The following is a 101740-nucleotide window of genomic DNA, read 5'->3' as shown; positions in this document are numbered from 1 at the left end:
TCTTACAACTCAACAACAAAAAGACAACCTGGGGCGCCTGGGTGGCTCAGTCCGTTAAGCGTCCGACTTCAGCTCAGGTCGTGATTTCACGGTTTGTGGGTTCAAGCCCCGCATCAGGCTCTGTGCTGACGGCTCAGAGCCTGGAGCCTGCTTCCGATTCTGTGTCTCCCTCTCTCTCTGTTCCTTCCCCATTCGCACTCTGTCTCTGTCTGTCTCTCAAAAATAAATGTTAGGAAAAAAAAGACAATCCAATTTAGAGGTGACAAAGGACTTGAATAGACATTTCCCCAAAGACGATATACAAATAGCCAAGAAGCACATGAAAACATGCTTAACCTCATCAGTTATTTGGAAGATGCAAATCCTATCTCTTCACACCCACTAGGAAGACTATAATAAAAGAGATAAGCAATAAGAAAATATCGTTGAGGACGTGAAGAAATTAGAACCCTCAAACACGCTGGTGAGAATGCAAAATGGTGCAGCCACTGTGAAAAAAAAAAATAGTCTGGTGGTTCCTCACACAGGTAAACACAGAATTACCATAGGATTCAGCAATTCCACTCCTAGGTATATATCCAAGAGAATTGGAGGCATTGAAACCTATAAGAACGTTTACAAGAATGTTTACAGTGACACTGTTTATAATACCCCAAATAGGAACAACCCAAATACCCATCAACTGTTAATGGATAAAGAAAATATGGTATATCCATACAATGGGGTATTATTCAGTCATAAAAGGGAATAAAGTTACTGACACATGCCACAACATAGGTGACCCCCGAAAGCATTATGTTAAGTGGAAGAAGATACAAACAAAAGGCCACACAGTATATGATTCTGTTTACGTGAAACGCCCAGAAGAGGCAACAGCGTGGAAACGGAGAACAGATTAGCGGTTGCCGGGAGCTGGGGGAGGGAAGAATGCGGAGTGACTGCTAACGGGTATAGGGTTTCTTTCCTTTTAGGGTGATGAAAATGTTCTAAAATTTGATGGTGGTGATGGCTGCACAACAGTGTGAGTATGTAACACTGTGGGTGTGTTAAAAAACCACCGAATTGTACAATTAGAAAACTTTTTTAAATCTTTATTTATTTTAGAGAGGGAACGAGAGAGACAGAATGCAAGTGGGGGAGGAACGGAGAGAGAGGGAGACACAGAATCCGAAGCAGGCTCCAGGCTCTGAGCTGTCAGCACAGAGCCGGACACGGGGCTCGAACTCACGAACCATGAGTTCGTGACCTGAGCGGAAGCCAGATGATGAATCGACTGAGCCACCTAGGCGCCCCTGAATTGTACAATTTTAAAGGGTAAATTATCTCAAGAAAACTTTTATTTTTAACAGGGTTATGTGTGTTATAAGCAACACTAGTATAAATGCTCATTATTTTCTTTAATATGAGATCCTATATCATCAATTTAATTCCTGTTAAGCTGTGAATAAACCTTATTATCCTGAAGGGCTGGGGTGGAAGTGCCTGTCATTAGTTTTCTCGACTGTCTTGTCATCTCAAAGGGGCCGCATGGTGGGAATAAAATATAAACAATGTCTCAAGCAGCCACGTGCTAAAACTCTGTGGATGAAAACCCAGGCCGCCTAGCCTACGGTGTAGAGAAGGGCATTTGTTCTCCATGTTTATGAGTCTCTTCTGTTTTGTCCCCCTCCCTGTTTTTATATTATTTTTGTTTCCCTTCCCTTATGTTCATCTGTTTTGTCTCTTAAAGTCATCATATGAGTGAAGTCACATGATATTTGTCTTTGACTAATTTCCCTTAGCCTAATACCCTCCAGTTCCATCCACGTAGTTGCAAATGGCAAGATTTCATTCTCTTTGATTGCCAAGTAATACTCCCTTGTATAGATATACCACATCTTTATCCATTCATCCATCGATGGACATTTGGCCTCTTTCCATACTTTGGCTATTGTCGATAGCGCTGCTATAAACATGGGGGTGCATGTGTCCCTTAAAAACAGCACACAGGTATCCCGTGGATAAATACCTAGTAGTGCAATTGCTGGGTGTAGGGTAGTTCTATTTTTAGTTTTTTCAGGAACCTCCACACTGTTTTCTAGAGTGGCTGCACCAGCTTGCATTCCCCTATGTCACATACATTTGTACCTTAGCAAGGGCAGATGCAAAGTAGGAATCAGATGGAACATTAGGGTTGAGATTTCATCTTTGGAAACTGCAAACTGAATAAAGGGTGGCTTTGAGAGAGTTGAGTCAAAGAGCGGCAGTATATATAAATATATAATATTTATAATATAACATAATTAATAGCATATATGTGTGTTAGATCATACATCTATATATGATCAGTAATAGATCATCATACCCCTGCTCCAAGGATGCCAAAGGGAAATTTTATTTTATTTATTTTTTTTTTCATTTTTTTTTTTTTTTTTTAAGAAGAAATTCTTTCAACGTTTTTTATTTTTGGGACAGAGAGAGACAGAGCTGAACGGGGGAGGGGCAGAGAGAGAGGGAGACACAGAATCGGAAACAGGCTCCAGGCTCCGAGCCATCAGCCCAGAGCCTGACGCGGGGCTGGAACTCACGGACCGCGAGATCGTGACCTGGCTGAAGTCGGACACTTAACCGACTGCGCCACCCAGGCGCCCCCAAAGGGAAATTTTAAAGGGCTTGAGGGAAGCGCAGAGACAGGACAGAAACACTTCGAACTGTCACGTGATAATGAGATGCTACAACCTAATCTCAGGAGAAGCCATGTTACCTCCTGAGTCGAGTGAGAAAGGACTTATTTCACTCTTTAAATTTAATTCATTTTACACTTTCATTTTTTCCATTTATTTATTTATTTATTTATTTATTTATTTATTTATTTATTTTTATCGCAGTAAAGGCATATAACGTACAACTTACCATCTTAACCATTTTTAAGCATACCGTTCATCAGCGTTCTCTTTTCTTTACTTCGGACACTAATGTTGCCCGGAGGCATTGCTCGACACCTTAGGCACGGCGCCACCAGGTGGCAGCAGCGTGGCGCGATCCGGGATCGCTATTCAAACCGTCCTGCCCAGATTTCCCCTTCCGTAGCGATGTGAAGCTAGGGCTTTCAGGTCCCGAGCCTTGAACCAACGAACTACCGTTTCCCGAGTTCCTAGCCTGTCTGAGGCATTGGATTTGATCTGTGGTGGAGAGGGAGATGGGTTACAAAGACAGTAAGCCCCCCCACCCCCCACCTTTACTCACCCTTTGTTCTTCCTTCTACAGCCTACAGGTCTGTCTGCCACAGGACTTTCATCCCCTGGGTGGCGCCCACCTTTGCAGAGCTAACTCCAATTCTTGGTTGCCTGAACCAAGGAAACAAGAAGCTGGAAGTTGCAGGCATTTGCTTGGGGTCCCGCAGCCAGTAGAGATCCCAACCTAGAGTGGATGCAGATTTGCACTCTATCCATTCAGGTTGGCTTTGAGCCCTTGGTGACCTTGGGCAGGTTGCTTGATCTCTGCACTGCAGCTTCCTAGTTTGTCAAATGAGTATAAAACCACAAGGAAGGGCTGTTGGGCTCCAGGGCAGCTGTGAAATGAAATGAGTTGATGCGGGTGAAGCCTCTAGGCCCTGGAGTGTTGGATAGAGACCCACCAAAGAACGTAAATGATCTCATTAATAATGTTTTATAGGGGCACCTGGGTGGCTCAGTTGGTTAAGCGACTGACTCTTGATTTTGGCTCAGGTCATGATCTCACAGTTTGTGAGACTGAGCCCTACGTCAGTTGAGCAGGCTGACAGCACAGAGCCCACTTGGGATTCTCTCTCTCCTTCTCTCTCTGCCCCTCCTCCCCTCAAAATAAATAAACTTAAAAAAAAAATAAAATAAAAGCCAACATACAAAGCGATACAACAATGATATTACTCTTCTCCTTGATTTCTGTGCTCCAGCCCCAATGGCCTTGCTTCCATGACCAAGCCAAGCTTCCTCCTGCCACAGGACTCTTGCACATTCCCTTCCCGTTGGTTGGGTGTCTCTTTCCCCCTCTCATTGCTTGGTAGCCTCCATTCTTTTTTCAGATCACAGACGAACTGGAAACTATCCCCAGTCCACCTGACCAAGTAAATTTCCCTCCATTATACCCTCACATAACTCTTATCCTAATGGAAATTTTATATTATTTTTGTTTTATTTACTTATCTACTTACTTTACAGAGAGAGCTTGAGCAGGGGAGAGGTGCAGAGGGAGAGAGAGAGAGAGAATCTCAGGCTCCGTGCTGAGGGCAGAGCCCGATGCAGGGCTCAGTCCCATGACCTTGGGATCATGACCGGAGCTGAAATCAAGAGACAGATGCTCAACCAACTGAGCCACCCAGGTGCCCCAGGAAATTTTATATTATTTTTGACCCCATGCTAAATGGTGGGAACCCTGCCTATGTATTCACAGTTGTGTTTCAGTGCATGGAATGTGAGAAGTGTTCAGTATTTCAGTAAGTATTAGTTGAATGAATGTTAATTCCTGTAATCTTCAGAATAGCCCTGTGAGGTACACACTTTTATTGTCATTTTCCAGATGGGGAAACTGAGGCTAAATGACTTACCTAAGGTCATATAGCCAGAAACTGAACTCACCTCCAGCTGACTATACAGACACATCATCTATCCCTCTGTTATTTGGCAAAGGCCCAAACGTCTTTCTGAGTTTGTCTACGTTTTTTTACTTCCTTTTAAATAACCTGACATTTTCCTGGGATTCTCTTGAGTCAACCAGCCTCAAGTAATTATTGCTGTGACATTTTAAGAAGTATCAGTACATTGCACATGATCAGAATCAGGCTAGGTGAACTGCTTTCCTCCTACTGTAGAACAGCTTCCTGTTTAGTGATTAAGCAGAACCACTGAGTACAGTTGTGCAGGCGGTTCACTGAGCAAGCGCACCTGCCCAAATGGGTGGGAATGAGGTGGTGAAATTAAGCCTGGGTTCTGCTGGCCAAGCTGTGCATCTTGCCGTGAAGCTGTATCACCCCAGGGTGGGGAGGGGATTGGGACTCTTTCCAGCTTGTGCAAAGGCACCCTTCACTCACCAAGCTGGTTGCTCAGGGAGCTGCCTCTGCCCAGAGGGGAGTGTCTTTCCCAAGGTCACTCAAGGGTGGCGTGTGGTCTAGATGGCCCTGGATTTATGTTTAGCCCACCTGCGTGTTTTAACTGAATGAAGCATGCTCTGCTGTAGCAATTTCAGAAGAAAAGGGTCCTTGTGTATTTGGGGAGTATCGTGTATGAACGGGAAAAGATGGAAAGGACATCAGTTGTTCTCTTTCCCAGTCCAGCCTTCGGGGTGGGTGGCTCTCACCGGCTGGACATTCTTCTTTAGGGCGTCGTGTTAACTGTCCTTCCAGAACCAGGGCTAGACTGAGCCTAAGTGCTCACCCTAACAGGGGGGCTGTTGTTGGCCCAGATGCTCTAGCTTTCTCGGGATGGACAGTCTGACAAGTTTAAGAACTTCAAATATTCGGGGCGCCCCAGTGGTTCAGTCGGTTCAGCGTCTGACTCGTGGTTTCTGCTCAGGTCATGATCTCACAGTTAGTGAGTTGGAGCCCCACGTCGGACTCACATTTAGCTATTTCCACTTCTGTGTGTAAGATTTAAGTCTCTCTTTATGTTCTTTTTTTTTTTTTTTTAATTTTTTTTTTCAATGTTTTTTATTTATTTTTGGGACAGAGAGAGACAGAGCATGAACGGGGGAGGGGCAGAGAGAGAGGGAGACACAGAATCGGAAACAGGCTCCAGGCTCCGAGCCATCAGCCCAGAGCCTGACGCGGGGCTCGAACTCACGGACCGCGAGATCGTGACCTGGCTGAAGTCGGACGCTTAACCGACTGCGCCACCCAGGCGCCCCTCTCTTTATGTTCTGATGTCACTCGGTCACTTTTTAAACATCAAAAATATGCTGCCTGTCTTGCCGAGAAGTAGTGGTTATTGTGTTTGGTGCGTTGAGTGAAGAATGATCATTGCAAGTTTGCTGATTGAATTTACTTTCAAACATTGAAAATTTTGCTTCAGGGCCGCCTGGCTGGCTCAGTCGGTTAAGCGTCCGACTTCGGTTCGGGTCACGGTCACTGATCTCGAAGTTTGTGAGTTCGAGCCCCGTGTCGGGCTGTGTGCCGACAGCTCGGAGCCCGGAGCCTGCTTCGGATTCTGTGTCTCCCCCTCTCTCTCTCTCTCTGCTCCTCCCCCACCCACGCTCTGGCTCTCTCTGTCTCAAAAATAAACATTAAAATAATTTTTTTTGATATTAAGACAAAAAAAATTTTGCTTCAAATGGACATTAAAGGAGTCTTGTCAGTTCTTAGTTTTTACCGGTTTACATGAAGTTAAGCAAAAGCTGGGGAAGAGAATAAACTGTCCACTTTCTGGTAAAACCAACTTACAACACAGAAACCTTTGTTATATGTTATCAGAGTTTCTCTGAAGAGTCACATTTCTGCGGCAAGCAAGCTTATACCCCTTAAACGCCTGAACCCCCAGGGGCCCCTGAGGCAGCTCTGTGGGTCCCCAGACCGTGCACACTTCCACTGGAGTCCCGTCCTTCCAAGAAGTTCCTCCAGTGGCTACTTTGGAGACCTTTGCAAATTCTCTCTCCCTCTCACCTTCAATTCTCTTTCGCTTTGTTGGCGTCTCTGCCACTGCCCGTGTCTTGGAAGGGCAATAACAGATTCTTGACAGCTTGTATCTTTCTTTTTTTTAACGTTTATTTATTTTTGAGAGAGAGAGACAGAATCCGAAGCAGGCTCCAGGCTCCGAGCTGTCAGCACACAGCCCGACGCGGGGCTCGAACCCACGAACCGTGTCTTAGTGAAGTCACATCTGCCGGCGTGGAGAGCGTATGTGGTAGGAGAGGCTGAGTAGCAGGACGGTCGTAGCTGCAGCAGTGGGCGTAGGAAGGTGACACATAAAAGTTCATTCCACCACAGGCATATTGACTGGGGTTGGGAGGGTGAGAAAAAGCAAATCCCCTTAACTGGCGAAGCTGAGGCCAGCAGAGGAGAGAAATGTTGCCCACATGCCTGGAGCAGAGAGTGCCCTTCCTGTGGCCGGGCGTTGGGCCCATTCCCACTCATCATGCCTTCACCATGGGCCCCATATGGCCAGCCAGCCCCTGTTCCTTGTCTTCTCTGTGGCTGGAAGCCCCCCTGTACCCCATCTCTTCTCTTTGTTCTCTTTTTTTAATGAAAAAAAGTTTTTTCTAATGTTTATTTTTGAAGGAGAGAGAGAGAGACAGAGCCTGTGGGCCAGCTCTTCCCTCAGCGCCCCATCCAGTCTCTCCCCATGTCTCTTCTCTTGCCAGTTCTGGCTCTTGCTCACAGATTAACGCCTCCCATGGAAAAGACTCGACTTTCTGCGGATGGGACCAGCCGCATGAGTTGAAGGGCCCAGGGCTCCTTGTTCCAAAATGATTAAGAATTTCAAGATGGCGGGGCGCCTGGGTGGCTCAGTCGGTTGAGCGTCCAACTCTTGGTTTCAGCTCAGGTCATGATCTCGCGGTGCGTGAGTTTGAGCCCTGCGTCCGGCTCTGCGCTGACAGTACAGAGCCTGGTGAAGATTCTCTCTCCCCTTCTCTCTCTGCCCCTCCCTGGCTCGCTCATGCTCTTTCTCTCTCAAAATAAATAAATAAACTTAAAAAAAAAAAAAAGGAGAATTCCCAGATGTGGCAGCAGAGCATTAAACCAGATGTGGGACCCTCCCGAGTGTGGGGACAGGTTGCACATCCTTCAGGGTGGCTGTGTTCAGTCATTCGCAGCTAAAGTCATAGCGTCCCTTTGCTTGAAGCCAGCGCTGGGCCAGGACCATGCTATTGGTCGCCCTTCTCTTGACTTGGGCCTCTCAGCTGCTGCATTTCTCCTCAATGGATCTATAGTATGATTTTGTAATTTTTTATGTTTATTTATTTATTTATTTATTTTGGAGGCAGAGTGTGAGCAGGAGAGGGTCAGACACACACACACACACACACACACACGGAATCTGAAGCAGGCTCCAGGCTCTGAGCTGTCAGCACAGAGCGCGGCATGGGGCTCGAACTCACGAATCGCAAGAACCTGACCTGAGCCGAAGTCGGACACTTAATGGACGCAGCCATCCAGGAGCCCCATCTGAATGGATCTACATTATTGATGAGGGAGCGTGGGGCAAGCTAAGGGGCAAAGCACAAGCTAGCAGCCCCCCACCCAACCCCCAGGCGGAATATGGGTGATATTCCTCGGACACTCCTGGCTACCCAAGAACAAAGGGGAGGTGTTTACGTGCTTACCACGGTAATATGGGAAACTAAGGCGAATGAAAAACTAAATTCCCTTACTGCCGGCAGCCCCCTGACAAGTCCTTGAAACAGGCAGAGTGACCTCCCTCTAGGAGCTCAGCTGCCCCAAGGATGACACTTTGCTGGGGGCAAAAGAGAACCTTAGCTCAACATTATCCCAACCTCAAGGACCCTGTAAGTTTACTTTCTTTATCTCCACGGCCCCAAGATACGTGCAGGCAATCATACCCCCGAGGTTATGGCCCCTGATATACATCTGAAGAGTCTCATGACTGGGGTTTTATTAACCAGTAATAAGTGATGTTTTCCTAGCAACAGCTAGCCCCTAAACCTTGCTTCCAAAATACCTCGGAGACTTACTTTATCCCTGACCACCTCCCAATCTGAGGGTATATAATTAGTTACCTGTCAGCTCTTCCTGCCCACGGGTCCTGTCCCCGTGCTTGAATAAAACCACCTTTTTGTACCAAAGGCGTCTTCAAGAATTCTTTCTTGGACATCAGCTCTGGACCCCATGAACCGACCACCCCCCCAAAACTTCATCACTGTAACCCTTACTAAATCCTTCTGAGACCAGCTGCTGGTCTATGAGAGGCAGGTGGTTATGCTGGCAACAGCCCTGGCTGGGGAACCAGGAGACCTGTCTAGGATTATATGACAACAGACCTCGGGTTGCCCTTGAGTGAGGGCTTGCTAAAGAGAGAAATGGTCCTGGGACCTGGGAGCCCGTAACAACGGTAGCACTATTTAAGATATTTTCGAGGGTATTTTCTTTTGTTATCTTCTCTTGCGCAGAACTGCTCTGGAAATTTCCATCTAGAAGGGGTGGGAAATGACCCAGTAAAGTCATATTCTTCAAACATTCATTACCTTGTTCATTAAAAGTAATCAGCACCCATTAGGAAAGGTGCCCCCTTGCAAATGAAGGAGACTTGACGCCCCAGGCTTCTTGAGCCATTGGACTCCAAAACCCATCGCATGCTTGAAGACGGCTGGAGAGGATGTATCTGGAGGAGTGCAATGGCAGAAATGTTCTAGATCTGTGCTCTCCTATACAGTAGCCACATATGGCTACTAAGCACTTGGATTGTGGCTAGTGAAACCGAGGGACCGAATTTTGTTTTATTTATTTATTTTGAAAGTTTATTTATTTATTTGTTTTTATTTTTTAAATAATTAAAAACATATTTTTTTACCCTTTATTTATTTTTGAGACAGAGAGAGACAGAGCCTGAACGGGCGAGGGTCAGAGAGAGGGAGACACAGAATCTGAAACAGGCTCCGGGCTCTGAGCTGTCAGCACAGAGCCCGACGCGGGGCTCGAACTCACGGACTGCGAGATCACGACCCGAGCCGAAGTTGGACGCTTAACCGACTGAGCCACCCAGGCACCCCTAAATAATGTTTTTAATGGTTATTTTTGAGAGAGAGAGAGAGGCATAGGGAGAGTGGGGGAGGGGCAGAGAAAGAGGGAGATAGAGAATCCCAAGCAGGCTCCATGCTGCCAGCGCGGAGCCCAACACGGGACTTGAACTCGCGAAACCGGGGAGGTCATGACCTGAGTGGAAACCAAGAGTCAGCCGCTTAACTGACTGAGCCACCCAGGAGCCCCTCATCCTTTCCTGATTATGCTGTTAGGCTGTGTTGTAGAAACAACCCTAAGACAGGGTGATGACGGTACCATGGCCCGTGTTATCCACCAAGAGGTCAGCAAGGACAGTGGCCCTTTTGAAATGGCAAAGTGGGGACCTCCACGAATCTCCCCCCTCACCGAAAAACAATATGAGTACTTACAAGAAGATATCAAAATCACCTTTTTCAGAACTCTGAAAATTAATCACAATTAATCAGAGGCTTGCAAGAGAGGTTCAACAGATTAGTCATTTGGGAAATGCAAATCGAAACCACAGTGAGATGCCACGTTACACCCACTGGGTTGACTATAATAAAAAAAACAATAATAACAGGTATTGACAAGGACATGGAGAAATTCGAAGGCTCATCCATCACCCTGCCGGCGGGAATGTAAAACGGTGCCATCTCTGTGGAAAACAGCCTGGCGAGTCCTCACAAAGTTACCCTATGCCCCAATAATTGCCCTAGCGGCCGTACAAGCAAAGGAATTGAAAGCAGGTATTCAGACCAATACTTGTACATCAACGTTCATAGCAACCAACTCACAATAGCCCCAAAGTGGAAACAACGCAAATGACCCGAGAGTTGATGAATGGAGAAACAGAGTCGTAGATGTACACTATGGAGTATTATTTGGGCGTAAAAAAGGAATGAAGCACGGATAATGCTACAGTGTGGGCGACTCTTGAAAGCATGACGCGAAGTGCAGGAAGCCAGACGCAAAAGACCACATATTGTAAGGGTTAAATTGTAGTGTAGGGCTAATGCTTAGCTTGAAAAATAACAGCTTTGTGTTGACATTGAAGGTTAAGAGAGAACAGCCTTGCTTTACTCTTATAAATTACGCCTCATACTCTTGTAAATTAGGCTTCACCAATTAAGGAAACAAAAGTTCAAAGAAAAGAGCATCAGAGGCAGGGTCAAGGAGATCCACTGGTTGCAACTTAGAGGCAGAAAAGTCTAAAGTAAATACCTCATTAGGCAACTGTTTCTAACTCATCTGGAAACTGTTTCTTTGTTCTGTTCCCAGGTGTTGATAAAACGATGTGATCGGTTATAAAAACTCTGTACCCCGGCTGTTCGAGGCCGCACTCTTATCAAGAGTGTTGGTCCCGATCGGTCGGCCTTGCCTCTCATGGTAACAAACTTTGTTGTGACTGTCACTGGTGCCCGTAGCATTCTGTTTCAGGAGTCGTGTGGATGCAACAATATTACATGATTTCCTTTACGTGAAATATCCGAAATGGGCAACTCTGTGGAGGCAGAGAGTAGACCTGTGAATGCCACGTGTTGGGGGGAAGGGAGGAAAGGAGAAGGACTGCTGATGGCTACTGAGCTTCTTTTTGGGGTGATGAATATGTTCTCCAATTACACAGCGGGGATGGTTGCACAAGGCTGTGAATATACCAAACTCCACAGAATTGTGAACGTTAGAAGGTTACATTTTATGGTATGTGCATTACATCTCAAAAAAGGTGTTAGGAAAAACAACCACATAAAGCTACCGATTAAAAAAAAACAACACTTTGTTGCATCCACACGACTCCTGAAACAGAATGCCACGGTCACCAGTGACAGTCACAACAAAGTTTATTGCAAGGAGAAGCAAGGCCGACCGATTGCGGCCCCGAAACAGCAGAGGTGCAGAGTTTTTAAAGCCGATCACATCGTTTTATCATTACCTGGGAACAGAACGGAGAAACAGTTCCCAGATGAGTTAGAAACAGTTCCCAGATGAATTAGAAACAGTTGCTGAATGAGGTGATTATTTTAGACTTTCTGCGGCTAAGTTGCAACCAGTGGATCTCCTTGACCCTGCCTCTGATGCTCTTTTCTTTGAGCGTTTGTTTCCTTCATTGGCGAAGCCTGATTTACAAGAGTAGGAAGTGTAATTTACAAGAGTAAAGCAAGGCTGTTATCTCTTGACCTTCAGTGTGGGAACAAAACTGTTATTTTTCAAGCTACAATTAGCCCTACACTATAATTTAACCCTTACATTTCCCCCTTTTCTTGTCAGTATAATTTAACCCTTACATTTCCCCCTTTTCTTGTCAGTGAATCGATCCCTTGATTCATCGTTAGGAACTAAGGGGACATAGTTGGACCTAATCATCATTATTTTTGTTTCACCAACTCGCCTCTTGACCTACTGTACTAACCAATTGATAATGCGCGGGCCGATAGTTAACCCGAGAAGTAACAACAGCAGTGGCCCAGCTACGGCGGTGAGCAGTGATGTGAACCAGGGGGACCAAGAGAATAAACTCTGATACCAATTATCGCTGGCCTCCAAGGCACGTTCCCTGGTCCTAAGATTATCCCTGGCCAAACTGAGAGTGTCTCGGATTACTCCGGAATTGTTGGCATGAAAACACACATTTCCCCGAGGGTCACGCAGAGTCCCCCTGCCTTCATGAAGAGTAGATCAAGTCCTCTTCTGTTTTGTAATACAACCTCGGCTAAAGAGTCTAGTTGGTGTTCCGGCCGAGAAATTGAAGTTTCCAAGTAGCCTAGGTCTCGGTCTACTTGCTCGCTTACAGTTTTGAAATTTTCGTCCCCCACAATGAGTCCAGCAGCTCCAAATAGCTGTGGATCCCGCAATTCCCAGTCCCACTAGGACTGGAATAATATTCTTGGGACACTATGCACCAACCCTGTCCTTGGAGGTCTCCTAGGGTTAAAATTGGTTGTGAACCCCAAGGACACAATGACATGCTTGGATTTAGCAATTTTATGACATGCTTTTCTACGTCTTGTCTAACACTGGCATTTGTAGCCATTCCCACAGAATATGGGGGGTTAGGGTTTAAACACAGCCAACAGTCTTGTACAATCTCGGTGTGAGATGAATTTAGCCAAGCACACATAGAATCTGCTACGTTTAGCCAATGCATCTCAGGGGAGAATGGGTTCTGGATATGACCCGTAGTTGGTAATTCTGACTTCGTGGGGGCATCCGAGCGCAGGCTAGGTTGGGAAGGGACAGTCGGAAAGAGCAGGGGGTGTAAAATCATGTCCTTGTTTGCCTCTACCGGATCGGGTGGAGTTTTGTTTTTTTTTTAACCCTTTGTATAGTAAAGGAAATGCCTTTGTCAACCCTTGGAGCGGACATCCTGAGACCCCCAAGCGTATCCAGTGTCCCAGGAAGAGGAAAAGGTACGGGAACTAGAAACCTTTTTTAAACATATTTTTGTTGGGTTGCCTTTTCCTTGGGTCTTACATTTGGGATCTGGAGTTCTAAGGAGGATAATTAAGGGGTCATGGCCCTGTCCCGCCAGCCAGGGAGCCAGCGTTTCATGACCCCATTTTGCACAATGGTATTGGCCTTTTCCTTCACATTCGACCTTTCTATTTGCAGGGCAACTGTATAACCCTGGTATGTCAGTCAATTTTTGTTCTTGATCCCTGTGTCCACATCCATACGTAACCATATAGGGTTTTTTGGGGACCGGAGGAGCAAAGCCCGTTGGCTGTTTATAATTAGTAATTAAAGTCCCCCATGAGTCCCCCACCAAGTCGCATAAATCAAACAAAAAACGAGGCACAGTGGAAGAGGTATTAGATGCTATCACCTACCCTGTGACAGTGTCCCTGAGTTCCCATTGGTATGGCCAAAAAGATAGGGGATGCAATTCCGTACAGTCCCCCACGCTTACCATTATACAAACCCAGACAATTAATATTATTATGCCCGCATCAGTCTTAGCTTTAAAGGACCCTCTGGGTGCCTTCGGACCTTCCATTGTGTTCGTTATCTGGTTCCGTATCAGTCTGGGGTGTCCCCGCCTTCACGCAGTTTTTCTTGACCTGAGAGTGATGCATCCAGGTTCGGACACCGTCTATCTTCACGGCCGCGGGTGTAGTCAGGATCACGGTGTGCGGTCCTTTCCGGCGTGGCTCCAGGGTTTTAGGCTCGTGCCTCTTGACCCAGACTAAGTCTCCTGGTTGAAAGGGGTGGGGAAGAACAGGAGGATGAGCGAAGGCTTCTCTTAAGGCCCTGGTTATTTCCTTCTGTACATGTTGCAGGGCCACGAGTGAAGCCAGCAACTGGTCCTGCTCCAACTGTTCCATTACGTCGTCTCCTAGCCTCGGCAGGATAGGTGGAGGTCTGCCCGATAAAATTTCATAAGGGGAAAATCCCTTGACAAATGGAGTAAAACACGCTCGCAAAAGGGCAAAAGGCAGGGCATCGACCCAATTTTTCGCCCGTCTCAAGGGACAATTTGGTTAAGGTCTCTTTTAGGGTCCGATTCATCCTTTCTACCTGACCCGAGCTCTGGGGTCTATATGTACAATGTAATTTCCAATCTACTCCCAATGCCCGGGCTAGACCCCGGGACACCTGCGCCGTGAAGGCCGGGCCATTGTCCGATCCTATGCTCAGAGGCAGCCAGAATCCAGGAATTATCTCATTTAAGAATTTCTTAACTGTCGCCTGAGCCGTTTCTGATTTAGTGACGAAAGGCTCGACCCACCCGGAGAAGGTGTCCACAAAAACAAGCAGGTACTTGCATCCGTGTTCCCCTGGTTTAATTTCAGTAAAATCTACTTCCCAAAACCGGCCCGGCTCAGTTCCTCTATCTCTTTTAGCTTCCGAAAGCTTCTTATTTGCACCCCGGTTTACTTGGGCGCAACTTACACATCTTTCAACCACCGCTTCGATCTCTTTTCCCAGCCCTTGCGCCCTGAACTTTTTCCGCACTAATCCCGCCATCCTTGTTTTCCCCAGATGAGTCCCTTGGTGGAGCTGACCCACCATGTGCCGCCCGAGTGCCGCGGGTAGGAGTATCTTACCTTCAGGATCCTGAAACCACTTTTCTCCCGGCATCTTACTTCCCCCCTTTCTGGAAACCCACTCCAGATCTTTAGGAGTGCAACTGGGCTCGATCGGTAGCTCCAAGGCTAGCTTCTTGGGCTTCTTAGGGCAGCTTCTCGGGCTGCTGCATCAGCCAGGCGGTTTCCGACTGCCTCTAGGGAGTCGCCTTTTTGATGTCCCCGGCAGTGAATGATCGCCAGTGTTGCAGGTTCCCAGATGGCCGCCGGAAGGTCTAACATTTTAGCTTTGTTTTTGACGGCCTTGCCTTCCGTCGTGAGGAGGCTGCGCTCTTGATAAATGGATCCGTGCACATGGGCGGGGGCAAATGCATAGCGGCGGTCCGTATAAATATTAAGTGCCTTGTTTCTTTCGAGTTTTAGGGCTTTCGTTAGCGCGATGAGCTCTGCGCGCTGGGCTGAAGTTCCCGGGGGGAAGGGTCTGTTGCCATAGAACCTCGCGGTCTGTCATGGCTGCAGCGCGGGCACGCCTTTGCCCTTGAAACACAAAACCACTGCCGCCTGCAAACATGCTGATATCAGGGTCCTGTTGATATCAGGGTCCTGTAAGGGAACGTCCGTAAGATCGGAGCGGAGGGACGAGATCATCGCCAAGGTTTCTGGGCAAGAGTGCAGAGGGGGACCTTGTCCTTCGGGCAGCAAAGTGGCTGGGTTTAAGGCCGCGGGGGCACAAAGACGTATTTGTGGCCGGTCGAGTAGCAATGCCTGATATTGGGTAATCCGAGCATTTGACAGCCATCGCTCTGGGGGAGCCCGCAGTAAAGCCTCCACTTCATGGGGCCCCGTGACAGACAATGCCTGCCCCAAGGTTAGTTTGTCGGCGGCTTTAACTAGGAGCGCGGTGGCGGCAATTTGTCGAATGCGTGGGGGCCACCCGGAAGGAACTGGGTCCAGCCGTTTGGATAAATAGGCCACCGGTTGGTGCCAAGTTCCCAGGCGCTGAGTCAGAACTCCCTTGACTACCCACCCCCCCTTTTCCGGCTACAAACAAATGGAATGGCGTGGTGGGATCTGGCAGGGCCCAGGCCGGTGGGGTCGTGAGAGCATCTCGTAAGGCCTGGAAGGCTTTAGTTTGAGTCTCCCCCCATGTGAAGGACTCTGGAGACCCCTTGAGAGCGGCACACAAAGGGGCTGCCTGTTCAGCAAAGCCAGGTATCCATAGTCTGCAGTGGCCTGCCGCCCCAAGGAACTCGCGGACTTGTTTGCGAGTTCTAGGCTGAGGAATATTGAGTACAGCCCGAATTCTTTGCTCACCGAGATAGTGCTTACCTTGCTTAAGGTTGTCACCTAAATAGGTCACCGCGGCACGACAGATCTGCGCTCTTCTGGCTGACACTCGGTACCCCAGTTTTCGCAGAAGACTCAAGAGTTCTTTGGTGGCACTCAGGCATCCTAAATGAGAGGGGGCCGCCGACAAGATCTCATCAACATATTGCAATAGAGCTACCTGCGGGTTGGAGATTTGAAATGGCTCTAAATCCTGGTGCAGGGCCTCATTAAAAAGAGTAGGAGAATTTTTTTTTTTTATTTTATTTTAACATTTTATTTATTTATTTATTTTTGGGACAGAGAGAGACAGAGCATGAACGGGGGAGGGGCAGAGAGAGAGGGAGACACAGAATCGGAAACAGGCTCCAGGCTCCGAGCCATCAGCCCAGAGCCCGACGCGGGGCTCGAACTCACGGACCGCGAGATCGTGACCTGAGCTGAAGTCGGACGCTTAACCGACTGCGCCACCCAGGCGCCCCACTAGGAGAATTTTTAAATCCCTGGGGGAGTCGCGGCCAGGTGAGCTGTCAGGCTTTTCCCTCTTCAGGATCAGTCCATCCAAATGCAAACAGTGGCTGGCTTTGTGGGGCCAGCGGGATGGCAAAAAAGGCATCTTTTAAGTCCAGAACTGTATATAATACACCTGAGAAGGGGGAAGCAAACTAAGGAGAGTATGAGGGTTGGGTACAGTGGGATGAACGTCCATTACCCTGGCGTTTACTGCTCTTAGGTCCTGAACTGGCCGGAAATCGGATGACTGAGGCCTCCGGACAGGGAGAAGCGGAGTGTTCCATGGCGACTTGCATGGGATCAAAATGCCGGAGTCGCGCAAACACATGATGTGAACGGCGATTCCCTGCCTAGCCTCCCGGGACGTGGGATATTAGTCTTACCCGAAGCGCGGATGCCTTATGTTCCACTATTATCGGAGCTTGATGAATCGCCAGCCCCAGTGGATTGGTCTCAGCTCATACCTGGGGGAAGCCCGCCTGGAGGCTTTTAAGGAGGGGATCGAATGCATGGACACTTTCATTAGGCACCGGAGTGAGCAGGTCCTCTTCCCCAAGTGGCACAGTCGCCATTACGGTTGTTGGGCCATCCTGGCCGACTTTAATATGCATACCCCCCTTTAGTGAATTTCAAAGAGGCCGTTAGTTAATGTAGTAGGTCTCTACCTAGTAATCCAGGGCAGGGGCATTCAGGCATGATTAGGAAAGAACGTGTGACAGTTTTACGGCCGAAATCTACTTGTCGTTCAGTGGTCCGTTTACAAGTCTGGGACCCAGTCGCTCCTTGCACCAGGGTTGCTCCTCGCCTGGTGGGGCCAGGATCTTGTTTTAGAACTGAAAAGCCTGCCCCAATGTCCACCAAGAAAGTCTTAGTCTGGCCCCCTATATTAACAGTAACCAAAGGCTCAGAAGGGGCCACCGAGCCGTGGTCCCGTCAGTCGGAATCAACTTTCATTATCGACGCCTGGGGTGGCCGAGTTTTGCGTTGGGCTAAGTTGGGGCAATCCTTCTTCCAGTGTCCCTCTTGTTTGCAATATGCACATTGGTTTTTTCCTAGTGGCGCTCTAACCCTTGGTCTGTCTTTTTCTTTTTGCCCAGACCAGAATTCTTTGGGCGTTTGGGGTCCTCTTCCCTCGCGGGCATCCAGGACGGGTGTTACCACCCTACTCAATTTTTGTGTCTATCTTTCTTCCTGAGAATCCCTATTGTTAAAAACTTTTTGGGCTATTTCAACTAACTCAGATAATTTTTTTCCTTTCAACCCATCTAAGTTTTGTAACTTTTTCCGAACGTCTGGGGCTGCCTGTGAGACAAAGGCCAGATTTAATGCCCTGCTGTTTTCAGGTGCCTCAGGGCCTACAGGGGTAATGGTGCCGTACGTCTCCATGAGCCTTTCTAAGAAGGCCGAGGGGCTTTCCTCGGTCCCCTGAATGACTTCTGTTACCTTAGACTTGTTTGTGGGCCGGCGGGTGGCCGCTTGGAGACCTCCAGTAGAGTCTGGCGAAATAGGGTCAATGATCGCCTACCGTGAGGAGTGTTTGGGTCCCAATTTTCAGGATGCGAGGAAGGAAAGACTTCCTCGACTACAGCGGGATCCTCGGTGGGTTGCCCGTTTGGCCCCATCACTAATTTCTGGGCCTCGCGACGGATCTTATCTCGCTCCTCAGTGGTGAAGAGAATTTGCAACAGCTGCTGGCAGTCATCCCAGGTTGGCTGATGGGTCACAAATAGAGTTTCAAGGAGAGAAATTAATGCTTGGGGTTTCTCTGAGAACGAGGGGTTTCGAAGCTTCCAATTGTAAAGGTCGCTAGTGGAGAAGGGTACATAAGTCCTAAAGGGTCGGACATCACCCTGCAGGGACGGCCTTGGACGAAGGGGTCGGGCAGCGGGAGGGGGATGAAAGGGAGTCCCTGACCAGGTGTGAGACGGGCTCAGGGGAGTGTCCTGACTCGGGCTTGCCTCCTGATCTGAAGCATCTTGACCCATATTCTTCAGGCGAGAACTATAGGGCAGAGGGTGGCAAGTTTCTTTTTCTTCCTCCGGTGCAGGTGATAGAGGGGGTGGCCGCTTAGTCCCGTCAAGATTCTTATTTTGAGCTCCAAATGGGTGGCCTTTGAGCAGCAAAGCCTGTACTTTAGGGAGGCGAGGGGGAAGGGGAAGGAGAAGTTTTAACCAATCTGGAGGATTTTCAGTGAGGGTTCTCCACGCTCCAATGTATGGGATTTGGTCTTCGTGCCTAGAAAAGACAATATCATGAACCTTATATACCAAAGTAAGGTCAAAGTTCCCCTGTGGAGGCCATTCGACCTGAAAGCTGGTCCATTCCACCTCGCAGAGAGTTCGAAGGACTGGCTTCTTAACGTGGAGGCCAAAAAACTGAGGCAGCTCTTTTATAGTCCTGGAAATGGGTTAGTATGAGACTCAGAGGGGTGGGGGTACTCTGATTTTGACCCATGACAAAGATAGGCAGAACTGACAAGGACGCACAGTCAACAGGAAGAAGACAATTAAGACACGAAGAAAACACAAGTTCGAGATCTCAAGGCCAGTAGGCCGTGGCAGCCACCTGAAAATAGGATCCTTCTGGACAAAAACCAAACCAAATGGGGTCCACCGGCGTCCCGGTAGGATCCCTGACTCTGGGTCTATAGCCGCGTCCAGCAGACCCTCCTGAGTCATCCAAATGGCGCGCCCCAAGAATTCCTTACCTCTCCCAATCCCGAGCTTCTTCCCAGGGGTCGGCGGAGCAGTCCGAGGAAAGGGCCCTGTTTCAGACCTTTAACTTTCCCGGCCAATGCACCGAATGTTGCATCCACACGACTCCTGAAACAGAATGCTACGGGCACCAGTGACAGTCACAACAAAGTTTATTGCAATGAGAGGCAAGGCCGACCGATCGGGACCAACACTCTTGATCAGAGTGTGGCCTCGAACAGCCGGGGTACAGAGTTTTTATGGCCGATCACATCATTTTATCATCACCTGGGAACAGAACAGAGAAACAGTTCCCAGATGAGTTAGAAACAGTTGCCGAATGAGGTGATTATTTTAGACTTTCTGCCGCTAAGTTGCAACCAGTGGATCTCCTTGACCTTGCCTCTGATGCTCTTTTCTTTGAACTTTTGTTTCCTTAGTTGGTGAAGCCTGATTTACAAGAGTAGGAAGCGTAATGTACAAGAGTGAAGCAAGACTGTTATCTCTTGACCTTCAGTGTCAGAACAAAGCTGTTATTTTTCAAGCTACGCATTACGCATTAGCCCTACACTACAATTTAACCCTTACAGTTGGACCAGGTGTGGGAAAGGAGATGAGGCAATCAGACACGTCTGAACGTCTTACACACTTAGAAAACTGTTTGGCAGAATCTGGGGCCGCTCTATGATCCTACACGCCCACCCCTGGGCATACACCCAGCACAAATGAGTGGCTGTGTCCACCCAAATACTTGTACAAGAATGTTCATGACCATGATGTTCATAATAGCCCCAACCTGGAGACAGCACAGATGTATTTCAGGAGGAGAATGGATATATACACTGTGGCACATTCGTACAATGGAATGCTTTGCAGCACTGAGAAAAAACCAACTCCCAAAGCATATATCACCACGGATGACTCCTAAAAACCTGTACTGAGTGCAAAAAAATCCCAACACACGAAAGAGCGCATACCGTGCGATTCCACTGGCGTGAAATTCAAACATAAGCAGAACCAACTGATGATGATAGAGGTCTGAACGGCCGTTATAGGGGGGATCCAGTAATGACGTAGAGGGCTGCGAGGGAGACTGCTGGGGTCCCGGAAATCATCTGTATCTTGATCTGGTGTTTACGTGTGTAAAACTTACCCAGCTGCGCACTTACATTTTGAGCATTTAATGGAGTTAAGTTATATCTTGATTAAAGTAAAACAAACCAACAACAAAAAAAATCACCAGAAGTCTCAGCACTTGGCTCTGGCTTTGCCTCCCCTCAGAAACGATCGACGAGTCAACACTCTACTCGTACACCCACCCATCCAGGCAGGGCTCGGGCTCGGTGTCCGGACTCAAAAAGGAGGAGTCACTGAGGTTTACGATCTGCCGGGGGGGCTCGGAGGACCTCAGGCATCGCTCAGGCTTCTGGTCCTTGTCCAGTGGGATGAAGACTCTCAGCCGGTCCCCATCCCCTTTGAACTTTTGTTTCCTGAGTTGGTGAAGCCTGATTTACAAGAGTATGAAGCGTAATGTACAAGACTAAAGCAAGACTGTTATCTCTTGACCTTCAGTGTCAGAACAAAGCTGTTATTTTTCAAGCTACAGTGTCAACACAAAGCTGTCCCATCCGAGACAGGGGACCCATTGGTCCAGTTGGCTGGCCAGCAGGGATGCTCTGGGGTCATGGCTGTGAAGGTCTTCAGGAGGTTGTTACAGGAGGCCAGGATGGCAGGGAAGAGTATAAGCATGGTTCGGACGACTTGGAATTTCCCCATGCCCCCCAGCAGCGTGGAGAAGTTCCGGGAAACCCATCGCGTCTCTCTCCGCTGCAGGTGTTCACAGAACACACACTCATGGCCTATTTTATACACTCTCTTTACTCCTTCTTCTAGTGGGTTCTCGAGGAAGAGCTTCCGGGCATTGGTCCAGCGCCATGATACAATCACATCGTATTTGCTCTCATTCAGGAAATAAGGTGTTTCTACATAAGAGTATTTCTTCAGGGAATAAACTTTTCATGTGACCATTTAAATGGAAGCCTTCCCGATAAGTTCCCTGAATCTTTTTTTTTTTTTTAATGTTTATTCATTTTTGAGAGAAAGAGAGAGAGTGTGAACAGGGGAGGAGCAGAGAGAGAGGGAGACAGACTCCGAAGCAGCCTCCAGGCTCTGAGCTGTCAGCACAGAGCGGGACGCGGGGCTCGAACCCATGAACCGTGAGATCGTGACCTGAGCTGAAGTCAGACGCTTAACCGACCGAGCCACCCGGGCGCCCCTAAGTTCCCTGAATCTTAATTGTGTAAGTCAGTTGTCGATATCTATCAAAGACCTGCAGACCCGTCACCCCTCCGGGCTCAGGGGTTTCATTTCCGCTGTGTGTGGGATGACAAAAAGTGACGAATTCTCTGAGACAGCCTTGGTTAAAGTGAGAGGTGAAACGGTAGGCCACGGTCAACCTCGCCCGGGAGACAGTGCCAGGCCAAGGTCAAGCCTGACTGATGTAGCTGCTACAGACACAACGAGCCCCGTTAGATGTAAGGGTGATTACTCACACAGACAGTGAGAAGGGGAATCCGTCAAAGGTGCCAGTTTCCTGGGGTCCCGGTCGCACGTACCAAAAAGGACGACCTCGAAACCGAAGGGGCCAATGGGCCGCAAGGTGAGTTGCGGGCTGCCTGACAGGCGAGAAGCCCGCGCCAGCCCCTGGCTGTTTTATATCTGGCAGCTCTCCTGAGGAGGCAGGTTGGAGGCCTTGGGCCACATCAGAGCATGAAAGTGACAAGAAGTCTCATGGTGCCTTAGGGTTGGTAAGTGAGCGAATGACAGATGACCTCGTTGAGGCTCCCATAGTCCTCCCACCCTCTGGTGGCTCGGGGGACCACAGCTTCCTGCCCAGACTTGGAGGAGCTGTGGTTCGAGCCTCTGCCTGCGTGGCCCGTGGGGACATGTGCAGTGTCACCAGGGCGGCATGGGGGAACACCTGCCCCTAAAACTCTGCCCCCGATCTTTCACCTGCAGCTAAGGCCGCCCCATCAGATACCGACATTAATCGTACGGATAGGGAGGGGCTTGAACTAAGTATTCTTTCAATGTTTAAAATTGTGATTTCAAAAAAAATTGTGGTAAAATTGTTTTTTTAATTAAAAAAAATTTTTTTGGTGTTTATTTATTTTTGAGAGAGAGACAGAGAGAGAGTGCGAACAGGGGAGAGGCAGAGAGCGGGTGGGGGAGACACAGAATCCGAAGTAGGCTCCAGGCTCTGAGCTGTCAGCACAGAGCCCAACCTGGGGCTTGAACCCACGCACCGCGAGATCATGACCTAAGCTGAAGTCGAATGCTTAACCAACGGAGCCAGCCAGCCGCCCCTCGTCTCTATGATTTTGACTGCTCTAAGCACCTCATATAAATGGAGTAATACAGGCTTATTTTTTATTTTATTGTGTCAGGCTTATTTCACTTAGCATAATGTTCTTGTGGTTCGTCCATGCTGCAGCCCGTTCAGAATTTCCTTCCTTTTAAGGTTGAATAATATGCCATTGGATGCATACACCACATTTTGTTTATCCAGTCATCAACCAACGGACACGTGGTTTCCTTCCACGTTTTAGCTCTTCTGGATAATGCTGCCCATAAGCACGGATGTACACGTATTTCTTGGATTTCCTGCGTTCAGTGCTTTGGGGGTACGTACCCAAAGTGGAACTGTGGGATCATTAGGTAATTCTATTTTGGTTTTTCAGAGGAGCCGCCATGCCGGAAGCCAAGCTATCCAACCAGCCTGATGTCAGGGCCCAGGCGGGGAACGGATCGGCACCACATGGTGGCCCACCGACAGTGAAGCTTCTTGTACTCCTGCTGTCATGTAATTTGGCCTTGGTGTTGGTCGGGGCGGCCCCCCTACCAGTGAAAGTACCTGGGGATTTGCCGGTTGGAGAATTGCCCACGACAGGCACCCCCCCCCCCCCCGGGAAAAGAACCACTGGGGAAAGAAATAAGATGCCGCAGGGAAATTGTGCGGCCCTACATCCAGCCCTTGCCACCCCCTATAAAGACTCCTCTACCTAAAGCAAGGACGGCCCCATATATTTCCCAGCCAAGGAGGGGGACAAACGGGTTCGAAATCCCCACTCCGGCAACAAAGGAATGTATCTATGGATACAAGTTACTCCAACCCCTAGGCCCCCTTGGCCCCCAGGAGGCATTCCAGATGATAACCGGACCTGGTGGGTTAAGGTACAGAATGGTTCATTAGTTCCTAAGTATACATTGTCTCTCTGGGAGCGTCTAAGGCGTGGGTTCCCAGGACCCTCTGGGCTCCCTCCCAGCACCCCAGACCAAAGCGAATACTTTTGTTCCTGGTACTGCCAATGGCACAAAGGAACAACTAAGAAGTCATGTCCTTGTAAACATTCCACTTGAGGTGTTGAGAGCTTGATGACCTTGAAAGGGCAGGAGGGAATGTTCTAAGAAAATAACTATGTTGTTCCTTTATGGGTGATCACACAAAGGAACTTTTTTAGAATCAGGCAATGCCGAGAAACATAGAGAACGCCCGCTGCAAGGAATTTGCTAACAAATATAACGCCACGCCCACCACAATAAAACGGCCAGTCTAACACTCTGCTGTTGTCTGTGTCCGTCTGTCATTTTCGCCGACGCCGTTCATCCTTCGGGAACCCCTGGACCTGCTGGGGCTGGACCTCGGCAAGTGGCACCCGAACAGGGACCTGAAGGTAAGCAACTAAGAAATGTAAGCAATTGAGAGTATTCGGGACGGCTAGGACTCCCCCTGGGGTGCTGCAGACCCCCCTGCGGAAGATAAGCAGGTAAGCGAAGGGTGGACAGTTCAGAACAGAAGTTGAGAAGTCATGGGCCCTATTGAGTCTAAAGAGAGAAGACTCTTTATTGAAGAGCCATTGCGCATGCTAGGAAAAAGAGGAATTGAAGTCGCCAACAGCCGGTTGGCTAGATTCCTGCATTTTGTTCGGGAATGTTGTCCGTGGTTTCCTGAGGAAGGTACGGTAAATTTGCAGACATGGAATAGAGTGGGAGATCAGCTTAGAGAACATTATACTCTCCATGGACCAGAAAAGGTACCTGTCGATGCCTTTGCTCTTTTTTGGAATCTAATCAAAGATGCTTTAGAACCCCAACAAGAGGTGGAAAAACTTCCCCAGCGGGAGAATTTTTCTTTAGGGGAAGGCACTCCTTGGCTTTCTCCTGCTAAGTCTCGGGCGATGCTGGCTTCGGCCCCGCCTGATGACGATAAGCTTACACCCGAGGAGGAACAGAATGTGGAGGATGCGGCAGCCAAGTATCGTGATGAGGGAGGCCCTATAGGGGTTTGTACAGCTCAGCTAAACAATAAAGAGCCTGCGAAGCCTTTTCGGGCTCCCCCTGGTCCTTTACACCGTGATAAATTGTTTAGACGTCTGCCAGCTCGTCCCCCTCCTCCAAGGACCTTGGCACAACAAAAGGCCCATGGATCCTCAGGTTTTTCAGCTGCGTTAAGACAGGCAGAACTTGCAGGGGATGTTGAGTTTGCTCACTGTTTTCCTGTCATGTATGGAGGAGAATTTGATGAGGCGGTCACTTGGGAACGTCTGCCATATAAAATACTCAAGGAACTAAAAGGCTGCACGTCAGGACTATGGTCCTGTTGCTCCCGATACATTGACTCTTTCGGACACACTGCTTAACCGATGGATGACACGTTATGATTGGGTGCAAGTGGCCAAGGCCTGCTTGTCTGGCGGCAATCATCTACCGTGGAAGGCGGAATATGAAGAATTGGCCAAAAAGCGGGCTTCCATAAAAAGAAAGCCTAACGATGCTCCTATGACTATAGCAATGTTGTCAGGCAAAGGAGAATATGATACTGCCCGGAGTCAGATGTCATTTAGACAAGGATGTCCTTGCAGAAGTAAATTCCTGTGCAGTCAGTGTTCGGAAGTCCTCGCCGGTCACCACTGGAAAAGCAACAGCACTAGGAAGTGTTAGACAAAAGGCAGACGAGCCTTTTGAGGATTTTGTCTCTCGCCTCATGGTGGCAGTGAAGAGTCAACAGATGAGGACGCAGCCAATACCTGCCTACCCTTCAAAGGCTTTTAAGCAATTGTGTAACACCTTCAACGTTAAACATACCACAGGAATTCCTTATAATCCTCAGGGACAAGCTATTGTAGAGAGAGCACATCAGACCTCAAAACATCAGATTACCAAACTGCAAGAAGGAGAGCTCAAATATAGTTCCCCTCGTCATATTTTAGGTCATGCCATGTTTGTTATTAACGATGTCAACATGGATACTGCGGGCATGTCTGCCATGCAGCGTCACCGGAACCCTGATCTTGAGGCTCCTAAACCGTTGGTACAATGGAAGGATCTTCTTACAGGAACGTGGAAAGGGCCTGATGTCTTATTGACCTGTGGGAGAGGATACGCTCGTGTTCTTCCACGGGATTCAGATCTGCCTTTGTGGATTCCGGACAGACTCACCGGACTTGTCCAACCCACCGCCTCCTCCGCCTCGCCACTTGCTGACTCAAACAAGAGACGTCTTCCGGAGGAGAACCTAAGAGAACCCCTGACACATCCCATGAGAAAGCTTCGCCTTCAGGACAACTGGCAGCCGCTGAGACCGACACGGGCGACCCAGACGACTCGAGAAAGCAGTCCACGAACTTGGGGCCAACTGAAGAAGCTGCCCAAAGAAGCCGAAGGTGTGGTTCTCAACCAAGGAGTTCAGTTTCTCCTTCTACTCTCTTTGTTGCTATGCTTGCTATCTCGGCGTGTCAGGTAAACGGTGTTGAACCGGTTACCTCGTATTGGCCTTATTTACCTAACCCTCCTCCTTTTCAACCGGTAACTTGGGAAAATGAGGTTATCCCAGTTTACACGAACATTCCTCTTTGGATGGGGGGAACTCAGGCTCCTGTTCAATTGGGACAGGCCGTTAATACAAAGAACTTCTCCTTTTATGGAGTCTCAAGTTCTGTTCCTGTCTGCTTTCTTATCCCCAATTCTACGGAGGATGAGGCTCCCTCCGTTGATGGTTGTGCTTCAACTTCTTATAAAGGGTTGTTGACAGGTTCTCCTAATGATGCAGAGGTAAACAAAAGGCTCCTATGGTCCCTTCTCCTAGAATGTCTACTCCCGAAGATCACTCTAAAGCCTTTCCTGTTTGTGCCACTTCTCCTCCAGAGAGGGATGACGCTACTGAGGAATGGGACTTTGTGAGCCCCAAGCTAGGCTTCCCAAAGTGGAGGCACTGTGCTTATAAAAATGCGACTCATATTGCTATTCCTGGAACAAATTTGACCTTAACTGATAAAAGGTGTGCAGATCCTTCTGTAGATTATAGACTTTCCTTAGGATCAGCTCACGTTAGATACTCTTGGAAAAATGAATATATCCCCCGCCCCGTGGACAAAAAAGGCAGGGTATTTTCAATCTGAAATATGGCGTGCAATTGCTGTCGAAAACCGGTAACGCTGCCCAGGCCGGAAAATCAGGGCAAATATCAGGTACGAGCTTGCTTGCAACCTCCATAGGCATGTTTAACCTCAAGAGATTATAATTCCTCAAAGACCTCTAGGTATGCTAACAAATATCATGTATCCTGTACCCGCTGTAATCTTTCAAATTGTATCTCCCCCTTAACAAACGTAAAGACACTGACGATTGTTCGGCGACCCCCATATTGAATGCCTCCTGTCACTTTAAATACTACACGGCTTGGTATGGTTTGCAAACTTTGCACCACGTAACTGCACTTCTCGTTCGCGGTCGTCGCTTTGTGGCTTCCCTTCTTCTCGAAACGACAGCATTTATGACTTTTGCAACCGAGTGGAGGCTGCTTCCTCCTGGATTCAGTAGCTGCTGGCAGGCGTGGGATTAAGACTCTTTCTTCGTTAGTGGTCAAGTTGAGGGTGGCCGTGGACGCCTGGGTGAAACTGGCCAGACGTCCTGTGCACAAGAGCTGGAGAAAGAGATTGGTGTCCCCGTCTGTGCCTTGACCTCCCGACTCGAAGCTGGTCCCTTCCTTCCACAGCCCTACGACCCCCATGCCTGGTCCCTGCGACGATCACATCCTTTTCCAGTCTTTACCCACACCATTTGCCCAGGCTGGTCCCCCGGGGGCTCAGCAGTTTCTTCTGTATGTCCCTTGTAGCACCCTAAGTCATCTCCCACCGCCTGCCTTGGGGGGCCACGCCAGGACACCTCGGGAGTCATCACCTTTTGTTCTCGGTCATTAGCATCATATCAACACTACTGATTGCCCAAACCAGCGCCCATAGTGGCTGCAAAAGAAGCACCAGGTTCGAGTCCCCCACCCCCACCCTCTTTTCTGCTACTTGCAAATTCTAGTGACCTGGTTGTCCAGGGGTAGGCAAGGGAAGGGAAAAAGAGAGGGTGACGGGTTAGTTATGTGGTCTCTTAGAGACCAGCCTCTTAGAGCCAGTCTGGACCCCCTCACCCCTCCCTAGCTTCATAATCAAGCACTCTATTAAAGCTACGGAACTCTTCAGGGCTTGGAATTTTACGGAATTCTTTCCGTAAAATTCTTTACGGAATTTAGGGCTTGGATTGCCAGTGTGTGTGCTGAGCCCTGGACGTCCAGTTGACTTTTTCAATTTCGCCTTTTAGGGGCTCCTGGGCGGCTCGGTTAGGCGCCCGACTCTTGATTTCGACCCAAGTCGTGATCCCACGGTTCGTGAGTTCGAGCCCCACATCGGGCTCTGTGCTGATATGATAGTAAGGAGCCTGCTTGGGATTCCCTCTCTCCCTGTATCTCTGCCCCTCCCCTTCTTGTGTGCACGTGTGTTCTCTCTCTCTCTCTCTCAAGATAAATACACGTTTTTTAAAAATTAAAAAATATAAGGGTGGCTCAGTCGGTTGAGCATCCGACTTCAGCTCAGGTCACGGTCTCACGGCTTGTGGGTTCGAGCCCCACATCCGGCTCGGTGCTGACAGCTCGGAGCCTGGAGCCTGCTTCGGATTCTGGGTCTCCCTCTCTCTCTGCCCTCCCCAGCTCATGCTCTGTCTCTCTGTCTCTGTCTGTTTGTCTCTTCCTCTCAAAAATAAATAAACACTAAAAAACTTAAATAAATAAATAGATAAATAAAGTCTACCCTTTGGTGGCTCCTGCCATCCAGCAGCGGAAGCTGGATCAGCATGTAGATCCCATTCATGTTGCGTCTGGGTCACGGAGAGGGGGTCGTGGGCCTGGTGACATCTTCCTGTCCTCACGCTGCCAGGCACCAGGCCACCCTGCCTGTGGGTCAGCGAAGGTGTAAGCAGGTGCATTGTGGGGGCTGCTTTCCGGGGTGAGCACCATTGCCCCCAAATCTGCCCAGTGAGCTGAGTTTCCTCTTCCACGTACAGTTCTCAGCAGCCGGGATACCACCAGCCCTTATCTCAGCTGACCTTTCTCGGTCTCGCCTGGTGCAGGCATTCCTTGATCTTCGGACCCTGGGCACCTCGGAGAGCCATCTCTCCGGAGCCACAGCGGGAGATGTCCAGAACATTGTTGTCAAGGGCTCCTAGAAACGAGTGGCCTGGCTAGTTAGTGCCTGGGGGAGTAAAAGATAAAAAAAAGTCTGGAGGCCGTTTGCCAGTCACCATGAAAATGATTCTAGGGGACAGCAGGCAGGGGGAGTTCTGTTGAAACAGTTCGCGCTCGTATCGTGATCAAGAGCTTTTCTTCCCTTAGTTTCCGGCCAGTATTTTTGGTGCGTGGTTTTATCCCGTAGACTGTGACCTATAACCTCAAGATTATCCTCGTTTTTCATCGGAAACTTCCTTGTCAGGATGTTTGTTGGAGACAATCAGGTTTGTCCACTTAGAGATATGTATACCCTTTGTCCTGACAAATCACATAACCTCATGGCAACTACTCCACCAACCAGGTATTCGGAGAGTATTGCCATAATAACCCTATCAACTAGGTTAAGTTGTGTGCGTTTTCTTGCTGGTTAGGAAAACTATGTCCAGATCAATGTTTCTCAACCCCAAATAATGACACGAGGGTCCCTGGGAGTGGGCCCTTCCTAGCACTGGTATTTTTCAAAAGTTTGCAAGTGATTCCAGGATTGGGAATCACTATTTAAAATTTTCTTCAAAAATAAAAGCTAAAGAATACCAGGAAACCAAGACTTAATAGCCAACCTAATTGCAGGTTTAGCCTCTCATACGAGTGGAATTTTAAACCAATCAATGTAGCACCTCCTGATAACACTAGTGATTTCCTGGTAACACTACCCGCTGGATAGACCTCTGCCCTTCCCCGCCAAAAGGAAAGTGACTGAAATAATCATTTCTTTGGTCTGTGAATTCCATGCTGCTGCCCCCTTTTGCCCATAAAAAGGTTTTTGGTCGGTACAGCTCCTCAGAGCTCCTTTCTGTTTGCTAGGCGGGATGCTGCCCGCTTCATGAATCATGGAATACAGCCACTTAGATCTTCAAATTTACTCTTTCAACTTTGTTTGTTTTTTGGTTTTGTTTTTGTTTTTTGTTTTTTTTTTTTAACAAATTTGGCAGCAGGGATAGGATCCAAAGCCCAATTTTCGAGGGCATTTGGGGACCACGAGAAACATAGGTTGTGGCACCCTGAAGCTTTTGAGTTCTCTGTCTTTCTTGTTGTTTCTGAAGCCACGGGCAAGTGCCTCTCAGTTCTGAGCTCTGCTTCCTTTGCGTCCAGCTCCTGGTCTCACTGGCCTCTGCTACACGGCAGGTCAGCTTGAACCGGCGGACAACTCTGCCCAGAGCCCATCTGAGCTGGCAGGTGGTTCTGCCCAAGCCAAGCGTCTGGCCTCTTCCACTGCACTTCCCCGATTTTTGAGCGGACAACACCCAGCCCTTAATTCTTTCTGAGGATCCACGTGGGAACCTTTAGTGGCAGTCCCCAGTCCCCACCTGTTGAGATCTGCTGGTTCAATTCTTTCCCCAGTCCAAAGTTCAAGGGCATTGGTGGTGGTGCCCACGGGTCATTCGCTTGGCCGGGGTCATTCGCTTGACATCTCTCGGTTACTGTTGGTTTGTCTTGTCCCATAGAGATAAAGGCTAGTTGCTAATGAGAACTCAAAAAGGCTAGTTGCTAGTGAGAAATCAAAAAAGTCCACAAAAATTGGTGGGCATTTAAAGCAATTAAGAGCTGGGGCGCCTGGGTGGCTCAGTCCTTTAAGCAACCGACTTCAGCTCAGATCGTGACCTCATGGCTCATGAGTTCGAGCCCCGTGTTGTGCTCTGTGCCGACAGCTCAGAGGCCGGAGCCTGTTTCAGATTCTGTGTCTCCCTCTCTCTCTGCCCCTCCCTTGCCTACACTGTGTCTCTCTCGCTCTTTCAAAAATAATAAACATTAAAAAAAATTTTTTTTTTAAGTAAAGCATTTAAAAGCTGTTAGAACACCAGCCACCTAACCCAAAGAGTCTGTATTAGGGCACGTTGGTCATGGAACAGGTCAGATTGATATTAGATCACCTAGCAACCTCAAGAAAACTGTGCAACAAGGTATGCTGTAAAACATCACACAATTCCCAACCCAGTGGCACATCCTTTTTGGGTGTTAGTTTGGCTCCAAGATACCCTAAGCCTTAGCTAAAAAAAAAAAAAAAAAAAAAAAGTAATAATAATAAAATTGGATCTTTGAATTCCATAGAGTTGAGCATACCCCCTTTCTGGCATTTTAATATCTAGGAACTGTGGTCCCTGAAACTTCAGACAGCTACACAACATTACAAAATCTTACTAAAAACAACCCGAGGTGGCTCAGGTGGTTAAGCACCTGACTCTTGATTTCGACTCAGGTCACGGTCTCATGGTTCGTGGGTTCAAGCCCCACGTCGGGCTCTGCGCTGACAGTGGAGAGGCTGCTCGGGATTCTCTTTCTCCCTCACTCTCTGCCCCTCCCCTACTTGTGCGCGTGCTCTCTCTCTCTCAAAATAAGTACAGAAAAATAAAACAAAAATAAATAAATAAAAGCAACGTATGGTTAGACTATTCATTTAAAGAACACAACCGAGGGACGCCTGGGTGGCTCAGTTGGTTAAGCATCCGACTCTTGAGTTCCGTTCAGGTCACCGCCTCACGGGGGTGAGATCGCACCCTGTGTTGGGCTCCGAGCTGGATGTGTGGGTGTGGTGCCTGCTTCAGAGTCTGCCTCCCACTCTGTCCCTCCTTCTCTCTCTCTCTCTCCAAAAAAAATATATATATAAATAAATAAATAATAAATAAAATAAAAAGTGCATTTGAAAGTAGAGGTTTTCAAATTAAACACAAAGAACGGGCATACCTATTTTAGGTGGCATGCAGGGGCCTCCAAAAGTTTTCAAAACTACAAAATAGCTTCATTGAAAGATTCATGGCAAAAAGCTAATGAAAGATCAAAGATATAAAAGGTACCTAAGACAAAAGACTGTACCAATCCTGCCTGAACTGCCTTTTCCACTATGGAGGGACTGTTAAACAGTTAACTTGTTAAAAACTGTTTATTTTCGAGAGAGAGAGAGAGAGAGAGAGCACAACCGGGGCAGGGGCAGAGAGAGAGAGAGAGAGAGAGGGAGACAGAGGATCCAAAGCAGGCTCTGCTCTGACATCATCGAGCCCGATGCGGGAGACCATGACTTGAGCGGAACCAAGAACCGGGAGACCATGACTTGAGCGGAAGTCAGCTGCCAACGGACTGAGCCACCCAGGTGCCCCTAATGTGTTTTTCATTTTTGAGAGACAGAGAGAGACAGAGCTCCGGCAGGGGAGGGGAAGTGAGAGGGGGAGACACAGAATCGGAAGCAGGCTCCAGGCTCTGAGCTGTCGGCACAGAGCCCGACGCAGGGCTTGAACCCGAGATCATGACCTGAGCCGAAGTCGGACTTAACGGACTGAGCCACCCAGGTGGTCCTCATGGTTAAAATTTTAGAGCGGAAGCTGTGAGTCCCTGTTCGTGTCTGTCTGTATGTTCACGTGTGTCTATATATGTGTGTGTTGTTAGATACGTGGTATTTTCTACCTCCAGATGGTGTTGCCAAAATAATTTTGTAAAAGAGCTCCCTTTAATTGGCTTAAAGAAAATTAAATGCTTATATAAGTGAAATTCTCAGAGATAGACTAGAAGCTTAATCCAGATAAAGTTCAGGCTCATGTGATGCGGGAAAATATTTGGTATTAAAGCCAGTTTTTAAGTCTGTTGATTTAATTAAGACAGGCATGTCTTTAGAGTTATCAGCATTCAATATGGTATTTTTATTCCACCTGGGCTTACTAAAAGCCCACTCAGTTCATATTATTGCTTACAAAATTCATCAGCAGGAAAGATATCTTGTGGTGATGGCTGACTTTGTCTAAGGTTAAATGTATTCGTTATCTTACCAATCTATAAAATGCTGGAGGAACATTTCACAATTGTTCGCTTCCTTTTCACTAGAAATTCAGATTTTTAAGGGTTAAAAGGGCTTTCTTTTACTTTTTTTTTAAAGTGTATTTCTTGAAGTAATCTCTACACCCAATGTGGGACTCAAACTCATGACCCCAAGATCAAGAGTCGCATGCTCTTCCAACTGAGCCAGCCCAGCACCCCAGGCTTTCTTTACCTTTGATATTTTTTATCAAAACTATTTCCAGGGTGCCTGGGTGGCTCAGTCGTTAAGCACCTGACTTTGGCTCAGGTCATGATCTCATGGTTCGTGAGTTTGAGTCCCACATCGGGTGAACATGAGCCCCACTTGGGGTAGAAACATGAGCCCTGCTTCAGGTGAGCCCTACTTCTCTCTCTCTTTCCTTCTGCCCCTCCTGGGATATTCTGTCTCTCTCTCTCTCTCCCTCTGTCCTTCGCCCACTAGCATCCTGTTTCTCAAAAATCAACCAACAAACAAAAACCCGAAAAAACACCTATTTCCTGTGTTTGCTGTCTTCATCTGGTCTTTGCCTACTTAGATCTAATACTCTCAACATTAGCAGAGCTAAGTTTTTCTTAAAATTATGTAACCATCTAGCTGTGGCTGTGATGTCTTTAATTGTCACTTTGCTTTAGTAGATAATGGAGTAATGTTTCAGGTAACTGAGCAATGTTTCATAGTGACCCATGATCCCATTTGACCAAAGGTTAAAAACTTTTGGTATTTTTGACAAACTTCTCAAAACTCAAATTCTTTTGTGTTGTATTTATTGATTTATTTTGAGAGAGAGAGGTAGGGAGAGAGAGGGAGACAGAGAATCCCAAGCAGGCTCCATGCTGTCAGTGCAGAGCCTGAAGAGGGGCTTGAACTCCCAAACTGTGAGATCATGACCTGAGCCGAAATCAAGAGTCAGACACTTAACCGACTGAGCCACTCAAGTGCCCCTCAAAAATCAAAAAATTTTTAAATGTTTATTTTTATTTATTTTTGAGAGAGAGAGAGAGAGAGACAGAGTGCGAGTGGGGGGAGGGGGGGATAGAGAGAGAGGAAGACACAGAATCCCAAGCAGGCTCCAGGCTCTGAGCTGTCAGCACAGAGCCCGACGCAGGGCTCGAACTCAAGAACTGCGAGATCATGACCTGAGCTGAAGTCGGATGTTTAACTGACTGAGCCACCCAGGCGCCCCAAAAATCAAATTCTTAGATGAAGTCTGTTTGACCTTGAACTCACTTTGGGATTTTTCAGAGGGCCTTGGAACGTCTCAAAAGGTTTGTTCTCTCTTCATAAGAAGGGAGATGTGAAACTAATTAGGCTAATTGGGTATGTTAAATTACATGGGAAACACTGTCAAATAAGATGTAATACTAATTCTCCAAGTTGTATTTTACAGGTCCATGTGGTAAGTGTCCCAGAAATTGTGTGAAACTCTTAAAGTGGTATGTCCTGGTATAATGTTAACATCATAACTCCAGTTATTATTTAAAATATTGAGGGATGCCTCGGTGGCTCAGTCGGTTAAGTGGCCGACTTCGGCTCAGGTCATGATCTCATGGTCCGTGAGTTCGAGCCCCGCATCGGGCTCTGTGCTGACAGCTCAGAGCCTGGAGCCTGTTTCAGATTCTGTGTCTCCCTCTCTCTCTGACCCTCCCCCGTTCATGCTCTGTCTTTCTCTGTCTCAAAAATAAATAAACGTTAAAAAATAAAATAAAATAAAATAAAATAAAATAAAATAAAATAAAATATTGAGTATCACAGAAATAACCAAACTTTCTTGCCAATTCCATTTTCATGAACTCTCATCATATCTTTAAGAATGGATATTTAAACGTCTTTGTCACTTACAGAATTATTATATTACTCTGATGCTTTGACAAAAGTCTTCCCGCAAACTGCTTCCATTTCAAGGAAATTCACGGAAAGTGCTCCAGAATACAGGGTTTTTGGTTGTTGTCTTCTTTTAATCTTTAAGGTCATAGAACTGAACTGGGTAAGAACTTCCAGAACTAATGGAAACATTGGATTCCAGCAGAACAAGAATTCATAACATGGGAAAGAGTGAACTCATCAGGGATGATTATAGTTTTTAGGACTTTTTGTTTGAAACGTTGCTGGCTCCTTAACTTTTTGCCTTTCCAGATTTAAGAAAACTTTTTTCTCTTTTCTCTTACTATGGCTTATAGCAGTTTGGTAAAGTATACCTTTGTAAACGAAGAGGAAACATTTTCTCTCCCTACCCGATCCCTCCAGAAACTCTTGGGTATTCTTGTCATGGCCATATAGTTATGTGTGTAAGTTCGATAAGACTCGGTTCTCTCCTTATAACAGGACACATTTAAAGACAGTGGCTAGGGGCGCCTGGGTGGCGCAGTCGGTTAAGCGTCCGACTTCAGCCAGGTCACGATCTCGCGGTCCGTGAGTTCGAGCCCCGCGTCGGGCTCTGGGCTGATGGCTCGGAGCCTGGAGCCTGTTTCCGATTCTGTGTCTCCCTCTCTCTCTGCCCCTCCCCCGTTCATGCTCTGTCTCTCTCTGTCCCAAAAATAAAATAAAAAAAACGTTGAAAAAAAAAAAAAAAATTTAAAGACAGTGGCTATATTACCAAAACTTTGGAATATCATATTTGAGAGAGATATGTAAAACTCAGACGTGACGAGACAGCTTTAAGGAACTGCTTTAACCTTGGCTTTGCTTCCTGGCCTCAGGCTTTTAAGAGTTTAATCTGAGATTTCTTATAAAAATTTCCGGCAAAACAATCTTGAAAAGAGCTTATATAGGGGCGCCTGGTCTCTGCTATCCTGGGCTCGTGCTCTGTCTCTCTGTCTTGCTCTCTCTCAAAAATAAACATTAAAAAAAATAGCTGCCCAACAAAAATCCTTAGACTCTCTGGCCAAAGTTTGTTCTTGATGATAGGATAACCCTTTATGATCTTTTAGCTGAGCAAGGTGTCTGTGCTGTGGCCAGCCTGCTACACCTGCAGGGGTGTAGTTGAAACTCAATTACATAAACTCAGCTATACCCCATGATGTCCAATTACATAATTACACTGAGCAAGCTGCTAGGCTTAAAAAGGTGACTCCTTCCAAAGGGTCTTTGACTCATTTGATTTTGACTGGATTAGGTACTGGGGACCGTGGCTCTGAAGTGTGCTCCAGACTTTGGGAATTATCCGGTTTATAATGACCATGGGAATCTGCCTGGCATGCTGTATTCTCTCAAGAGGTTCAAATGCGTGTTGGCAACGGCTAACCATCAAGTAAATGATCCCCCCAAGACTGGAACATCAGAGAAGGAACAAAGACTAAAAAATTGTAAACCTGAAGTCATGACCTGTGAATACCAGAGAGGTTTCGGCAAAAAAACCTTGCAAAAACCGTCGTGACCTGTGACCTCTGTGTCACCCAGAGGATCAGTAAAGGCTGGGAGAACTACAGAGTGGTAGCTGAAAATGGCGCTCATGCCTAGAAGTTTGATCACATCTCTCAGGCTGACAGTCTAATCAAAAGAGGGGAATCGTGGGGCGCTTGGGTGGCTCAGTTCTTAAGCATCTGACTTCGGCTCAGGCCACGATCTCACGGTTGGTGAGTTCAAGTCCCACATCAGGCGAGCTCAAACCCTGCTTTTCTCTCTCTTTCTCTCTCTCTCTAAAAAAAAAAAAAAAAAAAAAAAAAAGATGGGGTGGTGGGGAGAATCGTTAAAAAAAAAAAAAAACCAAACAGGCCAAAATAGAGTCATTTGTGCTAAGCCTTACACCAACAAGCCAAGACTTAACCTAATTGCAGTTTTAGCCTTTCCCAGGAGTGGAATTTTAAACCAATCAGTCTAGAATTTCCTGATCAACACTAGTGAGGTCATCTGCTTGATAGACCCCCTGTCCTTCCCCCAAAGGAAGGTGGCCTTGCCTGAAATAATTTTTGGACGCTTAACCGACTGAGCCGCCTGGGGGCCTTGGCCGGTTAATCGTCCGACTTCAGCCCAGATGGTGATCTCACCATTCGTGGGTTCGATCCCCACATTGGGCTCTGTGCTGACAGCTTAGAGCCTGGACCCTGCTTCAGGTTCTGTGTCTCCCTCCCTCTCTCTGCCCCTCCCCTGCTCGTACTGTCTCTCAAAAATAAATAAATGTTAAAACAATTAAAGAAAAAAAAATATGACCTAACTCTGTCTTCAAGGAGCCACTAAGATAAGCATGGAATGGATCCATTACAACACAGTAGGGGGAATGTGAGGAGGGAATCATGGGAGCCCAGAGGCAGGCAGGAGAGGTCAGGGAGTGCTGCCTGGAGGAGATGACTCCCAAGGTGAATCTTAAAGTATGATCAGGCACAGAAACCTTCCACCTTTCAAATTTACGGAGCTGTTGAGGGCTGTGGGTTGAGAAGAACTCAAACAGGAAAACCCACGTAGAGGATCGTTGAATGAGAGGTTCACTCTATGGGAGGGACTGAGGAGTCGGTACCTCGAGGCTGATCCCTTGGGACAGCTTTTTGGATTCTCATTCAAGCTCCCTTCCAAGGGCTAAGCTGCTGAAAGATGACCTTGGCAAAATGGCAGGTCGCAGTGGTTCCTGCCCACACTGTGATATTCTTACTTTTCCCCCCAGATTGCGCTCTTTCCTGGGCTTTAGGGGATGGGACACTGATCTCGTCGATTCCCTGGCCGCTCCAGGAAGAAGGGATTAGACAAGGAAATTTGCCTAAGACTACGAAATGAGCCAGGACTTGAATCCCTGGTGTAAATCTAATCTGAATTCCAGTGAAGGTCAAGGTCAGGGAGGCAGGCACAAGGTCAGAGGGATGCTGTCCCACACCAGGGATTTGTCTCTCTGCAAGACTTGTGGAGAAGCAAACCACATCCCATTTCTGCAAGGTGGTGCTGCGAGGAATGCAGCTGAGGGCTAGAGGTCTCTCCGTCTCCCAAGTCTGGTTTCACCGCTTATTCACCAACTGCTTATTAAGCACGTAAAGCACGTACCACGTGCAAGTCCCACATTTGCTAGTTGAGAAGGTAAGTCACAGACACAGGGGAAGAGAGCTTTAATTGCATATGCGGCCAGAAAGAGGAAAGGCCCCATGAGTGGAGCAGAATGGGTTCTCAAGAACAAGCCGGGTGGGGCTGTTCCAGGGACAACCAGGGGCAGAAATGTCAGCCACCCTAACGCTGCCAAGACGGTGTTTTGAGGTGGGATAAGAATGAACAGAGGTCTTAAGGGGGCGGATTCAAGGACGGAAGGGAAATGCCCACCTCCTTTGGTGCCTGGGCATATTTCTCTTGACTTTCTGCATGTTTGGGACGCCAGTTGGCTGCTGCTGGTCGGTTTTCTTCCAGTCGCCACAGCTCTGGTTTGTAGGCAGCTCTTTGGCACGGACTCCCCGGGCCACCACGGTCCTTGGCCAACCTCACCCCTGATCATTGTCAGGAAAAGCCCCAACGGTGTCTAAACACCGAAGAAGGTGCGGCCAGCAAGCTCCAGGCTCTTGGCAGCTTAGATGGTTTCTTTGAGGGGAGAAGCTCCCAGCTGCTGGAGAGAAATTTCTTCCGTCTTCTCTTCTGCATCCTCCTTGCGAAGACCTTGTCGGACTCTGTTGAAATGAAAAGGCAAATGGAAAAATGAGACGGAGAGGCAGAAAAGAAGGGGTGAGGAAGCAGACGGTGTGTGCACAGCATTCATGGGTGTGTTTGTGCTACGTGCAAGGCATGCGTCGCTGCTGTCCCCAGGAAGGTGGGGGCCGCAGCAGCCCTCCCTCTAGTTCTCACGGGGCACCTCAGGGAAAGAGCGCAAGGTCAAAGAGTTTTCCAGTGAGGACGTGCCAAGGTCACCCAACTGGTGAATGGGGCACGAGGCTCAACGAACTTGCAGGTGCCGGGCTCGGCTCCCTGCGGACCAGACGCTCCAGCAGAGACCCTGGGGGAGTGGGCACTACCAAGGCGCTTCTCCCCCAACCCAGGTAGAGAGTCAGCCAGCCCTGGAGGCGGGGAGAAGAGTGAGGGGATGGGAGATGGCAGGGACGTCACCAGGAAAGCCTCCAAGTCCGAGAGCTGCCCCTTGGGGCTTTCTGCTTGACCGGCTGAAGTTTTGCCCTTTTCTCTTTTATCCGTGTTTCTTTGAAAGGATCTGTGTCTGGGGCGCCTGGGTGGCTCCGTCGGTTACGTGTCCGACTTTGGTTCAGGTCATGATCTCACGGCTGGTGAGTTCGAGCCCCGTGTCTGGCTCTGGGCTGACAGCTCGGAGCCTGGAGCCCACTCTGGATTCTCTGTCTCCCTCTCTCTCTCTGCCCCTCCCCTGCTCATGCTTTCTCTCTCTCTCTCTCTCTCAAAAGAAATAAACATGAAAAAAAATGTTTTATCAGTGTTTTTATCCTTACCTTGTAACTCTTTTATTTCTAATCTCTTAGTTCAATCGTTTAAGCCATTTTTGTGTGTGATTATTGCTTCGATAATCACAAAGAAACACTTTTCTTCTCGCTTTGCTTTCCTCCATGTGTCTTTTCTGCACTTGAAGCCTTTCCTGACTCTGCCCCTTCGGTCCATCCAGCTTATCTGTTGTATCTGTTGTGTGCCTGGGGGGGCTGACGGACGGCCCTTATGTCCTGCCTGCCAGTTTCTCCCCAGTTCTGGCATAGATTCCCCATCCCTTTCAAAGATAATTCCGAAAAACCCAGAGGCACACATTCTCCAGATCCAACTGCTACAATGGTTAGGCTTGCTCAATATCACTTTTAAAAGTCATCTTATGAGCAAAATGACCAGAGGCAGCCTGTTGTGTGACCCAAAGTCAATGGTCTTCTTTCTTTTTTTAAATTTTTTTTTTTCTTTTTTTTCAACGTTTTTTATTTATTTTTGGGACAGAGAGAGACAGAGCATGAACGGGGGAGGGGCAGAGAGAGAGGGAGACACAGAATCGGAAACAGGCTCCAGGCTCCGAGCCATCGGCCCAGAGCCTGACGCGGGGCTCGAACTCACGGACCGCGAGATCGTGACCTGGCTGAAGTCGGACGCTTAACCGACTGCGCCACCCAGGCGCCCCATCTTTTTTTAATGTCTGAAATATAATATAGTCAGCGTTAAAAACAAGCCAGGGTCAGCCATGCAACTGGTGTTCACCATGGAGGAGAGGGCGGCAGGAGGTCCCAGTTAACCAATGGCTTGGGCTTTGGCCTTGGTGGAGCGCCAGACCTCTTGCTGCAAGGCTGAGAGCCCATCCCCCACCCCTCCCCTCTCTAAGCTCCCAGTACCAGTGGGAGAAGCTCCATGGAAGGTCACTGATTGGATCCTTGGTACTTTGTCCAGGCCCTGCTGCCTCTCATCTGGGTCTTTCCAAGATCATGGCAGGCTTTAAGGAGCGTCAGACCCTTCCCTAGCTTCTAGGCCCCCAGAGGGGCTACCCTGTGTCTGGGAAACGACTTAACTGAAGGCTTATAAATGCTTTCCTTGTGTGCCTCTCCCCCTTAATTACCAAAGAAAACCTGCTCAATATAGACAACTTGAAGATAATTTTTATGTTGAAAAAATTTGTTTAAGTTTTATTTATTTAAGTAGTCTCTGCACTCAACTTGGGGCTCAAACTCAGTCCCCCGAGACTGAGTCACATGCTTTTCTGACTGAGCCAACCAGACACCTGGAGATAATTTCTAAATGTAAACCAGCTAGGAAAAAAAATTAAACGTCACTCATACTTTGAGGCAACCACTGTCACCATTTTAACCTATTTCTTTCTCTCTTTTGAGCCCCTATTTTTTTGTTGTTGTTTTGTTTCTTTTTTGTTGTTTAGTTTTGTTTATTTATTTAAGTCATCTCCACACCCAGCATGGGGCTCAAACTCATGACCTTGAGATCAAGAGTCACATGCTCTACCAACTGGGCCAGCCAGGCACCCCTCGAGTCTCTATTTCCGGACATAATTAAGAAACTATCATAATTATTTTAATATACTATTTAACTGTATATTGTAAATATTCCCATGCCCTTAAAAACTCTTCACCAACATAACTTTTAATTATTGCGCAATATATCATAATCTATTTAAATTGTTGGAGATCTGGAGAGTTGACATGTTTTTCCTGATACCTCAAGCATGGTGATGAATAGCCTTGTAAATAAACATTTATGTCACATACAATGGCCACATTTCAGCTTATTTCCTTAGGGCAGAATCCTGGAAATGTCATTGCTGCTTAGAAGAATATGAAAAATTTTCCATCTCGTGAACAGCAATGCCAAAGAAACTTCCAGAAAAGTTGCAGGACTTTCCTCCTTCCTGTCCTTACATCTTAATTGACTACTACTATGTTTCCTTTTTTTTTTTTTTTCCCTTATTGGGTATTTTAAAATGACCTCTCCCCTGTTTTAATTTGCATTTCTTTCATTATGACTGACCTCAATACCTCTCTTCTGTTTATTTTCGATCAGCATTTCCTTCTTTGTGAATGTGATAGTCTTACTTAAAAGGGTTTTTTGAACAGGGTTATTAGTCAACTGTTCCCTTGCTATGTCGCCCTAAAAATCTGGGGCATAAGTCCAACTGGGTCACAGAGGTTGACCCAACCCCACACCAGGCATTTAGGCCATTCTGAAGAAACACTATCTATCTAGTCTTGTGATTCATGAAGGATCCAGCAACTTAACATAGAAATAATTTATTTACAAATGGGTTTTCGTCAGCCTGTGAAGTGGAGGAAGTTCCCTTCCATCGTTACTCCGGGAACCAGCATTAGAAGGTATGTTACAGGGAATCCCTCTCAGCTTGCGGCCATCTTGGAGATGGGTAACTTGAACCTTGGACAAGCCATTTTCTTCTCTTAATCCTCAACACCCAAGGCCTGTGACCAGCACTCGTAATTAGTTGATGAGATTAGAAATTGAGGAAAACGAAATTGGCTGAGGAGTTCTTGAATTCTTATTGTCTCAAATATCAAAAACTCCACTCGACTGACTCATGAGAGAGGCTATCTCTTGTCTCTGGTTCCCCAGCATCACTATTTCCTACCAAATCAGAACAAGTTGAGTCGTTTCTGTCTCATATTTGGTTGGAAGGGAATTGCCAAGAAGAGCTCCTTACAGGTTCCTGAAGAAGCCCATGGACCAGAACACTTGGGAAGCTTGCAGGGACATACTGAATGTGGATCTAATTATAAGCCCCTCAGAGGTTCTAAAAATCTTAACTACAAGGAGTCCTACGGCTGACGGAACAGGTTATCATTGTCTATGAATCTTCTCGGGGGAGATATTGCCCCCAGGGGTCAACAAGTGGTTCTTGGTACAGGGGAGGGGACAAAAAATCTGAGATATTACAATGGCTTGTGGTCTTCCAAAGGGTCACGGTTCGTGAATAGATACACAGTATATCTGTGGCATTAAAATGTTATTGGGAGGGAGGGGGTGTGATTAGGGAAAAAAAATGTATATACAAAAAGGTCTCTGCAGTGGGGGTGGGGGTGATAATGGAGAAAGGTCTAAATTCCTAAACCCAAGGCCCCATTTAGGCTGAGATTTACTAATGCAAAGGAGACAGAAGGGGTTTTTAAAAATCAGATCACATCAATCCCTTCCTCCAAGTCCTGCGGTCATTTCTCTACTGATTTAAAAGCCTAAATTCTCAGTCATCTCTAGGGCTGCCCCTGCCCCTCTCCAGGCTGGCCTTTCAGGTTCATCACTCAGCTCCTCCCAGCTCTCTGGGACTTCAAGGGGCTTTCACTGGGTGTTCCCTTGTCCAGGAACACACGCCTTCCCTTCTCAGCCTGGCTCATTCCATCTCTCTCAAGTCTAGGGGCATCCCCAACCACTCAATTATTCTCTCTTTAAAAATTTTTTTTTTCTTTAACATTTATGTTATTTTTGAGACAGAGAGACAGAGTGTGAGCAGGGGGGGGGGGGCAGAGAGAGGGGGAGACACAGAATCCGAAGCGGGCTCCAGGCTCTGAGCTGTCAGCACAGAGCCCGACGCGGCGCTTGAACCCACAAACTGATCATGACCTGGGCCGAAATCGACACTTGACCGACTGAGCCACCACCCAGGCGCCCCTCGATTATTCTCTCTTAATTACATATTTATTTTTGTGTATTTGCTCTCTATGTGCCTCTCTTAACTCTGTAACCTCCAAGAGGTCAAGGATCACATCTTTTCTGTTCACTCTACACCGACACTGAGCACTGTGTCTGGCACATAGTAGGAACTCAGTGAATAATAATTTAATACATAGATCAGATGTCAAAAAGCCTAAATTAAACACCAGCTCAAATCTTTGACCTCCAGAACTCTCCAAATCTCCCTGTGTCCTCCACTCTTCTTGGCTCACTTATGGCAGGGCTCCATCTGGACGTGCCCTTGCTTGGTGCCTACTCGAAAGCAGGCTTTGTTGCCCCAGATCTGGCTGTTTCCTCCTTAATAAGTCACAGGCTTCAATTTTGTGTGCAAAAGTTTATATGAAATGCAAATAGACTTTGAGTGCAGCTAGTCTGCCTTTTGGCATGGTTACACTCGCTCAAGGGGAAGGATAGAGGGATGTGAGGTTGGAGGAGTGGGGAGGCCAAGGGGGTTGTCCTTTATCTATTTAGGAGAACAACAACCTGTGCCATCGAGAATATATGGAAAACTTTTTTCCCTTCCCCTCCTGAACAATTCAGTCTTCAAGCCATTATGGGGGAAGGGAGTTCAATATGAGAAGGGAGAAACTGGCGGTGGGGGGTGTCAGATTGAGGTTGGAGGTAATGGTGTGAGCTCATCGTTTTCAGTATGATCTCTGGATATGGAAAAATACATACACAGGTGTGTGATCTATATGTATATTCATATATTCGCCGCTTCTGTTCCCTGAGAGGGCTTGAGAGTAGAAAACCCCCAATAACGGTGAGCCCCTCTCACCTGGATCTTGGCTTCTAAATACGATTCTCTATTAAATGAACCAGGACGCTCAGAGAAATGGCCGCTCCCAGGACAGCTACAGGGAAGCGATGAGCCTAGACTATCTGGTTGTGCCAGAAAACAGGGACGTGCTTAAAGAATTTTAAGGGAACACAGAAGTCAAAAGGGTCCTACTGGTCAAATTTGGAACAAATTGAGCAATCAAAATAATCAGGGTATAGGGGCCCCTGGCTGGCTCAGTCGGTTAAGCATCTGACTTCGGCTCAGGTCATGATCTCGCGGTTCGTGGGTTCGAGCCCCACGTTGGGTTCTGTGCTGATAGCTCAGAGACTGGAGCCTGCTTCAGATCCTGTCTCCCTCTCTCTCTGTCCATCCCCCACCTCAGCTTTGTCTCTCTCTCTCTCTCTCAAAAAAAAATAAATGTTAAAAAAAAAAAAAAAAAAAAAAAGAAGTCCAGAGTCGGACACTTAACTGCCTGAGCCACCCAGGCGCCCCGAGAACATCCTTGTTCTAAGGAAATACACACGCGAGTCTTTGGGAGAGATGTCTCAATGACTTTCTCTCCTGTGATTCGGACAAAAAGTTCCTTGTCTAGCAAAGCAACATTTGTTGAGCTTAAGAGAGCTCCCTGCCTTTTTGGAGCTCACTTAGTTTTCCACACTCCTGGCAGGAGCAGCTAGGTCAGATCCAGTCAGCAAATTGTTGTGGGAAAAATGGCCTTGTTATCAACTTTTATAAAAATTAAAATTATTTTTAGTAGATGGCCTCCATTATTTTTTAGTTGTTGGTTCATATCCATAACAACCTACGGTAGTTTTAGAATAAATGTTCCTGGCAGGATCAAAGGAAGCGGTGTTACCCCAGCTAGAATTTCATTTGGCATTGGTGGGATTTCTCTATAGCCAGGGAAAGCAAAATGTGATCTTAAACATGGCCGGGATCAGAACCATCGCAGTAACATCAGGGGAGGGCACTTCTCCGGCTGCATTTTCATGTACTTGGGTCCCTCGGCAACATCTCAGAACACCTGCAAACAGGCTCTGGCTTGGGTTCCTGACAAATATTTATCCAGCATCTGGGGCGTCTGGACCTATATCTGTAGTGTGGGTGGGAATTAAACAGAGAGCATGGGGAGGAACGTTCCAGACAGAGAGAACAACCTCGGTGGCGTCAGGGGCCAGATCCTGGGAGCCTTGTAAGAGGTCAGATTTTTTTTTTTTTTTAAGATTTCAGATTTTTAAAAAATGTTTTTATTATTTATTTTTGAGAGCGAGAGAGCTCCGGTGGGAGAGGAGCCGGCGGGGGGTGGGGTGGGGTGGGGTGGGGACAGAGGATCCAAAGCGGGCTCCGTGCTAACAGCAGCCAGCCTGATATGGGGCTTGAACCCACAAAGCATGAGATCATGACCTGAGCCAAAGTCGGACCCTCAACCAACCGGGCCACCCAGGTACCCCGAGATTTCAGATTTTACCTTTAATGTAAAAAGGTGCCAGTGAAGGGTTCCAAGGAGGAATGGTGTGTTTCTTTACATGGCGAGCCTTTTGTACTAGTTGCTATATAAAGAATAAAGTGGAGGGGCACCTGGGTGGCTCAGTTGGTTAAGCGTCTGACTCTTGGTTTCGGCTCAGGTCATGATCTCACGGTTTCGTAGATTTGAGCCCCTCGTGGGGCCCTGCACGGACAGCACAGAGCCTGCTTGAGATTCTCTCTCTCTCTGTCTCTCTCTCTGTCTCTCTCTCCCTCTCTCTCTCCCTTGCTCATGCTGTCTCTGTCTCTCTCAAAATAAGCTTAAAAAAAAAAAGAATAAAGTGGAAGGGACAGAGGAGGCTATGAGGCTTGTATAGTTATCTAGACCAGGAGGGGGATGGTCACAGGGGTGACAGAGATGGACAGGTTCTAAAGACATTTTGGAGGCAGAATTGGCAGGACTTGCCAAAGCATATGTCCTTGTCCTTGATCTATGTGAGTCCAGCCCTAGGCCATGGCTCAGGTTAGATGTAGGATGCTCACGGGGGATTATTTTTATTTTTTTTTAATGTTTATATATTTTTGAGAATGAGAGACACAGAGTGGGAGCGGGAGAAGGTCAGAGAGAGACGGAGACACAGAATCCGAAGCAGCCTCCAGGCTCTGAGCTGTCAGCACAGAGCCTGATGTGGAGCTCAAACACACGGACCGCGAGATCGTGACCTGAGCCGAAGTCGGAGGCTTAACCGACTGAGCCACCCAGGTGCCCCCACCCTGGCACTTTTAGAAACATCGCCAAAGACATTGTCACCTTACTCGGTGACCTCTCTAAGGAGATCATTAGAGACATTTCATCTGGTGCCAACTGTTGAGAAAAGTTTCACTTTCCCCAGAGAACTGGTATCACTTTTTCTCTCTGACAGTAGGACAAAAGTCATTAACGGGCTCTCCCTTTCTGTTGCCAGGAATCTCTGAGCCAAATTTGAAGGCCACCACGGCAGCCACACGGGCCTGTCTTTGAGCCAGGATGTGATACCTCCCCTCCCCACAAACTGCCATCCCTGCTTCTCTGCCCCGCTTTACTTCAGCTCACGTTCCTGCTTTGCCTGGTCCACAGTTTATTCTGGGCTCTGTTTTGACACTGGTTGCCGGCTCTGTCCTTGTTGAACTCTAAGCCGAGATCCCAGACACAAGCGTAGGCGTGGCCTACACGAGTCTCCCAGTACGGCCCCACTCGCCATGACATTGTAGCAACCGCAGGAGGACACTCGTTGCCCCGGGTTGTGTCACGGGGGACCTGGGCCTGTCTGGCCACCCCCACCCCACCGTGCCCAGAGGCTCCTCACCTCCTCTCCATGGCCTCGATGGTCTCCACCAGGGGCACGTTGCGGGTCTCAGCCAGGAAGCAGACAGCCAGGCCGGCCAGGATCGAGGTGGCCCCGAAGCCCAAGGGCGGCAGGACGGTGCTGAACTCCCCAAGCGTGGTGACCAGGGGTGCAGTCAGACCCCCAAAGCGGGCACTGACCGAAGCAAAGCCCATCCCCATCTGCCTAGAAAGTGTGGACCGGTCAGTGGCCATGGCCCAGACCTCCCAGAGGGCTGGGAGTGCCAGGGCCTGGGTGCCAGGGGGCAGAGCAGAGAGGAGAGGGGGTCCTGCTTCAGCAAGCCCAGCAGGTGTCGACCTGGAGCTCCCGGGCCTTCCAGGTCGGGGCAGGCGCTGCTCGGCTTCTCCCCATGCACCCACCTGATCTCTGTGGGGTACAGCTCGCCCGTGAACAGGTACACACAGATGAAGGAACTGGCCAGGCAGCCTTTGCCGAGTGCCGCCTGGGCCATGCGCAAGGCCTGCATGTCTGTAGAGGGGGGAGGCAGAGCAGAGGGTCGGGGGTGCTCGGAGCCCCAGAGGGGATCAGGGAGGCAGAGGGGGTAGTGGCGGGAGCAGGGCGCTCAGGAGGGGCTGGGGCATGGAGAGGAGGCAGAGGGTGAGGCTTGGAGCCTGGAAAGGGGGGAGGGAGGCCGGGAAGGTGAGGGATGGCTCACCTTCTGGCACAAACACGTTCGCGATCACCATGAACCCCGCCAGGAGGAGGAAGGAAGCCACTGTGGCCCGGCGGCCCACGTAAATCATGGTGGTGGTGGCTACCAGCATGGCCGGGATGTCTATGACCCCAAACAGGACCTGGACCAGGTATACGCTGAGTCCAAACTTCTGCAGGTCTATGGCCAGCCCGTAGTAAGCCAGGGAGTTGGAGAACCTGGAAGAGGCAGCAGAATGGTCCTGCTCCAGCCCGGGGTTCACTGTTCTGGACCCGGGGGACAGCACACGGGACGAAAGACACAGGACTCCTCTCTCGGGGGAATATCACCCGACTTCCCATTCCCCGCCACCAAATCCAAGTCTCCGACTTGAGTCTTAGAGCCCCGGTCCCTCCCCCCGCTTGCCTGCCCAGCCACCTGCTCCCCCAAGCCCGTGGGTTCTGGAATGTGAGTGTTCTCCCTTGTCCCCTCCACCTCCAGCCCTCAGTGGCTGATCTGAGCTTCACGTCTAAGAGCTGGAGGGAGAAAACGAGAGCCTTCCAACAAGGCAAAGACTCCACGGGACCCCCACCGCGTCTCCCAGCGTTTACTGAGAAATCAGCACCTGAAGATGGGCTGCTTCTGGCAAGGGGGTTTACGGCCAATCTGACAGCAAAGGGGGGTAGAGTTCCCACACCCGGTGGGGGTGGGGTGGGGGTGGGGGGGGGTCTTCGTGGAAATTTACGACATCCCTGAGGCAGTGTCTCAAAGAGACATTTGTACATACATGTGCATAGCCGCGTTATTCACAACAGCCGAAAGGCAGAAGCAACCCAACTGTCCATCGACAGATGAGTTGAGACACAGCGAGTGGTGTATGAGGCCAATTACTCAGCCTTAAAAAGGCAGAAATTCTGGCACGCCCTGGGTGGCTGCTTCGGTGAAGCGTCTGACTCTTGCTTTCGGCTCAGGTCATGACCCCAGGGTCGTGGGATCGCGCCCCGCATCAGGCTCTTCACTGAACATGGAGCCTGCTTCAGATTCTCTCCCTTTCTCTCTCTCTCTCTCTCATCTCTCCACCCCCCCCGCCCACTGTGCCTCTCTCCCCGACTTGCGCACTCTCTCTTTCACAAAAAATAAAAAGGGAGTAAATTCTGACACGTGCTCCAACATGGATGAAGCTTGAGGTGAAATAAACCAGTCACAAAAAGATAAATACTGTACGTTTCCGCTTCCCCGAGGTCCCCAAAGCAGACAAAAGTAGAGACAGCCTAAAGTAGAGACAGAAAGGAGAACGGCGGTTGCCAGGGGCCGGGTGGAGGGAGAATGAGCGCTTGTTTAATGGGTTAAAACAGAGTTTCAGTGTTGCAAGGTGAGGAGGGTTCTGGAACACAGCAATGCTGAACTGCACACCCACAAACGGCCAAGAAGCTAAATTTTGTTACGTGTATCTTACCACACTTACGAAAAGCGAAACAAAACAAGGTCCAGAGGAAGGGGGCTTGGGGTTGACGACCCTCATGAAGCCCTGTGGGTCGGCCTGGTTTTGCTGCCGGCGGACCACATGCTGACGTGGCCTCAGGAGCGTATGGGGAGGGGAGGTGGGAAAACAGAATCCGGTGGTAGGCTCTCTGCAAGCGGGCCTGGCATCTGCCCCCTTCCCCCGACGGAGAAACGGAGAAACGCCTACCATCCCTCCCACCCACCCCAGCCACAGGAGTCAGGGGAGATGGAGAAAAAGCAAAGACGCTTCTGGAAAGGTGACACGGTAATTCTTGTTGGGCAGGTCTGAGGGAGTCCACGGGAAAATCCGGGTCTGATTTCTCCTCCCAGGTGGAGCTGAGAGGCAAGGCCGCCAACATACTATTTTGAACACTCTGGAAAGCAAACAAACCCAGGATAAAACACCCTGTGGCTCTTAATACTGAGGGGAAGGCAGCGTGCTGTAGGCTTTGTTTGCTATGCTTTATGATTTATTTATTTGTTTATTTTTTTTTTTAATTTTTTTTTTTTTCCAACGTTTTTTATTTATTTTTGGGACAGAGAGAGACAGAGCATGAACGGGGGAGGGGCAGAGAGAGAGGGAGACACAGAATCGGAAACAGGCTCCAGGCTCCGAGCCATCGGCCCAGAGCCTGACGCGGGGCTCGAACTCACGGACCGCGAGATCGTGACCTGGCTGAAGTCGGACGCTTAACCGACTGCGCCACCCAGGCGCCCCATATTTGTTTATTTTTTTAACGTTTATTCATTTTTGAGAGACAGAACAGAGCGTGAGCGGGGGAGGGACAGAGAGAGAGGGAGACAGAATCCAAAGCAGGCTCTGGGCTCTGAGCTGTCAGCACAGAGCCCGAAGCGGGGCTCGAACTCACTGACCACGAGATCATGACCTGAGCCGAAGTCGGACACTTAACCGACTGGGTCACCCAGGCGTCCCTGTTTGCTTTAGCGTAGATACTTTGACCTTGGGAAGACCAATTCTGCCTCATCAGTCTCCTTACCTGCCTGGACATCAGGGGCATTGCTCGGACCCCCTCTCGATGTCCTTCTGTCCCCACCCCGTCCTCCGCCGACCCTTCCCTTCTGGTGGGCTCCTCTTGCCTCAGCTTCCCGGACGCTGAGCCCTCATGCTCTCCTTCCCCCTCTGTCTGGTATTTCTCTGTCTTCTTACCCCTTCCTCGTTCTCTCGGGTGTACATGTTCCTGCCTTTCTTGCTTCACACCATGGAAATAAATGTTCCACCACGTCCAGGCACACGGCCGTGAACAAGATGGATGCGGCCTGCCCTCCCGGGACTTCCGGTCTGGTGGGGAGACAGGCATTCTGGGAAGGAAACCGCGCTCCTCTCCCCATCGTGGAAACAACTTTGTCACGTTATCCAAACACAACACAATTATCCTTCGTGTTTCCCTGCCTTGCCGTCTCCTGAGTGAACACTGGGGCTCCCTTCCTAGTAAGGCCTCCAGAGCCCCTGGCCTCCTTTCTGGCATGGTTTTGGCAGGAATGTGGGGCAACCTGGACCCCAAGGACAGCAGGGAAGGGCTCAGATGAGGACAAAGACTCTCATGGAAAAAGCCCTGGACTCTCACTTTCCACCCCTCTCCTCATCTCCCCTCCTCTGCCCAGGGGTCTGCTGCAAGGCCATACCCCTCCCCCATGGCATTTCGGAAAGGCTCTCTTATTTCAGGGAGGGGTCATGGATGGAGCCTGGCTGTCTAGCAGCTTTTTTTTTTTTTTAAGTTTATTTATTTGGAGAGAGAGAGCGGGGGAGGGGCAGAGAGAGAGAGAGAGAGAGAGAGAGAGAATCCCAAGCAGGCTCCGCGCTGTCAGTGCAGAGCCCGATGCGGGGCGCGAACTCACACACTGTGAGATCACGATCTGAACTGAAATCAAGAGTCGGACGCATAACCGGCTGAGTCGCCCAGGAGCCCCGATCTAGCAGCTCAGTATCTCTGTCCCCCTCCAACCAAAACACTTTGCTCTTTATCATGTGCCCTATTTTCATCTCGGGGTAAGAATGACTTTCCAAGGGTGGGGAAGACAAAGGTCTCATCCCTGCTCCCTTATGTGAAACCAGTCTAGAGTCCGACAACCCCAAATGATATTTTTCTCCTCGTGGCCCCTGCAACCACCACGTCCTGTGTCATCAAAGATGGTGAACCTAGAAAACTCTTGACTGGGTCGCATGAGGCTGTGACGTCAACAGGAAGAGGAGGGGCCCAAAACAAAGACAAAATTCTTACTTGCCTCCTAGTCATCTTATCACTTAAGAAATGATGAGGGGTTTAGGGGTTCTGTGGGAGGAGCTGGGGGCAGAAACCAATTTATACACTTTCTCTTATCTCATATCAAGTAAAGTAACAGTCACAGTCTCCTGGGATTAGGACAGGGATCAATACTACTCATCAGTTAACTATATACAGAGAGAACATATGATTAAATAAATATAAATATATATTTATATTCTGGGTAGAGTTTTTGTCGGATGTTGGTTGTTTTTTACATTTTGGAAAAAGTTTATATTCACAGAAACTTTGAAAAGTTAGATTAGACGCCTTTGGGGGGGGTCGTTATTCAGCCCCCCACAAATAGTATATTCATACAGTGGAATGTTACACGAGGAATATAACTAAGTTATATCCTGCAACCTGGAGGTACCTCACAAACATGATCTTGAACAAGAGAAACTAGTTGCAAAAGAGTACACGCTGGGGGCGTCTGGGTGGCTCAGTCGGTTACGCATCTGACTTTGGCTCAGGTCATGATCTCACAGTTTGTGAGTTCAAGCCCCGCGTCGGGCTGTGCGCTGACAGCTCGGAGCCTGGAGCCTGCTTCGGATTCTGTGTCTCCCTCTCTCTGCCCCTCCCCTGCTTGTGCACACGCTCTCTCAAAAATAAAGAAATCAACATTAAAAGAGAGAGAGAGAGAGACCAAAAGAGACTCTTAACAATAGAGAACAAACTGAGGGTTGATGGAGGGAGGTGGGTGGGGGATGGGCTAGATGGGTGATGGGCATTAAGGAGGCCACTTGTTATGATGAGCACTGGGTATTGTATGTAAGTAATGAATCACCAAATGCTACCTCGGAAACCAATATTGCGCTGTATGTGAACTAACTAGAATTTAAGTAAAAACTCACAAAAAGTATTGCAAAGCTGCTGTGTGCCATGAGCTGGATTCACACAACACTGTACAGATATTTACATATGTGATTAAGTTATTAAAAGTAAGCAGCACGGGTGCCTGGGTGGCTCAGTCGGTTAAGCATCTGACTTCAGCTCATGTCACGATCTCACATTTAGTGGGTTCAAGCCCCGCGTCGGGCTCTGTGCTGATGGCTCGGAGCCTGGAGCCTGCTTCTGATTCTGTGTCTCCCTCTCTCTCTCTCTCTCTCTGCCCCCTCCCCCTCTCATGCTCTCTCTCTCTCTCTCGAAAGTAAATAAAACACCTTAAATTTTTTTTTTTAATTCTAATCTTCACAAGCAACTTATGTGATAGGTACTTTTATGACATCAATGTTACATATGGGGAAACTGAGGCACAGAGAGGCTAAGTAACTCGCCCGAGATCACACAGACAGTAAGTGGCAAGAGTTGAGATTCTAATCCAAGTGATTGGGTTCCAAGTCCCACCTCTTTTGTTTTTGTTTTATTTATTTATTTTTTAATTAAAAAAAATTTTTTTTAACGTTTATTTATTTTTGAGACAGAGAGAGACAGAGCATGAACAGGGGAGGGGCAGAGAGAGAGGGAGACACAGAACCGGAAGCAGGCTCCAGGCTCTGGGCCATCAGCCCAGAGCCCGACGCGGGGCTCGAACTCACGAACCCTGAGATCACAACCTGAGCTGAAGTCGGACGCTTAACCGACTGAGCCACCAGGCGCCCCTTGTTTTATTTTTTTAATCGAAGTACAGTTGAGTCCTGCCTCTTAACCAACACACTGTACTGCCTGTATGTTTCTGAGCTGTTTGAAAAGAAAATATTTTTCTCAATGAGTATGCCGTACGTTTTATCTAGGGAAAAAGCCAGCGAGGAAAGAGAAATGCAAGTTAACAGAAAGCATTTACAACAGAAGTTTGTGAAAGTCCACCAGTTCCTCCCCACCCGCTGACAGAAAAACCGTCTGGGCGGCCCAGTCCCTAGCTGTCCAAGTTCCTCCCTTTTAACAGAAATGGGCCTTAGCTTATTCTTCCCAGAGGGATCCAAGAGGGGACTTTCAACCCTGGAACTTTTTGGTTTCTTTGTTTTTTGTTTTTTTAAGTAGGCTTCACACCCAGAGTGGAGCCCCACGTGGGACTTGAACTCACGACCCTGAGATCAAGACCTGAGATCAAGAGCTGGACGCTTAACTGACTGAGCCACCCAGGCACGCCCACCCTGGAATTTTTAATTTAGATGTTTCTTCCCAGTGGGAAGAAGACAGGAAAGTTGGAAGCTCACAGGCCAGGGGAAAGCCTGGGTCAGCTGGGTGACCGCGGTAGGGTGTCCCTTCCCTGACTTGGGTTCCGAGGAGTTCTCTGGCTGCCCAGAGCCAGAACTGCCCCACGGGCAACACCGTTGGGGCAGAAGCCCTCTCAAGGTCCAGAGTGGTGGACCATTCCACATTTCCAATGCACAGCAGATACAGTTCCAGACTTAAATCAGAGAACAGAATCTACCTGAGCACTTAAACCCCAGCCAGGTGTGGGGTTATATGTCCAAAAGTTTTGTTCTCTCTCTCATTCTCTCTTTTTTTTTTAAACACTTATTTAGTTTTGGGAGAGCGCAAGCAGGGAAGGGGCAGAGAGAGGGGGACGGAGGATCCAAAGCGGGCTCTGTGCCGACAGGCTGACGGCAGCAAGCCTGATGCGGGGCTCGAACTTGTGAACCGCGAGATTGTGACCTGAACTGAAGTCAGACGCTCAGCCGACTGAACCACCCAGGCGCCCCCAAACGTTTAGTGCTCAAAAGGACCTTAGGGGTAGGTATCTAAGTAGAAAATTGCGGCACCAGGAGACTGGCTGGCTTGTTCAAGGTCACCCAGGGAGTCTGTCTTCTATCACTGCCTGGCTGGTTCCCACTAAACCCGAGGGCTGGGTCTGCTCCAGAGAACAGGTCATTCATAGCCTGTGTTCCCTACTTCACAAATATCCCTATTTCACACTTACTATTATTCTGTCAAGTGAAATGACAATGGTCCCCTCCCATTTTTTAAATCAGCTCCTTATCTGAGGATTTGCCAGCTTCCAGTCTGTGCCAAGGGGAACGGATCGCTTTTGTATTTTTACCCATTAAAAGAAACTTTTTTTTAATGTTAATTCATTTTTGAGAGAGAGAGAGAGAGAGAGAGAGAGAGAGAGAGAGAGACAAAGCATGAGCAGGGGAGGGGAAGAGAGAAAGGGAGACACAGAGTCTGAGGCTGGCTCCAGGCTCTGAGCCGGCAGCACAGAGCCCAATGCGGGGCTTGAACTCGTCAACCGCGAGATCATGACCTGAGCCAAAGTCAGATGCTTAACCGACTGAGCCACCCAGGCGTCCCTGTATTTTTATCCCTTTTACATCTTCAGGCCCATCTACACAGCTGCTGTGAATTTCTTCCTGCTCACGTGGCAAACTCCACAGCCATTTTGTAAAATCCCCCTAAATGCCATTTCCTGCATGAAGCACTCAGCATCCCCAGCCAAGAGAACTGCCATAAGGACACTTGTCATACCTCATAGACATTACTGTTTCCCTGTCTGTCCCCTTCTGGACCCACAAGTGTTTTTCTAGAGTGGGACACTTCCCAGAATCTCCTGGAGAGCCCCAAGGGCATATCAGGATGGGACAAGGTGCATTTGGGAAAAGCTGTGTGGGTGATTTCAACAGGTGGCCCTCCACCAACGTGAGACCCACTGCCCAGATTTGGGGTCCCTAGGTCAGCCCAGATGTCTCATCTATGACCACATATCAGCGCCCAGCAGAGGGTCAGAGGACCCTAGAGAAAGAGTATGAAACAAGATTGAATTCACAAGGCTCACCTGCCTGTTACGTTAAGAGTATTTAAGAACAGACTTTGGAAATGGGGATAAAAGGCATGTCCCGGCCTCAGGTCAAAGACTTGGGCTTGAGCACATCACCTACCAGACCACCATGAGACAGCACGTGATCTTTCGGATGGCCGGGGTTCGGAAGAGGTCCAAGACTGAGTTGGAAGGGCAGACACTTGCTATTTCACTCTGGATGTAGGAGGTCACCACCTGGGCAAGGAAAGGTTGATCAGCAGAAGGGAAGGATCTGGGATCCCATCTTCCTGCCAGGAGTCCCTTCATCTGTGGAGAGGAAGGTCAAGGTTGAGTTCTCTGGCAAGATGGCTGTTTCTAGTCTCCTCTCTGTCCTGAGACCAACGGCCCTCGACAGATTGTGTCCCGAGCTTTAGAATGAAGCAGAGGCTCTCATGCGAGTTCCAAGACTCCTGAGCTGCCTGCTGCTTAGGCTGAAATAGCCACCTGTGGTTCAAGAGAGACCCTCATGCCTCACTTCTGGTAGAGGATCTGAGATTGGCTTGGCCAGTGGCCAGGGGTAGGGGTTTCACGTGGTTCTGCCACTCGCCACGTGAACGTGTGTTCTTGGGCAAATGACGTGATGCATTCAAACTTCAGTTTCCTTATCTGCTACAGTGACAATTAAATGAGATTATGGGGGCACCTGGGTGGCTCAGTTGGTTGAGTGTCGGACTCTTGATCAGGTCACGGTCAAAGGAGGGTGGATCAAGCCTGCTTAAGATTCTCTCTCTCTCCCTCTGCCTCTTTCCCCCACTCGTGTGCTCTCTCTCTCTCTCAGATTAAATAAATAAATAAGTAAATAAATAAATAAGTAAATAAAACTATGTACCTTAGCAGGGTGCCTAACACGGGGCTCGATAAATGGTACTTAATTTATAATAACTGGTGACTGTCTTATAAGTGGTAATTATCTTATGAGGGTATTTATAAGACATGGTACTTTTATTATTGATTCTTTGATAATTTCACTTTATGATTTCTAGGTTAACGTTTTCATTTTATTTTGTTATTGTATTTAAGTCTCAGCGAGGCGTCGATGGGAATGCGGTCCCCCCCGCCCCTCCATGGCATAGATGGATGGCCTGATCAACAAAGCAGTTAAATTATTTATCTCAGATCACACAGCCGTTCGATGGCGAACGTTTTGGCCAGACCGGAACTCATCCTACTCTGCTTATTCTGCCGCCTTTCCACCTGGATGGTGGACGAGTCCTGGGAAGCTACTAAATCCTGGTACATCTTGAGGCCGGCCACCAGCAAGATTAGGAATGGTTCCTACTCTTCCTTGCACCCTTGCTGCCCACCTCTTTGGTCAGCCTTTCCCCTTCCTCCATTCTCCCATTCATAACAGCCACCTTCCGAAGGTTCTCCACAGCTAGCTGGGACTTGCCATGGAGCAGGAGCCATCGGGATGACTCTGGCAGCCACCTGTGACCGAAAGAAGGACGAAGAATGGCAGCGTTGAGCGGAACCCACTCTCCAGACCCAAGTACACCTTCGTTCCCCTTCCTTCGGACCCTGAAAGGTGACCTCTCCTGCTGCCTGCTGAATCCGGAAGACTGGGACATGCCAGCTTGCCTTTTTCAGCGCGCACCAGACAGGGAATCCCTGAAGGGCATCTAGTAACTTCCACACATCCAGTTTTGAATCTGGTTGTGACGCTGGTGTGTAGCTTAAATGAGGCACGGGCCCTCCCTGGGCTGTGCCTCGGTTCCCCACTGGCCCCACGCTAGTGTAAGGGATTTTATTGGAGCTTCCCGATAAGCCACGGGCCGTACCTGTGAGCCCATGGCCTCCACAGGCATCGACCCTCTTTCGTGAGTCACTGCATACCCCAAACTTGTCATCCGCCCCACGCCCCTCTCTGTCAGGACATACCAAGAATAGAGGAAGAAGATGAGGAAAGGAACAGAGACAGCAAACTGTAGCCACCGCCAGGGGCGGATCACGTATGCCACTCCGGCCAGGATGAGCTGACCCAAGGTAAAGGAGTATCCCAGCAAGACCCCCGCCACGGTCCGGCCCCGGGTGGGCATCCACTCCACGACTGCAGAGAAAAGCAGGACAGGATCAGTGGGACTCATAGCCCACGGGGTTGTCTCATTCACCTGTGCCCTTTATAGGGACTCTGTGGACACCTGAAATTTTTCCCGAGATCTGCTGAGACACAGGGAGCATCAAAGAATCAGACATAACCAATAAAACCACAAGGATGTTAGGAAAAATCACGGCAGATTTTTTTTTTTTTCAATCCTAGAGTCAGGAAAAGCTTTTCTAAGAAAGTCACAAAACCCAGAAGCAACCAAAGGGAAGATCAACAAAACTTGAGTCCACAAACACAGGAACGTCTGAAAAGAAACAAACACAAACAAACACCATGAGCCAGGTCACAAGGTCAGCAAACACAAGCAAAGGAACAAAAAATTTGCAACTCAAATTACAGACAGAGGGTGAATTTCCCTAACATTGGACCGGTTCCTACAAATCAATAGGAAACGGAAGAAAAGGCAAAACAAACGAACAAAAAACAGGCAAAAGATGTAGGTGGTTGGTAGGAAAGGAAATAGAATGGCTCTTAATTACATGATTGTTTTGTAAACAGCAAAACTTGGGAACAACCTACAAGCCCATCTATGGGGGACTGGTTGAATCATGCATGCTCGTAGGAGGCAACCACAACAGACTAACGAGGACGCGTCTTCCCCATGAGCAGCCAGCTCCTGTGTCCATCGTGTGTCCAGGCCATCAGCAAATCCTGTTGCTTCCACGGGCAGAATCTAGCAGAACCCCTCCTGCTTCCTCCTGCTACCCCCTGGCCCAAGCCCGTCTGCAGCCTGCTGACCGGCACGGGAGCCCCGGAACTGGCCCCCACGGGGATCCCGGCAAATGCTAAGTCAGATCCTCTCCGCAGCTCGGGATCCTCGAGTGGCCCCCGTCTTGCTCAGAGTCAAAGCCAAAGTCTTGTAAATGGCCACGGGGCCTAAGGGTCTGACCCCCAACTCCCTGACCTCATCCATCACCACTCCCCTGCCCCCTCCCCACCCCGTGCTCTGCTCCAGCCACAAGGACCCCCTCCTCTGGAGCCCACTAGAAACACACACCCCTCGGGGTCTTTGCCTGGAATGTCCTTCCCCCCAGATAGCGGCAGATGCCCTCCCTCCCTCCTGCGAGCTTTACTCAGTGACCCCTCTCAGTGAGGACTTTCCCTGGCCACTGCCCCCTCCCTCTGCCCCCCACCCCAAGCTTATTTCCTTTGCGGGCTTTAATTTTCTCCTGTAGCACTTCTCACTTTCCAACATACTATATAATCTACTTATTTGTGTTACTATCTTTCTTCCTGCACAAGAGCACGGGCTCCACGGGAGCAGAGATCTGCCTTGTTCGTTGCTCCGTCTCTGGTGCTTAGAGGAGCATCAGGTACACGGCGGTGCATGTATGTGTGTGGGGAGGGGTGTGTGTATATGGGTGCATGTGTATGTAGGGGTGTGTGTGTGTCATAGAGGCGATTCTAGCATGAGATGGGCCATGCATGTCCATTCCTGCCTTCAGATCCCACGGGCTGTGGCTTGACACCCCATCCCGAAGGCTGAGGCGAGTGGGCTGGGATTTGCTGGGATCCTGAGTGAGCTCGTGCAAACCTTCGATGTCCTGATTCAGGGAGGGGGGCTGTCAGGTGCGCCGGCCTGGCACCTCCCGGTTCTCCAGCCCCAAGATCTCCCCCACCCCTGAAACGAAAGATCCATTCCGTCTTTGGCAGCCGTCTGGATCCCTCAGACCCTCCCTGAGCCTGTCCCGGGAGCAAACTAAGTCATCAGCAAACGCAGGTGGCTAGCCAGCATCCACCGTGGGTTTCCTGCTGCCTGACAGTGCGCCGGGCCAGAGCCACCGGGAGCTGCCTGAAACCAGCCTGGAGTGAGGACGGACCCTGTTACTTCGGCCTGGGGCGGGGGTGCTGGGTGGACGTTCCCACTTGGCTCCCAGGGCACAAGGTCTCCACCATGGCGCTGTGGAGTCACTACCTTTGCGGCCTGGGTGAATCCTGCCCCTTTTGGAGCCACATAAGCCCCACAGCCTTGGGGGCCACTGTATCTCACCTCCCTTCTGGGTCCCCGCCCTGAGCCCACAACGAGTCTGGCATACAGTAGGCGCTTACTAAGTGGTTATCGTTGACTTATTCACACAGGAAATAATTCAACCCTCTCAGCATACAGGTGGGCAAATCAAAACCCAGGGTCCACAGCGCACTGCTGACAGGGTCATGGTTGAGAGCCCAGGTCACCCAAGAACCCCGGGCTGGGTTCTGAGTGGAGGTTCTGAGTGGAGGTTCTGAACCCCGGTTCTGAGTGGAGGTTACTGGGTGAGACTCCCAACACAACACAACAGGAAAGACTGCACTAATAGGGCGTCCATTCCCCCTTCCACGAGCCCCCCTCCTCGCCAGGCCCCTCCTCGGCCGGACTCACCCAGGGAGAGGGAGTTGAGGATGATGCCGGAGAAGGTCATGCCCATCAGGAACCGGAAGACACAGTAGGCACCGAAGGAACCGAAGTATGCCGTGGCGGCCCCCGAAACTGCCAGCTGTAGGTAGGACCAGACCAGGGGGCCCTTGCGGCCCAGCCTGAGCCAGGCGCCGGGCACGAGGTTAGGGTCGGAGGTGGCAGCAGCAGGGAGGGCAAGAGGAAGTGCCCCCCAGGCCCCTCCCTCATAACAGAACATCCGCTGGGCCCCAGGCCCTGGAGGCAGAGGTTGGTCAGGGAGGGAGAAGCGTGGTGTGGAAGAAAACTGAAGACGCAGGGATGTATTTCCTCTTTGGCCCCTTCACTCGAGGAGTATCTCTGCCACCCCCCCCCCCCACCTCCTAATCTTCAGGCTTAGGGAAAGGCAGGGATTCTGCCAAGGTCCAGAGGCAGGTGCAGCAGGTGGGGAGAGGGTCCCCTGTGCGAACTTCTGGCTGGCTGGAGGCCTCGCCCCGGAAGTCACGGGCCACTGGGAGCAGGACCCCCGGGTCAACTCTTCATGGAAACTGGTCATGTTGGGAAGGCCAGGGTGGGTTGGGGCCTTGTCACACCACAAAGGGGTCAAAGGTCAGGGTTCAGGGTAGCAGGGTTATCCCAGTCTGGTTCTGACACTGCCCCGTTTTTTTTTTTTTTTTTTTAATTTTTGGGACAGAGAGAGACATAGCATGAACGGGGGAGGGGCAGAGAGAGAGGGAGACACAGAATCAGAAACAGGCTCCAGGCTCTGAGCCATCAGCCCAGAGCCCGACGCGGGGCTCGAACTCACGGACCGCGAGATCGTGACCTGGCTGAAGTCGGACGCTTAACCGACTGCGCCACCCAGGCGCCCCAGCCCCGTTTTTTTAGTGAGGGTCCAGGGCCAGAGTTTTCTAGCTGGGCTGGGAGGGCCGCAGGCTATCAAGGGGGCGGGCAACATTTCTTCTCTACACACCCCATGATACACTCACTCATTCAGTCATTCATTCTTTTTGTGGGGGAGGGGGAGAGAGAGAGGGCGGGGGGGGGGGGGGAGGGGCAGAGCGAGAGGAAGACACAGACTCCCGAAGCAGGCTCCAGGCTCCGAGCCGTCAGCACAGAGCCCGACACGGGGCTTGAACCCACAGACCGCGAGATCATGACCCGAACTGAAGTCGGACGCTTAACCGACTGAGCCACGAACGCGCCCCGGGGAGGGGTCTCTCTAATGGAATACGCAGAGGCCTCGAAGTGAAGAAAAAGCCGGTCACAGAAGCATGCGTGGGGTGGGCCAGCATTTGTATAATGAAGGTGGGACAGAGCAGGTGCCCACGTGTCCATGTTGGCTTGGACTGCATAAAGTCATAAACTATTGCCGGTAGGATGCACAGAAACCAGGCTGCCCTCTAGAAATTACTGGACGGCGGGGCAGGAGTGGGAAAGGGACAGGTCCCTGCATGCTCTCTCCTACCTTCTGGAATTTTGAACTGTGTGAATGTGTTATGTATACACAAACAAGCCTCAATAAAGAAACGTTAGGGGCGCCTGGGTGGCTCAGTCGGTTAAGCATCCGACTTCAGCTCCAGGTCAAGGTCTCACAATTCGTGGGTTCAAGCCCCACGTCGGGCTCCGTGCTGACAGCTCGGAGCCTGGAGCCTGCTTCAGACTCTGTGTCTCTCTCTGCCCCTCCTCCACTCGTGCCCGGCCTCTTACTCAAAAATAAATAAACATTAAGAACTATTTTTTTTTAATTACAGAAAAAAGAAAAATTAACGAAGAGGCTCAGGTGGCTGACCCTCCTCCCTAAAGGCTCACCTGTCCGCAAGGCCACCAAACACGATGGCGCCCACCAGCACGCCGGCCATGTAGATGGACTGAGCGAGGTCGCGGAGGGGGCGGGCCTCACACACCAGATTCCACTGCAGGGGAGAGAGGGACGCTCCAGCCTCGGCCTCGGGGAGCAGCCCCCCACCCCGCCCCCGGCCCCCGCTGACCTCCATCACGATAGTGGACGGGAAAACACTGCGGTCATAGACCCAGCCGTCCCTGCAGCCCTCCGTGGCCGCCCCGCGGACAGACGTGTTGGGGCTCAGGAGGGCCCACTGAGGCTCCTTGAAGCGCCGGCATGGCTCGGGGTCCCCCAGGCGGTCCAGGGGTACGACGGCCCTGAGCCAGGCCCCCGAGTCGTTGGTGGCGGCCGCAGTGTGGTTGGCGGGGCCTTGGCAATGGTGGCGAGGCACGGCAGCCGTGAAGTTCTGCAGGAAGTTGTGACAGGCCAGCAGGCTGCAGGGCAGCAGCAGCAGGCCGGTGTAGATGACCTGGAAGCGACCCACTCCGCCTAGGCGGTCCAGCAGGTCTGTGAAGGCCATGGCCGCGGGCCTGGCCTACGGCCCAGCCTGCCGGGGCCTTATATAAAGGACGGGGCCCTGGGAGGTGGAGGAACAGGCCCGGGGTCAGGACCGCAGATGCCCGTGTCTGGCAGGTCAGAGGGATCCAATTACACCTCACAGGAGGCCTCGAGTGTCCCCAGGTCTGCAGGCCCCCCAGCCCTTTGTCCTCATTTCTCTTAATCTCACCTCCCAGTTCGAAGACCAGGGGTCCCAGGGCACCACCTCACAGCGCACTGCCCACCGCTCAGGTCTGCAGGCCCAGCCACCGGACCCCTGCCTTCGCCAGGAGGACCCCAGCAGTAAATGGGGCACCATCACCACGCTCCCCTTTATTCTGGAGGCCTTTGTGAGGCATCCTCAAGAACCCGATTCCAGCCTCGGCACATGGGATCCAGTCCCTGTCCCCCAACCCTCAAGAAGTCAGGGGCTGTCTGCACAGGAGAGCTTAAGGTGGGGGGCCGGGGGAGAAGTCCTTTAAAAATGCTCATACAGGGCAGGGGCGCCTGCGTGGCTCAGTTGGTTAAGTGTCCAACTTTGGCTCAGGTCATGATCTCGTGGTTGGCGAGTTCGAGCCCGCATCGGATTGAGCATCGAAGCACAGAGCCCGCTTCAGATCCTTTGTCCCCACCTCTCTCTGCCTCTCCCCAGCTCATGCTCTCTCTCTCTCTCTCAAAAATAAATAAAAATAGAAAAAAGAAAAAAAGCATTGAAAATGCTCAAACAAGGCAGCCAAGGGGAAGCCCTGATCTCCCTGCCTCCGCCCCAGGCACTCAGCCCCAGCGTGGGGGTTCGTGAGGGGTTAGGGCCTCCAGATCATCCAGACCCTTAGCATTCCAACCGTCTCATCAGACAAAACCCAATACAGAGAACTAAGAGGGCGGGGTCCAGTGCACCTGCCCTCCCAGCCCTCGACCTGGCCCTCTCCCAAACCAGCCCGGGCTCCCAGGAAGTGATGGCTACTCCCCTTACAGACAGGACGCCAAGGCCCAGGACCTGGTCTAGGACTCCCAAGGACAACACACAGGCTCAGGACAGTGGGTCCGGGCCCTGTGCCAGCCTGTGGCAAGCAGTGTCCCAAAAGTCTGCACTTGGGGCTCCACCTGGGGCTCTGAGGGCAGCTCCCACCTCTGACCCAGGCTCTGTCAGCCTCTGCCCTGCAGATGCTATCCTAGTTATCCTAGTTTGTGGCTTACCTCTGGTCCCCCCCCACCCCCACCCCCGCTTCCCACTCTGTCTCTTCTTCCACCCTCACTGCAGCCCACCCTTATCTATGGGAAGAAAAGCCAGGACCCCAGAGGGGCTGGGGCGGCTTACATAAGCTGCAGGTGTCTAGGTGAAGGAGGCTCCTGTGCGCTGGGAGCTTCCTGGGAGGTCAGGTGTGTGCTCAGCGGGAGTCTGGGTGTCAGCCAGAGCCTCACAGGCTGGAGTATACAGGGAGGGCAGGGACCGGGTTGTGAGGAGGGCACAGAGGATCAGCAGAGTCACATGGGACCTCAGCAGTCTGGCCCCGTCCCTGCAGCTGGGTCCCCATCCCCCCCAACGTCCTAGATACCCAGTACTCGGGCAGGGGTGCGAGCCCCCAGGGTACTGGGGAAGGAGACAGCGGGCGGGCAGGGGTGGTGTGAGGTCCCGGGCTGTCCCTGAAGGTCAAGGCTTGCTGATTCCTTCCTGGGCAGCAGGTTTGGACAGAAGCACACTCCAGAGACAGATGTGGGGCCTTTTCCTTTATTGTTTGGGGTCTCTCTGCATGGAAACCTGAGACCCCACCCCCACCCCACACCCAGGTGCCTCTGGCACCCCCGTTACTGGTACACCGGTCCCTGAAGAGTCCCCTTTAAAATCACCGATATAAAAAAGGAGGGAGCGAGGGAGGGAGCGCCTGACCACCCCTCAGTCCAGGTGACTCCTGGTTGGCAGGTGGGGCAGGGCTGGGGGGCAGGCCACGGAGGTGAGGGGCACTGGCTTCTGCACGGGGGAGAACAGGCATTCCCAGCCCCAGGAAGAGGCCTCGGCTGGGAAGGGCTTCTGCACATCTAGACGGCAGACGGTGCAGAGTTAGTGGTTATGGTGTAAAGTCTGCAGGTGAGGCCGCTGGGTAGGCTGGGTGGGTGCCCTCTGGCTGCAGCGAGGGGAGAGGACACGTCAGGATGCTCGGAGGCCGGGGGGCCGCCAGCTCCCCTGGCAGCATCCTGAGGCAGGAACAAGCGAAAGTGGCCTTCCTCGTTTGGCGACGGGAGGAGCGGGGGGAGTCCATGTGAGCCCATGACTGGCGAAGGCAGGGAAGGCCACACGGCTCTGCGCAGAGCAGAGGGACCGTGGCAGCTGGGAGGTGAGGGGACAGGAGGACAAGGCCGCCTCCTGCTCCAAGGAAGGCACTTGCAGCTGGTGTGGCCCGGTGCGGCATGGCGGGAAGGCATGGCTTGGCAGACGAGGGAGAGGAGCACGGCAAGGGGACCGGAGCCCCTGCATCATGCAAACATGGTCAGCTGTAACCACTGCCGGCAGAGGAGGGCAGAGAGAGAGGTCAGCCAGGGACAGCAGAAACGCCCAGTCCAGCCTCCTAGCCCAGGGGCCACTGTCTCTGGGGAGGGGCACTTTCTTACCTCCTCTACCCCTGGGAGACCAGGGCACAGGCACCCACGAAGACCTCCAGGAGCATGCCCCCCACCTCCCTTCCCAAGACCCAGACACCCCACCCCATCCCATCCTTCCATCCTTCCAGAGGCCTGCCCTTTGGGTCTGGTTCTGAGGCCACAAGTTCCTGCCCCAGGTGGGTAGAAAGCATCACCACCCGAATACCCTCCCCCGCCACGGCCAAGGGAAGCTCCCACCTTAAACAAGTCAAAGGTCACCACCCCGTCCAGATCTGTGTCCAGAGTTTTGAAAAACCCTACGTTCAAAAGAAGACGTTTTGGCATTGGAAATCAGTGGGACATTCACGCAGGACCACCCTGCCACCTGCCCCTCCCCCCCACATCCCCACGGCACCCCAAGCCCTCACCTGTCACACTGAGAAGCAGCTCTCTCTGCTATCCTGCCCCTCCCCTACTGCCTTCCCCCCTCCCCCAGTCTCCCGACTCGGCCTTCAGGTTCCCAGGTACTTCGCCTCTCTGGGACACGCCATGGCACATAGGTCCCATCTGTAGCTGTCATTCCCATCAACTTATGGGAGACAGAACCAGAGGCAGGAGCCAGATGAAGACACTCACGGAACATGGTCTCCAGCCGCACCAGGCAGCACACGAAGTTGTCAAAGTCCACGGCCAGGTCGGGCTCCGAGTAGCGGGTGATAATGAGTTCATACAGCTTCTTGTTGAGCTTGAAGCCTGGCCCAGGACAGTGCGTGAAGGCCAGGGGAGCGGGGCCAGGGAGGGGGGCTGGGGCCTGGGCAGGGTGAGCCCCACCTGCGTAGGGCCAGGAGCTGGGTGCGGGGGGCCAGGGGGGGGGGGGTGCTGGGCAAGCAAGTACCAGCCCGAGGGAGCGGGAGCCCAGACCGCCCCAGGGAATCAGCGGCCAAGGAGGGCCCGGGGGTCCAGTTCTATTTGTGTCGAGTGCCCTGGCCTCATCCTGACACGGGACTGTGAAGATGAGGCCCGCACCTCTCTCACTGTTGGCTCTGGAGCCCAGCTCCACCTCTCCCTGGCTGTGTGGCCGCAGGCCGGTCACTGCCCCCAATCGTGCTTTTCTCCGGGCGCAATGGAGACAGTAACGGCCTTATCCCCGTTAGGCCACAGTGAGGACACAGGGAAGAGCTGATAAAGCACTTAGCTCAGTAATTCAGTAAGAAGGCAGGAGATGGCTGTTACCGCCACACCATCACCATCTCCACCCCGGGGACAGGGCCGGTGCCGCGGGCCGCCACTCTGGGTAGCCGCCGACAGGCAATCAGCCTGGGGCCGTCTGCCCGGGGACAGGCCTTACCCGCAGACTCGATGGCCATCCGCATCTCGTAGGCACTCATGCTGCCCGACTTGTCCAAGTCAAACTTCCGGAAGATGGACTAGAGTGGGGAACAGAGGGTGAGGGCCAGGCCGAGGGAGGCACCCAGCCCTTCCGGCCCACCCCAGGGTGGGGGGCTGCTGCGGGTGGAGGGCAAAGACCCGAAAGGTGGGCCGGGGGCTGGGGTCTGGAGCGGCAGACCCAGGGCGGAGGGCCTAGACCACGCAGCCCGTCTGGGAGCCCGCTGCAGACCCCTCCTGGGACGGAGGCCGCACGGGAGGGAGGGACCACCTACCAGGTAATTCCGGATGCGGTTCCACAGGATGTTGAACTCCACCAGGCCCAGCTTCCCGTTGCCGTCCCGCTGGGGGGCTACCGTTAGGAAGCTTAAACCCGCACAGGGTGAGGGAACAATGGGGAGAAGGGGAGACTGACAGCAAGACGAGGGGAGGGGGAAGGGCAGGCGCCCACAGGGCCAGGTGGGTTGGACAAGGAAGGGTGCCAACAGCACCAGCCTTAAGGTGACTCAAGGACCCAGGCCCTCCTCTACCTCTCACTCAACACAAAGCCTGTGCCTCAGTTGCCCCTCCCCCCTGCCCCCCCCCCTCCCCCAATCATGGGGAAATGGCCTGGGAAAAGGACTGGTCCCTCTACACTCCACAGAGCTTTGTCCCTTTCTCTGCACTGTTCCGGGAAAGGTCACAGGGCGTCCTTCCCCACCATGTCCCCCACACCAAAGCAGCCTCACGAAACGAAAGCAAAAGATACGTCCATGAGGTTCACCATGCTGCGGCACGACTCCAGGCTGAAGCCCTTTGTCCGCAGGTCCTTGTCTGCAAGAAAATCGGTTCCAACACCTCAAGCAGCAGGCTTCCGGGGCCTGCCCCCGGGGCACTGGGTGGGATGGGGACCAGGGAAGTTGGATTCCTGGCACCTGGTGTGCAAAGCCTAGCAGAGTGGGTGCGTCAGGTCACTTTTATCGGCACAGGGTCAAGTACTTTAGCAACCGAGCCGGTGTCTACACCACGAAGAACCAAGAATGAAAGGAGATCAGTGCTACACCAAAGTGGGAGAAATGCAGTAGAAACGTGAGGCCAAGGCGGCCAGGGCGGGGGTGAGGTTGGCCGCAGGCCCGGAAGGGGGACAAGAGGAGAGGGGTCTGGGCTGAGGGAACAGCATGGATGGAGGTCAGAGGCAGGGGCAAAGGGAAGGTTGGGGGGCGGGGCTGCCTAGAGCTGTGCACGCGGGGGAGTGAAGCCAGCCCCGTTCTGCAGGCAGCCCCTCGGCCTGGCCCTGGGGCGTATCTTCCAGAGGAAGGGGAGGCCTGTTCCTTGCTCCTACGGTGCTGTCACCAGCTCGGCTTCTAACGACACCAGGTCACAGCACTTGGGCATGGAGAACGGGGTCCGGCAAGATAGTGCAAGGAGTTTGGGAGGAAAATGGGGGTGAGCAGGGCTCAGAAAGGCAGTGGGGGCTTCCCCTGCCCATAAAGACCGAGGGCTTGGGTTGGCCTCAGTGTGAGAGCAGAAGCCTCGATTCTGGAGTCTGGAGGAGGGGGGGTGCCGACTACAGGGTGGAGAGCTGCTGTCCTGGGACACTCACGTTTGCTGATGATCCTGTTGAGGATGGTCCGCAGTTCCTTGACGCTGATCTCCATGTCCTGGGGGAAGAGGGAGGAGGCACCCGCCCTGGAGAAACGCTGCACCCCTGCGCCCCCCTCCCCGCCCTCCGCTCCACCACACCCTGCCTACCTCCCCTGCCAGCTGCCTGAAGAGGGCCTTGAAGTTCTCATCAATCTCCTCTTCTGAGAGCACTTGCTAGATGGAGAAGGGGGAGAGCGGGTGAGGGGCGCTCCGGCCAGGCCCCCGCATGGGCAGCAGCTGGGGCGAGGCCGGGACCACTCACTCATCACCACACGCCTGCCTCCTCGTGTCTCTGAGCCTCCCTCTTGTCACCAGTAAAGTGGGAATCGCTCTCCCCCTGCCCGGGGCTCTGCGGCCTGAGGAGTTCTGTGCAGTTCAGCTCCGTGATGGCGGGGGGAGGCTTTGGGCAAGTTCCTTAATCTCCCCGAACTTGACTTTCTCGCTGAAAGGGGAGACGGTGGCCTCACCCGGACAGGGTTGTTGTGGAGGCAACGGGGTGACCAGGTAAAGAGCTCAGCACAGAGCTGGCAGAGACCAGTGAGAGCTCAGGGACCTCGCATCACTATTATCACCAAGCCCTCTGCAAAACCGTAAAGTGCTGGGCAGATGAGGGATTGGTGTTACCCCTAAGGCTTCTGCCGGGGGGCTCCCAGGAGCCAGGACACCCAGGTCCCCGTGATACGCCCAGGGTGAAGGGGTGAGGCAGAGGAGAAAGGCACCTGGATGGTGGGGGGGCGGCGGGCAGGGCACGTACCTCATCAGGGAGATTGGCCTGGATCTGGTCGTCCAGCTCCCTGCAGAGGTGGAAGGACAGAGGGGCCAGTCAGGGTGGGGGTGCAGGGGGGCCCGGGGAGTGGGCACCGGGGAGGGGCCTTCTACTCACTCAGTCCCGGCCTTCTTCTCCGAGAAGAAGCGTAGCACGAAGTCGCCCTCCTTGTTGGGCTCGAAGGTGGAGGGCACCACCACGTACTCCCCGGGCGGCAAGCGGAAGCGGGTGCTGACCTCCCGCAGGTTGATGAACTGCTCCGAGCGCGCCCGCGACGAGTTGGCCAGGAAGAAGTCGCGCTTCAGGTGCACGGCCGGCTGGCCCACCAGCTGGCGGGAGGGGAGGAGGGGGTGGGGGCTGCAGCCGGCCGCTCAGCCCGCCCTGGGGGAGCTGCCCGCACACCCGGGCCGCAGGCCCCGGGGCCCAGCCGAGCGGCTGGCAGGCTGGTCTCGGCCCGGTTGCCCTCGGGCTGCACGGCCCCGTCAGATCATCTTGTCTCAGTTTCCCCGTCCGCAAGACGGAAGGGACAACGCTGCCTACTGCACAGGGTGGAGGTGAGGACATACTCTGGAGGTGAACGTGAACACTAGGACTCCGGCGAAATAACATTCCCGCTATCGTTACCCAGAGCGTCCCCCGAGTCAGACACCGCGGGGTACCCTCCACGGGGCGCCTCATTCAAAGCTCACGACAGCCCCGTGAGGCGGCGCCCTGTGCCCATTTTACAGATACTGACACCGAGGCCGAAGCTTAAGCCACTCGCTCAAGGGTGCAGAATATTCAGCCTGTCCACCGCCCTGCTCCTAACCGATGCCCGAGGCATCCTCAGCCGGCACTAACTCAGCGGAAACAGTAAGACGGAAGAGCCTCGTGTGTGCGTGTTGGGCGGGACTCTGAGGGCCGGGGTTCAGACCCAGCTCTCTCACTTACTACCTGTCCTGACCCCCTGGGACAGCAACATCTGCCCCCTCCGGGTGGGGGTGGGAAGACCGTTCGCGAACAGTAAAACGAGGTGACTTCTTAACTCTCTATGTGTGGGCTTGCTGCCATCTTGCTCCCCTCTGGGCACCAACAGGCCTGTGTGTTCAGGGGTATGTAAATCCAGGTGTCAGAGGTCACCTACCTCCGGAGGAACCTGCCAGAGAGATGGAAGAAGTTAGAGATGTGTGCTTGGCCTACAGGCACAGCGTGTGCTGGACAGAGGCCCTGAGTTCTTAAGAATCATGGGACCTGAGGAGACCGGGAGGCAGGGCTCAGGGCCACTGGCCGCCCAGACCTGTCTTCACGCCAGAGAGGTACCTCAGGACCTCAGGAAAGGGCCCCGGGCAAGGTCCTCTTCACCCCTGGAACACCCTGGGCCTTGGCTCTGAGTCGGACCCAGCACAGCCCCCAGAGCGGCCAACTGCAATGTCCTACAGCCCAGGGACATCAGAGTCCCCACCAGTTTGCTGTCGGGAGCTCTGGGCCTGGGCCGAGACTGTAGCGGTTCTCTTGCCCTGCCAGGAAGGTCCAGAAGTTTCTGTGTTGGACACAGTGAGTGAAGCAGGGCCCTCCCAGGCCAGTCTCTGCTTATATACTAAAACAGGGAGCTCACTACTCCTCCAGGGCCGCCCACTTGCCCACTTCTTTCTGAGGTCGAGCCAAAGTCTGTCCCCCAGAAGCTACCTCACAGTCGTCAGCTAAGCCAGAACCCTCGGCCCAAGAGCGGCCACGGCAGGCGCCTCCGGGGGACAGTGGCCAGGGCCACCTGCCTCAGGACTGTGGCGGCAGTGTCCTCTGGCGCCCCCTGGTGGGGCTCGCCCACGGTGCACCGGGAGGCCGGCTCTCGACGCCGGTTCGGCGTGATCGTGTGATCGGCTCACCTCGTAGACGGCGAAGCCGATGGTCTCCATGTCGCGGCCAAAGCGGCGCTCACGGCGGCGGTGCTTCTGCATGAGGGCTAGCACGAAGCTGCAGCCTGATTCTCGACCCCCGTAGTAGTCGTCGTCCGCGTCGTCCGTCTCCTCCAGTCGGATCTTGAACTGGGGATTGACCCAGAAGGTGGCTGTAGGAGGTGGGTTGGCGGGAGGGGTCAGGGGAGGCCCAGAGCGGAGTGGTCCCTGCCTCCGGGCTTCCCCTCCCCCACGTGTCCCTTCGTTCATTCGTCCAACAGGTATTATTACTAAGTGTCCGCCGTGTGACAGACGGGCAGTGGGGGGCACACGCAGTCCCTGCCCTCATGAGCTCACATTCCAGGAGGGGAGGCCAAGTCTGAGCAAGTCGGGGCACTTATCAGAACAATTACAAAGAGTAAGCAAGCTGGAGCGGGGAGCCGGTCAGGGAAGGCATCTTTGAGGAGGCGACATTTGAGTGAGATCTGAAGGAGAAGCCCTGGGAAGACACTGGGAGGCAGGAGGGAGAAACAAGGACCCACACGATGAGACAGCCAGTGTCTAATGCAGCATCCAGCTCCGGCAAGCACGGCAAATGTGGACAGTGGCAAAGGTTGGTGGGAGCCAGGTGGGCAGTGAGGAGGGTGGTTTGAATCAAAGGGCAAAAGGCCCTCCCCACGCCCCAACAGGCTTGCACCAGGAGCGGCATGAATGGATTCCGATTTGCAAAGGTAGCTGGAGCTGCTGTGCGGACGATGACTTAGGAGAGCAAAAGAGAAGGCGGGGTCTGATAGGAGGCCACACGGCTGCAAAGGGTGACAGAGACTTGCGTCTCTGGCAGTCTGGTGACTCAGTTGCCCACGAGCCCCTAAAACAACCAGGTGCTGGGCACAGTAAGCAAAGCTGCTTTTTAGAGGCACTAATAAGCCACGGCAGTCCCCTCCCCCTCCCCCCACCACACACAAGTTGACATTAACCAAAATGACAGATATCAAGTGTTAGCCGGGAATGTGGAGAAATCAGAACTTCACACACTGCTGGTGGGAATGTAACACGGGGCCGCCGCTTCGGAAAACAGTCTGGCAGTTCCTTAAATGGTTACACACAGAATTATCCTATGACCCTGCAATGATACTCAAAACTGCAATGTACGAAAACGTACATCCACACGAAAACGTGGATGTAAATGTTCACAGTGGCATTATTTGTAATACCCGAATGGTAGAAGTGACCCAAACCGTCCATCAGCGGAGAAATGGATCTTTAAAAACGTGGTATAACCAAACGATGGAATACTATTCGGCAACACAAAGAGAGTACCGATATGGGCTCTACCACAGATAAGCATACGAACAGGCAGATCCACAGACGCAGACAGGAGGCTGGCGGTTACCTGGGAGTGAGGAGGAGGGGTCAGGAGTGACAGCTGTAGGGTGGACGGTTTCTTTTTGGGGTAATAAAAATGCTCTAGAATTGATGTGCTGATAGACGCACAACTTTGTGAATATATGAAAACCACACTGAATTTTCCACTTTAAGTCGGTGAACTGGACCGTATGTGAGTGACAGCTCAATAAAGCCTTTTTTAAAACATGGCCACTAGGAGCCCCGCGAGGTAAATAATGCCGAAGGACTCCCGCAGACTCCTGGAGACCCTGAGCCCTGGGTACAGGGACAGGAGACAAAATCTAGCAGGAGATCTTTGCAATAAAACTGGGACCCCTATGAGGAATGCCAACAGCGTACATAGGAAAGAAAAATGAACCCCACTGGGAGGAAGGAAAAAAAAAAAAATTCTCCCCAAGAATTTATAACCACAAGCCTTCACGTGATCTTGCAGTTTCAATTTGTTCCTTCTTTTCTTTAATTAAAAAAAAAAAAATGTTGGGGCGCCTGGGTGGCGCAGTCGGTTAGGCGTCCGACTTCAGCCAGGTCACGATCTCGCGGTCCGTGAGTTCGAGCCCCGCGTCGGGCTCTGGGCTGATGGCTCAGAGCCTGGAGCCTGCTTCCGATTCTGTGTCTCCCTCTCTCTCTGCCCCTCCCCTGTTCATGCTCTGTCTCTCTCTGTCCCAAAAATAAATAAAAAACGTTGGAAAAAAAAAAAAATTAAAAAAAAAAAAAAATGTTTAATGTTTATTTTTGAGAGAGAGACAAACAGACAGAGCACAAGCGGGAGAGGGGCAGAGAGAGACACACAGAATCCAAAGCAGGCTTCCAGGCTCTGAGTTATCATCACAGAGCCCGTTGCGGGGCTCGAACCCACGAACTGTGTGGGATCATGACCTGAGCTGAAGTCGGATGCTTAATCGACTGAGCCACCCAGGCGCCCTTTTTTAAATCTTTCAAAAATGTTTATTTGGTTTTGAAGGAGAGAGGCACAGAGCGTGAGTGGGGGAGGAGCAGAGAGAGAGGGAGACACGGAATCCAAAGCAGGCTCCAGGTTTCAAGTCGTCAGCACACAGCCCAACGCGGGGCTCGAACTCGCGAGTCAGAACATCATGACCTGAGCTGAAGTTGGACGCTTAACCGACTGAGCCACCCACGCGCCCCCAGTTTCAATTTGTTCTGCCTATGAAGTCAAGGAAACCTTCAGGAGATAATTTATTTTTAAAAGTGTCCTGCGATTCAAAGAGTCATCCCAGGTGACTGATAGAAACACCAGACGAACCTAACTTCACCCAAGGACTCAAAGAACTCCCACAGATGAACTTCTAGGCCAAAGGAGACGAAAATCTCACAAGGAAAGAAGGCATGAGTAAGTGAGAACCAGCAGCCACAATGGACCAAAACACCAACCCTCTGAGACTTAAAATATTGAAATAATCAGATGCCAGAATATAAAAGACTGGGTTTATTATATTTAAAGAAATAAATGAGAAGCTTGGGAATATAAGCAAGAATAAACAGATTTGAAAACGAGCCACTGGAACTTCTACACATTAATTTTTTTAATAAAAGTAAGTACTTGTTAGAAGGATTAACCACCAGATTTGACACAGCAAAAAAGACCACTCGTGAAATGAGAATGGATCGGAAGGAACTACCCAGAAGCAGAAGGCAATGCAAGGAAATTAGGAGATGGCAAATTTGAGCAATGATAAGAGATTAGATGATTGAGCGAGGAGTTCCAGCTTATATTTGATTAGAATTCTAAAAGGAAAAAATGAAGAGTGTAAGAAGGAGCTGTAATTCTAAAAGACCATGGCTAAGAATTTTCTAGAACTGTTGAAATACATCAACCTGCAGGCCCAGGGAGCCCAGTGAATCCAAAGCAGAATAAAAAGAAATCCACACCTCAATACATCTTGGTGAAATTACGGAATATCAAAGATGAACAATCTTTTTAAAAAAAAAAAATTTTTTTTTTTACATTTATTTATTTTTGAGAGACAGAGTCAGACAGAACGTGTGCAGGGGAGGGGCAGAGAGAGAAGGAGACACAGAATCCAAAGCAGACTTCAGGCTCTGAGCTGTCAGCATGGAGCCCGACGCGGGGCTCGAACCCAAGAACCGTGAGATCATGACCTGAGCCGAAGTCGGACGCTTAACCGACTGAGCCACCCAGGTGCCCCTCAAAGATGAACAATCTTAAAACAGAAAAGACAAAGCGTCGCAGAAGGCGTGGGAGACAGAGTCTCGGCTCACAGAGCAACCAGAGAAGCAGAGTGAAGAGTAACGGTACTTCCGATGGGCTAAAAGGAATGCGATCCAGAATTTTGTGTTCAGAGAATTGTCAAGGACGAGCACGCTGCAGAGGTATTTTCAGAAGAGTGGAGAAAGTTTATAGAAGGGGAAGAGGGGGAAGGAGGTGGAGGGGAAGGAGAAGGAGGAATACGAAGGCTTATGTTTTAGGCAGATGGGAAAATGAGCTCAGATAAGAGTTGTAGAAATGGTGAGCAATAAACACTGTTCTTCTATGGGTGAGCCAGTGAATATGGGCCGTATCGAATAATGATACGGAGCAAACACCTCGGTCCTCCAAACCCAGAGACGGGAAAACTAGTCGAGAGAAAAGGAAGAGAACTCAATCCAAAATAAGGCATAGCAGGAGGGACAAACAGAAAACGCACAGGAAGTCTGCTGAAACAAATACAAAGTCATCAGCAATCACCGTGAATGTCAATGGACTAAACTTTCCAATCCAAGGGCAAAATGTTTCAAACCGGATGATCAAAAAGCCAGTGGCGTGCTGTTTACAAGAGAGAACCATCAAAACGCTGAGCTATAGAAAGATTAGACGTCAAACAGTATAACAAAATATACCACAAAAATACTAGCGGAAAGAAAATTGGAACAGCTATAGTGACAGCGACTGAGAGGGACTAGAAAGTTAAAGAATTACACCCGGAGAAGGCAGCCATTAAATAACAACAACAAAACAGGTCTGACTCACTAGGAACTTACAACAAGTCTAAGCTTGATGCAGCTAATGTCAGAACGCAAAATCCGTAAAGCAAAATAACAGATATAAAGGGAGGAACTAGCAAAAACATCAGGAAGGTGTATGACTTTATCTTCCCTCTTCCAGTAACTGACAGACTAAGCCGACCAAATATTAAGTGTGATCTGACGGACAATTATAAAACATTCCCCCTAACACTCAGAATTGCGTGCCACTCGGATTGTTCGAGAGAACAGACTGTAGGGCTGCGATGCCTCTGTTCGAATCCCAGCTCCGTCACTTATCAGTGCCTCACTTTCTTTACCTGTAAAACAGGAATCATAATAGTGCCAGCCTCACAGGGTCAGTGTGAAAGTTAAACAAGTTACCATACTTAAAATATTTAGGGGAGTGCTTGGCATATAAGACACACACACAAAAGCGTGAACCGGTCTTCTGAGAACATGTGAACACGTGCTGGGCCGCGGCACTAGCCTCTGTTGATTTCAAAGCTGCGATCTCATCAGACCGTGTTTTCTGACTACAAGGAAATCAAGTTAGAAACCAACAATAAAACGGTAACTAGCAGGTTATAACTGGGACGTTTGGTTATTAATTCACTCTTAATTGTTACAGGTCTATCCAGATTTTTTCTTTTTCTTAAGTTGGTCTCGGTAGCTTGTTTCTTTCCAGGAATTTGTCCGTTTCACCTAGGTTAGCTCATTGGTTGGCACACAGTTGTTCACAGTACTTCCTTATAATCCATTTATTTTTGTTGGTTTGATAATGATGGTCTCTCTTTAAGTCCTGATTTGAGTAATCCGAGTCTTCTATTTTTCTTGTTTACTTTGGCTAAAGATTTTACAATTTTGCTGAGCTCTTCTAAGGACTGACTGTTGGTCTCGTTGATTTTCTCCATTGTTTCTCCATTCTCTGTTTCATTTATGTGTACTTTAATCTTTATTATTTCCATTCTTCTGTTTGTTTTGGGTTTAGTTTGACCCTTTACTACATTCTTAAGGTAGAAGATCAGGTTGTTGATTTGAGATCTTTCTTTTCTAACATAGGTACGCACTGTTTTAATTACCATTCTGTGTGATTTCTCATATTTTTGCATTTTTTAAATGTTTATTTAGTTTTTGAGAGAGAGAGAGAGAGAGAGAGAGAGAGCATGAGCAGGGGAGGGGCAGGGAGAGAGGGAGGCACAGAATCTGAAGCAGGCCCCAGGCTCCGAGCTGTCAGCACAGAGCCTGACGCGGGGCTCAAACCCACAAAGCATGAGCCAAAGTTGGCCACCCAACCGACTGAGCCACCCAGGCACCCCTGATTTCTCATTTACATTATCATTGCTTTTTGACAAGCTAACTCATTCTATGAAGCCAACACTATCTTGATACCAAAGCCCACCAAATAAAGACATCACGAGAAAATTACAGGACGATATCACTTATAAATATCAACATAAAAATCCTCAACAAAATACTAGCAAATCAAATCCAACAATATATTAAAAGGACGAGATGCAACAAAATAGGATTTATCCCAGGAATGAAGGATAGTTCAACATAAAGTCAATCAATGTAATAAGCCACATTAATAGAACAAAGGGGAAAAACCTACATGATCATGTTTGTTTTTTTTTTTAATATATTTTAAAGTTTATTTATTTTGAGAGAGAGAGAGAGAGAGAGACCACGCACAGGGGTGAGGCAGAGAGAGGGATTAAGAGAATCCCAAGCAGGTTCCTCACTGTCCACACCAAACCCGAAGCAGGGCTTGAACCCACGAATTGTGAGATCATGACCTGAGCCTAAATCAAGAGCTTAACCAACTAAGCCACTCAGGTACCCCATGATCATCTTAATTGATGCAGAAAGGCATTTCACAAAGTCCAACACATATTCATGATAAAAACATTCAGAAAACTAAGAATAAAAGGGAATGTCCTCAATATGACAAAGAGTGTTTACAGAAAAACCAGCTAATATCATACTCAGTGCCGAAAGACTGAAGCTTTCACCCTAAGATCAGGAACAAGATGCTTGCTTACATCGTTGCTAAACAACCACTGTATGGGAAGTTCTAGCTAGATGAATTAGTCAAGGAAAAGAAAAAAGGTATTCAAGTTGGAAAGGAAAAAGAAAACTATCTCTAACTGCAAACGACATGATCCTGTATGTAGAAAAACACAGAGTCCACAAAAAAGTTACTAGAACTAGTCACAAATACAGCAAAGTTGCAGGTTACAAGACCAAGACACAAAAATCAGTTGTTTTTCCATATACCAGCAATGAACAACTGAAAAAGTAAATTACGGAAACAATTCCTTTACAATAGTATCCAAAAAAAATAAAATATCTAGGTATAAATTTAATAAAGGAGTTGAAAGACTGAACACTGAAAACTGCAAAACGTTGCTGAAAGAAATTAAAGACATGAAAAAATAAAAAGACATCCCATGTTCATGGATCGGAAAACTTAGTAGTATTATGATGTCAACATTACCTGAAGTGATCTGCAGATTCAATGGCATCTTTATTAAAATTCCAGCAGCCTTCTCACAGAGGTGGAAAGCATATCCTCAGATTCATATGGAATTCTAAGGGTCCCAGAAGCCAAAAGATTATGAAAAAAACCCAAAAGTTGGAAGACTCGCACTTTCCGATTTCAAACCTTACTGCAAAGCTACAGTAATTACAACAGTGTGGTACTCGCATAAAAATAGACATACAGACTAAAAGAACCGAGAGTCCAAAAATAAACCCAGACATCAATGGCCAACTGATTTTTGACATAGGTGCCAAGACCATTCGATGGGGAAAGAATAGTCTTTTCCACTGATGATACTGAAACAATGAATTTCCACATGCAAAAGAATGAAGTTGGGCACCTATCTCACACCAGTGATCTTTTACATCGCTGCTGTGCTTGTCTGGGGGCACCAAAAATCACACCCACGTAAGACAGCAAACTTAGAAAACTGCTGTGTGCATTCTGACTGTTCCACCCACCAGCCAGCCATTCCCCCATCTTTCTCCTTCTGGAGCCTCCCTATTCCTGGAGATACAAAAATCTTGGAACGAGGCCAATTAATAACCCTACAAAGGTCTCTGAGTGTCACAATGAAAGAGTCCTGTCTTTCACTTTCAAATCAAAAGCTAGAAATGATGAGGCTTATCAAAAGTCAAGATAAGCAGAAGCCTAGGCCTCTCGCATCAAACTGCAAGCTGTGAGTGCCAAGGAAAAAAAATCTTGAAGGAAACTGAAAACGTTACTCCAGTGAACACACATGATAAGAAAGTGAGACAGCTTTACTGCTGATATGGAAAAGTTTTAGTGGTCTGGATGAAAGATCACACCAGCCCCAACTTCCCGAAGCAAAAGCCTAATCCAGTGCAAAGCCCTCATCGTCTCCAATTCCATGAAGGCCGCGTGAGGTGAGGAAGCTGCAGAATTAACGTGTGAAGGTAGCAGAGGCCGGGTCGTGAAGTTTAAGGAAAGAAGCCAACTCCGTAACATGAAAGTGCAGGGGGAAGCAGCAAGTCCTGTGCAGAAGCTGCAGCAAATTACCAAAAGAGCTCGCTAAGGTAATTAGGGAAGGCGGCTGCCCTAAACAGCAGAGTTTCAATGTAGACGAAGCAGCCTTGTATCAGAAGATGCCGTCCAGAACTTTCATCGCTAGAGAGAACCCAATGCCTGGTTTCAAAGCTTCAAAGGACAGGCTGACTCTCGCTAATCAGGGGCTAGTGTAGCTGGTAACTTTAGGTTGAAGGCAATGCTCATTTACCATTCCAAAAATCCCAGGGCTATTTAGAACTTTGCCAAATCTACTCTGCCTGTGCTCTTTAGGGAACAACAAAGCCTACACGACAGCACACCTGTTTACAACATGGTTTACTGGGCATTTTAAGACCACCGTTGAGACCCACTGCTTAGAAAAAGATTCCTTTCAAAATATGACCTGCTCACTGACAATGCACCTGGTAACCCAAGAGCTCCGATGGAGACAGAACAAGATTAATGTTGGTTTTCATGCCTGTTAACATAGCACCCGCCCTGCATCCCCTGGATCAAGGAATACTTGCAACTTTCAAGTCTTACCACTTAAGAAATACATCTTGGGGCGCCTGGGTGGCTCAGTTGGTTAAGTGACCGACTTCAGCCCAGGTCATGACCTCGCAGTTTGTGAGTTCGAGCCCCGCGTCAGGCTCTGTGCTGACAGCTCAGAGCCTGGAGCCTACTTCAGATTCTATGTCTCCCCCTCTCTCTACCCCTCCCCTGCTCACGCTCTGTGTCTCTCTGTCTCTCAATAATAAACATTGAAAAATTCTTAAAAAAGAAAAAAACAAATACATCTTGTGAGGAAGATAATGATTCCTCCAATGGATCCTGGCAAAATTAATTGAAAACCTTCTGGAAAGGATTCGCCATTCTAGATGCCATTAAGAACATTTGTGATTTAGGGGCGCCTGGGTGGCTCAGTCAGTTAAGCATCCAACTCTTGGTTTCAGCTCAGATCATGATCTCATGGCTTTGTGGGTTTGAGCTCTGCATCGGCACCCCACCAATAAAGTATTTTTAAATCAAGGATGTATACAATTTTTTTAAGACGTTATAATGCTATTGCACACTTAATAGAATACAGTATAGCATACACATAATATATGCACTGGGAAACCAAAATATTTACTTAACTCACTTTATTGTGGTATTTACTTTACTGCGGTGGTCTGGAAATGAACCCACAGTATTTATCTCTGAGGTATGCCTATATAAAAATTAACTTGAAATGGATGAACAATCTAAATATGAGAGCTAACACTAACACTCTCAGAAGAAAACACAAGGATAAATCTTCATGGTCTTGGGTTTGACAATAGATTCTCAGATATGACACCAAAACCATGAGCAACAAAAGAAAAAATTGAAAATTGGGCATCATCACTGTTAAAAATTTCCATGCTTCAAAGGACATTATCAAGAAAATGAAGACATCCACAGAATGGAAGAAATTATACGCAAATCATCAATCTCATAAAGTCATATCCAGAATGTATAAAAAACACAACTCGGTGTGCCTGGTGGCTCAGTCGGTTAAGTGTTCTGCCCTGACAGCACAGAGCCTGCTTGGGATCCTCTCTCTCTCCCTGTCTCTCTGCCCCTACCCCGTAATCTCTCTTTCTTGCTCTCTTTCTCTCTCTCAAAATGAATTTAAAAGAAAAAAAAAAAAGACAACCCAATCTAAAAATGGGCAAACTACTGGAATAGAAACTCTGAAATATATATGTAAGTGCCCAATAATTACATAAAAAGATATTCTTATCAACATCATTCGTCATTAGGGAAATGCACATCATCAATGAGATACCATTTCATACCCACCAGGATGGCTAAAAACCATGGACAACAGCAAGTGTTGACAAGGATGCGGAGAAGTTGGAACTCACACATTGCTAGTGGGAACGTAAAATGGTGCTGTCACTTTGGAAAACAGTTGGTAGTTCCTCAGAAAGTTAAACATGGGAGTTACCATGGATCCCAACAATTTTGCTCCTACTTAGAGACCCAAGAGAACCTTTGCTCACACAAATACAGGTATATGAATGTTCACAGCATTCCTACTCATAATACCCCAAAACTAGAAACAATCTAAATGTCCGTCAACTGATGAATGTATAAGCAAAATGGGGTATCTCCAAATCGTGGAATATTATTCAGCCCTAAAATTGAAATCAAGTCCTGACACACATTACAAGATGGACAGATTTTGAAAACATTACAATAAAGAAAGAAGCACAAAAGGCCACACATCTTGTATGATCCCATTTATAAGAAAAGTCTAGAAGAGGCAAATCTAGAGATAAAAAAAAAATGTAGATTAGTGTTTGCCAGCAAACAAAGTCATATGAAAATGATACTATAGGGGCACCTGGGTAGCTCAGCCCATTAAGTGTTTGACCCTTGATTTCAGCTCAGGTCCTGATCTCACAGGTTCCTGAGTTCCAGCCGCGCATCAGGCTCTATGCTGACAGGGCAGAGCCTGCTTGGGATTCTCTCTCTCCCTCACTCTCTGCCCCTTCCCTGATCGCAATCACCCCCCACCAAAATAAATAAACATAAAAAAAAGAAAATAATACTATACAAAAATCAACAGGCAAAAGTCATTTCTTTAAGCATAATACCAACAAACCTCTCACAGAATTAATAAAGATGAAAGAAAGTGCAGGGGCGCCTGGGTGGCTCAGTCGGTTAAGCGACCGACTCAGGCTCAGGTCATGATCTCGCAGTCCGTGAGTTCAAGCCCCCCATCAGACTCTATGCTGACAGCTCAGAGCCTGGTGCCTGCTTCAGATTCTGTCTCTCCCTCTCTCTCTGTCCCCTACCCTGCTTGCATTCTGTCTCTCTGCCTCTCTCAAAAATAAACGTTAAAAAAATATATTAAAACAAAAGGGAAGTGCAAATAAATAATACTATAAATAAGAGAGGACATCATTACAGAAGAGGTATCAGAATATATTAATACCTTTATGCTAATAATTTTGAAAACAGAGGCAAAGGATAAATAAACTCCTAGAAAACACAACTTGGTCAAAATAGGCTCAAGAAGAAATAATGGACCTGAATAATCCTATAACCATTAAAGATCAGTATCAAAATGTTGATTTTCACGCCGAGAACAGAGCAGGGCTAATAGCTTTAAAGATCAAGTCTACCAAACATTTAAGCAACAAATCATCCCATCTTATGCAACTCTTCCAGAAAATAGAAGAAGAACACTTCCCAGTTCACCTTCTGAGCCAAATATAGCACTCGTACCAAAACTAGACAAGGTCAGTATGAGAAAGGAAAATTACGGGCAAATCTCATTTGTGAACTTGGATGTAAAACTACAGTTGAAAAAACTATGTCATGACCGCGTTGTTGTTTTTTCACTCGGGAACGTAAGGTTGATTTAATATTAGAAAAGTGATTAACGTAATTTACCGTTTTAAGAGGTAAGAAGCATATTATAATAATAAATACACCTAAAAGCATTTAATAACATTAAACCTCATTAATATGATAAAGGCATCTACAAAAAAAACTAGAACAGAAAAAACTTTAGGGATAAAATCTGTAGTAAACATCCAGTAGTAAAAAGTTGTCCTTTGTGAAAGGGCTAAGGGGTAGGGGTGGGGGGCGCCTGGCTGGCTCAGTAAAGTGGGTGGAGTGTGCGAGTTACAAGAATTGGAAATGAACAAATTTATCATTATTTGCAATTAGAAAATCAAAAAGGATCTATAGATAAACCAGTAAAATTAATTATAGTTTAACAAGTTTGCTGGATACAAAATACATTTAAAAGGTCAACTGCATGTTACTGTTTATCAGCCACTATTACATGGGAGATGTAATTTTAAAAAGAGATACTGGGGCGCCTAGGTGACTAGGCTCCTAAGGTTAAGCATCCAACTTCAGCTCAGGTCATGATCTCACAGCTCATGGGTTCGAGCCCCACGTTGGGCTCTGTGCTGACAGCTCAGAGCCTGGAGCTTGCTTTGGATTCTGTGTCTCCCTCTCGCTCTGCCCCTCACCTGCTTGTGCTCTCTCTCTCTCTCTCTCTCTCTCTCTCAAAAATAAATAAACACTGGGGTGCCTGGGTGGCTCAGTTGGTTAAGTGTCTGACTTCAGTTCATGATCTCACGGTTCGTGGGTTCAAGCCCCGTGTCAAACTCTGTGCTGACAGGTGGGAGCCTGGAGCCTGCTTCGGATTCTGTGTCTCCCGCTTTCTCTGCCCCTCCCCCACTCTCTCTCTTTCTCTCTCTCTCTCTCTCTCTCTCTCAAAAAATAAACATTATATTTTTTAATATTATTAATATAATAGCAACAAAATGATACAATATCTAGTAATAAATCTCAAAACCTTTAAATAGAAATTATAAAACGTTATTGAGAGACATCGAAGACCAAAATAAAGAAAGAGGTATACCACATTCTTAGATAAGAAGACTCAAAACCAGAAAGATGTCCTTTCTCCCCAAATCGATCTATAGATTCAGGGCAATTCAAATTAAAGTCTCAAAAAGGGTTCTTTGAACGACCTGGTTAGCTGATTCTAAAATTCACACAGGGAAACAAAGGGCGAGAATAGCTAAGAGACTCTTGAAGGCATTCACCCTGCCCAAAAGCTATAAATCTGTAGCAATGAAACCAACGTGCTATCAGCTGGAGGGACAGACCGAGGGATGGAATGGTGAGCCCGGAAACAGAGCCGCACATACACGGGAGCTACAGGACACGGCTGTCACTCCAGGACAGCGAGGAAAGGACAGATTTCGCACTAAATGATGCAGGGAACGGTGGTCTTCTAGTTGAGGAAAAGCCGAAATTGGATCCCCATGAGGGAGAAGAAGACCAAAACGGGGCTGTGAGCCACGCTGGGAAGGTGGAGAACGCGGGACATGAGAACAGAGCGGAGGTGGGTTTGGCAAAGACAAAGGCTCCGGTGGCCTTCAAACCAGCAGTGACAGTAGCGTGGCGAGGACGGAAGCTGGACGGGCGTGGGTTACAACGTGAGCTGGGAGTGGGAAAGGAAACGCAGGAGGGTGGCAAGCTGGACATTTTTGCCTCGAAGGGGAGCCCAGAAATGGGTAGGAAAGCGGGGGCCAAAAAGAGGACTGCTCTAAGCCAGGAGATTGTCCATAATGACCCAGGAGCAAGAAATGAAGGATGAAGGAGCCAAAGGCTTCCAGACACCTGGGAGAACACGAGCAAGAGCAGGGCTGGGCGCGGTCCCCGTGAGCATGGACAGTTCTGCCACTGTCACAGTCGGGAAGGCAGTAATGACAGGCACAGGCTGAGACAGGCGGGGCGAATCCAGGAGGTGCCCTGCGTGAAGACAGCTATCTTCCAGTGAAGTACAAGGCCGAGTCCACAGATGGGAGGAACCACGGAGGCCAGTTTGAGGGCACGGGAACGTTACTAATCAGCAGTGGACTTGTTGGGGACCACGAAAGGTGGTCATCTGGGATTTGTGGCCGTGAATTCACAGGGCAGGTGCAGCCCCGGGTGTGTGATTTTCTCTGCAGCCACACTCGGTGGTCCTGAAGCTTGATGAAGGGGGCTCAGTTAGGACGCTGGTTGTGCCGGGGGAGGCGGGGGAGGAGCACAGGGAGCCACAAGGCAGGAGCCAGAATGTTTGCAGGGACAAGATTACAACAACGACGCTAACCTGATGAGAAGACAAGACGGGAGACAAAGGACACCACAACAGTGGCTTTAACGGACCAGATAGTAAGACGCCGCTGAGGGCTGCAGGATAAGGGAGCTGAACGGGTGAAGGCAGAGGTCAGACCGGAAGGTGTGGCTGGGCTCCCGGGTGTCTCAGGGGGTGGCTGAACTAAGGTGGAAGAAAAAAGGCCACTGCGGGTCAAGACGGGGAAGAATAGAGAGGCCAGGCCGTGGACCAAGTCACCCACATAGATTCAGAAGCCCAGGCAAAGGTGATGGAGGCCCAGGGAGGAAGACAGTGGGCCAGGAGAGAAGGTTCCAGAATGAGGAGTGACAGAAAAGTGGCTGGATGGCCACAGAGTCTTCTCCACTTGTTAACTCCCTGGGCTCAGGGCCTAGGATGGTGAATCCAGCATGGCTCTTCAGAATTTACAAGTACATTCAACACTGTAGGTCTCAAAGCAAATCCCAGAGCTCAGCACAACCATGCTACCTTACAAACGAGGAAACTGAGGCCCAGCCAGGGGACCTGGGGTGGGCGAGGACCTCGAGCCGGGAGGCAGCAGGGCCCGACGGCCACCCCGTGCTCCCTGCCCCTGTGCGCCCTGCTGGCCGCGAGGTCAGATCACCTGGGTAGTTCCGGCAGCCCCCCGCGGTGCTCCCCCGCCGCCAGGTGCCCTCGTAGAGCGTGGTGTTCCATTTGCGGATGGACCGGCTCTTGAGCGCGTCGGGCGTCAGGTTGCAGATCTCCAGGCGGGAGAACTCACGCAAGAAGTCTCGGAAGGACATCCTGGGGTCACGGTGCAGGGATGAGCCATGGTCCCCAGTCAGGGCACCCAGGGAGGAGGCACATGCGGACTTTGTGCAGCTTGGGAGCTGGGGCGCCAGGCCCCGAGAGGGACCAGACTAAGGAGGGGGGGCGCTCACCAGAACTCTCCATCCTCCATCTTGATCCGGAGCTGCTCCCGCTCGTAAGGGTCCACGTTGTTCCACTCCGAGGAGCTGGCGGGGAGAAGAGTGCTGCCAGGGGCTGGTGGGAACTGACCCGCCGGCCTCTGTTCCTGGGGCCTGTGCCCTCAGCCCAGGTCAGAAGACCTCCGCATGGTCAAGCCCGAGATCCCATCCCAGGGGTTGTCTTGTCATGGCCAGCTCTGAGGATGCTCACAGGCTGGGTGCGGTGGCCGGTTGGGCCTGAGCTTTGTCGGGACAGCCCCCCAGACCCGGTAACACGGAGATACCACCCCTCCCCACCCCCCCCCACCCCCCGTTCAATCCCGAGCAGAGCCCCAGCAGAAATGCCAGTGGCACTGACCAGCCTTCCCCAGCCTCCCCGGCCAGCGTCCTCTGCCCCTCACCCGTCGCTCCAGGCTCCCGTCCACTCCACCTCGCCCCAGGGATTCCGCATCCGGATCAGGCTCACCATCTGGCCCTGGTAGTTCACCTGTGCCCCAGAGCTCCCGTCAGCACCTGCTTCTGGCACGCACCTTAAACAGCCCTGCCCGCCACCTCACCCTCAGGAGCCCCGCTCGGTATCCAGCACCACGCCAGGGAAAGTACAGCCCTTTCTCTAGGAACTTACCATGGAGGGAGGCAGCTACGCACAAGACTACAGAAAATCAGGGCAGGGTAAGATAAACATCTCGGGACGAGTGGCCCCAAGAGACAAATAAGATGCTGCAGGAGGTCAGAGGAAGAGCCAGCCCCTCCCACAGCCCTGGTCACAGGCCAGACAGGCAAAGGCAAGCAAGGGGGCAGGAACCACCCTGCAGGGACAGCCCCCACGTGCGGTGGTACCTGCTTGGCCCCCGTCACAGAGTAGGCGTGGCCCTTCACCAGCTTCTTGAAGGTGATGGCCTCCATGTCCAGGACACTGGAGATCTGTAGAGACACACGTGCTGTGGTCAGGGGCCAGGTTCCGGGGACCAGGCCGGCGTCCCCATCCCCAGTCAGGAGGTGAGTGCCAAACACTCACGGGTCTTGAACGTTCCCCACGCATGTACGACAGCTATTGGGAGTGGCAGGCGGGGACCCTGACTCCGCCTAATAGCCCCTCACACGGTGCCCCTAGAAGACGGGCCGTCTGGGCACTCCGTCAACACTACCGCCGGTAGGGGACCCGGGCAGCCCACTGACACTGCTTTGGCCAGAGCTGACCGGACTCCGTGCAAACACGCGTGTCCACACACGTACAGTCGCCATAGCTCCCCCAGAGCCCCAAGGCCCTCGCGAGGAGGGATGCAGTGAGGTGGAGGAGGGGGTGAGGACAGGCTAGAGGCGGCCGGGACTGGGGAAAGGTGGAAGGTGGGAACGGGGTTAGAGTCGAGGATGCAGTGATGTAGGGGGAGGAGGCTGAGATCAAGGGTGAGTCGTGGGAACAGAACAGCAGCAAAGAGGGTGAAGGAGGCTGGGTGGGAGCGGAGGCTAGGAAAGAGCTGAAGTCGGAGGCTGGTGAGCTGGACGGCGGATGGGCACAGCATTAGATGACAGGAACAAGCAGCGGGAGGGCGGGAAGGCAAGCTGAGGTCTGAGGTTTGGGGGGCAGGGATGACGCCAGACACAACGGAGGCAGATGGGACCGGAGGGATGGATAAGGCCGGGGGAGCATCCAGAGACGGTGTGGGGTGAAGGACAGGGTCTGGAGCCAAGCCCGGGACAAGGGATGAGGCCAGGCTGCAAGAGGAGACTGGTCACAGGTCGGGGCGCGAGGGGCAGGGCTGGGTGCACTCACGTCGATGGAGCAGCCCAGGAGGGAACCTCGCTCGAGCGCCTTGAGGATGATCTGGTAGAGGTCGCCGGGTGCCTTGCGCAGCTCATACCACTCGGTGACTCCGCCTGTGAAGTCCTCAAAGCCCTCCGAAGTGCTGCCCCCGGAGAGGGCCTCGTAGCTGCCATTCACCCTGCGGGCAGCCCCAGGTCAGCACTCTGACATCAAACGAGACCCTAGATCCCAGGGGTGCCTGGAGCCCTGCCCCGGGCCCCCACTCACTTGGCATAGGCCTTCTCGAGCAGGGCGCTCCAGAACTCATTGCCTTGGGCGGAGTGCACAAACACCAGCTTCCCGTCCTTGATGGGCAGTAGGTCATCCACGACCACATCTACCCATTCCCCAAACTGCCACAGCTGGAGGAGGGGAGAGCACAGTGAACACCTGCTTTGGGATCTCCCAGGCCGTGGCTCAAGTCTCAACTCTGCCATTTACTAGAGACCTGACCGTCTCTAGATCCAGGATCCTGAACAAGTTATTCTCTCTGAGCCTCAGTTTCCCTATCCATAAAAGGGAACAGCAGGGGGGCGCCTGGGTGGCTCCGTCGGTTGAGCGTCCGACTTGGGCTCTGGTCATGATCTCCCGGTCTGTGAGTTCGAGCCCGCGTCGGGCTCTGTGCTGACAGCTGGGAGCCTGGAGCCTGCTTTGGATTCTGTGTCTCCCTCTCTCTTTGCCCCTCCCCGCTCATGCTCTGTCTCTCTCTGTCAAAAATAAATAAACATCAAAAATAAATAAACACTAAAAAAAAAAAAAATTTTTTTAAAGGGAACAGCAGGGCCGTCCTCAAGGGAACACTAAACGCGATCACAAAGGTAAAGCTTTTAGGGCAGCGCTACTGATATTTTTGAAACAGACCAAGGTGCTTTGTCAGGTATGGAGAGGTTGGAAAGCCCTGGGGACCTGGCTTCCATGGAACCAGCCCCCTATCTCTCCTCTCTCCAAGCTAGGTCCGGACGTGTGTGTGTGTGTGTGTGTGTGTGTGTATGTGTGTGTGTGTATGGGGGGCGGGGGTGAAGGTGTAAACTAAGTGTAGATCAAACATGTGGCGTCTAGACCACAAGATGGATGACGTTTCCCCGCAATCATGAGTTTGCTTCAGGGATGGCCAGAGAGACGGGTTTCCCAGGGCCCAGAGGAGTCAGGACCCTGGGGCAGAAGCGGCCAAGGGCTAGGGAGGCGGGAAGGAGGGCGGAACAATGGGACAAAGAGAGGAGGTGGACCCCAGTAGTGAGGGTTGTAGGGGGGGAGTGCTGAACCGGCCAATCAAGAGGTTGAGGAGGAGCCGATTAGAGGAGTGAGGGAAGGGGGCGGAGGAAGGGGCAGCGAGGCCACACCCCTGCATACCAGCTAGGGGAGCAGGTGCAGCACTTGGCCTAAGTAGATGGATGGCACCGTGGGTCCTGTAGGCTGGTCTGCTCGGAATAGGGTAAGGGACTCCCTGACTAGGTGTAAGGGGAGGGCACCCAGGAGTCCTGAGGGCAGGGCTGGGGCCACCAGGGCCAGAGGGTCTAATCCAGGATTCCCGGAGGTGTGTGTCTCCCACCATCAGCTGACTGAGAATTCCTTAGTGTCATTTGAAAAATGGGTCCTGTGTGCAAAAAAGGAATAACTGGTTTAAACAGACTTAAATCCTGTCTTTCTTTTCTGCAGGGCTCTCTCTGTCAGAGGCTGGAGACTGCCAAAGTCACAAGAGGAGGTGGGGGTGGGTGGGTGCAGACATTTACGTCTTGGGTGGGACGGCCACATGTGCTGTTCCGTTTCTCCCCGTGGAACGTTATTTATTTTTCAGATGGGGAAACTGAGGCCCTGTGGCGGAAAAGGATTTGTCCCACAGGATATGACACAGAGATCTCTCTATCCCTCCAAGCACTTTCTCCCGGTGAGCCGCACAGGGAAACTGCCAGCTGAAATACCTGCCCTGCCCAATCGTTTCACACATGACAGATCTGAGATAGTATCAGGAGGTCAAATTCTTTCTAGAGGAAGGACTGGCCCCCACAGGGTGTGGACTTAAGCCACCTAACTGCAGACTGCTGTGCGTCACTGGTCCTCACCTCCTCGGGTGCCTGCTACCCCTCCTTCCCCCACGCCCTGGTCCCCGGTGGATTCGGGGCTCCTCACCTGGAAATGAAAGATGCCGGCGTAGCCATTCTGGAAGCTTTGGCCATGTGGAACCACTCGATGCAGAAGCGTGTCATTAAGGGTGAGGGAGGCAATGGCAGCCAGGAGCCAACAGTCCCCTGGGATGGGAGGGATCCACATCAGACCTGCTCTGCCAATCTGCTCCCAGTGATGCACGAGGGCCCATGCTGGGGAGAAACTGGGATTCCCTGGGTGCCGGGTCCCTCGACTTACAGAAGAGACCCAGGAATCTAGGCAAACCAGCCCAGCACTGATAGCCAGAGCCTGTCTGAGCTTGCAGGAGGGAGGGGTTAGGGCAGAGCTGGAAGGAGCAGGCATGGGGAACTATTATGGAAAAAACACCCAGAACCCCCCCCACCCCCCACGGCCTACCCAGTGCTCCCTGGCAGATGTCTGTGCGTGTGGCTCCATCCACGATGAACTGGGGGTTTGAGAACAGCTCCTGCAAGAGACCCAGAGTCTTGTCTCTGGGCCAGCCCTCCTAGACACTGGAACCCAGCCACCCCAGACCCCACTCCCCACCAAGGACCTGGAGTCCTGTTCCCACTCCTCACCCAGGATGGGGGTAAACTGAGTCCCACCCAGGGTGGTGGTCCCTCTCACCGTGGGACGCTTCCACTTGATGCCATAGGTTTTGGAGGAGTTGGGGCCCAGGTCCTTGTAGCCCAGGCTCTGGGGCACCGGGGGGAAGGCCTCATCACGAAAGAGGACCCCACTCTGCAGACAGTGAGCCCGCAGCTGCTCATAATCCTGGCCCATGTACTTGATGGCATTTTCATGGCGGCCAAGGCCCAGCTCCTTGGCCCGCTGCTTCTGCACTTGTGCAGACACCCCCGTGCAGTACACCGGGGTGATGATTTCCTCGGCCATCCTGCAGGACAGACCACCCTGCTCAGAACCCAGGCCTTCCCAGGGCTAGAACTGGGGCTCCTGCCTATGGCCTGCCGCCCACCCTTCCTTTCCAAACCTGGGGTTTCCCCACCTCTCTATGCTTCCAGCATCCAGGAGAGGGGCTTCTCTGCCCCTAGGTATGCTGGCCACCACCTCCCTTCCCCCCCCCCCCCCCCCCAACAAGGCTACCACCTCTCCCTTCCCAGACTCCCATTGTCCTAGGCCTGCAGTGCTGTGGCCAGCCAGCCAGGTGGGGCAGGGCAGAGCCTGGAGATAATAACACGGTAACCCCTTCCCCAAACAGCCAAGCTCCTAGGCGCTGGCCCCTTTCCCTGGCTTGGAGGCTGAGAACCTCGGGCAGCCAGGGACCCCGTCCCCAGACCCCTGAGGCAGGCTGGGTGCCCAGGGCTGCTGGACCCCTTCCCCTCTGGCCTTCCCCCAGCCCAGACCCTGGAGACAGTGATAAGCGCAGGCTGGGTCGGTGGCCCGGGCTGTGCGGCTTTCCCCAGCCCCCGCCCCTGTCCTAGGCACGCAGAAGGCCCCGGGGTAGGGGCAGCCCCCCGGCCGGCAGCAGTGGCCAAGGGTCGGGGAATCCCGGCCCGGCCATGCAGCTCCTTACCTGGGGGAGCAGTGTTTGGGGGATCGCAGCGGTCCCCGCGGCTGCCTTCCCGGGTGGCGGCTCAGGGCAGGGCCCAACCAGGAAGAGCGCTCCTCCCCGCCCTCCTCCCGCTGCTCCTACCGCCCTCCTCTCCCCCTCCCTCCTCCTCCTTCTCCTTCCCCTCCCGGGCTCCGACCCCCGCTTCCCCTCCGCTCTCCCTTACGTCTCCGCCACCTTCTGCGACTATCTCTCTAGCGGCGTCTCCCCGCCCCTCCCTCGGCGGCCAGCTCCGCGAGAGGACAAATTAGTAAAAGGCGGAGTTGTCCCCCGGGAGGGGCCGCCGGCGCCCAGACGGAAGGGCACTGCGGGGGAGGGGGAGGGGTGCGGGGAGGGCAGGGCCGGGGGTATTTTTAACCCGGGGCAGCGGCTCGAGTTGCAGGGCCGGGCGGCCCCACCCCACGCGGCGCCCCCGGAGGGCATTCCCTGCCCCTCGGGCCTCCCCGGGCCGCCTCCGCCCCCGCCCCGGCCCCCGGCCCCCAGCGCCCAGCCGAGATTACCCCGGGCGGCGGCAGCAGCCGCTCCGAGGAGGGGCCGGGCAGGGCGCTCGCCTGCCGGGGGACGCTCGGCGGGCGGCGGCCGGGCCCCCCCACCCCGGCTCCCCGCCCCCACCCCACCCCCGCCGCGCGACCCTGGGCGAGTCCTTGCCCCTCTCGGCCTCGGTTTCCCTTTTGCGCCGCGAAGGGCACGGAGGTGAGCCGCTGCGGGCACCCGTCTCTCTCGCGCGCTCTGGGGTCTCTGGAGCCCGGACCCTGCGAGGGGTGGGCGTCCTTGCCCTCGCCCCCAGGCCCTCGGCCCACCCACCTGGGAGCGCCCTTGTGCCGCCTCCCCCAGGAGGGGGCGGCAGAGGCTGCGAGCCGGTCGCCAGGCCCACCCAAGGCCGGGAGATCCCGCCTCCCGCCCGCAGAGCTGCGCCGGGAGAAGTTGGAGAGGCCAGAAGACCGAGGGAGGGAGGAGGACTAGCGGCGTTCCCCCAGCCCCGGGCTTCGCACTGACCTCTCTTGCCCCCTCCGTCCCACTCCCTTGCAGCCTCCTTCTTTTGTACAGATCTGAGCAGTCTTCCACCCCAAGTGGAGTGGAATGGAAACGCCCATGGTTCACCTAGCCCTGCCCTAACGCTCTGCTCAAGCAACACTAGGCTTATCTATAGTTTTAGGGTTTATATTTCGGTGTATAATCCGGGCTGATTTAGACTTTGATATGATGTATCCTAAATAGTTATCAGATCCGTCTACTTCTCTCTTGAACCTACGATTCATTCCCTAGTTCGAGCCACCGGCCCCCTGATGTGTTTTGTTTTGTTTTGTTTTGTTGTTTTGTTTTGTTTTAATCTGCACGCGCCGTTTCCTCTCTTGCCTCCTCCAACCCTGATCTCTGCTCAGGTCATGATCTCACAGTTTGGGGGAAGGAGGCCCACCTGGGGCTCTGCGCTGACAGCACAGAGCCTGATGGGGATATTCTCTCTCTCTCTCTCTCTCTCTCTCTCTCTCTCTCTCTCTCTCTCTCTGTCCCTCCCTCATTCAAGTGCACCTGCTCCCATCTCTCTCTCTCTCTGCCCCTCCCCCATTCGAGTGCACCTGCTTCCATCTCTCTCTCTCTCTCTCTCTCCCCCTCCCCCTCTCTCAAAAGGAATAAATAAACTTTAAAGAAATGCCTATTGCTCAGTAAAAGAACAGGGCATCAGGGTGGCTTAGTCAGCTGAGCGTCTGACTCTTAATCTCATGGGTTCCTGAGTCTGAGCCCCACATGGGGCTCTGTGCTGACAGGGCAGAGCCTGCTTGGGATTCTGTCTCTCCTTCTCTCTCTGCCCTCCCCAAAAAAATAAACTTGTAAAAAAAAAAAAAAAAAGAAGCCATTAAAAAACTATGTAGCGTAGGATTCCAACTATGTAACATTCTGTAAAAGACAAAACTAGAGATAGTTAAAAAAAGATCAGTGGTTGCCAAGAGTTTGGTGGAGGTGGGGAGGGATAATAGATGAAACTGGGGGCATCTTGAGGGCCTGAAACTTCTGTATGATACTACAATGATAGTTACATGACATTATACCACACAAATGTAAGATATTAACAAGAGAAACAATGTGAGGGAGAAAGAGGGGGGTATGTGCCCAATTCTCGGTATTTAAGGAGCCGTTTTTCTGTAAACCAAAAACTGCTCTAAAAAATAGTCTATCTTAAAAAAAAGAAAAAAGTTAAAACATACACCTACCTTATATGACCCGTTATTCCACTCCTAGGCTTTTACCCAAGAGAAATAAAAGCGTATGTCCAAAGACTTGTGTATGAATATTCATAGCTTTGGTAGGGACGGTCATCAAACGATCTTTCCTTGAAATCTTTTCCTTTGTAGCTGGGCATCCCACTGCACCACTGCTGACATCTATGGTGTCGTGAGGGTGACAGCCATCAACACTGCAGCCCACAGACGGGGCAATCCCCATGATCTCTTTAGTGGGTTCCAAGTGCTCTAGTTAAAGGTGGGTGCGGTATCTGTCCAGTAACTTGACAATATTATCCAAAGTGACGTTCCCACCGTGCTTCATGTTTTCCTGCTTCTGTCTCTGGGTGGTTTCTTGAGGGGTTTGATGATCAGGGGAGAGGCAGAAGGCACCGCCCGTATGGCGTCCTATCTGTTCACTGTCATCCCCAGCCCTTGCGATCACCAGTTTCTTTTGGCGATGTCGTTACCAATCTTCTTGAGGGACAGACCCTAAGGGGCCCATCTTGGGGGCCCAGGCAGACACGGCAGCGGCCTCCCTGCCAGTGCACTTTAGGTATACAGTTTCGATCTCCTGGGGCTCGAATGTAAGCGGCGTGGTGGAGGTGGCTAGTGCCGGATGATTTCGGGACTAGCGACAAAAGTTGCCCTGGGGCCTCCTCAGAGCAAGGGAGCTGAAAGCTATTCATAGAAATTTTAATTGTGGCAGCCCAAACTAGAACCAATCAAATGTTCATCCACGCATTGTGAATGCATAAGCAAATTGTGGTATGCATGTACAACAGGATGCTACCCAGCAGTAAAGACGAACAAGAGGTGAATCTCAGAATTACAACCAATGTAAGAAGCCAGGCAGGAGTTCATCCTATGTAATTCCACTTATATGAAAATTCCAGAGAAAGGATGCCAATTGAGTGCCAGAAAGCAGATCAGTGGTTACCTGGAGGCGAGAGTGGGGGCCGGCAGGTAGGAAAGGGTGCGAGGGAAGGATGGACAAGGGGTTCGAGGAAACTTTTTGGGGTGATGGTTATGTTCACTATCTCGATTATGGTAATATGGGTGTATACATGTCAAAACAAAATGTACATTTTAAGTATACGTGGTTTATTGTATGTCAACTAGACCTCAATAAGCTGTTAAAAACACCACCAGGACTTGGAGTGCCTGGCTGGCTCAGTTGGTAGAGGATGTGACTCTTGACCTTGGGGTTGTAAGTTTGAACCCCACGTTGGGTGTAGAGATTACTCAGAAAATAAAAATCTTAAAAAAAATTAGTCTTAAAAACACACACACACACACCAATAGGACCTAATTACTGATTAGATCTGGCTCTTGGAACACCGGGAGGGATCAAAGATAACACTGAACCCTTGATGTGGCTTGACCACTTAAGTGGATTAATGAGGCAGGGGGACTCACCAAGCTGGGGAGACAGTGGAAGACCTTTGGGAACAATCCCTCCAAGCAGAGATGCTTGAGGAGGGAACAGCTCTCAGAAGTACAAATTGGGGAGCCACTGGCCACTGGTGCCATCTGAAAGAAGAAGTCAGGGGACAGACGCTTTATTCTGGATACTAAGATACTTCACAAAGATGTCAGTTCTCCTTAAAGTCATCTACAGATTTATCACAATTAATATTCTGATTGGGAGGTGGTTAGAAAAGCTGATCTGAAGGTCACAGGGAGGGGCACCTAGGTGGCTCAGCTGGTTAAGCCTCAGACTCTTGATTTCGGCTCAGGTCATGATCTCCTAGTTCACGGGTTCGAGCCCTGTGTTGGGCTTTGCGCTGCTGGCACAGAGCCTGCTTGGGATTCTCTCTCTCCCTCTCTCTCTGCCTCAAAAATAAATTTAAAAACCTTAAAAAAATAAAGTTCATAGGGAAATGAAGTAAGAATAACCAGGAGATTTCCGAAAACAAAGAAAAATCAGGGGAGACTAACTCTACCAGATATTAAAACACAACAAATCCATGATAATTTAATGTAATTAAAGACGGGTATTGACACGCATAGATCATTGGAAGATAGAAAAATCTAGAAATAGATCCAAATGCACACAGGAATTTAGTATATAATAAAAGTAACATTTCAAATCTGTTGAGAAAAGTTGAGTTTTTTAATAAAAGGCATTAGGAATATAGGAAGGAATTTTGTATATGATAAATTCCAGATGAACCCAAGATTTAAAAGGAAAAAATGAAAACAAAAATGTAGCCAAGAGCTAAGGGAGAAGATTCTTTAGTCATGTCAGTGTGGAAAAAGGTCTTTTCAACTATGACACAAACCCCAAAAGCCCCCAAAAACTTATTTTACTACATTAAAAAATCTGCACAGCAAAGTCAGTAATGAACTGAAGAAAATACTTACAATTTACATCTTGAAGGGCTATTTTTCCCGCAAAGCCTTTTATGTCAATCAGAAATCGAAAACAGGAGAAATGGGCAAACAACAGCGTAGTTCACAGAAAAAAAAGACAAATCGCTCTTTTTTTAAAGATTTTTAAATTTTTATTTTTTAATTAAAAACATTTTTTTAATGTTTATTTTTGAGAAAGAGACAGGCAGAGCACAAGCAGGGCAGGGGTGGGTGAGGGCAGAGAGAGAGGGAGACACAGAATCTGAAGCAGGATCCAGGCTCCAAGACATCAGCACAGAGCCTGACACGGGGCTTGAACTCACGAACTGTGAGATCATGACCTGAGCTGAAGTCAGCTGCTTAACCGACTGAGCCACCCAGGTGCCCCAGGAGATAAACAGTTCTTAAAGGGATGACTCTGAATTCACTCAAAAGAAAAATAAATGCAAATTTGAACTTCACCAAGAGATCATTTCCCAAAGAGAAAAAGATCTGGTAGGTTACTGACCCATGAATATTCTGGAAAAGAGTGTTCACGTGTACTGCTGGAAGTGGGGGTCGATATGGGTACAGCCTCTATAGAGGGACCTCTGGCAAAAATTGTAATGACTCTTTTGATGTAGCCTTCGAGCAGTTCTAGGAATCCAGAGTACAGATATCTTTTCACTTTTGAATAATGATATCCTTACCCAGTCTTAATGACTCTGTAGTACTGTTGGGAATAGCAGAACTCTGGAAACAACTTAAATGTCAATCAATAAGGAACAAGTTACATTTTGGTCCATCCATGAAGAGGAATACTATAGAGCTGTCAAAAGGAACACGGATAAGGAACCGTCTTCAAAATATGTGGATAAGCACACACCAGGATGCATGGAATTCTTCCCTTTGAGTTTTTAAAAGGGAGGGGTATATATATATATATATGTGTGTGTATATATATATATATATATATATATATATATATATATATGTGTGTGTGTATATATATATATATATATGCGTGTGTATATATATATATATATATATATATATATATGTGTGTGTGTGTGTATATATATATATATATAATTTGGTGTGGTGTCTTTCTTCTGACACCGCTTCTCACATCAAATGTGTTTCTTCCCAGATACCAAATACATGTGACTTTTCCACACCAATTCTCCAACTCCCCAACACCAACTAGGTGCTTACAGTTCAGTTCAGTTCTGACATAAATTCCCAGTTAGTACAGATCCTGTAGGCTAAGGGCTCCGTCCCACAAGATGCCAGCCACAAATGGGATGCCCAGGTGACCCACACACCTGTCTGGCTTACTACAAATCTGGGGTGCCCACCACCCCCTCCTCAGCTTTGCTGATTTGGTAGAACACTCACAGACCTCAACAAAGTGCTTTGTGTACGAGTTGTTTAAAGGATACAACTCTAGGGGTGCCTGGGTGGCTCAGTCAGTTAAGCATCCGGCTTCAGCTTAGGTCATGATCTCACAGCTTGTGGGTTCGAGCCCCGCATCAGGCTCTGTGCTGACAACTCAGAGCCTGGAAACCTGCTTCGGATTCTGTCTCCCTCTTTCTCTGCCCCTCCCCCGCTCATGCTGTGTCTGTCTCTCTCAAAACTAAAATAAACATTAGAAAATTTAAAAAAAATAAAGGATACAACTCTGAAGCAGCCAGATGGAAGAGGTGTGTAGGGCAAGGTATGGTGGAGAGGGGGAAAGAGCTTCCTTGGCCTTTCTAGGCGGGCCACCCCACCCCCACCCCCAACCCCCCCGGGGAACAGTCTCTGTTCATCAACCCAGAAATGTTCCAATCTCCAGTCCTCTCCTCTCCTCCACTTCCCACTCTTGACCGGTCTTTCGGATGACCAGCCCCCACTCTGAAGTTAAGTGGGGGCCCCACCCTGAGTTGCCTCATTAACACAAATTCAGGTGTGGCCCAAAGGGGCTCACCGTGAATAACAGAAGTCACTCCTATGACTCAGAACATTGTAAGGGTTTTAGTAACTCTGTACCGGGAACCAGGGACTAAGACCAAATATATATACATATTTTTATTACACCACATTTGGTTATGGATGTTTATATTCTTTCTGTGGAAGGACACAAACGACAAGTTTTATAGCTTCCAGGGAGAGGAGCCAGGGGTAGGAGGTGACTCTTGGTTAAGAATTTAAAAGGTACAGGTGAATATATTACTTATTTGAAAAACAAATTAAAAATACTTTGTAGCCCTCGTCTTGGCTTCTAATGGGCTCAATCTCCAGGCTTTCTTACTTCTACACTTTTTGGGAGCCACTCATAGAGCACGCAAGGTAATGGTGTCCAGACTCCCCTGTTTGACCATGTGGACTTTTCCAGCTTCACTTCCAGCCATTCCCCAAACACACCCTCCCCTCCAGACTTTCCCTAGGCATTCCCTCTACTAGTAACACCTGGGGCTTCCATCTGAGCTCTGTTCCTCTTTTTTTTTTTTTTTTTTTTTGAGTAGGCTTCCGGCCCAGCATGAAGCCCAACTCAGGTTTGAACTCACAATCCTGAGAGACTCTGGGATCGAGACCTGAGCCAAGATGGAGTCTGGCCGCTTAACGGACTGAAGCACCCAGGCGCCCCTGAGCTCTGTTCCCGAGACAGCTTGAAACCCTCTGGGATTGATGCAATTCAAACCTCACACAACACCCATCCTAGAGTAATACCCATTTTGCGGAGGAGGCAATGGAAATTAAGTAACATGCCAAGGTCACACAGGAACCTGGGATTTGGATTTAAGCTGTCTGACATCAGAGACCAAGTGCTCGTCTCGACTCTAGACTATCCAAGAATATCCTACCTCCCAATCTCTGTCCCTTCATGGGCAAACTTGACATTGTTCAAGGCCCAGTTCAAACGCCACCTTCTCTGGAAAGCCTTCTCTGCTCTCTCATTAACAAGTTGACTTTTGCGGATGGGGGGTAGATGTATTATAAGAATTACCTTATATGTGACTGCAGCCCAGGGCAGTCACCAAGTGTCATTCCTAAACAGACCAGGCCCTGCAGCCCTGTTTGAGCTAACCACAGAGTACTTCTCCATTTAAGCTTTCTTTTGTCCTATAGGTTCCGGGGCCTTGTAAGGACTGCGTGTATTTTCATCTCATTCAACCCCAGCTACGCTGTGTGTACGGTTCATCATGCATAGGTGATGTTACAGAGGGGAAACTGAGGCTCAGGATGACCGGTCATCCATGCAAAGGAAAACTGTTATTACAGAGCCTCTGCTCGTGAGTCTCAATCACTGATACCTAGAGCTGGCAGACCCCCCCCCCCCTCCTCCAATTCCCTCCCTACCCCTACCCTGGGTCAAGGAGCCAGGCCAGGGCCTAAGCACAGTCGGTGTCCTATACACACGAGTTTATTAGAGGGGCCAGGGTCAGAGTGGGTACAGTTGGGAGGAGGGGACTGGGGGGCCTGGGCAGCACTGCCAGCCTGTGGCCAATAAGACAGAAGGCCGGGGCAGGGCGGGGGGGCCCACGGCTAGTAGGGCTGGGTCAGCAGACAAGCAGGCGGGCTACTCTTCACCCTGCAAATATCAGCGCCTAGGGCACGGTGGAGGCTTCGGGAGGACTGGGGAGAAAGGTCAGGGAGAGGCTGAGAGAGGAAACCCACCAAGCGCCCACGGTTAGGAGGTGGCAGAGCTGGGACGTGCGCCCAGGCCTGCTGGACCCCAGGCCCTGTGCCCCTACTTCCCATTCTGTTGGGCCCCACATCTGCCTCCCAAGCTCCCAAGCCCACCCCCCGCTCCTGTCCCCAACTCACTGTGGAGAGTGTACGTGCCCGGCTCCAGCTGCAGTTGGGGGGGCAGGATGATGAGGAAGCCCCCCACCAAGGGGTCTTCGGCCACTGAGAGACAAGCTTGGGAGGGAGGGCAATGGCACTCAGGGTTTGGGGAAGGGCACTTGGATAAGACAGGCAAGGGGCGGGGCTGGTGGCTGCAGAGGCCGTGGGCAGGGAGCAAGCCACAGAGGGAACAGTGAGGAGGCGAGAGGCCGGGGCCTCCAGGCAGGGGCACCCGGGCCTTTGGGCAGCCCCTCTGAGCTCCACCGTGGTGGGGACGCCGCTCTCGAGTCCAGGCCCAATGGGATGGCTCCTTGGCCATGACCTGGCATGAGGAGAGCGGGTAGTCAATGGGGGTGGGAGGTCCGGCCTTGTTCCCCCACCCCAGGATGGCGGCGGGGCCTCACCTCCTCACAGCACTGGCGGCTCACCATGGCCCGGAAGCCCATCCGGGCCCACAGCTTATCCCTCTGGTGCAGGAAGTCTGCCACCTGACGACGCCAATCTTTTCCCAGGGCCCACAGAAAAATCACACATTTAGGGTCCTCCAGATCCTCCTCCATGTCATTTGCAAGAAACCTGGCCTCGGAGGCAGGGGGCGGAAAGCAGAAGTAAGCATCTGCCCTGCCCCCTCCCACAACTCCTAGCAAGGGTCCCCCGCTCCTGCCCTGGGCACTCACAGCGCCAAGAACAAGTTGCTGTGGGTGTACTCGCTGAGCTTCAGGTTGGCACGCCGGAAGTAGACCAGCACCATGGCCAGGAGATACTGCAGACACAGAGGGGGGCAGAGGTGACAGGCACCGGGAGAGGGGGCCGTGAGGGGCCATTTGCACCCAAGGAAGCCGTGGTGCAGGTTAGAGAACCCAGGGGAAGTAGTGGGGTGAAAACAAGGATTTAGGGGCACCCGGGGGGCTCCGCCGGTTAAGCATCTGACTCTTGATTTCAGCTCAGGTCACGATCTCACGGTCTCCTGGGTTCAAGCCCCGCGTCAGGCTCTGGGCTGACAGTGCGGAGCCTGCTTGGGATTCTCTCTCTCCCTCTCTCTCTCTGCCCCTCCCCTGCTCACGCTGTCTCTGTCTCTCTCAAAAATAAATAGACTTAAAAATAATTTTAAAAAACAGAACAAAACAAGGATTTAAAAGGGAGGTGCTCCCTCCATCAGACCGGGAGACTCAATGAAATAGCAGCATTCAAGCCTCTTGTGACTGGGCTTCTACTCCGTGTCACCTCACCTTATCTGAAATCTGGAAACAGGGATCTCTGGAAAGGAATTCCTGCAGGAAACTATGCTCTGGAGTAGAGAAGAGACATGATGGACTGGGGTTACCACACCCCCACACAAGCCAAGAGTGGCACCCCAGAGCCCAAGCCTCCACCCAACCCACTTGCTGACATGCCCCCCCCCCCCTTCTCCCTGGGGTCACCTGGGAAGGGAAGGGACAGAGATTTCAGATGCCTGCCCTGGGCAGGTCCCACCTCTCACACTGGCTCACACTGGGTCCCCCCAAGTCCCCCAGCACTCCCCCCCCCCCCAGCACTCCCACCCCCGGGGAACTCACCCAGAAGGCTGAGGAAGGCCTGGAGCTCCTGATGCGGGCGCGGGTGGAGAGACACGCTGCCCCCACCCTGACGGCTCCAGCCCCCCAGCTTCACCTGGGTGGCAACCACGGGGAAAGTGGCAAAGTCTTGAGTGTCGCTCATTTCATGGGGGTGGGGGCGGGTAGGGCGCGGTGGGGCAGGATGGCCTGTGGAGAAAGTAGCCTCGGGACTCGGCCCCGACCCCCTTGCCCCCCACCCGTCGAGAGGGTCGAGGGTGGCCAGACAGGGGGCCTCCAGAAGATGGAGAGTCCGGCGTGGAGATGGGGGTGGGGGCGGCGCTCGGAGGCAGAAACTGGGGTACGCGTGGGCTGGGGAAGCCAGAAACGCAGCCGACTTGCTGCAGCTCTCGCACCGCGTCCTAGCACCCCCCCCCCCCCCCACCAGGCCAGGCCGGAGAGCAAGAATGGGAGCGACAGGCACCTCTGGCGCCGCTGAGCGCTGAACCCCAGAAGATGGGTACAGCCCAATACCCCTTTTGCAAACACAGGAGCCGAAGCGGGCAAGACTCGCGGCTACTTAACTGTGGGGCCTGTCTGACCCCCCCAAAGCCTAAGAGTTTAATTGCTCCCCAACTCCCAACTACCCCTTCACCCCACACCAAAGTGGCATACCTGGAAGGACCACCAACCCCTTTCTTCGTGGAGAGGAAACTGAGGCTCGGCAGTGGGGGGGGGGGGGTGGGGGGGGCGGGGTGCCTTCAGAGCAAGTTGAGCGGGGGGCACCTCAAACGTTTCAAGCTACGGGGAGAGACGCCAACTACGGGGTTCAGAAGGTGCGGCCCGGCACCCCGTGCCCAACCCGGGGGCCTCCACCTAGGCTCCCACAAGCAGCCCAGCCTCCTCCAAAAAGCCTTACCTGAGCTAGGGCATTACCTACAGCATAACTCACGGCGCAGAGCGGCTGTATTTATAGAGCCCCGGCGCTGCCCCGCCCTCGCAGCCCTCCGCCAATCAGGCCCCTTCCTGGGGAGGGGGCGGGGCTTCGGGCCATCACCGCTCACCTCTGCCTGGAGTCAGCTCCGTCTCCACATTCGCCTCCCAGCTGCGGCTCCCCGGTAAGGGCTTCTCCAAAGCTGCACCACCTTCAAGAGGGGTAAAGGCAGGCCGGCGGGACCCCAGGGCCTGCATGGCGACACGGCCCCCTCCCCACCTCTTTATAAAGGTGGAGCCAAGGTGTAGGGCCCGGAAATGAGGCCTGGGCCCCATTCACTGATTGCGCCTTGCTGGGGCAGGGTCGCTGGCTGTGTCTGTGTTTGTTTCAGATCCAGGAATCTCAAAAACCTCGGAGCTAGAGAAGAGAGTGTCCTGGCAGGAGAATTCCCGGAGTCCACATCCCCTTCCCAAGATCCTTTAGCGGCTGGGGGAGCCGGGCCTGTGGCTCCAAGCCTGGAGAGGAGGCCTTTGCCAAAGACAGTCAAGCCCTCTCCTCGCGCCTAGCTGCCCTTAAGATTTTCGTCTTCACCGCTTCATTTACTCCCTCTCCAACCCTATGGGACGGGTGACGCTTTGTTTCCCAATTTTTTTTTATTGTGGTAAAATATACATAATGTAAAATTGCCTCCTTAGCCATGTTTAAGTTCAGTAGTTTAAAAAATTTTTTTAAAATCTTTATTTATTTTTGAGAGAGAGGGAGAGACAGAGTGCAAGCAGGGGAGGAACAGAGAGAGAGGGAGACACAGAATCCGAAGCAGGCTCCAGGCTCCGAGCTGTCAGCACAGAGCCGGACGCGGGGCTCAAACTCACCAACTGCGAGATCATGACCTGAGCGGAAGTCGGACGCTCAACCGACTGAGCCGCCCTAGCGCCCCTTAAGTTCAGTAGTTTTAAGTACATTCATAGCGTGCAACCATCACCACCATCCATTTGCAAAACTGGACGCCTTTACCTGTTAAACAGTAACTCCCTGTTTCCCTTCCATGGTCCGTGGCAACCACCATTTTACTTCTGCGTCTGTGAAGTCAACTACTCTAGGGACCTCATGCAGGTGGAATCACACAGGGGTTGGCTTTTTTTGTGATGCCCTTACTTCACTTAGCATGTCTGCAAGGTTCATCCACGCCCTACCATGTGTCAGGATGTCCTTCCTTTTTACGGCTGAATAATATTCCATTCTGTGTATAGACCACAGTGTGCTCATCCCTTTATCCATCGATGGATCAAGGCC

The 101740-nt window shown here is 50.7% G+C and overlaps 3 protein-coding genes across 11 annotated transcripts; all 3 read right to left on the bottom strand.

The window, feature by feature from the left end:
- Positions 1–37624: 37624 nt before the first annotated feature.
- Positions 37625–62496, bottom strand: LOC131488132 (solute carrier family 22 member 20). Of its 3 annotated transcripts, none has more exons than XM_058689613.1 (10): positions 60940–62496; positions 60761–60864; positions 58937–59091; positions 56352–56520; positions 55778–55901; positions 54553–54668; positions 46974–47188; positions 46678–46786; positions 46280–46483; positions 37625–38187 (listed from the first exon to the last, which is right to left on the bottom strand). In XM_058689613.1, the coding sequence occupies exons 1-10, from the start codon at positions 61312–61314 to the stop codon at positions 38091–38093; spliced, it is 1668 nt and encodes a 555-aa protein (XP_058545596.1). In that variant the 5' UTR covers positions 61315–62496; the 3' UTR covers positions 37625–38090. The 3 variants fall into 3 exon arrangements, with proteins under 3 accessions (XP_058545596.1, XP_058545597.1, XP_058545598.1); XM_058689614.1 differs by having other exon boundaries at positions 55829–55901; XM_058689615.1 differs by lacking the exon at positions 37625–38187 and having other exon boundaries at positions 46295–46479.
- A 550-nt stretch (positions 62497–63046) lies between these two features.
- On the bottom strand, positions 63047–90616 carry CAPN1 (calpain 1). Of its 4 annotated transcripts, none has more exons than XM_058689609.1 (22): positions 90594–90616; positions 88655–88922; positions 88424–88493; positions 88031–88149; positions 86132–86265; positions 85874–86042; positions 84940–85023; positions 84501–84586; positions 84073–84147; positions 83775–83935; positions 69546–69727; positions 68807–68818; positions 67801–68012; positions 67672–67711; positions 67026–67091; positions 66877–66934; positions 66043–66107; positions 65570–65638; positions 65257–65335; positions 64545–64661; positions 64167–64225; positions 63047–63830 (listed from the first exon to the last, which is right to left on the bottom strand). In XM_058689609.1, the coding sequence occupies exons 2-22, from the start codon at positions 88919–88921 to the stop codon at positions 63804–63806; spliced, it is 2151 nt and encodes a 716-aa protein (XP_058545592.1). In that variant the 5' UTR covers position 88922; positions 90594–90616; the 3' UTR covers positions 63047–63803. The 4 variants fall into 4 exon arrangements, with proteins under 4 accessions (XP_058545592.1, XP_058545595.1, XP_058545593.1 ...); XM_058689612.1 differs by lacking the exon at positions 90594–90616 and adding an exon at positions 90402–90547; XM_058689610.1 differs by lacking the exon at positions 90594–90616 and adding an exon at positions 89764–90110.
- A 974-nt stretch (positions 90617–91590) lies between these two features.
- On the bottom strand, positions 91591–101066 carry SPDYC (speedy/RINGO cell cycle regulator family member C). 4 transcript variants are annotated; one of them, XR_009250086.1, is made up of 8 exons: positions 100578–101066; positions 99538–99723; positions 99211–99269; positions 98659–98744; positions 98386–98557; positions 97961–98303; positions 93236–93349; positions 91591–92497 (listed from the first exon to the last, which is right to left on the bottom strand). XR_009250086.1 is itself a non-coding variant. In XM_058689616.1 (7 exons), the coding sequence occupies exons 1-7, from the start codon at positions 100780–100782 to the stop codon at positions 93309–93311; spliced, it is 1092 nt and encodes a 363-aa protein (XP_058545599.1). In that variant the 5' UTR covers positions 100783–101066; the 3' UTR covers positions 91591–93308. The 4 variants fall into 4 exon arrangements, 3 of the variants coding, with proteins under 3 accessions (XP_058545599.1, XP_058545601.1, XP_058545600.1); XM_058689616.1 differs by having other exon boundaries at positions 91591–93349; XM_058689618.1 differs by lacking the exons at positions 91591–92497; positions 93236–93349 and adding an exon at positions 96208–97792.
- Between the last annotated feature and the right edge of the window lie 674 nt (positions 101067–101740).

This window comes from Neofelis nebulosa, chromosome 10 (genome assembly GCF_028018385.1).
Source record: "Neofelis nebulosa isolate mNeoNeb1 chromosome 10, mNeoNeb1.pri, whole genome shotgun sequence".
Classification (NCBI taxonomy): Eukaryota; Metazoa; Chordata; class Mammalia; order Carnivora; family Felidae; genus Neofelis; species Neofelis nebulosa.
The sequence above is the reverse complement of the archived record's forward strand: the minus strand, read 5'-3'. Positions and strand labels throughout refer to the sequence as shown.

Bases quoted from the DNA above. Each gene is read 5' to 3' on its own strand.
- LOC131488132 (XM_058689613.1), bottom strand. From the start codon at position 61,314: ATGGCCTTCACAGACCTGCTGGACCGCCTAGGCGGAGTGGGTCGCTTC. The intron at 59,092-60,760 runs GTGAGCCTTTAG...CGCCTGGCTCAG, and splicing joins TTTGGTGGCCTTGCGGACAG to GCTGGGCCGCAAGGGCCCCC. The intron at 46,787-46,973 runs GTGAGCCATCCC...CCCCCTCTACAG, and splicing joins GAACGTGTTTGTGCCAGAAG to ACATGCAGGCCTTGCGCATG.
- SPDYC (XM_058689616.1), bottom strand. From the start codon at position 100,782: ATGGGGCCCAGGCCTCATTTCCGGGCCCTACACCTTGGCTCCACCTTT. The intron at 99,724-100,577 runs GTGAGCGGTGAT...CTTTCTCCACAG, and splicing joins GGAGCTGACTCCAGGCAGAG to GCCATCCTGCCCCACCGCGC. The intron at 98,745-99,210 runs GTGAGGTGACAC...CTGTGTCTGCAG, and splicing joins GTTTCCAGATTTCAGATAAG to TATCTCCTGGCCATGGTGCT.
- CAPN1 (XM_058689609.1), bottom strand. From the start codon at position 88,921: ATGGCCGAGGAAATCATCACCCCGGTGTACTGCACGGGGGTGTCTGCA. The intron at 85,024-85,873 runs GTGAGTGCACCC...GTGTCTCTACAG, and splicing joins TCCTGGGCTGCTCCATCGAC to ATCTCCAGTGTCCTGGACAT. The intron at 65,639-66,042 runs GTATCTTTTGCT...GTAGCCCCCCAG, and splicing joins GCATGGTGAACCTCATGGAC to CGGGACGGCAACGGGAAGCT.